Source organism: Mchenga conophoros, linkage group LG19, assembly GCF_057382185.1.
Source record: "Mchenga conophoros isolate Kocher_MC1m ecotype Shallow Benthic linkage group LG19, M_conophoros_male_GT1.1, whole genome shotgun sequence".
Classification (NCBI taxonomy): domain Eukaryota; kingdom Metazoa; phylum Chordata; class Actinopteri; order Cichliformes; family Cichlidae; genus Mchenga; species Mchenga conophoros.
The window spans coordinates 24,269,792-24,413,970 of NC_140544.1; the positions used below are offsets into that span (position 1 = coordinate 24,269,792).

At 40.5% G+C, this 144,179-nt stretch overlaps 2 protein-coding genes and 1 long non-coding RNA gene across 5 annotated transcripts; all 3 read right to left on the bottom strand.

The window, feature by feature from the left end:
* Positions 1–5,584: 5,584 nt before the first annotated feature.
* On the bottom strand, positions 5,585–7,722 carry LOC146552341 (uncharacterized). Its single transcript, XR_014889936.1, has 2 exons — positions 7,464–7,722; positions 5,585–6,213 (listed from the first exon to the last, which is right to left on the bottom strand). It is a non-coding gene; the product is annotated as an uncharacterized LOC146552341 (long non-coding RNA).
* Positions 7,723–10,574: 2,852 nt separating this feature from the next.
* On the bottom strand, positions 10,575–65,553 carry aqr (aquarius intron-binding spliceosomal factor). 3 transcript variants are annotated; one of them, XM_085257096.1, is made up of 36 exons: positions 65,450–65,553; positions 64,966–65,063; positions 64,641–64,697; positions 64,193–64,233; positions 64,051–64,086; positions 63,813–63,933; positions 63,543–63,683; positions 61,693–61,761; positions 61,434–61,534; positions 61,268–61,344; positions 59,003–59,067; positions 56,894–57,010; positions 56,691–56,804; positions 55,799–55,902; positions 52,669–52,771; positions 51,165–51,285; positions 50,772–50,913; positions 50,114–50,292; positions 49,136–49,303; positions 47,463–47,632; positions 46,398–46,639; positions 46,102–46,251; positions 45,332–45,401; positions 44,253–44,363; positions 42,054–42,163; positions 39,178–39,313; positions 36,976–37,185; positions 35,029–35,166; positions 34,847–34,918; positions 34,018–34,205; positions 32,861–33,032; positions 23,716–23,886; positions 16,264–16,349; positions 13,182–13,356; positions 11,845–11,955; positions 10,575–11,026 (listed from the first exon to the last, which is right to left on the bottom strand). In XM_085257096.1, exons 2-36 carry the CDS (start codon positions 65,047–65,049, stop codon positions 10,760–10,762), a joined length of 4,419 nt encoding a protein of 1,472 aa, XP_085113222.1. In that variant the 5' UTR covers positions 65,050–65,063; positions 65,450–65,553; the 3' UTR covers positions 10,575–10,759. The 3 variants fall into 3 exon arrangements, with proteins under 3 accessions (XP_085113222.1, XP_085113223.1, XP_085113221.1); XM_085257097.1 differs by having other exon boundaries at positions 10,575–11,023; positions 64,966–65,062; positions 65,447–65,553; XM_085257095.1 differs by having other exon boundaries at positions 64,966–65,062; positions 65,447–65,553.
* A 5,479-nt stretch (positions 65,554–71,032) lies between these two features.
* On the bottom strand, positions 71,033–127,494 carry dph6 (diphthamine biosynthesis 6). Its single transcript, XM_085257458.1, has 15 exons — positions 127,363–127,494; positions 126,910–127,001; positions 124,792–124,976; positions 112,757–112,830; positions 111,733–111,851; positions 104,035–104,096; positions 103,530–103,624; positions 103,343–103,436; positions 101,370–101,520; positions 100,866–100,991; positions 97,395–97,524; positions 97,094–97,268; positions 81,232–81,480; positions 76,334–76,721; positions 71,033–72,534 (listed from the first exon to the last, which is right to left on the bottom strand). Exons 1-15 carry the CDS (start codon positions 127,383–127,385, stop codon positions 72,416–72,418), a joined length of 2,082 nt encoding a protein of 693 aa, XP_085113584.1. The 5' UTR covers positions 127,386–127,494; the 3' UTR covers positions 71,033–72,415.
* Positions 127,495–144,179: the final 16,685 nt, after the last annotated feature.

A 144,179-nucleotide genomic window follows, 5' to 3' on the forward strand; every position in this document is an offset into this window, starting at 1 on the left:
AGATTACTGATTTCTCATATTACTACTACACAGTTTAGATACACTCAACAAAAATATAAACGCAACACCTTTGTTACTGCTCCCATTCCCCATGGGATGGACGTAGAGACCGAAAATTCATTCCAGATACACAATATAACCATCCCTCCCAAACAGTGGTCACAAATCAGTCCAAATGTGTGGTAGTGGGCACATCTGCCATATTGAGATAATCCATCCCACCTCACAGGTGTGCCACATCAGGATGCTGATCTGACATCGTGAGTAGTGCACAGGTGTACCTCAGACTGCCCACAACAAAAGGCCACCCTGGAATGTGCAGTTTTGTCTCACAGCAAAATGCCACAGATGCCACAAGCAATGAGGGAGCGTGCAATTGGCATGCTGACAGCAGGAATGTCAACCAGATCTGTCGCCCGTGCATTGAATGTTCATTTCTCAACCATAAGCCGTCTCCACAGGCGTTTCAGAGAATATGGCAGCACATCCATGATTGTTGGGTTTTTCTCTGTATGTATTATTGTAAGGTTTAACTTATTATGTAAGTGCCTTAAGTTGACTATTGTTGTGATTAAGCACTGAATAAATAATGTCTAAAACTGAAGTTGATACTTGAGGTGGTGTGTGAATGACATTTTGAAAAATTTAAATTGTGTGTGGAAAGACATTTCTTGTAGCTAAGCAAATACTTCAATGAACTCATTTTGTTTGGTAATGGAATAGGATTTAATTTTATCAGAAATCCGTACAGTAATTTTGGCTGTGGATCACAGGGTGCAGAGTGGGGGTCACCCAGAGTCATAATCCAGTGAGATATCTGCGTCACCTCTTACAGTTTTCCTGTAATCTAAGCTCAAAGATGAGAATATATAGAGTACAGTAGAGTAAATTGTGCAAAGTTTACTATCAATTTTCTCAAAATCCGTACAGTAATTTTGGCTGTGGATCACAGGGTGAAGAGTGGAGATGGCCTAGATTCATAATCCAGTGAAATATCTGCGTCACCTCTTACAGTTTTCCTGTAATCGGAGATCAAAGATGTCAATATGTAGAGTACAGTAAAGCAAAATGGGAAGATTTTACTATCAATTTTCTCAAAAACTGTACAGTAATTTTGGCTGTGGATCACAGCATGCAGAGTGGGGGTCACCCAGAGTCAGAATCCAGTGAGATATCTGCGTCACCTCTTTCAGTTTTCCTGTAATCTGAGCTCAAAGATGAGGACATTAAAAGTATAGTTGAGTAAATTGGGTAAATTTTATTGTTAATTTTCTCTGAATCATACAGTAATTTGGGCTGTGGATCACAGGGGTGAAAGTGGAGATTAACCAAAACTGGGGGTGGATTGTGAAGTAAAATAGTGTCAGGACAGAAAACACTGCGTTTCTAAGCCAGTCGGCACCTATACCGTAATATGCGTAAGAGTAGTGCAACAACATTTTAGGTGCGGCTGGCGGGGCGGCTAGCTTGACTGCGACTTCGTAAGTGAGGGCTCACTTGACCGCAGTAACGTTAGCTGGATAACCAGGGGTTATCTGACCGGAGAGGTTCACTGCATTTGGTCTTCCACGACGAAAAAGTGAATAAATTTCTTCATCAGTAGTACGATGCGGTACACTAGTACAAATATTAGGTTGCCCAGAACATGCATTTGCCAGGGTGTTAATTAGCTCCTCATTACTTAGAATTTGAGCCACAAAATTCCGTGCGGACTGGCTCATAGTGCCATTCCTCGCAGGTACAAACAAGGAAAACACTAGATGGCGCAAGCGCCTCCGTGACGTCAAGTTTCATTCTATATATTCAGAAGATCATTTTATATATTCAAGCTTCATTCTATATATTCAAAAGATCATTCTATATATATTCAAGTTTCATCCTATATATTCAAGTTTCATTCTATATATTCAAGCTTCATTCTATATATTCAAGCTTCATTCTATATATTCAAAAGATCATTCTATATATTCAAGTTTCATTCTATATATTCAAGTTTCATCCTATATATTCAAGTTTCATTCTATATATTCAAAAGATCATTCTATATATTCAAGTTTCATTCTATATATTCAAGCTTCATTCTATATATTCAAAAGATCATTCTATATATTCAAGTTTCATTCTATATATTCAAGCTTCATTCTATATATTCAAAAGATCATTCTATATATTCAAGTTTCATTCTATATATTCAAAAGATCATTTTATATATTCAAGCTTCATTCTATATATTCAAAAGATCATTCTATACATTCAAGTTTCATCCTATATATTCAAGTTTCATTCTATATATTCAAGCTTCATTCTATATATTCAAGTTTCATTCTATATATTCAGACTTTGGTTGGAATATATATATAATATTTTCCTAAAGGGCATGCCATAATATATATATACATGTGTATATATATACATATGTATATATATGTATATATGTATATATATATGTGTATATATATATGTGTATATATATGTATATATGTATATATATATGTGTATATATATATGTGTATATATATGTATATATGTATATATATATGTGTATATATATGTATATATGTATATATATATGTGTATATATATGTATATATGTATACATGTATATGTGTATATATATATGTGTATATATATGTATATATGTATATATATATGTGTATATATATGTATATATGTATGTATATATGTATATATATATGTGTATATATATGTATATATGTATATATATATGTGTATATATATATGTATATATGTATATATATGTATATATATATGTGTATATATATATATGTATATATATATATATATATATATATGTATATATATATATGTGTATATATATATATATATGTATATGTGTATATATATATATATATGTATATGTGTGTATATATATATATATATATATATATATGTATATGTGTGTATATATATATATATATGTATGTATATATATATATATATATATATATATATACATACATATATATATATATGTATATGTGTGTATATATATATATATGTATATATGTGTGTGTGTGTATGTGTATATATATATATGTGTGTGTATATGTGTGTATATATATATATATATTGTGTTTTTTTTTATGTAGCCAAGTGAGAACTCTTCAAATTAGCTTTTAGTGAAGTACAAGTATAGGTGCAGTTACCTTGTGATTAATACATTGCCTGTGTAAATGTATTTCGTTATATTCCACCACTGCACATGCTTTCAATATATTTTTTCGCTGATGAGTCATGGCAGATCCCCCATTTCAAAGAGACCAGAGTGGAATGTTCCACTTAACCTCTGGAGCCACATTACCTTTTGCCTTTTAGCTTTGGTTCTTTTCCAGGTTGCCGGTTACTACAAGTGAAGGGTACTGGGGGGGAAAGAAGCTTTTATGCTTTCGTAGTAACCTTTTTTCCCAGAAAAGAACAACTCATGAGCACAGTTACTGCTGGTGTCACGGCTCAACAAAGCTTTACTAGAGCAAATCTTACTCACCCCAACAGCAGTAACAGAGCAAAAAGGTGGCTTACGGTCACTAAATTAGTATGTGCTAGATGAAAATGATAATTTACCATGATCTTCCTCTAAAATGTTTGGTCAAGCACAAGCATTCCTCCCCTATTTGTCATGGTAGCTCACGGCACACTGCACTGAGTCATGTGGGTTGAATGTAACAATTAGCCTTAAAGAAATGGAATTAAACATAGGCTAATGTCCCTCTGAGACACTACATGGAATAATAGCATAGACTTAACTTGACTTAAGGTCAAAGTTTTATGGCAGTTTATTTGAAAAAGACAAAGAATAAAGGGCATTAAGGTCAGAAGAATGTGGAATTGCGTAATGCTTGAATATCCATGAATAAAACACAGAATAAAATAAAGTAGTGAATAAAATGAAAACACCAGTGATGAAAAGTTTTTAAGAAATAGGAAACAGAAAAGAATTCATTATAAACATCAAAACAACAAAAAAGTATATAAACTACAGTATATGGTTGTACGGTTTTATCTGAAAGTTATTAATCAAAGAAAAGTAACATACTGGTTACTTTTTTGCCTTCTGCCAATACAGAGATTTGAACAAGATCAACATCTTCACATTGGCTAGTCTAACACCTGGCTCTATTTATCTTATACAGTGGATAATGTGTTTATTGAATACTGAATGTCCAGTGACCTAGCTCTAGCCTTTAATCACGTAAAATAGTTTTGGACTTTATGTTGCATGAAGTCCAAAAAGCTCAGCAAACAGCACATTATCCAATTATCGGATGAAATAGCTCAGATTAATTATAATTGGCTCACAAAGCCAGGCTGAGAACCATTTAAGTTTTCCTTTGGGCTTTCACTTTTAAAATTTTCAATAACTTCCTCAGACTGGACCCCACAATGTCAAAACGCCTGTTCAGCCCTGCAGCACTTTGAGCCCCCTTGACGGTAATTCTTTGGAGAGTTTTCCCTTTCTTTTTTTTTTTTTTTCTTTTTTTTAACTTTTCAGTGTTTACTTAAGATGTATGTTTGCAAAGGAAAATTGGGTCTATACACTGAACCTTAACCTCAAAACTTTCATAACAAGTTTATTGTTTAGTCCAGTGCCAGTTGCAGTCTCAAAGTTATTACAAATTCCTCTGTAGAAATAATAGTACAGATAGAAGTAGCTTAGACAATCTTTGAGCTAATGGTTCTGAACACTCCATTTATCACTGGAAAGTTGACACTAGAGAAGCGGATAGAGAAGTTTATGATCTACCCGCAAGTGCAAGGGTTAGCAGCTCTCTGCCAGTAAATCATTTTATTTTAACATTTATTTTCTGAGTGCTTTTCCAGTGTTTTGCTGACTTAGTGTGGTCAGTTTGGTGCTGTGTTATCAGAAGTGCTCTAAACGTTTTTTACTACTAATAATAAATTCTTATATCGTGCAACAGTGACCATCAAATTCCAAACAGGGATAAAGCTGACAGTGGCTGAACAAAGTATGTCTATATACATGTCTTTAAAAACTCTAATATTTGTGTGTACTGCTTACTTCACTGCCTCCAGGTGGCCAGAACAATCATTTAAAGTCATCGTTTTGGTTTTCCTCATTTTCTTGTCGTATGCATACTTTTACAGCAGTGGAAGCTCATATTAAACAGACAGGTCTCGGCTCTGTATGATGTCAAAGAGAAGGGATATCCTTAATGTGGTCATATTAGCAACATGGCAATGGTTGCGAGCCCCAAAGCCCCACTTACCTGCTGTCCATACATACTGTTTGTGAGGGGCAGCCAATCAGAAGAAAGCTAGCTGGAAAGTAAATCGTGTGTGGAAAGCTGTGTTGAGCTTGGCATGACATAGAGAGCATGTCTCAATATTGTCTCCTTGACTTCAATTTAATTAATTTTGTGATGAGACTCAAACATCTGCGACCCCCTAATGTGAAAACACAGGTAGATAAAACTCAATGAAGGAAATGTAAAATGAATCTGTTCAAATCTGCAGCTCTCTCTTTCTCCCCACTTACTTTCAGTATTTCACGGCATGGATTTTCCTCAAAATACGTGCACCAAAAGTCAATTAACAAACACGAAGGGCAAGTTCAAAGCAGTTTTAATCGCATTTCCATATATTTCCATACAGACATTACCAAGTCTAAATATTTTCATTGTTAAATTGGCATTTTCGTTCTTATCGTCTCCACGCAGCGTCATCGTGAATTAAACAGCAAACACAGACCATGCACTGCAAGCCTATTTTCTTCCTGACAAACCCATGCAAATTTAAAATCTGTAGTTAATTACATGTTACCAGTGAGAGAGGAATCAATTTTCCAGGACTTTCTGGACCTTATTGTGACATAAGTTGCTGGAAGGTTTCTCAGGGAATTATGCACCAGTCGTGCTGGAATAGCTCCACATAAATCAGACATTAACAGTTCTTCCTGAGGTGAAGGCTTCGACCTCTGTTTTTTCTGGTCCTGATCAGACAGGATGGATTTCAACACAAAGGCTTGCTGTGCCTCATGTTATTGGCACAGGTTCTGCCCACATTAGCTCCCTCCAGGAGTAAATCAGACAGTCGGTCCAGACCAAGGCAGGTGGTGAGGGGGCTGATGAGGCCGTAGAGACCCCCTAAAGCGATGCTGATGGGCCAGCCAATGAACAGCAGAACAATGAGCCATATGATGCACCAGAAACATGACCCGCAAGTGGCCATCTTAGTCTGGAAAAAAAGAGAAGAAGCTTAGAATGATGATTTCCCCCAAGGTGGGCACACTTTCCAAAGGCAAATGCTTTTACTTTAGTTAAACAGCTCTAACACACTGTGCGGTAAAGAGCACTTTAGATGGCATACAATAGTGGGTCAGTCACCTCAGTGGCTACTGTGTTTCCTGTGAGCGGCAGTGCTTCTTTAGTGATGACAGGAGATTATTAGATTGAAATGTGTCATGTCAATGATCTGTATGTACAGGATTAGGCACCAGTCTTGACAAAGCACGCTAAGCTGGTAGTAATCACCAGATCTGCATACCCACTGGAGGTCAAAACTTACACAATGCTGAAGACCTGTGCAGGCACATTAGTCAGCCACTATGAGCAGATCAGCAGAGATCATAACTCATAACAAGTATACTGTACTGTGCAAAGTGTGCATACATCTGACTTGATGATTTATATTAGTATAGCAGCAAAAACGTGTAAAAACCTAATTATGAGAAAAGTTTTTTATTTTACAAAATGCAATCTTATGCCTGAGCAATCAGGCTGTAAATGTTTTTGTCCAATAAAACTGTACAAGATCTGCCCCAAGGACAGGCCTTGAAGTTGAGATTGTAAAACTGATGGTTTTACGAGCGCGAAAGTGTTGTGTGTTGTCAGATTCCTTGATCTTAGTTTAGGTTTAAGACACAATGGTCAGATCCTCTTCCCCTCCAGGCTTTGCTGTCTTAACTCTATGTAATGTGTAATTTCCTGTTGTGACACTGCTGTCACGTAGTGTTGGGCAGTAGATTAAAGATTCAACACGAGTTTGTCCCATGGTGGATCCCGTGCTTCGGTAAACGCTCTCACTTAAAACAAACAAACAAAAAAAAGACGAGGTAGAGGAACCACTAAAGTACAATGATTACAGCAACATGATGTGAAAATAATTAAAATTCCTCTTCTTCAGCTTTTTTTTTTTTTTTTGCTTTTGCATTGTTACATTTGATCACAAGCACCTTTAAATAACCAAATACCAAACACAAATAAACCACCCTAAATCTGATCCTATTAAAAGATGTCAATTTTATCAGAACCTCTAAATTCACCTTACAAGTCAGCAAAACGCTAATGATTATTCAACACAGTGCGACTGCATGCTGTTAGTCTCACTCATGAATCAGCCCTTAGCAAAGGTTAGAATTGAGAGCTTTACAAAGTAGCTATTAACCCAATGAATACCTGCCGTGTGAGTACAAAAGACATGTTCACCTTCAGCAGGAAAGAAGAACGGTTCTGGAGGACGTGTGCACCTGGTTTCCTTCTTGCTTGTAGAAAATCTCCCTGATCCTCCTGGAGATTCACAGAGATGATGATGATGTGTGTGTGTGTGTGTGTGTGTGTGTGTGTGTGTGTGTGTGTGTGTGTGTGTGTGTGTGTGTGTGTGTGTGTGTGTGTGTGTGTGTGTGTGTGTGTGAGCAGTAGCCACGTCCCACCAGTTAGCTCTAATTTACTACAACAAGGTACCACAGGCAACTAGATTCTCATGAGGCAAGCTGAAAGCAGAAGTTTAATAGAGGCAGGATATTACACAATGCAGACATTCATGTGACTCAAGAGAAAAGTATGCCTGGTGTCATGGGTTTCTAGGAGCTGGTAATGCAACAGAATATTTGATACATCTGCACCTAGGCTAGTTGTTCACTCTTAGTGTAAAACCTATAAAATATTTCATCCTTATGTGACACAGTACACAGATATTGTTGTTGGCTCCATGTCAAAACTTTCAGCAATTTATATGTGCCCAAAGTCCTGAGCCAACAGAGGTAACCTCTTATCTAACCACTCATTCTAATCCTTTCCTTAGCCAACAGAAACACGTGTCTTATGACTCCAGAATACCTACTTTATACCTTAACCCAGAGTGCCCTGCACTCAGGAGACAGGAAATAAGAAAGACGTTTCATGGCTCCACACTTGACTGAGTTCCACTGATGTTACTCCACATCCAGCAACACATGGTTCTCCATCAGGTCTTTTAACTAACCCAGGCACAAGCAGCTGTGCAGCTGACCTGTTCCATCAACCTGCCTGAGGTATGATGTAACAATAAAAATAAAATGCTCTGGTGCATGACAGTGAATTAATTTCCGGTCTGTGTTTTTGCCTGCAGGGTTGTGGACTGTGCTAACCTCTTCATTTTAATTAATTTATTGATGTTTAAATCACCAAGTTCCGGCTGTTTTAAGTCAACATATATAGTTTGCCTGCTTGATTGTTTTCTTCAATCTGGTCATCATATGTTAACCCTAACATTTATTCAGCTGTGAAAACACTTTGCTGTTAGTGCACAAATCATGAATGGCAGATAACTTGAAATAGTGACTGACCTACAAATGGAGCTTTTTTGAAGCTTCTGTTGCTGATACAGGCTCAGCCAATGAAATCTGAGCTGTACTTTATGCAGAATGAAGTAGATGAATATATAAAAGTATCATGACAGAGATTCTATCAGTCAAAGAAACCATCTTTTAAAAGAAGAGAAATAATGGGGAAAGCAATTCGAATCATCCACAATGCAGGTTATAGGGAACATACAAACTCACTATTTTTGCAGTCTGAAATATTGAAAATTGACGATATCGTGAAATTCCAAACAGCACAAATTCTATTCAAAGCAAAAAATAAAGAACTGCCAGGTAATATTCAGAGTATGTTTTTTTTGAAAGAAGGAAGTTATAATTTAAGGGGTTTTTGTAACTTCAAAACAATGAAGGTACGTACTACAAGAAAAGGCTTTTGTGTTTCTGTTCAAGGAGTGAAACTATGGAACAAACTGAATATGGAATTAAAGCAATGTCCAAACATAAAACTGTTCAAAAAGAGTTATAAAAATATGATCTTCTCGATCTATAAAGAAAAGGAAAATATTTAAATTAAGTGAATGTCTCTATTTAAAAACAAACAAACAAAAAATTCATGATGTGATATTATAGTATATAGTATATCAGAAATCTGTTCACTATTTTTATTACAAATTATATCAGTAAGGAAGCTGACTAAATATTCACTGATAATTTATGGGACAGGGGTGGGATTAAATAAGTGTATACTTCTTCCCACTCCCTTTCAACATGTAAATTAATCAGAATGTTTTTTTGTATGTAATTTGTATAGTATATTTTTTTCCTCTCATTTCTTTTCTAAATGTACTTGTATATTGTTCACATGTTGAAATAAATTACCAATCAATCAATCAATCAATTACACCAGAAATGGACTGAAACTCAGTGACGACAGGTCTTTTGGAGCAATGACTCCAAACATGTGAAATGTTTGGTTTAAATCCTTTTAAGTACGTAGAGGAGATCAGGGAAGGGAACAACAGTGAGTGTTTGCAGACATTTGTAGAAGGTTGATCTGATATCGTCGTGTTGGTGTTGTTCCAGGATCAACGTTGCAAGTGACCAATCAGAATGTTGTGACGTCATACTTTTGCGACTTCGGGAAAAACCGGCGTAAAGCAAAAAACTGTACTTAAGCTGCGTGAAACCGCCTCTGTCCACCGATCAACGGACCCTGACCCTAATCGTAACCCTTTCATAAACAGTAAGCAGAATTGATATTGTCCTTGCAACATTGGAATTTCATAAATGCACGAATGGCTTGGCGCGCAAAGGAATAACGTCACAACAATGTGATTGGTCACTTGCAATGTTGAACCTGGAACAACATTTTCATGATGGTCTGGGAACAACACCAACACGAGGATATCAGATCATCCTTTGTAGAACACAGTGGAGACTTCTCAAGGTTTGGAGTTGCATTTCAGCCAGTGGTGTTGGACATTTTGTCAAAATTGATGAAATTCTGAACAAAGGAAAGTACCATCAGATTCTAATCCACAATGAAATGCCATCTGGAAAGTATGTGATTGGAAATATCATATTTTTTCAGCATGATAATGATCCCAAATACACTGCCAGTGCACTAAGATAGTGTTTCTCTATCAGTCTTGGACTGACCCCTCCCCGAGAGCCAGGACTTTAAACATTATTAAATCAGTGTGGGATCATCTTGACAGATATGGAACAAAAGGCAGCCAACATCCAAAGAGCTTTGAATGTCCTTCAAGAAGCCTGGAGACTACTTAAAAAAATTGCAAGTGAGTTCAAGCTGTTTAAAGAATAGAGGTGGTCATACCAAATATTGACTTTCAATCTTATTAGAATTGTACAAACTCTTTTTTTGCCTTATATACTGTATTTATATAAATGTTTGAGGGGAAATGAGGAGGGGATTAATACTTTAGCACAGAGCTGTATGTGTTGGTTGTGTGTGGGACACCCATAGAATGGTATTAGTATAATGATGATGCCACAGTCTGAATAGATTTTTTTTAATAAAGTACTGATAGTAACAAAAATCAAATGTTTTAGAAAAAAATAACAAAACATCACAATGATCTTCTCTCAGTAGAAAACAGATTTAAAATAGGTGACTAAACACTACATTTCTCTTCAGGGGATCCACTTGTTCCCTCTATGGTAGTCCCATGTCAGGATGTTCTACTGTTCTTGCTCATCTGCGCTCTCTCCATCGCTGTCGCTGTCTCTACCAGGATGCTCTGGCATCTTAGCATGGCCGTCAGTATCCTTGTTTCCTTCCTTCTCGCCGGCGTCCTCCGAGTTTGGCTCTGTGCTCGCCGTTCCTTCTGGGTTTTCCTGCTCCATGGGGGTTTCCTCCTGTGGCTCCTTAGATGTAGCAGTGGTCGACAAAGAGCCAGCATCTTTTTGGGTCTGTTTTGGAGGCAGAGCCAGTTCTTGCTGTTGCTGCTGAGAAGCCAAAAGAAAAGGGAAATGTTCAAAACACAAAGGAAAATATTTCCACTTTTTTTGGCATTATATTGTCAAATATACTCAGCTAACTGATTATAAAGAGCACACGGCCAAAACTGATGTAATCTTATACAAAAACCCTGCAAGGAGTCCATCCTTTGCAATTTTCTTTAAGTCCTTTTTGCAGAGCCTGTCAGTCTACCACAATGCCACTGAACACCACTATGAACAGCAGCCTCTAAAACGTCTATTACATTACACACGTCTACGCATATGAAGGAAAAAATAAACATCACTATCTTCATGGATTTACTGCAGCACTCAAAATGCATTAGTTGGATTTAGGTGTTCGTAACAGCGTGGCAAATAAGTGTATCTACAGGAACATATTCTTTGTTGAGGGTATTTTAATAGAGATAGCTTTATAATAAAATGTCTCTTCCTTTTAAGTACACATGTTTTTAGTATCTACTATTATTTCTCTATAAATGATGATAAATGTATGTTGAAAAACTACATTGTTCTGTGTAGCCCGTTCCTTCTCTACATTTCTTACATCTGACCTATTTACTGTACTCCATTAAAAGTTAAAGATTAAAAATACAAAAATGGCAGCTGGGGACAGGCGCTGACAGCTGCCAGGAAAGTTGATGACATCTGTAAGCGTGTCAACGCAGGATGGTTGCCAGTTTTTAAACTGCCTCAGGTGTATCACAGAAGAAACTTTTATGATATCGCAGTATCATAAACATAGTAGGTGTGCTGCTGGTTGATTTATATGGCTCCTTTCACACAGTCCACTTTGTGGTCTTTACCTGTCTGTACTGCTGGGAGGTCTGGATCATGTGCATGTACATATTATACACCAGGTTGGCCATTTCCGGCATGTTCTTCACAATTTGGTCAGGCTGTCCAGAAGTATCTCGCTGAAAGGTAGAAACAAAAGAAGTTTGATTTCAGCCCAGGATGCGATCAGAGAGGAATTATAATGAAGAACTTTTATCGGTCTTGCTAGGGATCACTCTTTCAGGCACACGGACTTGGTTAAGTATTGATCCGAGGTAAAATGTGCAGGGAAATTACAATTCAGCAGCCCACTGCTACCCGCTGGTTATTTCAAACAAATTTCCCTCTCCAGTGATCACTGCTCATGTATTACCAAAGAAGTCGGGGATGCAGAGTTTTTAATTTGATAATATTAGTATGCAGACAGAGTCTTGCAGGCTAAACTGAAGACTGAGGCAAGCAGAATATTCAATCTGCTTGGCGGATGCCTCTTAAATACAGGGGAGATGCCCACAGAGGCCCTGGGGGCATCATGTCAAAGTATACTACTCCACAGTTTAACTTTGTGTGCTTTCACTGCAGTAAAACCTTCATTAAAAACACTGGGGGAGAGAATATGATAACTGCATATGATTATAGATCGAATATGTATGTTTCCATATGAAGCTTTAGGCAGCTTTGTTTTTTTATAGCAGCTTCTGAGTTAGCCCCGTTAAATAGCCCGTGACACTTCCAGTTGAGTGTTGCTTGACAAAGTCTGACTTTTAATCTACATGTGCGTGTAAGCAGCGGGGGTTTACTGACTCTAGATAGATGGGCTAAGCAGGGGCCACATGTGTGTGCCCGAAAGAACTGTCCCCCATGGGGATGAACACTCTAGTGTCAGAGAGGCTATTGGGTATTTTAGACATCACTGTTGCCAAACACGCCTGTCAGTGAGACACTGTGACCAGACAATGGTCGTTTCATGCTGGTCAGTCGGTGGTTTTGTCTTCTGACCTTTGAGGTTAATTATAGCCATAACTGTGTTTCTCATCTTTGCAGCTGGTCTGCAGAATGCTCTTACCAGACTGGGTAAAGCTGCAGTAAGAAGTGGGACCAGTGAGGACCAATATTCTGAGTGGAATGAAGATTTCACTCTGAATATAAAAAGGGGGGAATTAGACCGAGCCAGTGGGCTGTAGCGGCAATGACGTGGTGGGATGGTGAAGACGGCACGAATTTTATGGAAATAGGCACTGGCCTGAACCGTGGGAAAGAAGCTCAGTTCTTATCAGCATATCTCCCACTTGAATATCTCATAATGGGGCAGATCTAATATGGTAGGTTTTATGAGATCAGCATGAGCATGGGTATGACTGCTTACAGGCTGTTCCTGGTTGTAGTACTCGTGTGGTCTAATGTGTAGTTGCAGTGGTCTGGCAGTGAGCTGGTTGAAGGCAGGAGTCAATTCGAAGCAGTTCTGAAACAGTGACACTCGGGCAAAGATGTACAGGCCCAGTCTGGCTCTTGACATGGCTACCACCAGACGCCTCACATCCCTGTGGAGAGACAGAAAAAAGGATTGACTTGAGGTGGTGGTAAAATGTGTGAAACTGTAAAGAGGAGAAGAGATCCTGCGTAGGGGCAAAAAACAAAAACTGAAGTGAAGAGATCACAGTGAAAGAACCGAGTAATGGTTGAAGGGGAAGAGAAGAAAAGGCACCGTAATGTACGAGGAAAGAGGTTTAGTGAAGGATAAGCGGCACTACTTAAGTGGGAAAAATACTGAGGATAAGAGAGAAATACAGAAATGGAAGACAAAGGGCATGGATAAGCACTGCAGGCAAGGAGTCAGAGAGGTAGGAGAGCACGGGAAAGGGTAGGTGGAATAGGTTACTTTTTTATGCCATCAAGTAGTATTAAGAGATTAAGGACAAAGGCAGTCGTTTCTCTGAGCTTTCTCTGGCTTGCTGTACTAGCCAAAATACTTGTCTCTTTGCTCCCCTGCAAAAACACTGCTCGTAGTACACATCCCACTATACTATACATTAGCATTCTATACAAAACACACATACATGAGGAGAGGGAGAAGATTTGGACAACTGTAAACACCACAGAATGAGTCATTTACAAGGGGTTTCCCTTTGAACCTATTGAATCCTTATATTGTCTCAGTTATCTGCACTATAAATTTGCTTATAAAAAAAAAAACATGTAACTATTTAACTGACCTGTAAGTCTGTGGTGTGAGATTAAACATTGGTGAAAGCATTTGAGGAAGAAGCTGTTTTTACTCAAACAGCTCTGGCAAAAGTCTTTATTTTGATGCTGATGAATAAGACACACAGCCATGTTTTTCTATATAGCCTACTCTTAAGTATAGCCAAAAATATGAAATGTGGAGTCCACCTGAGCACTTCATGAGATTAAGAGGATTAATCTTTGCAATATGCATGATGAGTTCTGTGAATATGACAAAAAGGCTTATGGGAGCCATTGTGCAGGGTACGAGTGAGTAAACGTGAGCAGCCTATAGATTAATGTGAAAATTACTGCACATTTCAGGCAAAAATGGGGGCACAGTACAAAATGAAACATTTCCACAGAGACAAACTACCGCTGCCTAGACCAATGAGCACAGACATGTGGAGCAGATGAACCAATCATGAAGCACGATAGCCTGTGGACATGGCACTACGGAGAGACGCCCACCTGGACTGTGCTGTGACATGACATGTGTGTTCGTGCATGTCAGAGCATCTCTGAATTTGTGCTGCCCTGTCAAAGTGTGTGCTCCTGCATGTGAGCGTGCCCGTGTGTATCACGGGAATGCTTCCCCTGTCAAAGCGAGGGTCAGCTCATCATATGGTCAGCTGCATCCCCTGTGGTTGTCACGGCTGCGGATTGCCATGAGGAGAGGGGCAGGGGAGAGAGGGGGAGGAGGATTGTGAGGTAAAAGCCAGTGGTACACCGCAGTGATCCCATTATAAGAAAAACACAATGAACAGCACTAGGAGCTCCTATGAAGCACTGCTCTCTCAACCACTTAGCTGACCATTCACAAGCTGTCAGGGAAGCCAACATATGAATGACCATTATGAAAAACTATAGCAACAGACATAACTAGACATTTTCTGTTATATTTTACATTAATGGTTTATTCTGACTGACTCATGGTGGTTGATTTCTTATTCACATCCCTCACAGTTAACAATACATATTAACAATTAAAAAAGCAAATCTGAAATTTGATGCAGCCCGACAGAATAATCACAAAAAGGTTGATTCAAACATTCTTATATGAAATAACCACAAACATTATCAGTGACTGACAGCTTGGTTTTCAGGGCCTTGAAGCTCAGTGTTACCAAAAGTCTTATTCAAGGAGAATAGAAGCTCTAGAACTATTGTACGCTCCCTGCACTGAAAAACTGCTACACTGAGAATGTGTAAAAGGTGGGATGTAATATCGAGTCAAAGACAAGATCAAATGAATGATACAGAGAGGAGAGCAGGCACTGCCAGCAAGATAAAGCACCCTTCTCTGTAGTCAGCTGCAGTTTCTCATTTTCAGCTACATCAATTAATCGCTCCATCTGTGAGATGAAGAAAGAACAAAATAGAGTTTTTAAGTGTTTTCTGTGCTAGCTAAATGGCCACGGTGATGGGTGGGGTGCACAGAGCTACAAAGGGAATGGCTTATAATTTGCACTCGGGTTCCAACTTGCAGACTGTCCAATTCTCTGATAAAGCTGTGAGCAGTGCAACTGCAACAGCAGCTACTGTTCATCACAGCCAGCGGCCGGCATGTCAAGTAGAAGTGCTGTGGATCATATGCCTGGTATAAAACCCTTGGTTGTTGGAATCTCACAGCAGCAGAGAAGTGAAAGATCATTTGACTACAAATTAATTCAGTGACATGGGGCAAAGAGGCCATAGCCAAATGAACAGAAAGCAGAGAGAAAACAAAACAAAGCTGCCAATGAAAGAAGACGCCATGAAGAGGCGTGTCGCAGAGCAGTGATTATCCATCATACTGACTGCTTTACAGTTTGCCTTCAGAACTGAGCTCTTTGTTAGTTATTGTCAACCTAATCATCAGAGCACAATTATTTCTCTTAATTGGAACAAAAACTACAGTCAGCTCCATAGATGTGTCCTTAAGCACCTTTATCCTCCCTGCATCATAATTAAGCTCATACTTACCTCAAAACTGCAACACTGTTATTTCCCTCAGCAAACTTTATTCAGTAGTTACACATGACAAAAAGAGAAAGCCTCCTGAGAGCAGCTGTCTCACGAGAATTAAGTGCCAGCTTTTCTGCAGTGTTATTTCCCTGGAGGATGTTTATCTTAGGTGTATTTCATATTACACAAGTATTTTAAAGCAGAATAGCTGCTGAGAGCTGAAGGCTATTTTGGATCAGATACTTTTTTTCCTGCTTGGCATGCAAAGAAGTAATTACCTCAGGTGTCCCACAGCTTTGGTGCGGACCAGGGAGAGGATGATGTAGTTGTTCTGCTGACCCTGGAACCTGTCCACTGTCGTAATCTGTACAGACACAAACATATTTATTATTCAACAACACGACACACAAATGCACATAAATATCAAAGATATGCTAACTAAGCTCCGGCAGCGGATACGCTTTGCAAAGTAAATGAGTGTTTGCATTTTAGGTAGGTGGAGGGATTTAGCTGAAATGTTTAAAAACATGAGCGAGACTGCTTTCCGTCTTAAATTCTTTTTCTTTGCCTTTTCTTTCTTTTTTGAGGGTGAACGTTAAGAGATGGCAAGGTACTTTCTTGTTGCTGCCGTTATCGCTGTGGGCCACACGGGCAGCCAGCAGGGTTAATACGGCTTAAAGGGCATTTGCCACCAGCAGCCTCTTACCTGGTCTCCTGGGAATCAGGGCCACTTGGGAGGGGGAGGGGGGACTACTTGACTGCATCAGAGATTATTTCAAGGAGACAGAAAATGTAGAAGTGGCTTTCTCTGTGGAATTTTTTTTTTCTAAGCAAAAGGGAACCCGTGTCAGCCAATTTGCTTTTATACCCCAGTAATCCTGTCTTGCTGAGAAGTGTACTTATTCAACTACATAAAGAACTGTGCTGTGTTTTGACTTTGTCAGTCATGTTACTTTATGTAATAAAGCTATCATAAAGCATGTGCACTTCAAACTCGATACAAGGACTGGTCTTGATGAGATGCAAGAATGTGAAAACTTTCATACTGTACTACCTACACTGAGTGTGCACAGCCTTGACAGTGTTGGAGAGTGTATACATGGAATATGCTCCAACTTCATAAGCTCTTTCATGATCATATAGCCTTCACTCGGTGTCTATTTTTAGTGGTGTTTCCGAGTTGGACTAGAAATATCTTAGGGATGTAAATCTGAGTCCAAAATCACATTACACAGTGTCTACACTGTGTAAACAGCATGTGTGTAACTATAGACTGAAAAGTTGATGTCAATGCAAATAGTGTGATAGCTGGGTGCTCCTGTTGTTTTTGGTTAGAAGTTACATGGAGATGTTACTGGTTAATGCTTGGTTAAAGTATGCTGCTCTGGAAAAAAGCTGCAATGTTTAAAGATTATTCCGGAAAAATATTAAGTAGAATTATAATAACAGAGCTAAATTATTTTAATCAACTACTAATAATTGAGTGATTATGCCTTGGGTAGAAATAATTCCTTCCATCCCCATTGTGTATATATCCATCCATCCATCCATCCATCCATCCATATAAATAATTGTTAAATCAATAACCGATTTAAATCTGATAGCACAGTATTAGAATGATCAAGGAAAAACACATCAGAGCTGGAGTGTCCCCTATCTTGCAAATGGTAACAGAACCAAATAAAAATTGAGTTTAAAAGCCAAGTTACTAAGTCCTTTTTTTAAAGTACTGCACAAAAATGCTTCTGTATAGTTACATACGACACATGCTAAAAAAAAACTCATAGCCAGGCAGAAAGAAGTTGGCCTGTCGTTTATAGTTTCGCTTTTTAAAATGGATCAATAGGACATCAGCTTCCATTGAGGAGCCATACAGGCCCAGAACTACAGCATTCAGTAACTAGCCATGCTAAATAAATCATCCTGTGGTTGTGGTTACCACCTATTATTAAATGCAACCCTCAGTGAACCTCTCCAAAACTCCTTTTGGATAAGAGGAAGGGAATGTGGGGAGACTGTGTGTGTGTGTGTTAAGTCTATACAGAGTCAGGTCAGAGGTCAGTCCAAGTATTCACAGATCACAACCCTTTAGTTTTCCTCTCCAAGATGTATAATCACAACCAGCGGCTTATGCGTTGGTCACTGATTATTCAGAATTATACCCTCAAAATCCATCACAAAAAAGGTTCAGAAAACATTGTAGCAGACGCACTCTCCCGTGCTGTTTAGAGAGGTCACCAAACCCTAAGTTTGGTTTTTGAAGGGTGAGAGTGTTACGTGCCAAGGGGTGTGGCTTTGCTTTTGTACTCTGTTTTGTGTTCTATTCATCTTTCAGGCGTCAGGCCTCCTCTGATTGGCCAGTTCGAAGTTGATTGGCAGGTGTCTATTGGCTGGACTGGGCTCAGTTGGCCAATCACACTCCAAGGAACACTACAAGGAGCCGCTCCCTGGCCAGCTGGTGGCTGCTGGCTTCTGCTTTGACAAACATTTGCGAACAGGCATCTTTAGGTTGTGTGTGGTGGGAGGCTGGACAGGTAAGCCGGGGTACCCTATACACTGGTTGTAGATTTTACTCTGTTAGTCACACTAGGTTATGCGGTTGATGCCACCCTTGTATGTTTTCACTGACTTTTATCGAGTAGCTAGGTAGGCCTTTTGTTTTGCATTTTTCTTTCAGTTAGGCTAGGCCCTGGAAGCTACTGACCTCTTTTTGTTTTATTACTTTCTTTGATTTGGATCAACCGCCCAGTCCTCCTCCCCCACCTCTTTACTGTTGTTAAATTTGACTATCCAGGCAAGCACCCAATAAATCCTGCCTGATACTTAACTGTTCTGTGGTCTTCCTCCTTCATTGATTGTGGTTGTCCAGTGTTGCTGTCTCCTTCCTACCTTTGCCTCCGCCATGGTGGGGGGGACGTAACATGTGTAAAATCGAAAGCGATGGGACTAATGAGGTATTTATTTACGTCTCCCTGTTGCTATGTAGAACAGGTGCAAGGCCAGAGGCAACAATATGTTGCTTTTACAATAGCAGGAGATATCGTTGGCCGTATGCTCAAATTACACATCCATGGTATGCATGCACGTACTGACACATGAGAAATGGTGAATCTTGGTTTGCAGCAAATGTGGTTCTTTAGAGAGGGAGTTATTCTTAGCCTACAGAAAGTGATAACAAAGCCCGGGTCGAAATTCTCCCCGAGGTATAGCATTCTGCATGGTGTTTAGTTATTTATGAGAAATCTTCCAGGGAGAGAATTACAGAGGTCGTGTCATTGTAGCACATGCATGTCCGAGGACATAAGGAAATACACACAGCGAATACACTGTGAGATACACAAACAGCTATTGCACTGCCAAATGTTTTCTTCCAACATGCCTTCTTCTTATGGAGACAATAGCACACTATTAGATGATGATCAACCACTGATCTCTCCCATCTTATTTTCTGTTACTCTGTCTTACTTATGGTAATTACTGCTGGGAATGTGCACAAGTCAGACCTCTGGATTATTCAATTTTTCACAAGAGGAATGGCAGGGACGCCAGAGTTAACAGCTTTGTATTGCTTGTGTGTTCGAGTCTACATGTGTCTCAGGATTTCAGACCTGTCTAAGAAAAAACCCCAACAAAAATATGACGCTAGGAAATGTTAAGACACCTTTTCTACACATTTCATGTTGTCAAAGAGGCTAGTACTGTTGCTCTCAGTATATGAAAGCTGTGTGTTTTTGGTCAAGGCGAAGAGTTAGACAACTGCAGAGGGTCATTCAGAATAAGGACTGAAACCTTAAATAGGTACTTTGTCACTCTGCATTCATCTCTTCTTGATCCAGTTGATGTATCTTCTTACTAACGAAATAGTCAAACTCTAACAGTCAGACTTCCAGCACTTCTTCATCAAAGAAAAGAGAACCAAATGGATATTTTCTGTAAAACTCAGGAAAATAAATAAAAAGTGTTTGCGCACATGCTGTATTTACGCACACTGTTGTTTGGGATTTGGTAAAAACCTTGAGCAAGCATGTTTGACGCTGGCACTGTGACTTCCCATATGGAAAAGATATATATAAATCTTATAAAGTTTGTATCTGTCTTGTGTGAAACTTGTATGAAAAGCATATAAGTGTGAAAACAGATATAAGATCCCTTGAAAAATTATATAATGAAACTTGTATATTTCTGATACTTACTTAAACAATGTATGAAAGTAATGCGAAAGTGGCCACTTTCATGAGTAAATCATGTAAGCCTTATATGATTTACTCATGAAAGTGGCCACTTTCATGAGTAATCACATATACAGTGGGGCAAAAAAGTATTTAGTCAGCCACCGATTGTGCAAGTTCCCCCACTTAAAATGATGACAGAGGTCAGTAATTTGCACCAGAGGTACACTTCAACTGTGAGAGACAGAATGTGAAAAAAAAATCCATGAATTCACATGGTAGGATTTGTAAAGAATTTATTCGTAAATCAGGGTGGAAAATAAGTATTTGGTCACCTCAAACAAGGAAAATCTCTGGCTCTCACAGACCTGTAACGTCTTCTGTAAGAAGCTTTTCTGTCCCCCACTCGTTACCTGTATGAATGGCACCTGTTTGAACTCATCATCTGTATAAAAGACACCTGTCCACAGCCTCAAACAGTCAGACTCCAAACTCCGCCATGGCCAAGACCAAAGAGCTTTCGAAGGACACCAGGAAAAGTATTGTAGACCTGCACCAGACTGGGAAGAGTGAATCTACAATAGGCAAGCAGCTTGGTGTGAAAAAAATCAACTGTGGGAGCAATCATCAGAAAATGGAAGACATACAAGACCACTGATAATCTCCCTCGATCTGGGGCTCCACGCAAGATCTCATCCCGTGGGGTCATAATGATCATGAGAACGGTGAGCAAAGATCCCAGAACCACACGGGGGGACCTGGTGAATGACCTGCAGAGAGCTGGGACCAAAGTAACAAAGGTCACCATCAGTAACACACTACAACGGCAGGGAATCAAATCCCGCAGTGCCAGACGTGTTCCGCTGCTGAAGCCAGTGCATGTCCAGGCCCGTCTGAAGTTTGCCAGAGAGCACATGGATGATACAGCAGAGGATTGGGAGAATGTCATGTGGTCAGATGAAACCAAAGTAGAACTTTTTGGTATAAACTCAACTCGTCGTGTTTGGAGGAAGAAGAATACTGAGTTGCATCCCAAGAACACCATACCTACTGTGAAGCATGGGGGTGGAAACATCATGCTATGGGGCTGTTTTTCTGCCAAGGGGACAGGACGACTGATCCGTGTTAAGGACAGAATGAATGGGGCCATGTATCGTGAGATTTTGAGCCAAAACCTCCTTCCATCAGTGAGAACTTTGAAGATGAAACGAGGCTGGGTCTTCCAACATGACAATGATCCAAAACACACCGCCCGGGCAACAAAGGAGTGGCTCCGTAAGAAGCATTTGAAAGTCCTGGAGTGGCCTAGCCAGTCTCCAGACCTCAACCCCATAGAAAATCTGTGGCGGGAGTTGAAAGTCCGTGTTGCTCGGCGACAGCCCCAAAACATCACTGCTCTCGAGAAGATCTGCATGGAGGAATGGACCAAAATACCAGCTACTGTGTGTGCAAACCTGGTAAAGACCTATAGTAAACGTTTGACCTCTGTTATTGCCAACAAAGGTTATGTTACAAAGTATTGAGTTGTATTTTTGTTATTGACCAAATACTTATTTTCCACCCTGATTTACGAATAAATTCTTTACAAATCCTACCATGTGGATTCATGGATTTTTTTTCCACATTCTGTCTCTCACAGTTGAAGTGTACCTCTGGTGCAAATTACTGACCTCTGTCATCATTTTAGGTGGGGGAACTTGCACAATCGGTGGCTGACTAAATACTTTTTTGCCCCACTGTAAGTTTTTACTATTTCTTTTCCGTATGGGTTGTGCTAACTGGCCTTCCTCTGCTTTTCTTTCTAATTAAAGTTATAACAGTAAAGTAAGCTGGATGTTGACATTTGCGCCATTTTACCCTTTGTGACACACTGTCAGACACACTGTGGACACAGTGCTCAGCGCCATGACCTTTCAGCTGCTCAGCATTTTTTCCCACAAGAGCCCATCTTTCTATTTCATCCCTCTCTGTCTCTGGCCATCTTTCATCTCAGCAAATCTAACAACCTGTCACTCCTGTCACTTTATTACTAGGCATGCATACTGACTAAGGCCATGAGCACAATGAATGATGCTTTATGTCTTGACATTGCAGGACATTTCACATGGCTAAGCAAAATCTCTGGCTAGCTGTCAGTGCAGGGAATGTACTTCAAAACAAAACAACAAGGTAGGGTTGCACAGCAAAAAATACAGACACAACAGTATGGAATGAGTAAAGACTGAATCACAGTGGACGCTATAACAAACCACTATTCTAACCTCCAAATTGCTATCATACTTGGAAGAACCTGCTTCCTGTCTGCCTGCTTTTGGACAAAAACGGCCTATGTATATTTTTGATTCACTTTTTATGTACTCAGCAGGAACAGATGAGTAATGAGTAGACAGTAAACTTTACAAAATACTGTGTGATAAACAAAAAGATTCAAGTTACATACTATTTAAATTTTCTAGGCATTTGTGGGAAATAAAAATACATGTCTTCTAAAATAGAGATTGGATGGACCTGGATTATTGCTCTGAGAGCCACCTCACTTTAACACTCCTGCTGTTAAAGAAATACCAAAGAATATGCACAACTAAACTAAACCGATCGCAATATTACTGAAGGCGTGCTGCTGCTGACCCTATGCTACCTGACATAACAATGCTCTATATAACTGTTGATATGCCATTTTCACTCCACTCTTACTGGAATGCCGAAAGAGTCTGTGACATTGTTAAGTGTGTGAAAACCCTAAAAGAACAGAGACCAAAGAAAGGTGAGACAATGTGTGTAGCGGGAAAAAATGAAGCGCGAGGAAAGCATAACCTGAGGCTAGTGAGTAAAAGCATTTAGCAGTACAAACAGAAAGTGGATGGGAAACTGTGCCGGCGGGTTGCTGACTTAACACATTGTAAAGAAAGGAAAAGAGGAGAGACGAGAAGTTCGGGGGAATAATATAGGCTAGAAAAAAACAACCTAACTGTATCCCTCAGGGATGAACAGACTCTCCCTGTATTCACAGTCAGTCAAACAAATGTTGCAAATACTTGCACACCTCTAATTTGCTTTACCTGTTACCACTCTGTCTTTTACCCACCGTGAAAAACTGAGATTCACTAAAATTCAAATAGTATTTTAAGTTATACACGGATAAACTCCAGTTCAAATATAAAACTCTTCTTAAAATGAACAGACAAACAATACAGTTTTCACATTAATGTTAATGAGTGACAAACACTTAAGGAAATCCCTCCAAGATGCTTGGAGAGCTGTGAATATCTTTCCCAGTGCAATGGAGGATAAGAGGTTGGTGCAATAACTGCAGCTGGCATCCGGAGGTGTGAAAAAACTATCCATGTCATGTGTGATACGTGTTTCCAACACGCTAGTCGTAGCCCTACACATATATAGGTTATATATAAGTTTGACTGAATACTCGCAAAACCCAGTACTTGCTACAAAACCTGTCCAATAATCCAGTGTGTTTATTTAATCACCTCTTGCTTGTGCTTTGATAACATGACACATAAAAGACTGCTGCTTCTTAATTGGTTTGTTTCAAATGGTGCTTACCTTGTGGGGCTGACCAAACACTGGATTTCCAGCACAGCGTTGGTTGATGACATCTCTGATCAGGTGTTTTTGTCCATTGTAGGTGGTGAGGATGCTGATGCGCTCAGCTGGGTAGCCCAACAGACGCATGTACATGTATAGAGCCACAGAATACTCTGCCTCTGCCAGGTTCTTAACAGAGAGAGAGAAAGCTTGGTCAGAATAACATTATATTACTGAAATAAACAACCATTGCTGCCCAACCTCTGGGGCTGAAAAATGAAACTTGTGCTAAAGTGGTACATATTGCAGTCCCTCAAACTGCCACTTATAGCTAGCTCCAGAAGAAACTCAGTCCCTAATGAATTCCATGTTAAAGGAGGTTTTGATAACCTCAGACCACCATATTTTATAATGACACCAGGGACTATTGAGTAAATTGCAGCCTCTTGGTCACACACACACAACACATGCCTGCACACCATTTGCTTGCATCAGCCGAAAAAGTGATGATACATAAATAAGCCTGTCCTGCACTGTTGTAAACTACTGTGCATCATGTGTTTTGCACATCATTATGAGACCAGTATATAAGCTGAGTATTAGTATAATGACAACAAATTTTACTTTGACAGGAAACAGCTGTCAGCACCAGAAACATGTTGTGTAACTAAGTTACAGTGAAATGGCCTACTGCTTGTTCATCATAGAAGGGAATGTTATTCATACATATTGAAGTATATATAACATAGTGAAAGCAGGCAAGATACATTTAACAAGCTAGTGTTTGGCTGCAAATTTGCTATGTTGCACAAATGTGGTGAAGTTTAGCTAAAACAAAATTGGCAGCTTAAGTAATTTAGAATAATTAGCCAACTTGTTTGTTGATATTGGAGTCCAAGCTACCACTTGCTATTGAAGCTCTCTGTTTACGCTGTGAGCAGACGAGAGGCACTGAAGTGATCAGAAGCAAGTGTAAACATCAGATTTCTGGAATTTTCACGGAAAATCACAACCCCATCGTTTACACAGACATTAGTCCCCAGTCAATCTGAGGCAACTAAGAGAGTCAGGGACAGTCTCTTTATGTTGCAATCACTCAGAAACTGGCAATGAAAAGCATTTAACTGCTGAAAAAGGTTACCTAACGTACATTTAAAATGCTCACAAACATGTGTTTTTTCTCCTTTTTGTCACTATGCACAACACAGGAGCTCTCTGTGCTTCATAGATAGAAACGCACATTCAAATAACCACACTGACAATGGCTACAATGTTACTACCTACACCTATCTGATATAATGATTATAATGATTTCTCTTTCATTTCCAATTACAAAGGACCTAGAACTACATCAAAGTTTTTCTCCCAATGTGAATACATGTAAAACGTTATTCACCAAATTAACAATCAACAAATTCCCAAGCCTGTGCACCCTGGTTCCAAGGCTACATTCTGTCCTTCAAATAAAACCCAAAAAAGAAAAGAAATAAAGGCAGCGCCATGTATTATTCATTCAGTTTCAATTAAATGTGGACTGCTGCCTCGCATCTTTGATAATAATGTATGCAGCTTCATCAACAGTTCCTGAGCTAGCTGCACTAGAGTCAGCACATCAAAAACAATGACATCCTTTATTCTTAGTCCCTTATTACCTGCCTACAAATGGCACAGATAATTAAAAATCGCAACTTACTTCTCCAGCAAAGTTACTTCTAACCCTCTGCATTTACAGATCATCTACAAAACCACAATCATGTAGCAAAAGGCAAAAATGCATATCTCATACACACACACACACACACACACAATTAAATAGACATTCAAGTAAAAATCTGTGACGCTTCCAGATTTGTGTCTTTCATTTGCATGTCTAACATACATCAGATCTAAAGCCTAAACCCCAAAAGAAGCTGGCAACTATTACAAGGTCAGACCTAAGCCATTGAAATTTGAGCCAGTGGTTCGTGACTGCAAAAGGACTAGATAGGATAGAATGATCAAACATGCACCGAGGAGAGAGGGTTACACACAGATACACTTTAGAGTAGATACAAGAACATTATTGATATCGAGAGGCATAAATTCAGGCTACCTGTAAGTAAACTCCACCATGCAGGTTGCTCTTATGCAATTTAAAATGTAGCTTGTAGAGCAGAAATTTCTATAACTAACAAGCCTAGTGGCTGAGGGAGGCAATTTCCAAACAGAAGATGTGGATTTAGATAGGCATCTTACTCTTCATGAGCCATTTGACAACAGTGAGGTTGAGTCTCAGTTGGCTGAGACTCAACAGGGAAAGAGCTTTAGCAAATGAGGCAAAGCACGGGAAAAAGACCCTTTGTACTATATTTTGTGCACACAGTATTTGTGTATGGGTTCTGCACAGTTCACGCGCAACCACAAAGCAGTGGTTGTGGCAGTGTTTGTTCAGCTGCGACATGTATTCAGTGTACACTGGATACAATTGTTCCTCTAGTGTCAAATTTATCCCCTTTGGTTTCCAGGAAAGTGCATCTGTGTGTGTGCTTGTCAAGCATAACGAATGATATTGAGGAGATTCCCTTGAGGAGACTCAAAATGGCAACTGGCAAATAGAGTTGAGGTTCATGTGACCTGGTACCGCGAGAAGCACACATGGTGCTGAATTAAGAACAATAAGAAGCTTTAGGGACTTGAGTGTGCACAGCGTGAATGTAGTTGCAAGATTCATGAAGCAATATGATCCACTTAATGGGTATGCAGGTTCTAAATTGAAAGCTTCAATTTGATATTTCAATCATTACACACGATACCTTATCTGAAATCCAGTGCTGTCGGCTCTGATTACTACAAACTCTTTTAAGTATATGTTCCCTTTCAGTCGATTCACTCGGTACAACACATAAGTATGGGATATCACGCCCTCGCGTGTCCTGGCTGAAGAAACCTTTATTCACGCCTTTACGGCAGATGACGTGTGATGACACGCGCAAGGCCCCGCCCGCACATATAGCCGCTGCCATCACCGTCATCCCTCAGTTCTTACGCTCTTCACCTCGCTGAGAACACCTCTGCTGAGTTGGGCTAGTTAGCTACTGCTAGTTAGCTCCGTTGTCTGCCCACTTGAACCTAGCTTAACTGCCCCTGTTGGTGTTAGCCTCCACCGCCCAGCTGGTGCGTAGGCTGCCCGCGGAGCGCTATTTTCAAGTTTTTCTTGTGCAGCGTTTCGCTTTGCGTTTTGGGAATGGACTCCAAACCGAAGCGAGCAAAGCAGAAATCTTCTGTTCGCCCCTGTCCTCAGGGATGTGGTTTCTCTTTGCACGACAGCGACCAGCACGATGCCTGCCCTGTCTGCCTGGGGATCGTCCACGCTAGGAGAGCGTTGACGGAGCCCGAAGCTTGTGCGTTTTGTCGCCAGCTCCGACGCTCGACCCTGGAAAGACGGGTGACGTTTGTGGAAAGAGTGCTGGGACGCTCGGCTGTCGCACGGCATGACCCTCTTCTTTCCGAGTCTGGAGCCCCGGCTTCGTCCGAGTCCGAAGACGAAAATTTTCAGGTCGATGTCCCCGCGATTAGCTGGGCTGACCACATGGAATACGTTGACGGGTTAGCCGATGACGGACCGGAACCATGCAGGAGCGCTGACGGGCTTCAGCCTGGGTTGAAGCCCGCCAGCGCTCCCCAGGAAGACGATGACGTGCTGGACATCGGCCTGGACATCCATGGTTTGTCGGAGGATGAGCAGGAGAGCTCATTGTCGACCCAATATGCCGCCGCTGCTGCGCCGGTCGGCCACGATGACACCTCTCTTTTCTCCCTGTTTCGCCGTGCCGCTGAGAAGCTGCAGGTGGACTGGCCCTCTCCTCCACCAGCTCGGAAGCCGTCGCGGTTTGCGGGTTTTTTCCTTCCACCGGAGCCCGCAACGGCCAAAAACTGCCTTCCCATGTTCCCAGACTTTCTCTGCGAGCTAACAGCGTCATGGGACAAACCTCTGTCTACCCGCGTCACTGTGCCCGGCTATGGACAGTACATGGAATTGGACGGCGCCGAGGGAGCTGGTTTAGCTAACCCACCCCCTATGGAGCCGTCTCTGGCTGCTTATCTGGCCCCGTCCCATAACCATGGTGTCGGTGGCCCCGCAACTCTGCCGTCCAAGCACTGCAGATTCTCGGCCTCGCAGCTGGAGAAGATTTATCGGGCTCAGGCCGGCACCGCTCGAGCCATGAGCTCCGTCACCATGCTCCAGACGTACCAAGCAATGTGCCTGGCGGAGCTTGGATCGCTGGTTCCGGAGGACAGCCCGCTGTCACCTCTTCTTAACGAGGTTAGAGTCACCACGGATTACATCCTCCGTGCGTCTCGCTGTGCAGCGCTCTCCCTGGGCAGAGGGATGGCTTCGACAGTGGTGGCGCAGAGGCACCTGTGGCTGACCCTCTCCGACGTCCCTGATAGAGACAGAGCTGTGTATCTGGACGCACCAGTGTCTGCGGCTGGGTTATTCGGACATTCACTTGAAGCCATTCAGGCTAGATTCGATCTGAGGAAGAAGCAGACGGAAGCTCTGCGCGACATCATCCCCAGACGCCAGCCCCAGCCCAAGCCCACTGCTAGCTCTCACAGGCCCGCCGCTCCTCTGACAGCTGGCAAGAGACCGGCGCCCACTGCTGGAGTGGGAGGGCCGCCGGCGAGAGCACGTACTCCGGCCCGAGCTCCACGCCAGTCGGCCTGGGGCAAAGGCCCTCCCCCGGGCCCCCGACGGGACCCGACGCCCAGGAGGAAGAAGCCTCAGCCCTCCTAGCTGTGATTGCGAGTGGGGAAGGGATCCGGCAGCAGGGAGACGCTGCTCTTACCCCTCTGTTGCCGCACAAGAGGTGCCGCTTAAGTTCTGTTCAGGTTGTCAGCCCCAGAAGGCGCTGCACTTCCCTATCGCGGTCTCCCAAGCACATAACCCCTGCACACGGTTCAGATGTGTTGAATGTTCAAGCGACCACATCGAGTGTTCCCGCTGTTTTTCATTGTTATGCCCCGGAAAAGGTGCACCCAACAAAATGTATAAATGTACATGTTCCCATGTTGCAATCAATAAAGAGTGTTGTTTACTCTCAAACAATCTCAAATGCTCAACCTGCAGGCGAAATGAGCCAGGTCAGGCAGGGGATGCAGTCCCCTGCAGACACACTGGGGGGCGACGGCGCCCCGCCGTCAGTGCTGCAGGCCAGCCGGCTGGCTGCTCACTTCCCTCAGTGGCGCGCTTGCGCCCCCTCTCCGTGGGTGCTGCAAACCGTTGCCATGGGTTACCGGTTGCAGTTCCGGGTCAAGCCGCCTCGTTTCCAAAGAGTCGTGAACACGATTGTCAACCCCGAGGCAGCCTTGGTACTCAGAGAGGAAATACAGGCGCTATTACAGAAGAGAGCAATACGGGTGGTCCCCGCTTCGGAGACGGACAAAGGTTGGTACAGCCGTTATTTTGTCATTCCGAAGAAAGGGGGAGGGCTTCGTCCCATCCTCGACCTGCGAGTCTTGAACACGTACCTGCGAACGTACAGGTTCAGGATGCTAACACTCAGACAGCTCCTGAGTGCAGTCGGCCCGGGAGATTGGTTTGCGACAATCGATCTAACAGATGCTTATTTTCATGTCGCTATACACCCGAAACACAGGCAGTTTCTGAGGTTTGCATTCGAGGGCGTAGCCTACGAATACCTAGTGCTGCCGTTCGGGCTGTCGCTCGCTCCCCGCACCTTTACGAAATGTGCCGAGGCAGCGCTAGCGCCCCTCAGGAAGAGGGGCATCCGCATCTTGGCCTACCTGGACGACTGGGCTCTCGTGGCTTGCTCCAGAGAACAGGCGGAGACGCAGCTGTCGCGGGTTCTGTCACACATTCAGACACTGGGGTTCTCTGTGAACTTTCAGAAGAGCTCGCTAATCCCAGGTCAACAGATCGCTTTTCTCGGTCTGGAAATATGCTCTCTTTCCAGCCGCGCACGGTTGTCAGAGCACAGAGTGGCCGCGTTTCATCGCTGCCTCGCTCAATTTCAGCTGGGACGCAGACTGCGTTTCCAGACGATATTGCGCTTGTTGGGCATGATGGCATCTATGATCGCCGTAGTGCCGCTTGGGCTGTTGAAAATGAGAGCGTTTCAACGCTGGACTCTCTCTCACCGTTTGTGTGCTTCGCGTCACCTCCGGAGGAGGCTGCCGGTAACTGCGTCTTGCATGCTAGCTCTCCGTCCTTGGAGGGAGCCCGGGCTACTGCACCAGGGCTCTCGGATTGGGAGGGTGTTGTTTCGCAAGGTGGTGTCCACAGATGCTTCCCTAAGTGGGTGGGGAGCGCTGTGCGAGGGTGCGTCAGTGAGAGGGATCTGGTCCGCGGCTCAGCGCCAGCTGCACATCAACCACTTAGAGCTGTTAGCAGTGTTCTTAGCTCTAAAGCGTTTCCGTCCAGTCCTGCAGGGCCAGCATGTCTTAGTCAGGACGGACAATTCAACAGTGGTGTCTTATATAAACAGGCAGGGAGGAACACGCTCTCTTCCCCTGTTGCAGCTGTCTCGCTCTCTGCTGTTATGGTGCAGTGTTCATTTTCTGACTCTAAGAGCCACCCATGTCCCGGGCCACCTGAACCTGGGGCCGGACCTTCTCTCCAGGGGGGGTCCTCTGGTGAGAGAATGGAGGTTACACCCTTCAATAGTGGCTCAGATTTGGGATCTATTTGGCGAGGCGCAAATAGATCTTTTTGCTTCCAGGGTGAATGCTCACTGCCCCCTGTACTTCTCCATAATCGACCACGATGCACCCTTGGGCTTGGACGCGCTAGCGCACCAATGGCCAGACGTGCTCCTGTATGCATTTCCCCCAGTGGAAATGATATCTCCAATTCTGGAGAGGGTGCGTCGGCATTCCCTCTCTCTGATCCTGGTGGCCCCTTGGTGGCCCGCGAAGTCGTGGTATGCAGAAATAATCAGCCTGCTTGCAGCAAGTCCTTGGCAGCTTCCTCTCCGCAGGGATCTCCTCTCTCAGGCGGGGGGGGAAGTGTTTCATCCGCGCCCGGATCTGTGGCACCTTCATGCTTACCTGCTGAGAGGTTAAACTTGGTTGCTAAGGGTCTGCCACCTAGTGTGGTAGCGACGATTCAGAGCGCCAGGGCCTCGTCTACTAGAGGCTTGTACGCTTACAAATGGCGAGCCTTCGAGCGATGGTGCCAGGTCCGCCACACTCTCCCATTTCAGTGCTCTATTGTGGATGTTTTGACATTCCTGCAGGAGCTGTTGGATAAAGGCCTTTCGTTTTCGACGATCAAGGTTTATTTAGCGGCTATATCTGCTTGTCATATCGGTTTTGACGGGGTGACACCAGGTGCGCATCCCCTCGCCGTGCGTTTTCTGAAAGGGGTTCGCCGGCTGAGGCCCGTGCTTAAGTCCAGTGTCCCGGCTTGGGACTTGTCTTTGGTGCTGGAGGCCCTTTGTGGCCCTCCGTTTGAACCCGTTGAGTCGGTAGATATGAAACTTCTTTCGTATAAGACCGCATTACTTCTCGCTTTGGCCTCGGCGAAGCGAGTGGGGGACCTTCATGCGCTGTCTGTGCATCCTGCCTGCACACAGTTTTCTCCTGATGGCCGCAAGGTCGTATTGCGTCCGAATGCCGCCTATCTTCCCAAGGTCATGCCTGCATCTTATAGTTCAATGGAGTTTGAGTTGCTGAGCTTTTGCTCCCCTCCTTTTGAATCTGAGGAGCAGAGGAGGGTGCATTCTCTTTGTCCGGTGCGTGCACTACGCACCTACATTGAGCGCACTCGGGATGTGCGTTTGTGTGACCAGTTGTTTGTCTGCTTCGCTAATCCGAATAGAGGTAGAGCTCTGTCCAGACAGAGGCTGTCCCACTGGATTGTAGAAGCTATCTCGCTGGCATACAGCACCGGAGGTTTTGCGTTGCCCCACGGGGTGGGAGCTCATTCCACCAGGGGGATGGCGACCTCATGGGCTCTTTTTAGAGGGGTGCCTGTGGCTGATATTTGTGCAGCGGCTAATTGGGCGTCGCCGCACACTTTTGTGCGGTTTTATCGGTTGGACGTTACAGCCCCTTCGGTGGCTCATGCTGTCCTTTCTGCTGGGTCTACCACTCACTAAGGATGTGGTGGTCCCGTTCCGGTTCGGTGGCTGCTCTGCGGGGCGTGTATATAGGTCCCATACTTATGTGTTGTACCGAGTGAATCGACTGAAAGGGAACGATTAGTTATGTCTATAACTTCTGTTCCCTGAAGGAGAGGAACGAGGTACAACACAGGGTGGCCCCACTGAGCAGTTGGCTCGGTGAAGAGCGGCTATCGAACTGAGGGATGACGGTGATGGCAGCGGCTATATGTGCGGGCGGGGCCTTGCGCGTGTCATCACACGTCATCTGCCGTAAAGGCGTGAATAAAGGTTTCTTCAGCCAGGACACGCGAGGGCGTGATATCCCATACTTATGTGTTGTACCTCGTTCCTCTCCTTCAGGGAACAGAAGTTATAGACATAACTAATCGTTTTATTTACAGTATCTTACATTTCTATAAGCGATACTATTTTTATTTCTCTTCTTGGAGAAATGTAATTTATTTTTTGTTTTTTTACTTCTTGGGCTGGTGCACTGCAAAAGTAAACACCCCTATCAACCCTGCCCTGTGCCCAGACACAGTCTTTGTGCCTCAGCAATGTCAGGATGAAACACAGTCTGTCTTCCGGTGTGAAGGACAAACCGCCTGGTCTGTGCTGGGCAGCCAATGTTAGCTGCACACTAAGCAGAGTGATGAATATATTATATGGACTGGTAGCTGAACCAGTGAAATTTAAAAATGAATGAACTGCTGTACAACAACCAATTTAGAGGAAATGGGGGCTAGAGAGAATATGCTTCTGTTTCCTGCTGGAAGTGTGAATGTGTTTATTTGTAAAGGAGTGTAGTTCCACAGCTTGTGTAACATGAACCATTTCAGCTATTCAAACAATTTCTGTACCTGTGCTACATATATACACAAAATAATAATGGTGTTCTGTTTGGAGTATTCAGTTATTTCAATTGAAGTAGCTCATACTTTGTTGTTTTTACATTTTTAAAATTAGTATTAAGATATTGGCAATATGTTGGACAAATGGCATACAAGGATGTGCAAGGATTACATCAAGTGTGTTCATTCGTGTGATCTACTAACCTGATAAAAGTAAGGGTTGGGCTCAGATTCTCCCACCCCATTGAAGTCTTCCACGTTAATTAGCTGGAAATCAAACGTCAGGCCAGGGTTGGGCACCTGAAACTCGGGAAGTTGCTGAACGTGAGGCAGGTTTCCCAGGTGTTTGTAGCGCCAGTTGTACAAATTGCACAGGCTGTGAGATAGCAACACAAACACGCATTAGGTCACATCTGTGTTACTGTAATACAGTTTCCCTGACAGGACCACTGGAAATTTTAATCAATCAGCACAATCAGGGTTCCCACAGCTTAAGGCAAGGCAGATATATTTATTGTGTTTAATGCAACTAAAACTGAAATGCAAGATCAATTTTACAGTAAATAAAGAAAAATATTGCAATTTCTCCATTCTAATTCAATTTCTGGGGGTTAGAAATAACCTCGCTCAGTTATTTAAACAATGCAGCACATCTTGGGCTGAGCTATGTCCTGTGAACTAACATCCCAAATATCTGGACTGGACTTTTTTTCTCACGTCAAAAGAGAACAAGCAGATTTTTTTTCCTTCTTGCTTCATACAAGACAACTGATGCACAAAACGCCAGATTTCAGGCATTTGATCTTTCTTCATTGGTGTTGTCATTTTTGTGCATGTTACCATGATAACAGGTGTTATTCTGATTATGTTGCTATGCTCTGCAGTCTGCAGTCAGAGAACAGATGGGCTCTTCTCAGTAAATCCAGTAAAGGTATCATTTCCCAACTCTGGCTGTTTAAACAGAGTCTGCCTGACCATCCTGCTTGCCCGGCATTACTACACAAATGTTTTCTCCATTACCAAGCAAAAACATTTCTTTTGACAAAGGCTCAATAACTAAATATACTAAAATGAACTGATTTATCTTTAACTGTTTGCTAATGATTTAATGCAAACTTGAACATTCTGAAGCAATAAGTTAATAAGTTTGAGTTTTTTTGAATCAAGGTTAAGACCACTGACTTGCATCCATAAAATAAAGCACTGTAAAGCATAAAGGTATATAGAAAGAATAATTACTATTAAATTACTATTCAATTATGTTTAAAGAACTGTTTCCGAATTACATTTAAACATTACGTTTTTTTTAATCCTTGTGAGCCCCTGTGGGTAGTGAGATTGTATTTTGCTTGGTGACCCACCTTGCACGTGCACGGCCCTGTGCATCCAAGTCTATTGTGGGCACACCTAGGCGCACAAATCGGGTGAAGAGAGACTGCTCCATGTTGGAGTACTTCTGGAAAGCCATGTTCTTGATGACTGGGGGCAACTGGTGGTGGTCGCCAATCATGATCCAGCGCTTTAGCCTGCTGTAGCCATCCTCTGGGTTCTGCAGATAGAGGAACATAAGATGATCAAGCAGTAAAAAAAAATAATAATAATAATAAAATAGAGATACTGTGACAATATACAGTGATCAGTGAAGGTGCAACAGTTAATTTAGGTTTATATTTTAATTTCCAAATCATCATCTGGCATGCTTACTCTAACAAACATATAATGTGTCATACTGTAAAATGCAGTGATGTTATTTGGAGCTGGACCTCACAAAGATCTAATATCCCACCCATTGTCTAAGATTGTTTTAAAGTGTGATCACTGGTTGTGTTTGAAAAGCTGGTAGTAAAAGGGAAGTGGAGGACAATGATCCTGGCCAAAGCCTCTGACTGGCACAGTGGTGAGGAGAGATAATGAGGAGTTCTGGCAAGGTTGCTGGATAGGCTGGTGTGCCTAATGATCTTTTCCGTAAACAGAAATTACAACACAGAATGTTAGTCATAGCTACCAGAGACCAACACCATTTTTATGGAGCCCATTAGGAAAACCTTAATGGGGAAAGTCAATTTGAAAAGGCTACTGATGTAAAGATTAAACTACACAAACCAGTCACAATGACAAATCCTGGCAGGTTTTGTGAGAATAATTTTTCAGTCAAGATTAACAGTCAAAACAAGTTAGCATTTCGGTTACCTGTAGTAATAGAGGGATGAAAGTCTCAATTTCCAGAATCTGTGCAGCTTCTTCCATCAGGATGTTGTCATACTAATAAAGAAAGGAACAGCTTGATGTAACTTCAATAAATAAACTAACTGCATCCAGACAAAATACAACCAGATTATTGGGAATGTATTTTTAAACTGACAAAAGTCTACCTTAAATCCCAGCTCCACTAGGTCGTGACGTTTGAGTGCAGCGTGTGTGCAGGTCATGGCAATGATTTTGGCTTCTTTCACTAGCAGATATTTGGAGCGATCTAGTCCACTTCTTAGCAGCTCGAAGGCCCTGAATTCCTTTTCGGATAGAAGAAAAGTGATACTCAGGAATGACGTCACAGAGCTATGTTATAAACCAGATTGATAGGGAACAAAAAAGTAAAATATTATCACAAAGAATTAAAATTGCTGACATTTATTCTGTATTGAGTCATTTTTAAAGGTTTTTTTCATACTAGTGTGGGGGATGACTTTAATGAACAATTAGTATGACAGATGATGGCTAATATAAAAATCTCTTGTAACATAATAGAATCTTAAATTTAAAAAAAGCACATTTCAATATTCAGAAATCCAGTCAGCACACATCACGATACACTGAGTGGCTTATCTTTCATCCAAATGTTTGAATATCTCCAACTGACTCTACTTTTCTTTGCTGAATTGCCTAATTCAAAGTGACACCCGGAAGATGAACCACAATTCTAAACTTCAACAAAGTCATGATGGACATCTAAATGACTGGAAACTTACAGTACTCCACTTTTTAATGAAATGTATAATTAACATAATCCCTCTGCTTTCTTCTCTCATTAGAAGTGAGTGTCCTCTTTTTCCATGATGCAGTGATAGAGACTAGCCAGCCGCAGGGCTCTCCTGTGAAGTATGTGGGGTGTATTTTGTTTTTCAGTAGCTGTGGCTTGAGGAGCACTTTAGCAGAGATTTTCTTACATGGGTTACACTATAAAGGAAAATTTGGGGGATTTTGTAACCCAAAAAACAAATCAGTTCATTTCAGGGTGGTGATATGATGACACTACAGAAAGCTGTGGGGGGATGCACAGAAGAGGAGTAATGGTAAACAGGCAAGCTATTTTCAGGTTGGTACACTAGCTCTGGAGGGTAGGGATGGAGGAGAGGAGACTCGGACAGCACCATGGTATAAATATTTAATGTGTTACTATTTTAGCATTAATATTAAACTCATCAATATTCCATGTTTTGATTAAGTCTATTTTTAAACCCCATAGTACCAAATGAGTTGAGGAGTGATATTAAGATTGTTAGAATTCATAGAAGTTGAAAAAAACTAGGAAAAGGGAACCAAAAATAAGTTAAAAAGTGGAATGAAACGGTGGAATTGCAGAGGAGTAAACAGCAGATGTCTATACATGAACGCAGGAGGCACACTGTCTCCCTCTCTCTCTCTGTTTGCCTAGCAATACATTCTTAGGATATTCCTTTGACAGCTTATTCAAAACTGCTTTTACATTTGAAAAGGTAGACAGATAAGCATATTCAGCACAATGTTGCTTCTGCTACCCTGCACCACACAGAGCAATACTTCTTAATGGGTGTACAGATTACACTGCAGCATGGGTGAGGCTCAGGGAGGAGGGAGGAGGTGCTGTGATGCAGTGATACAGAGGCCAGCCAGATAAATCAAGGTCACAACACATGTTGGGATATTACCTCTAGCCAATAACTTTTTTATTGCTTTTCGGAGACCACCTTGGTGTTCCCATAAATCTGAAATGTTTTTGTTATCCCTACAGAAACACTTTGATGGGCTCAGAAGGAATAATAACAGACTTTCAGCTGTGTTTGAGAGCGTGAAGGGGTGTGAAAAAGAGTGACAGAGAAAAACACAGAGCCATGAGCATATCTATAGGCATAACATGCAAGGCGGAATTTTAAACTCAGAATAAACACATCCAGGATTGTGGATTGTCACTATTAGCTGACAACAGTCTGTTAATGTGGGGGCCAGGTAGGCAGTTACTTGTGCAAGAGAGAATGTGCAATACCTGGAAAGACAGCTGGTATGAAAATAATCAAATACAGCAGGTAAAGCTTGTAAAGTTGCTGGCCCTGTGATCTTCTTACCTCCAGCTGGGTAAATATTTTCTTGATGTGGCGATAGCAGCCCTCTGCGATGTCCATGTCCTCCTCATATGACCGACCTTTGAACACAGGCTGGGGTGCATTGGAAAAGTACTTGTGGAAAGGAAAATGTGCAGCAACAGCCTCCACCTCCACGTTCTTGCCCTGTTTTGGTTTTACTTTGCTCATGTACTCTTCCCAGCGGGATATCACCTGTTATGGGGAGAGACAACAGTCACAGAACACCCTCTCAAAGAGTCCCAGTAGTGATATTTAGTATACACCCGAGAATCAGGCATCTATGTCTTATTCGGGTTTGAGTTGCAAGTGTTTGTCACCTTCAATAGAGTGAATCTTTTCTAGCAAGCTGTAATTGCTTTAAAGTGGGCTGTTATGCATGACAGGTGGTCCTGAGATTATGCTGAGAGGAAAATCACACCTGTTCACACCAATAAACTCTTAAGGGTCTGCAGCATTTTATTTGGGAGATTACTAATTAAGGGTTTCAAAAAGTAGCCTTACTTAGCCACGGCATTCAGAAAATGACCAGGGGTATTTTCTCACATGAGCGATGTTTGTATGTTCTCATACAACATTTGTTTTTGGACAGCAGAAGGAGGAGGACTGCCAATCTTAAATGGCTCTGCTAAGCTTAAATTCAGACTATAGAAAAATAGATAAACAAGCAAAAATGAACAAATGAGAAGCAATAGGCTCACTCTTGCTGAGGTGCTCCTGCTGAGTATCTAATAACCAAACCCAAACAGCAGGGTAGCTTATTTCTATAAATACCCCTTTAAAAAAAACAACATTAGGGATAGCATTAATGAGTCTGCTAGAGGACTGAGCTTAATTGCATGTTGAGTATCTGTCTGCACAGATTATTAGGACTACCATGGAAACCTTAATGATATGTACAAAGTCACTGTTATCAACAATCACTCACATTCACATGAATAATCAAGGAAGTATGCTCACGGTCAAGTTATCACTACACCAACAACCTCAAAAGACAAAGAACTATACAGTTGGGTCTGAAAATGTCTGAACAGTAACACCGTAATTTTGATCATTTTGGTTCTGGATGCCTACACAATAGATTTTACCTGAACAACTGAGATTCAATTACAGTCTTTAATTAGAGGGGTAAACAAGAATATTTTTACACAACATTAATTTAGCCCTGACTGAAGGTGAAACCTTGGACTTCTGTGTCAAAAATGTTTATTTTTGGAATTGTTCTATTGAAACTGGGGAAATTGTAGTAGGTAATTGCTAGCAGTGGAAATTCTCCTGCAGCCTGAGGGGACAGTAATGATGAGGTGACAGGAATAAACAGAAAGCATTAAGAGCGTTTCTAAATATTTATATTCTTGACAGAAAGAGCAGATTGCCAGGAGAATGGAAACTTCAATAATGTCTGCATTTCATTCATCAACTGTCTGAGGAGGAGGATGGTCGTTACAGAAATCCATTCTAATTATTTCTGCAAAATATCTCCTTAACTCCATCTGAAAATCAATTTCAAAATCTCTACACAAATGGTGCTTAATGCTTAATAGAAGGATGGATCTGAAAGTGGTTTTTCCCCTTACTTAAGTCACACACAAAATGAATAAAAGATCAGAGTTAGAAGTACATCCAACATTACACGTGAATTTTTTTTCTATATCACAGAAACACATGTACTGCCTTTTCTCTGCAAGAACAGACATGGCACGGCAACATTTACAGCATTTACAGCCTCAAAAACCAGGCCCTTCTGTTTCAAATGCTGCGTGGTCATGAGGTTATATAATAATCCTGTGACAGCTTTGCCCTTGACTTCAACTTCTGAGTGCACCAAAACAACACAAGTCATATCCATAACTGTGTGTGTGTGTGATATCAAAACAATAAAGCAATTGAGAAAACTGAATTGCTTTCTATCAGCACAGTAGTTTTTTAGAATGTTGATGCTGATGTTTTGAGTTTTCCATCCTGTTTCTCACTGATTACTGTCTTTTAAAAATTACCATTTGTTGCAAGTTTATCAACATCAAGGCCAGATACCAATTTTTTGGGGCAGTGAAAAGTATCAGATCTTTTTTCCCCCCTACCCTGAGTTCCTACAGGTGTTTCTGACACTGGAGGATAAACACAGATGTCTGCAGTGGACAATTGCCTATACTTGCTAATTTAGATTGCAGCTATTCACAGTCTTACCTGGTAGAGGTAGAAATGTCCAGCAGTCTCACAGGTATAAGAAACATCTCCTGGGACATCCAAGCTCTCCTGTAACCTTCCCACCTCTCGGAGAAGCTCCAGTCTTCTGGCCAGGACGTAGTTTACCCTTCCATATCTGAGGAGAGCACAGGAGTGTTAGTCAACAATCTAAATGGTTAACCCCTGTAAAAATAAGAAGGCAGTTGAAACAATGAGCCAGCTATAACAAGCTATCACAACATGATACAAGAGTGATATTTAATCTAAATCACACTTCCTATATACACCCAGAAAAAAAAACATGGCATAATAACTAGGGTATGTTTGATTAGTTACACTAACGTTCAATGGCCGAAAATTAATTTGTACCACATAACAGAATTAGAATTAGTAATTTGTAACAAATTGCTTTCTACATAAATCCAACAATGGTCATGACCTAAACCAGCATGTCTCGTGACCTGCATGCATGACTCATAGCAGCGCGTAGTTAAACGTACAATTGAGCAATAAGAAAACCTCAGACTGCAACTTATGGCAAACATGTGAGACAGGGTCTTGTGATTACTGACTTGACTGTGCAGAATATTGGCTGTCTGATTATGGTCACCTGGGGATATACTTCCTTTTCTACGTTCTAACATACATCTCATTATGCAGCTAAACAATACTGCTGAAAAATGTCATCAGATGGCAGTGAGACAACAGACAGGAAGAAGGAGGGGTTACCGGGTAACACTAGAGGTGAACACTATTTTTAGACCCTCTCCAAAGATTCTCGGTCAGCAGATGACTCAAAGACGATCACACTGCTCTGCCTTAGTAAAATTAAATAAAAGTGAGAAGTGACGTTGCCTCTTAGGATGACACACCTGTAATACACTCACCAAAAGCCTAAAATAGATACAAAGGTATAGTGCATGTGCAATGTACATTAATCTACAAGTCTGTCTTAGTGTTTTCGTAAACTCTGATAAATGTAAAACATCTGAATGAGAATGGTGTGTTTCATTTTCTGCCCTAAATTGGAATCATAAAATGATCTTGACAACCTGGGATGCAAATGTAGACCATCCAAAACTAAACAAGGGCTTCCTTAAGCCATCACCAAGATCCCCCTTCTAAAACTCATTAAAATGGCACAAAATTTTTCATGAAATGCATGGAGGCATTGTTAATTAAGGCTGTAGCTTCCCTCTTCGTTAAGCACTCAGAAAAGCACTGCCGTCTATTTTTTATCTCATGTACAGTGTTAATTAAAACTCTCTGGCTCTCTCCTCATTCTGGTGTCAGTGGGGTGGAAGAAGTGTGGAGTCGGCATGTTGTTGTGAGGCAACTGGGCAAGCGGGAACATGTCAACTGCTGCTAGCTAGCTAGAGCTCTTTCTTTTATAATTGCTGCATAATTTAAGAACGCATGAGACTGCCTTCATGTGCGGATGCCCAGTTTCCATAAATCATCATTCATACTACAGCCATGCACTCCCAGTAGACAGCAGTCATACAAAGGGTACAGCAAATGAGAGGCATGTGTAACTCCTCCCTCGCTCCTTAAGGAAAGCTGAGAGCTATAGGGTGCAATTTGCTCAATGCCATGGATGGATGAGATGGTAATTAACATTGTAGGGTATAAGAACACTTTAAATAGTAACAGCATAAAAAATGTATTAAAATTCAGTGACACTGAGCTATTTATATTCAGGAGGTGGCAGGAGAGCGCTGCCTGTGGTGAAAAAAAAGTTTCCGGCTGGTACATTTATTAAAGTGTTAAATACATTAGTGATTATATAAAACTGTACATGTTTTGAGTATTTTGTGATACTCTGGTTTTCTGAAGTGTGCCATGAGTACAATGACCCCCACCTACTTTTGCTATCATGCTATCTTACTACGTCTCAATAGTACTGAGTCACTATCCTTAAAGGCATTAGACATACTAGGAACAAGCATATATAAGAGAGTTGGGAAACACTGGGACTTCCTTATGACGACCAGTGAGTCTTATCTATGGTGTGTTCTGTGTCCTGCCTCCATTTTTGCATTTACAGCTAGTGTTAAGCCTGGGTGGTGCATGTATTTGATTATACTCAGATAATGTCAAATCACCACTGATTTAAAAATAAACGTTCCTAAGTTTTGGGTATTTTGATTCATTTATGAATTTATTACACTGTTGATAATTCCTAATTAAACAGATCTTTCTATTCTTGAAGTAGATTAAGGACATTACTACTGCTACTTTTCCATCTGACTTATCACTAATGATCTTAATTATTTATTTAAACACTTCTTACTATGTATTAAGTTATTTACTTGACTTCTATAGTGCCAGCTCACAACATGTCATCACCAGGTGCTTTTTATCACAGCGTACGGTAAATATCCTGTAATATTAAGGGAAACATGCAAATGCTCCAAACAGTGGTAAATCCATATAATTCTCTCTACATGGCCTGCTGCTATCTTATTAAAATTTATTTTAAAAACTGGGGCAGAACCAACCAATCAACTGTTGTGGTCCAGAATAGCTATGAATGGGTTACTTGGGCATGTACTGCTTCTAAGTGCATGGCTGCTGAGACAGATCCCTTAGGCTGGTGGAAAGGACTGAGAGTCCAACAATGCCTAGTGAAAATAAACCAGGTCCAAAGCCTGACATATGAGAGTGTAGCAGCCTTGTCAGTGCATTGACTCAGACCTACGGTGTATGTGGGAGATGGCATTAATGGATGTGAGTTGCCTCTGCAATTTAGATACACTGTAACTCTGAGACATGATTTCCCACAAGTGATGGTGCATTCAAGAAATATTCAGTTTTCACATATGCAGTACTGTTTGGTTAGCTGTACCCATTTGTCTGTTATCTTCTTTGCTCACCTGCTGAAATCCTTCTCAGTCTCCAGCTCTTCCTCTCCATGGCCCAGACGCAGAAGGTGGCGCTCGTCGATGTCTAGGGCCATGATCTTTTCAAAGAGTTGGTTCAAAGCCTGATGTGGAATGAAAAAAAATCTCTTTCATTTGTATGTAATATACTTCTGTTAAGTCAGTAAAATAATTTGGGAGGGTGTGCAGAGTCTTATACAGGAAAATAATTATCATCAAACTATACTTCTGGTGTTTAAGGTTCCTTCTGTCATGCTTCCCCTTAGTTTAAAGCAGCTAAAGATTACTTTATGATTAAATACTGAGGGGAAAAGACCAAGGCACAAGGGAGCTTAGCTTTTAATTTCTCCTCCATGGTTAGAATATGACTCTTGCCTGATTAATGGGCAGTTCTGAGAACAAGCTTTAAATTCTCTTGACAACTTTACATTTAGTTGATCGATGTGTTCTAGAAACTTTTCAGAGATCAGACTTGCACGTGGAGATGCACTCTCCCTGCGACTGGGGAGAGTGCCCGCCCTATGGAAGACATCCTGCATCGTCCCGGTCCCCAAAAAGAACCGGCCCAATGAGCTGAATGACTTCCGACCGGTGGCACTGACGTCACATCTTATGAAGACTCTAGAGCGGCTCTTCCTCAACTTCCTCCGACCACAGGTACAACATGCCCAGGACCCACTACAGTTTGCATACAAGGCGGGTGTCGGAGTGGAGGATGCCATCCTGTACCTCCTACACAGAGCCCACTCACACCTGGATGGGGGAAAAGGCACGGTCAGGATCCTGTTTCTTGACTTTTCCAGTGCCTTTAATACCATCCGGCCCTGTATGCTTCAGGAAAAACTGAACAGGATGGAGGTGGACCCCTGCCTGGTGGCTTGGATCTCCGACTACCTCACCGACAGACCACAGTACGTCAGGCTGAAGGACATCACGTCTGACACAGTGGTCAGCAGCACAGGAGCACCACAGGGAACTGTGCTGTCCCCTCTTCTCTTCACCCTGTACACCTCTGACTTCTGCTACAACTCTGAATTATGCCATATTCAGAAGTTTGCAGATGACACGGCCATCATGGGGTGTATCTGGGATGATCAGGAAGAGGAGTACAGAAGTCTGGTGAGGAACTTTGTCGCATGGAGTCACACAAACCACCTGCAACTCAACACCTCAAAGACTAAGGAACTGGTTGTGGACTTCGGGAGGTCCAGAGAAGGTCCACTGCCGGTTCAGATAGAGGGGGAGGAGGTGGAGGTGGTCAACAAGTACAAGTACCTCGGGCTGTGGGTGGACAATAAACTGGACTGGTCATGCAACACAGAGCACCTGTATAAAAAAGCCCAAAGCCGACTGTACTTCCTCAGGAGGCTGAGGTCTTTTAACATCTGCAGGAAGCTCCTGAGGATGTTTTACCAGTCAGTGGTTGCTGGAGTACTTTTCTATGCTGTGGTGTGCTGGGGGAGCAGCACAGCAAAGAGGGACTCATCCAGGCTGGAGAAACTGATCAGGAAGGCTAGCTCTGTGGTCGGCATGAAGCTGGACACTCTGGTGACAGTGGCAGAGAAAAGGACATTAAAGAAACTGATGGACATTATGAACAATGCTGGGCATCCTCTGCACACGGCCATAAACAATCAGAAGAGTCTGTTCAGTGACAGGTTGCTTCTCCCCAAGACAAGAACTAACAGACTTAAAAACTCCTTTGTCCCACACGCCATCAGACTGTTTAACTCCTCTCTGGAGGGGAGAGGGAGGGGAAACAGGAGGACAAAGGAGGGGGGAACAACTAAGCTGTAGTGCCTCTTTACCTCACTGTACAATACCTTGTGCAATACTTTTTGTAAATAGTCAACAGTGCAATAGACTCAATACTTGAAATGTGCAATTCACTTGTATTTTTATTTTTTATTCCTATTTATTCTATTTATCCCCTTTGTATATTTTATTTATATTTGTCTCTGTATTTATATATGTGTGTGTGTGTGTGTGTGTGTGTGTGTGTGTGTGTGTGTGTGTGTGTGTGTGTGTGTGTGTATATATATATATATATATATAACAATTCTGTAACTGTAACTTCGGTCGTTGCTGTGCTTTTTGGAAGTTGAATTTCCCAGAGGAACCCACCCGAGGGATTAATAAAGTTCTATCTTATCTTATCTTATGCTGTGTGCGTATATGGAGGGGAGTGTTGACCTGATTTGAATGTGTGACTATGAGGGTCCTCTGCTCAGGGAAGTTGTGATACAGGTTTGAGATGATCTGAACGGCAACATCGGTCTTTCCAGTACCCGGTGGTCCCACAACCTGGAGGAACGAAGTAAGAATGGGATTATGTCAGAAGAAATTAAGCATTTTAACTGTAGGACATAAAAAAAATAAGAAATTGGAAGTTAGGTTGCAAAGGCAACGTTTCTGTAGATTACAAAGGTAGACCTAAGCCAGTGGTATCCACATAAAGGTAGGGAACATAGCTAGCGAAACAAAGAAGAAAGTCGTAGGAGGAACAGAGAAGGAATAAATATTTTCAAGCCTCTCCTGGTTTACAGGTTATCATGATAATAAGCTCCAAATTTACTTACCTGGGGGGGAACAGCACATTAAATTTACTAAATTAATATTCATGAAACAGGTTGGTCTTAGTGTGGGTCTCTCAGGTGAGTAATCTCTGCTAAAATTAGTAAGCACAATTACACATTCATGCATAAATCAGTGCGTAATCAGCTCCTTCGTTTCTCTACATGAAAGCTAGGCAGACCAGGAGGTAGTGTGTGCTTGTTATGGCTGCTAATGACTGTGACATATGCCAAGAAGGAAGGTTAGAAGGGGTGAAGTGAGTGGCAGATGAAGGCATGCATACAGAGTTGTTTTATGGCTCTGGTGATAGCCTTCTTGCCATATTTACCTCAGCTAGCTGTGCAATAAATAACTCTGATCCCACTGCCAGTTTCCAGTCACCACAACAGAACAGCACTCTTGTCACAACAGTGTGTTAAACAACTTTTAACATAAAAATAGCAGGTTGGGGTGAAATTTTTGTGGTTGTGCATGTCAACTGGTGGCTTTAATCCTATTTTGACTATTTCGCTGGTATAGTCAATATGTACTCCTCAAAAGTACACAGAGAATTTTAGTGAAATTTGATGTTTTCCATAAGTATACAAGACAGGGATGAGTTAGTTGTTTTTTTTGTCAAATACATAATAAGAAAATATCATTTTAAATAGATAGCTTCCACACAATCTTGAAACTAAAATCAAACACTGGATTCTTACCATTGTTAGACCTGGCTGCATCCCGGCTCGAATGGCTTCAATTTGAGTAGAAGTGAATGGAATTGTGTTCCTGTAAGACATGTACATGCTTGAAATTTATGAATCAAGTAATCTGATACTGAATACCCTTGGAAGCATAAACCTATTTGCATTCAAATGACTTCATTTGTTTTTCTAAGAGATGCTTTGTGCTGCAAGTGTTGAGATGCATTTGGAGACCACACTGAAAGATTGCTAAGTCAGGGCCTCCCCACAGACATGCTGTTGCTATCAAGATTTGAATATCAAAGTGCAAACTGAAAATGCTCAGGAAGCACAGGATGAATCTCAACTTTTCATGTAGTACAATTATTTTGGGTTGTTGTAATTAGTACAGGAATATTACAGCCCCTTCTATTCCCCATTCATTTCATGCATAACACCAACCAAAACAGCACCACAATATTACATCCTAAACACATCAGATACCATGGAAACGGAAATCAGAATAGATTAGTAGCTCAGTGTAGGGTACCTACGATGCGCATAGCTTAGAGATTTGCACCTCCACACTTCTTATATTGACATGAAGTCTTTGAATAACAGGTTAAGGACTTAATATGCATAAGATTATAAAAATAAATAGGTGTGGAACTCAAGAATATATTAGTATATACAATGTGAGTAGAAGGTGTAATTGCATTACAGAAACAAATCAGTGCACTGTACAATTACTTGACAGTAAATCTTATTAAATGATAAATGGAAAGGTTCGAGTATTGATCTCTCACCGTTTGGGCTGATTGTAGGGATATGGCCCACGATTGGGGGTAACATAGGGTTCGACAATCAAGGTCTTGTCTTCCTCTTTGTTTTCCACTTCTTCATCAGCCTTTCTTTTCTTTCCTTTGTCTGCTGTGTTTGAGGTGGGAAATGTGATTCTGATACAGCAAAAGAGAGAATAAGAAGGATAAATATGATGTATTATGACATGTTTAATAATATATAAACAATTATATAAATATGGTTACGCAAACAGATTCTGATTAAGATTGATCAAACAAAACATTTTTCTTTTAAAATTCACCTGAATGGGGGAACCTGAAGTTCAGGGTTCTCCTCAGTGACCTTTATGGTGTTACCAGGGAAACATGAACGCAAGTGGTCCAATGACAAAAAGGTGTCGTTGAAGTCCAACGTCGAGATCTGATTGGGCATTTTTGAATAATGTGCGCTGCCCGGGTCACCATAACCTAAGATGATGTCATGAAGCCAGTCTGGGACGACACATTCTGTGTTCATCAGATGTCTGATGGTCTCTAGCACAGCCTGAAACAGAGAGAGAGAAACATGTTACAGATGACACTGAGCACAAAACAGACACAAAAACAGTTTAGCTGGGTAAGAATAGCTTTGTGGCAGACTGATGGGACAGCAGATAATTTATAAGTCTGTCAATTATATTTTAATGAGCTGCAAACTGTCTAATACTTTGTGCATCAAACGGGGAAGCGTGTTTACTTTTAGGTCTGTCATGCTTCAAAGATGGAGATGTTGCCTGAATATCTGTTAGCTGCTGCGCTTTTCAAATTCAGAAAAAAAGCAAAAACATCTGTAACTGCTGTGGCTGTGAAAGACAGAAACTGATGTGCAGAATTAGAATTAGCAGATCTGAAATGCTCTAATGAAAAGCTTTTAAAGAAAGAGATGGTGGGGGGGTGTTTTCTTCATGCCAGTTAACAATCTAATGACGCCAAGCTACATAAAACCAGTAATAAAGGTCTCAGTACTCACATGTTTGATTTTATCATGACCTGAATTCCATGATGTGAAATCTGTGTAACAGGTCTTGAAATCAAAACTTGAGGTTTGCATTTTGTTAACTTTCTAAGAACACGTTACACTGACTGTGTACCCCAGTCAAGCTAGTTCACAGAAAGCATCTCAACATTTTGAAACACTGCGAGTTTACTGCTACAAGAAAAGCCTTGGACGAGAGTTAGAGGGACCACTGAAAAGGACTCATTGTGTGGCAACCTCAGAGTCACCCTGGCCCCAATCTCAGAGCTAGAACACTAAAGACAGTGATACATCACTCAGGGCGATGTTGACAGAAGCAGAACTCAAGGTCTGAAGCTAAAGCAATCCAAACCTTGAAATTGTTTTCCTTAGGTTTGCGTCTCATGATGATGTTGAAAGTCTCATATGGGTCTTCGGTGTTACTCTGAATACTGCTGGTCATGTCCTGCTGGTACTGGTTTGGGTCAAGCCATACACGAAATGTTCTGACATCTCCACGCAGCTTGGGCTTTGGTTCAGGACCTAAACCAAAGTACCAAGGATTATTTATTATAGCAATGAAATAATGAAAAAAATAACCTTAAAAAAAATCAGAAACAGTGTAGCATTTTAGAAACATTGTTAGAAAGTTTTATCCTAATCCTAAACACAGGAAAGTAAAACTAAGGACAGAGAAAAAGAATAAAGATCAATGTTAAGTGAGTCACTGTGAGCAAGTCAAAGTAATTAAACTCATATATTCTCAAATTAAAAAATAAAACCCTTTAAAAAGAGCTAAGACTTTCAATGCCTTCTCAGGAAGAGGAATTACATTACACTTGATTGACTGGCCATGGGCTTTAGGCCTATTCCCATTAGGGGGCCTGTGTGGTGCAGTGTGCAGCTATCACAGATTTCTAAATAGAATCTGTGTGGAGCTGCAGGGCACATAGCAGAAACCAATCCACTCCAATTCTGACATGTGTTCCCATGTGCAAATGTGCACAGTTATGTGGGGATCAATAAAATCCACCTTAACAAAATGAGTGTGGTGATAGCTTAAGAGTGGAAGCTACACCCTCCACACTATTCAGTAACAATGTAGCGAGCTGGAGTAAGGTGTCTCAGCTGTTATAAAATATATTTATGCCTTTGTATTAAGTTGTCAGTTATTAAAAGGTGGGATTAACTCAATACTTAATATAAAGGGACATACATTGTTCAAGTCATTAAAAATACATTTAAACCATCGTAGCTCATATAAATGTTCTACACTTGAGCAGTTTTATAAAATGGTATGTCAGTTAGCTACGAGTGTCCCAAAATGCACACGTTGCCCTGTGTCGTCGTCCCCCCCCCCCGTACATTCACCAAATGCCCAGTGATTTATGTGACATCTCCCCTCCACACAACAAGCCAAAGTACCACTTATCCCTGTTGGGAAGCTGAAAGTTTAAACAAGCCAACATTGGCAGGACATGTTCCCCAGCATGTCTATTTCTAAAGCCATTCCCCTCTGCATATATAAAACGTCATGAAAGAATAAGGGAAGGATGTTTCAACACATGTACACATGTTCTGACTCCCACACTTGCAACCAAAAACGGAATCAGCCAAGATTACTTTAAGGACTGTCGCAGAAATGTTTTTTTTTTAATTTCACAATCTGCTGCTGTTGGCAATACTTTCATCTAAGGTGATTGTAGCTTATGTACCACATTACTTAATTCTGCAGGACAAGTACATTAAGTGCCCTCTTATAGATAAAGCAAACCAGAGCAAGCCCTTCAGTTAAATCCAATAAGTAGAACAAAGAGGAGAGCCAGCAGCTCTCAGGTGTCATTGTTGACCACAGGTTAATGAAGTCTTAAGGTGAAAAAGGCCAGGTTTCACAGTGACAGTCACCATGACAACACCAGTCTGACCCTCTCCTGAGGATTAGCTGCTAGGGCTGACGGTGTACAGATCTGATAGGTGGATGGATGTCAGGTGTCACTGCTGTGTGTGTGAGCCTACGTATACAGGCGCAAACGCATATGAGCATACCTTCCTCGATGACACGCCCCTTGTCATCCAGCATACCCTGCACCTCACAGCCTCTCACATACACAAGGCCAGTCTGATCCACAAATGACTGACGCCGGTCAAAACGTGTGCCGTAGAGCAGCATGGGGCGCACCGTGATCAGAAAGCAAACATCATGTTTCCGCAGACCTGCAGGGGGGGAAAAAGGTTTATGGGTGTTAGACTTATAGCAAAAAGAGGAAAGGAAATGACTTAGAGATAAAAGATGGGAGAATGTAGTATGGTGGGGGAAGAAGATGAACCACCATGTCAACATTTGCCTGATCATTAAAACCTGAAGCTCTAGGGAAAGAGCTACTGGAAGTAAAGAATGGATGTAATATCTAACACTTACTGAAATACAAAATATAAATAAAACTATAAAAGTAGTTTTAGAGAGAACAGAGTTTTCAGTTTGTGATATATATATATATTTTGCTTTTTTTAAATCCAGCAGAAAATCACCTTTTTAGAAATATAGCGATTACTTTTTTCCCCCTATAGCATTCATTTTCGCTAGTAATCAATCCAAATGCACTGGCATACATTTACTTAGGAACATTGAGCTGGCATCTTTTTCCGGAAAGCTATAGCAAAGAGCCAGTCAGAGGCCTCGGTGTGTGTTTTATGTTCCCTGTGAATCACAACTGTCAAGCTCCTGTTGACATTATCTATAGCTGCCTCATCAACCACACTGAGAGATAGTAAGAAAAATGACCAGGAAATAAAACAAACGCTCTGTGGTAAAGTCAGAAAAAAGGGTCATGAGCCTGACAGGATAGAAAACAGCAGTACAGGAAGACTTTATGGTGATTATAAACCCCTGTAGAACTGTACAGAGGGGAAAAACAGGAAAACTAAAAGTATACCAAGGTAATATGGAATGTGTAGTTAATCTATTGAAATAGGGTCAATTTCATAATCAGTTTGTTTGACTTTATAATGGTCCGCTACTTTTACCTTCCCACTCATGCTTGATATGGTCTTGTACATTGAGGTTGATAGTCACATCTGCGCGAACACGAGCAGGCCAGCTCTCTCCGATGTTGGGCTTGGCAACCTCAACTATGGAAAAAGAGGTGATTGGCTGAGCCATCCTCGCCCAGCCTCCAAACACCACTCCACCATACTCTGACTGCCTGTTAGAAAGACAAACACAACAAGAACTTAAGACAAGTGCTGTGGGCTGTTGTCAAGAATGGAAATCAGCTGGATTTAGGGCAACACATGGCACTACTGCTTACTTATTTACTTCTGCAGGAACAACAAGCAAGTTGCTACATCACTTGACATAATGGGAGCACTTATTATGTTAAGCAATGGGTTTTAAAATGTGGTGAACCAAATGCCATAAATTATTGTCAATGTGCTGCGCCACCACGTGACAGGTAGACAGAGGATACAATTCTTCATTAATTAACCTAAAAACACAAAGTATGCTATAGATTATTTAATGCTTCATTTTTGCATTAAAAGAAACACCAATGTTTATCATTCCTTTTTCAAACTATGTCTTTCTATTACTTTTTCAATGATGTTTGCATATTTTAATCAAGAAAACAATAAGGCACTATAGATTAAGTGTTCTGTGCTGCCAACAAAATTGATGACATCTCACCATGGTTTCATGCGCCAAATCACATCTTCTATGTCCTGTCTGATCTCATAGGTGGACTCCAGACGAAAGAGGTTAAAGTTCCTCAGCAGGTAGTCGTGGAGTGTCAGGAACTGGAGATTTAGCTTTGGTAGAGCCAAACAACCTGAAAAGACAGAACAAAACTAATAACTGATGTCTGCATGTTCAGATGTAAACGTCTGTGAGACCTTGTGTTATAACACTGCATATATAACAGAATATCACAGAATGTGGGTATATATTTAGTATATGCAAATATGAGGCACAGATTAGACAGATATAGTAGCATGTATTCTATTTCATGTCAACTCACATAGATACATGCACAGACATACTAACTCAGTAACAATTCACACATTCATTTATAATACACACCTTCTCCTGAGTAATACTCTGTTGGCACAATGTTCTCATCCCAGATTATCTTCTCCGTTGGATAAAGGGGCATCTGGTTAAGTTGCTCAATCTGAGAGATTCTGCGCTCATGACAAGACACCTGTACGTGGATGGCAAACAGCAAGAGAGAAAAATGACACTGAGAACATGTTTGGAGAGAAGATGTCAATAAGCAAATGCTGCACTGCCCTATCGGCCCAATGTTTAGGAATCTTACTTCCTCCTTTAGACATAAAGTTATAGGCCTTTAATATAGTTTCATTTTTCAAATTAAATGGGTTTTTTTTCTGTTGAACTCTTGATTCTCTGTGCCTCATTTATCTACACTATATGGAAAAAGAGTACTGTGCCACCTACACCTACAGGAGCTGCTTGGCCATGCAAATAACACAATGTTTACAGATGTCTGATGTTTATCTGATGTGTCAGAAACATTTTGCACTGAGTAGATGTCTGAAGATGTGATGCAGAGCTGAAACAATTTAAAACAGTTACTTATACTAAGGATTTATTTGTTTCCTTGACATAAAGGGAGGATAAATAATATCAACAATAAAATAAACTGTAAAAAAAAATGCTGTCATCTGCTATCCTTATAACTGGTTCATCCTATATGCTGTCTGTAATGACTGTGTTCAGTCAACTGTTTTGCTGTAGCTTACAGTCCTGCAAACACTTGTTTTTTAATCTATCTGTGCAAGGATGTTGGTTTTAGGGCGTAACTTCATGCACACACAAATGAAAGCCCTCAGTCTCCTGCAAAAATTGACTCAGATAAATAAGACACAGCTCTTCTCCGTCACGTCTTATGTGTAATTGTGCTTTGAAATAACCACTTTGATGAAGAGGTCTGCCACGAACAGTTAAGTGTGTATTGGAGAGACTAGACAAACTAGGGTCCCCCAGATTCCAGGAGAGGTTTTGAAAGAGAAAATTAGGAGAGCAAGCAAAGGGTGACTACAGAGCAAAATCAAAGCTTAGGCTTCTTCAGAGATTCCACGAAAGGAAATAAATAAATGACTCTCCATCATATTAGTCCTGCCTACGATTTACCCAATGTTACAGAAATGCCCACATGAAGCATTTATTGGATTAGAAGGCAAATTCACAACGGACAGTGCAGTCAAACTGCAATAATAAAATATGTATTTGAAGTTAATGAGATTAATTATTTTAAAATGTAAAATCCAATCCTAGTATACGGTATTGCCAAATGACCAGTGAATGTTTTGTAAAATAACTGTTTATAAACACCAGTGATACATCTTTTATATTCTCAGTTGCCATATAACCAATGCCAATATAGGTTTATTTAAAGGGTTAATTTAAAGTCTCAGGCGTTAACCATTGCCTACAAATCCTGGAATAAATATTTTAATATTTTATTTTTTAAATTTCAAGAAACATGTCAACAAACAAAATGAAACAAAAAAACACTGATATGCTCACATACATAACCCAGTAAACCCAACAGTGCACTTACCAGCAACTCAAGCAGAACCGCTTTCTCAATAGTGGTGTCTTGCCCTTCAGGCAGTTCAGGCAGCAGGCACAAATAAGAGGCCACCTTGTGGAGCATATTGGGACTACAGAGACAGAAAAATCAGAAAAAGAAGCAACACTTCTGTCTAGAGCAGGTATGAGTAAATATTAACTAAATCCTGTCTAATGTTTGGTAAAGACTCGAGTGATAAAGATTATAAGAATACCAACCATAGGATTTCTCAATTAAGAATACATTCTTACTATTATTTGTCCAACATCTATATACAATCTACACAAATCCCTGTTTTATTCAAAGAAGTACAAAGATAATATTTCAGAAGATGGAGAGAGGTGCAACAGTGTTGGGGAAAATCCTCAACAATTAATTGTGTTTATTAATATACAGCTGCAAAGACATTAGTGATTTTATAATCTACCTTGCACAATACTGAAATGCCATGATCTTGCATTACTTAAAATAAGACACCATTCTGCAGTGGAATCCCTCCATGTGCTTGGGTATGCTCCTACAACAATTGTCAGTGTCATTAACTGCATGAGTAAATGTGCAGAAACTGCAAAGTCTATGATGCAGAGAAAAATCTAATATAAACAAGACAAAGAAATGCTGCCACCTTTTGTTACAGTAGAACAGACTTTTTCAAAATGAGGTGAAGTGGAAAACTGTCCTGTGGTCTGACAATTCCAAATTAGTATTTATTTATTTTTTGGCACTCATGGATGGTTTTCAATCCACTAAATGGTAACATTGTAAACGTGTTAGAATAGGAGCCTCATCAAAGTCTTATTAGTGCTTATTAGCACTGTGGCACAAAATGCTTCTGTTTGCTTTGACACTGCATTCCTGCTCTGTCAGCATGTATGTTGAGGGGTCGAGCTGCACTGATGAGACAGGATTATGAAAATCAAAGCCCATCTCCGCTTCGGAAGGCTGAGGTGTGGCTCTCTGCATACAACCTATTTTAATCAGGCTGACACACTGTGACACAGACAGGGTCTGGTGCCCAACAAGGGACAAGGTCTGGACACACTTTGACAGGCCTGGGCAGCCACACGTGGACTGACCAACTGTAGCCGTGTATGTGCATGCATTTTGCTACTTGTGATGCCACGCTCGAGCAGTGGGGTGGCAATTCTGCCAATGATGCAGTTTGGTGGCCCACTGGATGTCCTGCCATGGATCATGTGGACATTCCTTCCCCTAGCAACAAAATAAACGCAGCACAACAACTTACTATAAGAAATGCAGATGGGGGGGGGCATAACAGGAGTTTTTCTAAAGTTTACTATATATCATGTCTACACACTTTTCTGAGCGAGATTTTGGGGGAAAAAAACCTAAGAATTCTCATGTTACTGCCAAAAATGTGTTGTGTGACCTTGACTTTTGACCAATAACAACTAATTTCAAGAATTTCCATCACATTTTGTGGAGATATTACATTCACAGGGATAGGTGGTACTGATGGTTGAACTACTTAAAACCATAATGTAACTGGTCATAGCTGTCCCAGAGGCAAAACAAAACAAAAAAAAACAAAAAAAACAGATAAAAAGGATCTAAACATCTGTACAAACATCTCCACAGTGACTATAATCCAGAGCACCAATCACACTCCTTATTTTAATATGCTGTGCAGTGTAGGTTAACATTTGTCACAATTAGGATTCTTTTCTGTTTGAATTCAATATCATTCAGTTCATTTATGGCCACAAATGGCACTTCACCTGTTGTCACATACCTGAAAAAAAGTGTTTATTTGTGTTTGCGTATATATGTAATAGTATGGGTGTGTATAAGTGTGGGCTAGCTAGCTTTTGTGTGTTTTGGGGACTTAGTGGATAAATTCAGAGCGGCAGGTGACTGGGAGCTTAGCCCATGGGTAGTACTGCTGGAAAAAACTGGCATTAGCAGGAGTTGTTTGGATGAAAAGTGCCTCGTTAAATCTGATCGTATATTTGGAGTAACCCAGGAGCTGCTTTGGTGACAGTTGTGGAGCAGTGAACAATGCCGTCCTGCTATATTCAAAACCTTAATTCTATGGAAAAATGGAGCAGAGCTCCTGCTCCTAGAAATGCACAAAATGGTTCAGCTAAGTCTTTACCTGATTCAGCTCAGCTCGGCTCATATCCCTTTGCCTGATTCAAAGAAATTTAATATGGGGTTTAAGCTTTTATAATCCACCACTGATGTGGAAAGAAATATGTATATGGAGACATTGCCAGCTAAGACTAATTTTGAGTTGTTTAAACAACTATCACAAATAAAGAACTTCCATACAGTAAAAACAAAATAGTAATCACTTGGTGAAATAGAATAAAGCCGAGCCAAACACAAAGACCTTAAAAAAAGTTTTGGTCAGTAATTTGAAAATGTCAACTTCAAGAAAGATAAAATCTTAAAGTAATTACAAATTACTAATGAATCGGTTTCTTTTCACTCTCATATACATGTGAACAAGTGAAAACACACACACAGGCCAGTTCATCAAAGTGAGGGTGCTTTTTGGCTCCTTGGCAAGCTAATATGATCTGACAAACACAGCTGTTCCAAGAGTTTATTCTCAAGCCACTGCAAATCGATTAGATTAATGAGGCGTGCCTCTCTCTCCGGCTGGTACCAGCTGCCTGTTCAAGGGTTCACTAGCTGCCATTTAGCAGGAAGTCAGACAGCAATGGTGGAGCTGCTATATTACAACACAGGAGCAAGATAATCATGGACATGGGCCTCAGCTGGTGGGATTGTTGTGTAAGCAAAAATCCTACTATATTGCTCATTATTATTACATTTTTTTCCTTCTTTGTTTCAATTGTAACTTGTACTTTATGATGTTCAGGAGAACCTCTGAACATGGTAGCAATACGCTAGGAGCTGATTCTTTTGGACCTATACGCGGAGAATTTGAGCTTTCGAGGTCAAAAGGTACTTGAAAATAAGGCAGAATGATGAACACAGAAAGCCTCTAATAAACATGCAAAATATTTACACATTAGCAATCATGCCAGCTAAAGCAATGTTCCATTGCTAGCTAATTTAGCAGTTATGATGCATATCCTCCCATCACATCATTTACAACATGCTACTTGTTTTAAATGATTTTAATTACCTGAGATGCCCAAAGTGTTTGGTCAAGGATTCTCGGGTGTCTACTGATGCGACACTGGATAAAGCAAAGTCGTGCAACTCTGGGAAATGAGCAAAGGCTGCCCTCTGCAAGACAGAACCCAATAAGCAGTGCTATGAGACACTGATGTCTAGATACACATCACCATTATAATACATAACTGTTTTTTCCATGAAATAGTTTCTTGAGATAGTTACTGAAAATGTGATTTATAAAGATATATATAGAAAAATCAACAGTCCTGAATACTTTACATTCATTCTTATTTATTCAGTCATTATATTCACATTCAGCATAAGATGAGGAAAGAGTTCATTTCTTATTACAACTATGAAAAAAAATGATCTGATACTCTGGTACATACATTTCTCTCTGCAACAGTTACTTTGATATATAAAACTAAAGATGCTTATGAGGCATGCTGGAAAATCAAAAGTATTCCATTACATTACATGGAATTCTGTTTTTTTCAGTCCCATTACCACAGGTGTATAACTCAAGCACCTAACCGTGCATCCATTTGTATGTAGTATTATATTACCCCTGCAACAAGTTTTTTCCCTCTTTGATATTCGATATTCAACTGTAAGTAGTATTACTGCATTTAGGAAACACCGTAACTTAGCCATGAAGCAGCAGTCCACATGAAGTTACCGAGCGGGGTTCCAGAGTGCTGAGGTGCATAAAAGTACGCCAATAGACTCAATAACTCAACAGCTCTAAACCACCACTGGTATTAACATCAGCACTGTGTGCTGGAAGCTTCAAAGCATTACACCTACAGCTCCTGCTGTGTAGCTGGCCCAGTACTTTTATCCATATAGTTTATGCAAATGAAATCATATATCTGAAAATCATTTTATATAATTCTTACCTGCAGTGAGGTGATTCTGTCATAGTGCAAAGTGGTCATCTCTTTCTGAGTCAGTGCATTTCCTGTCTGATCATTGATTTCAAAACCAGTGTAGAACTTCAGCATGTCCAGCAACTAGAAAGATGAGGAAATAACAATTAATTCTTTGTGAACATGAATATTGTCATTGACAAGTTTTAATGCATATTTGCTTATTTTTGTACCTGACAGAAGAGATGCCCCTCCTTCTCTCTTTTTGTGAGGCTGGAGAGGTGACATCTGACCACCAAATGAGAGTCATCCAGCACTGTATTGAACCAACGCCTGGTGGGCAGCAGTGCCTATACACACATGAAACCATGTTTGTGGAAATAAATGCTCACCTCCAAACGATAACAAAGTAAACCACACTAAACTAAACTTTACTGGTTTGCGAACAACCATATTTTTCAGCATCGTGATTATCAAGGCATCTTTTTGATTGCTGTTTTTTCGTCTTGAGGTTATTTTTCAACATAAGACAGTTTGTCTTATTTTTCGCTTTCTGACAGAAAGATGTGAAGACAATATGGCAAAAACTGTCTAACTCTCGTCTATATTCATTATTTATGTGGTTGATGCTTGCAGCACAGGAACATGACATAAAGGCAAGAACAGAGGAGACCTGTCAAAATGAGATAACAGACCTGCTTTGGTGAGAATATAACAAAGAACACTTTTGAGTAAGAGAGTGACTAGAGCATACAGATTCACACTATAAAGAGTGCTGCAAAGGGGAAAAATGAACACTAATGTGAAACCAAATATGAAATACAAAACTGTGAGGCAAAACACAGACAAAATATCTATATCAATCATGGAAAAGTGATGTTCAAGGCAGCATGTGCTGGAGTAAGAGTAAGACCTAAAGAGAGAAAGAACAGATACCCTTTATATGCAACAGCAATCTCTGATCTCAACACGGTTCTGACAGTCAACACAGAACTGGCTTGATAATAGGTGTATTTTCCTCTGCAATCATTTTCATATTGTCATCAGAGAGTAGAAGTATGGATTTCAGGCAACTGAGTCTTTGTACAATGATAGTGCTGAAGGACAGGAGATGAGTCTAGGGACAGTCAACTGGCCAGCTAGTAGCCACTGCCAGAAACAGCAAGGCCAGCCTGTCAGCAGAGGGCCAGATGACATCCATTGTGCTCACTCACTAGTAACAGGTCTGCCCAGGCAGGAGGCGTAAAAATCTTACGTGACACTGTGTCTTAACACCACCTTCATTAGTCAGGAATTAAATAATTATGTGAAGTTCTGCGTCACTTCATTATTTCTTTTAAAAAATGGATACATCAAAAATATTTCTTATCTTTAAAAGCTATTTCATCACCTTAAAAAAAAAACAAAAAAACAAAAAAAACCTGACTCTGTGACAAAAACGCATCGTGATTTCCACAGTTGAATACACTCTATTGCATGGCATCTACGGCAACTAAATAAAGTTTTCTTAGTTTTTACTTTTTCTCCAGGAGAAGCTTCCCCCGCCTCAAAATATGATGAAAAAAAAAAAACAGCTGCAAATAGTACACCATGATTTTCATTGAGATTTGGTGGAGTACATTTTTTTTTGTAGATCTCACATCTAATAACGCTGCAGCTCACAGCCGAAAGAAACTGACACTTTTAAATAACTATCTCTCACCTACAAGACCTTTTCCTCAAGTTTCCAGGCAACAGTCGAGCACACGGGAGTTAAATTAAGAACAGAAAACAGACATTGGAAAATAAATTCAAATCTGCAATCTGTTATAAATTTAAAGACACCAACAAACCAAAAATATCCCCCCAAAACAAAACAAGGATATTTTAAATAAATTGTTCCTTCAAACATCATTTTTCTAAAAAGGGAATTGGATGTCCCCAAACATTATGTCATTGGGCTTTGTTATACTTTACAGTTTGTAGCACATGTCAAAAGCCATCACGCTGAAAATAACCTCTCATACTATGATCAGACTACTGCTTCAAATAGTGCATAGCTTTGCAGACAGGAAAGAGAGAAGCACAGAGAGCAAAGCTGATGCAGATCATTTATCCAGTGACTGTTAATGACATGAGTTAGCTATAAATGTGAAGGACAAAAGACAAACAAATGAGATCTGCAGAAAATTAAGTCTAGACTGCTTCCTTCATCAGGATATCATGATTACAAAAATACTGTAGAACTACCCTTGTACTGAAAGTCCCATAGAAACAAGTCTAAGAATGAATGCATTATCTCTCAACATAAATAAAAAATTAACATGGCTGAGAAATGTATGATTAAGAAGGTTGTGCTTTACCTCCAAATCAATCATGAGTTCTATGAATCTCTCGCAGTAATGCACTTGGTCCATGGGTACAGGCCCTGTGGAAAATAAGAGGGCATAATTCAGGTTATAACTTTGGCTCAGGAAATCCACATTCACAGCAAAAGATAAAATATGATGAATAGACAAACCCAAAAAAGACAGGAAATATTAGATGTTGCTTTGTAGAGGGCGATGTGTAGTTTTCAACAAGGACACGAGGACAGCAAACGCATATGGACAACGCCAAAGTGCCATGCTGAGTGTGTGAGCCTCGCTACGAGATGCTGCACGGCTCGCACAGCAGCATGTTGGGTCCCCAGCTCTCATTAGGCATGCTGGTGTGTAAGTGTGTGTGTACACTTAGAAGTTGAGCCATGCAGTAAGTATTGGAGTGATGTGGATCCTACTGGGTTTTAGATTCTGATCTAATCTGTCAGGTTTGATTCTATCTAAACACACAAATACACACATTCTGTTTTTAGCATTCAGGTGGGGGGCCTGTGTGTCGGCCTGCATTACAACATAGCGGTGAGCGCCGTTGGCTGTGTGGCAGCTGGAGCACATCCTCCTTGGGCAGCTGCACGACTCGAAAAGAAAGAATAGGCGTGCTGCAACTGGCAACAGTTTACATCCATTTCTATCCAGACTCATATAACACACAGAGATTATATGAAGACAATCCAGTATCTAATCAAATGTTAAATATTCTCACAAATTTCACTCCTGCTCCTGAGATATGGCCTTCTGTAAAAACTAGAAGGGTGTTTGTGCAGAACATTACGGTGTCATAGTGACCTTTGACCTTTTTGGGTATAAAAAAAGCATTAGTTGACCATTTTATCTTATTAGACTTTTGTGTGGAATTTCATTATAGTCAGCATATTCATGCATTGGAGGCCATGATGACCTTGACCTTTAAGCACTAAAATCTCATCTGTTCTTCTTAAAAACTGCATCAAGGCAAGAGAGAAGAAAGAGAGAGAAGAAAGGATAGCTGGAAAACATAATGCATTATGTTGTGTCAAATTAGCCATTTCTGCTTTTCACACGCACCGATACAGCATAGAATCGCATTTTCTTTGTGGCAACATTGTATTAACACCAAATTTTCAATATTTTATTAAACGAATTAAAACACTGCTACTAGCAAACAAAAGGGCTCATCTCATGCACCACCATCTTGAGTTAGCTTAGCAAACTTAATTAAATCAGCTCAACTGAAAAACCATCCAACACTGGTCACGTCCTAGATTGTCAAAGGTTTGCAAATAATTGCTATTTAGTTGATAAATGTAGACAAATCAGCTTGACACTGCCAGTCTTAATGAGTTTTTGTCAGTGAGCACAACTCAAGGGAACTCAGCTCAACCGGCTGCAAGCTGGTTGTATTCTGGTTATGCTGCTAATAGAACAAAAGGTTTCGTAAGCACAAAAGTAACAGTTAAATGGGAATTTATGTCGATGCAAAAAGCAACAGATATGCGATTTGTGATTTTCCAGTTACTGCATGCAACTGACAACTTGACCCCCATTCAACTGCAGACCGACTCCAACTTTGGCAACATTTATGGCCGGTTTTAGTGACAGTGTCGGCATGCTTGGCAATTTCATTTTGCAACAAAAATAACAAAAATATCATGAGTAATGAATTGTGACAATATCGTACCACGGGGTTCTCGTATTTATAAAGAAATGTAATTTTTTCACGTTTTTCATATTTGTATAGCAAATCAAGTCCACTTTTTCATCTGGCTTGCATTTCTCAGATCAGCAGTTTTACTTTAAACCATGATTCAATAAACAGAACACATTTCTTTTTCTCCAACATCTCCGTCTCTTAGTTACACTTACAGTGAAAAAGCACTTCTGTTTGCTGTGGAATTCACTGCTGTGTCTAATAGCTCGAGGTGCAAACAGCATTTAATTATGCAAATGATTAAGTAAAGGAGTGTATATTTATGGATAAATACCAGAGTGGAAATAAAGCTTGTGCATGTGAGTACAATCTTACTATGACTAAGCTTTATAAAAGAGGGCCATGCACACAGATGTATCTGTTAATTTTACAAAGAGAATGCTTAAACACATTTATGTTTTTGAGATTTATGGATCTGACCAATTATTTACGGTGAAAGTCCAAGAGATAGTCACCTAGACCCTATAAAAACCTTCTAAAAACTATTAGGACGTAAAGAAAGTCCTTATTAAATTGTTGTGTAGAGCTATTTCCCAAGAGATATACAAGCATTTTTTTACCTGTTGGTGGAATTGACGCAAGAACTCCGTGAAACTTTTTAATAAGAGCCGAGAGGAAGGTCCTCTCCTTCTTTGCCCTGAGGAAACACGAAGAAAGTAAATCAGAACAACCTAGAAACAGATTCTCTAAATCTGTATAGATTTCTTTGAACACAAATATCATTACTGCTCAGCTGTGTCAGCATCCATTTTATCAGATTTCTTTTTGATTAGATTCCAGAACTTCTGCAGCTTTGGAACTTTCTTCAGCTCGTGCTGGAGTCTGGACTGTAAAAATCACAGAAACAAATGAGTAACAAATGAGTGTAAAGAGGGATTAGTCTCATAGCAAGGAAGCAATTCATTCCTTTAGAATTATCAAACATTACTTGGTGTGCCAATAAACACCACAGCTTCTTAATTACGATAATAGTTTGACATCTTACTGGTAAGAGGCACATCCACATTGGCAGAGAGATGAGCTGCTGCACCTGCTCTCTGATCAAATCTACCTCCTGGGAGGAAAGTGCAGAGAGAGAGAAAGAAAAAAAATGAGGGAAGATTAAGTGTGAGAGGTGGGGGTTGTCAAAATGCTTTGTGCATTATACTTAAAAAAATATATTATACTTCAATCCCTAGTAGGAGTCTCCAACTAAATTATTTAGAGGCCTTTATGGGATACAATCAAAGGGCAGCAGGCTATCACAGCACATTTTAAGTGAAACATCCGCAGTGCTTGCCTGTGGTTTAATGCAACTGCAGAGGATACAGATGGAGATCACCCAAATTGACTTGTCCTGTCTATTATTGCCATCTAGTGGACAGTAAAGATAATTGCATTAATTCTTACTTATCTTTCCAGTACCAGTACATCAGGCATAACATCATGACCACCTGCCTAATATTGTGTTGGTACCCCTTTTGCTGCCAAAACAGACCTGACCTGTTGAGGCATGGACTCCACTAGACCCCTGAAGGTGTGCTGTGGTATTTTGGACCAAGATGTTAGTAACAGACTCTTTAGGTCCTGTGGGTATGAGGTGGGGCCTCCATGGATTGGACATGATTCTCAACTGGACTGAGATCTAGGGAATATGGAGGCCAAGCCAACACCTCAAACCATTCTTAAACCATTTTTGCTTTGTGACAGAGCACATTATCCTGCTGAAAGAGGCCACACGCATCAGAGAACATAGTTTTCATGAATGGACCTAAATGGTCTGGAACAATGCTTGGGTAGTTGGTCCATGTCAAAGAAGCATCTACACAGATAGCAGAGCCCAAGGTTTCCCAACAGAGCATCGCCCAAAGCATCACACTTCCTTTGCTGGCTTGCCTTCTTCCCATAGTCCATCCTGGTACCCAGTGTTCCTTAGGTAAGCAACGCACCCAGCCATGCATGTAATGTAAAAGAAAATGTGATTCATGAGACCAGGCCACCTTATGCCATTGCTCCATTGTCCAGTTGATGAGCCCAAACACAATAAACTGCGATGGACTGTGTATTCTCACACGTTTCTATCAGAACCAGCTACAGTAGCTCGACTGTTGGATCAGACCACACGGTGCCTTCACTACCCACGTGCATCAGTGAACCCTGGCTGCTCATGACCCTGTATCTTTTAATAGATACTGACGACTGCAGACTGAGAACATCCCACAAGAGCTGCAGTTTTGGAGATGCTCTGCCAGCGTTGTCTATCCAGCACAATTTGGCCCTTGTCAAACTTGCTAAAATCCTTATGCTTGCCCAATTTTCCTGCTTCTAACACATCAACTATAAGGACAAAATGTTCACTTGCTCACTAACGTATCACTCTCACTAACAGGTGCCATGATGAAGAGATAATCAGTGATGTTTACCTGACCTGTCAGTGATCATAATTCTATGATCACGGTGAAAGTCCAAGAGATAGTCACCTGGGCTCTTTAAAAACCTTTTAAAAACTATTAGGACGTAAAGAAAGTCCATATTAAAATGTTGTGTAGAACTATTTCCCAAGAGATATACAAACATTTTTTAACCTTGTACCTCTTCAGTGTATGCTGACATTGCTTCCATTATGGTGTAAGAAAGTGTCTTAATTTGTATTATTTAAATCATCATGTAATTGGCTTTACATTTTAAGACACTAACCTGGCTTAAATAGACAAGTCATGTCATTTTATAATATATAAATACTGTCTTTAAAATATAAACCGATGACTCACAATAACACAGACATCACTGTGGTAGTAGAATAACTCTAACTTCTCTGAATATTTAGTTATAAGATATCAGTGTAGTGGTACACACCAGACTGTTGAAACAGTGGTCCATAAAGACTAGAAGCACAGTTTGTTCCTTCAGAGTAAGACCAGCCTGCTCATCTGCCAGAACGGCTTCCATCACACATTTGAAGAAAAATGGAAAATGACTTGGTTCCTTCTTGAAAACCTGAAACACAGCAAACAATAGAAAAAGTAAAAAGCTGAGCTCCTGCATTAGCTGTGGCAAACACAATCAAATATAGACAACATTTAATGATAATTATGCTAAACTTCAACAAATTACTGCTTTTTTTACCTCCCAGGCTGGAACATTTTCTCTGAACTTCTCATTGACAATGCAACAAATGGACATGATGTAGGCATTGCTGGAAACCTCTGGAGTGTAGTTCACCCAAAGGTAGTTTTCAAGGTATTGGCTGAAATATTAGAAATAACAAATTAATATCCATGTAGCAAGTAGTGTTGTCAAATCACTGTTTTTCCAGTGATTGTTTAAATGATAACATAAAGAAAATCCAGTAAAAATAACTTACCTGAATTCAAGCAGCATAATTTTCCTAATGGCAAATCTGAAAATATAATGGGCATAACTCAAAAACAATGAACAGTGAAATATGTCCTTTATATTTTTTTTAAAAGTGTTTCATAGGGGAAGAAAGTTCAAAATTCACTTACTTGGAGTTGAGAATCTCCTTCTCGTAAACATCTTCCATCACCTAACCCCCCCCACAAAGAACATTCAAAGCATTATAAAAGCACAGAAATTTAGCGTTAACAAACATGCGCTTGGTAGTTTGCTGACTTGACTTACTATCTGAAACTATATGATAAATGATAAATCAATCTCTATTAGATACATGACCAAATCTTTACAGTGCTCCCACTCTGGGCTGATACCAAGGATTAAAATAACAATTAGGCCAATAAGCAGTTCCAATATCAACCTTTACTTTATTTTTGTTTGAACTTGATCCAAATTATAAGCACTGCATTATAATGGAGCACAAACTGTGGCAATTTTCATCACTGAATGTTACACTGTTTGCCAAAAGCCCTGGTGACTGGTTATCACTAATAAAAGTTATACCAACACCTCTAAATTGCAAAAGCGCAAATAACTCACCTTAGGGTCAAAAGGTAGTTTATTCTTTGCATGAGGCGCCCAATATTTGTTAGACAACTGAAAAGGGGAAATGTGAAAAATCACACATAGTATTAAATATAAACATGGAAGATGCAACAAATTGTTAATTGAACATATGCCATAGTTACAGCCATTTGGCCTATCCTATCTCCATGCAAAGCTGTCTTTATGTTTTTAGCATGACAAAGAATGCAACAAAAGAAAATCAGGACACTTTTTTTTTATCTTCAGCATACCAGCATCATGGAAAAACTTCACAACACAGTACTGAACCACATATGCAGAAAATAAATGCTGTGATTACCTGCGTGACATATTCCGCATTTATCTGGGATACAGACGGAGTAGCAGCCTTTTTAGCAGGGGTTTCTTTCTCCATGGTGGCCATAATAAAATGACGACTGTGAGAAAAAGAAGAAAAAGCGCAGAAATCGTTTGTTTTAAAGTATCGACTGATACAAGTATCTGTTTTCAACTTGAGCCTTTGTAAATATACGATAGCTGGACTAATACAGGGTAATTTACTGTTGAGAAAGTTCACAATCTCGGTTAAAAAGTAAACTAAGAGGTTTCATAACCACGAACTAACTGACTTTCCTGTACTTTAATTAACATCAAATTAAGAGTTACGAGTTCAGAAAGTAGTAACATGACATTAGTAACTGTTAGCATTCTCAATGAGGTGATATAGCTAATTAGTAGCATTTAGACACAACTGACTCGTTAATCGTTCAATATTAACTCCAGTTCAGTGGTATAACGTTACCAGAATTTAGCTCACTAACCTTTTTTTTTTATTATTATTATTATTTCAGCATGAATGTAACTGCCGTCGGACTGCTGGTTATGTACCTCCACAATCAAACGCGCTGTGTGCGACTAACTTCCTGAAAAGGTACGTCCCTCAAACCGTCCCCTAATTACGAAAGCTTGCAATCCGTTCCGTTCCCCCTGGTTTCGTATTTGTTGCGTGTGGAAACTGCTGGGAAAATTAAATCAGCTTTTTATTTTGGCGACAACGCAAGAAAAAATAATTGGTTAAAAAAAAGGGATGGAACACGTAACAAAATAGACTATTTTCAAGTGAATGTGCATGCGCAAAGAAGATATTTTTTATCAAAGGATGTTGAATAAAGTGCTGCCAAGCAGGAGGGGGAAAGGAAGACCACAAATGCCACACCTAAGTGGCCTCTGTCCTGTGTGGACAGCATAATGCTTTGCGAATTTAGAAAGAGACACAAACTTTTTGAAGCAAATGCCACAATGATGGTCTGTCATTTGAATATTATTTGAACAAATGTGCCGCTTAAGATCCTTTTCATTTAGAAAACTCGCAGTGCACCTGTCTCATTTAGAAACACTGAGTGGTGCACACCAATCATTTTCTTGTTGGATCTGATTCTCAGCCACTGAATTTACCAATTCATCACTAAGCAGCTTGTGTGTAACCCTTGTATCTGACAACACAAAATAAAGTGTTGTCAGATACTTTTGTCTGCCACAAAAACAAAACCTGAAACCACAGGACGAGTACTGTCCAAGTAACCCTAACCTGAAACAGTTCTAACTCCTTTAGTCATTATTCTCATGCTTAACACTTGAGCTGGCATTTTTGATTCTCTACTTCAACAACTAGTTCAGTGGGAAATAAATTGCTAAAATTGTATGTAGCCTCTCTTTGCTTTTTCCCCGATTCGTTACCCTTCGTTCAAGGCTACCTCTTGATCTGCCAGCCAATCAGCATCCACGGCCTCCAAGCCCTGAACTACCTCTTTATTAGCAAATGACTTGTAACAAGTACTAGCATACAGTGACTTTGGTTTGATTTGGCATCCAAATCTGTACAATGAATACATGTTTGAATACACTTATCTGGACGTAGGCTGGCATTTTTCATTTCACTTTGGATACCGTCTGGAATTTCGTTGCAGTGCCTACATGTTTGCTCATGAGGTATCAGGTTACCCTTCTGTGGGAATATTTTGCTAAATAAAACACATCTGTATGACCTAATCCCACAATGAGTGACCAAGTTTGTAGAGCATATTCTGCATAATTGAAGCTTCTCTTTTTTTTACATGACACAACACCTTCTGAGTTAGTCTTAACAAGGCTACTTACTTTAATGATGGATTTTGCACGTGTGCTGCAGGATACTTCATTCATTCCATTACGGACAACTTCAAAATCTGATAGTGTATCATGGGTGTTTGCAGACTTTTTCTGTGATGGCATATGAACAGTGATTCCTGAGAAAAAATGCTTTTCATGTGTCACTTTCAGTTTTCTGATGTTCTCCTGCTGGTTGAGGGGCTTGGTTGAGTTCCCTTTCAGTGAGTTCTTTTGTGGGTATTCAGATGAGAAGCTTGTCTGCATGCTTTTCCACATATAGGACAATGACATGGCTTCCTGCTTGCGTGCACTATCTCATGCCTTTGTAATTTAGAGGCACTCGGAAAACACTTAAAACAGTGGAAGCAGTTGTGCTGTACACCACCTGGGTTTTGTGTTGATTTAGGACTTTATTTATTTTTCACAGTCACTCTGGAAACCTTTCTCACAGGTTCACCTTATTAATATTACACATCTGTGTTAACATTTGTGTCATTCTCTGTCTTTAGGCTTTAAACGTATCACAGCAGTGTTCTGTGAGCTGGGAAATCTGCCCCCACCTTTGTATTTAAACTCGCTAACTTGCCAGTGTGGTCAGTTGATATCACGCGATTGCCATGTGTGGTATTTAGACCACATATGAGTGCGGCAGTGGAACCTCAAGTGGCTTTTCTGATGAAATCTCTTTCCACATATCTCACAGCCAAAGGGCCTGTATGAATTATCTGAAGCTTGAATGTAGAAGGAAAACATTTTCTACAAATTCAGCACTGATGTAGAGCATTAATTCGCTGCTTGCTGGTAGCACGGCAGGTTTCCCTCTGCTCCTTTCCCCTGATGTGATTAAGGCAACATCCTGAGGGAGAGAGCCATTGTAATCGCTGCAAAACTCACTGCACCCTTCTGGTTTCACAGTCATAATCTGGGAAATTGAGTCTGCATTACTGGGTTCAATTAAATGTTTTATTGTTTCTGAATTGGGTATTTTCACAGCATTGCTGTTTCGCACAGGGGGAAGACTTTCTAATTCTTTTTGACTCCTATGAATTTTGTGATGGCGTATCGAATTAACTTCCAGCTGAAATGATCTTCTACAGATCCCACAGCAGAATCGTTTCAAGCCTTCGTGTTTTATGTACTGCTGCTCTTGTTGATATAAATTATTATTAGGTTATAGTTTTAATAATAAGTTATAAAGGCTTATAAAGAAGGATTTCTTTCAAGTATAAATAAGAAAATGTCTGTAATTTGGATAGTGAGCAGAAGGTTTGAGACATTTATGACATTGGTGTTTCAAAGTTATTTTGCAGTCCCAAGTGCATTCTCATATTTGCCATTGCAGGAAAGATCTGAGTTGACTCACTGCCTCTTTCTAACTGTTTTGGTCTGTTATGAGTGTGTAAGTGAATCCAAAGGTTATTAAATAATAAGCAGTCATTATGGGTAGTGCTTGCAGATGTCCACATTTGGACAATCAGCTTGCTCCCACAGTACTCGACCCACAACATTAGAAATGTTTCCCTGAGTCACTGGGCAATCATTTGCATGAGGCATATTTTTCGGACAGCCGGAGGAGGCCCCATATATGACTGCTAATGCCAGAGTCTTGTCACAGTCAGGCCTGTGTAAAAGCCCTCTCCAGACTTTACAGATGAAGGGGTGTCTGATTGGATGAGATGATGTTGCTTCAGTGTGTATGGCAATGAAAAAGCTTTTGAACATACAGGACACACCAATGCATTGGTCTCACTGTACCTAAAGATTAAAATAGAGAATGATGAATAAACTCAAACTAGATCAGTCAATCAATACATGTGGCAAACTCAAACTAAAAAGAATCAAAATTACAAATAACTGGAACACTGTTTTACATGTGACATGACTAATGCGTGACACTTTCCTGTGTGTATGAAATTGAAAATATACCAACAACGTCAAATTTCGCAAAAGACGCCAACAGCAGGGACATGTACACAAACTAACAACTGAGCTGTGTAAAAGCGTAAATCAACAGTACTCCATATAGACGTCTGAAGCCCCAAAGACAAAAGCATTTACTTATTTATTTTTTAGCGTCTTAGCCTTCCTGCTAAAGATCTGAAAAGCGCAAGGACGCATGTTCACTCCCTAAAACATACCGTAGGAAACAAAGGTTTTTCGTTCCTATCAGTCAGTCCGAAGATTGCGAGGACAACTCGTGGCTTGAGTGTTGTCAATAATAATAATAATAATAATAATAATAATAATAATAATAATAATAATAATAATAATAATAATAATAATAATAATAATTTATTCTTTCTGGTTGTTCGGTATGTCTCAGCTGCTTTATTTTATTTGGCCATGGCTAAAGTTTGTTTAGTTATTAATAATTTTTCAGCCTAATTATGGCCTCCCTTACTTGAACTGGAATCTCTCTGGGTCTCATATTTAAAATTACAGTGGTAATTATGAAATACAAAGTCAATATTTCTGCTTTATTTATATTATAACTGCTTGATTTACCATGGAATAACAAGAGAACAGGCCTTGCCTAGCCATGAAACTGCTTGTCAGTTAATTGTCCAATTATTTCTGAGCCACTAAAATCAATTTCTTAAATTCCTAAATAGTTAATATAATCTTTGCAAACAAACAAATATTGAATTAAAGCTGGAATCCTGTGCTTCAGTGACATATTCTTCCATTTAAAATCTACTGTGGTGGTGTACAACTATGAAAACAGTGTCTCAAACAAATTATGGATCTAACATTCATCTTCAGTCTTCTAGTATTTTGTTTATCTAACAAAGAACTGATAAATATGACATATTTAAGACACGAATGAATATAATCAACAGGCATAGCCTTACTGACAGGCGTAACTAGATTGTTATTAACTGCATCCTGTTCAGGGGTTCTAGTGTTACAGCTTTGGTATATTGTTTGATATTTTCAGGCTGGCTCATTATTACAATGACCAGAGTGAACCAGTTGTAAGCACATTACTTTCACAAGTGCTTTTTCTGCTATTGTATATTGAAATACCTGTCGACTGGGCATGAGCGTAAATAAATTAGTCAATGAAAACACAAAAGTATGGAAAGAGCGATACTCCATTCCGTACTGTTTAGATATGGATTCAGCATTTCAGTACCTTCATATGATGTGAATGTGGGGGGAAAGAAAGAAATATTTCAGTGATCTTGCAAATAAGATGTAAATGTAAACAAATTCTGTCTGTATTCCTGCTTGGCTAAATTCACACATGAGTTCACTGAGGATATAATAGGAAAAGAGTGAAACTGGTTGCTCTTACTCGTTTAAATTGCAGTTTGTACGCTGACCACATGAGGGCAGCAAACACCACTTAATAACAAGTCTCAGCTTCCCAGTTCAGGAGCATGAGGAAAGTTTCATGAAGTCAGAGCTGTGACCATAAAGACATCCTTTCACAATGCGTCAGGGGACGAAAACAATGCATTACAAAAGGAAAAGGATTCAAACATGAAAACAAACAAAACCACAGTCACTGAGGCAAGCAGACCACAATACGAGGAGGCGTCTCATGCAGAGAGGCCGCTCCCGAGCTGGGCTCTGTAGCCCACTGCTATGGGGAAAGAGAGTCAAACACATCAGCGGGGTTTGCCTAGAGGAAGAAACACACAGTTAAAGTCCATGTGCAAGGCCACAATGACAAGGGCCCGAGGCTGGTACACTGCGCACAAAGGACAATATTAGCCACAACAGCCAGTTTGTTGGTAGAGTGGTTGCAGGTCAGCTTGGTAGAAAATGTACATTTGACAAAACACTCTTGAAAAATAAATGTCACCCTGTCTGTATTCATTTTGTGAGGCACCACAGTGGTAAGGACACAAAGAAGTGCGTCTGCCATAGGCCATCGCATTGGCTTGTGATGATATACTTGCCGCTTCGTCTGTGTCTCTGTGAGAACATTCCCACTGAAAGACGAAATGTAATGCTTGGCGCGTGATTGACAAGTTGTAGTCGTGCAAAGAATTTCAGTGGCTCTGCTCCTCTGTATTTACTGAGAAGCTGACTCTTGAATTTTAACAGTTTGTTTCATGGGAATTCCTTGTACTGTCGCTGTTTCACAATCAAAAAGAGGATTCAAAGCACAATAAAATTACATTTCTCAATATCCTTTGTAAAGCAATAAACAGAAAACTGCTGAGCATGCAAGTTTGTTTAGCACAGATTTGGTAGCATGTTGCTTGGAATTCACATATTTAAAAAAAAAAGGAAAATGACATAGGAAAGACTTCTTTGGCTCTGTTTTATTCAGATTTGTATATTTAAAGATTTATGGACAACATTAAAATACAGCGAAAGATTTGTGGATGACATTTACAGCTATTTACTTGACTCACAAAAATCAGCGTACAAAAAAAAACAACAACACTGATACACATTTGACAGGTAAAAAAATTCCCTGACGTTGGGCCCTTTAAAAACCAGGTGAAAGTTAAACGCTCTGTATTTATGGGGGATTGGCTCGCTCTCATGAATAATTGCTTGTTTGTGTTTTTTCAACCTTCAATAAAATTCTTCAGGCTCTATTGGCCCCCTCTGTTGTTCAATTTTTGATAACAACAATCAAAACAGCGCCGTGATGGGTTGGGTGAAGATCGATAAGCCCACTCAACTCCACCGCCATCACATGTGCGATGAAGAGAATAGCTGTAGTGAAGATTTATTCCAACTCAAATTATCAATACAGTTCATGATCTTTGAGAAAAGAAAAGCTCCAGGAGCAATGGTTAATGGTGTTATTTTCTTTGCGCATTGTCACACTGTGTCCACTGACAACCCCCTGCACCAATTATACACACACTTTTACGTTCACAGGACACACACATGCCCTGCAGCTGTGTGTGGTAGCGTCTTTCTCCTATTAACCAGGCAGCCTTAGAATCAATAGAAAACATAAAGAGGCCTAATCTTTTCAGGTGCTTGGTGCTGATTGCCTATTACACAATAATAACACACCTTGAATCTCACAGAGCACGAGAGACAGAGAAAAACTCTCACCTCATTCTAATGCACTTAAAACAGCCACAAGCCAGTCGCACAGTAAATCTATAGGTTTGCAGTGGAGCAGATGGTTTCAGCTGTGGCCTTTATGAGGGCTGTTAGCTAGTGTGCTTAAAGAAATTCTACCAGAAGCAATGACATATCAGAGGATACAGTTTATCGCTACATGGAATGAGACACTACCAGTGTCTCCTTTTGCAAACTCCAGTCTCTTGTTGTTTGGCACGCAGCTTTAGGTTGTGGAAGTTCCATACGCTTTGTCTCAGAGGTAGAATAACAGCTGTTGCAGTCTATGTCTCCAGTGGCGGACAAAGGGGATTACCGGCCTTCATTCTGGGGTCTGAAGTGGACTAAAAACATCCTCAAAACCACACACTGTTAAAACCACTTGCAGGCGCATACGGCTTTGCTTTTCAACAACGAGCTGTAAAACAAAAAAAACAGTCAAACATTAATGAGCAGTTACGCCGTTTTTCTTTTTCCACATTCACTGATGTCCTGTTGTAAGTCATTAGGTGTTAGTCTGTCAGTGTCTTCCTCCAGAAAAGCTCCACTAAATTCCAGAGCTGTGTATGGCTTCAGTCTGGCTGTTGACTCTGGCTGAGATTCTATAAACTGAGCCAGCAGGACAGGTGGAAGATCTGGGAGTCAGGCAAGTCCAGGACTGGAACCAGTGCTATGGATGGACTGGACTCTGCTACTGAGCTTCTTAAAGTTTCCTCAAGTCCTGAAAAGTAGATTTGGGGAGGTGGGTAAAAGGGTGAGGACAAGAAAAGCATTAGTTTCATTAAAACTTTCGCAGGAGTTGAACATTATGTTCTCATGTAGATGCCCCACTGGGGGTGTCCCAGGACAGAGGCTACATTTACCCTTCGACCAGGGAACACGGCCCATTTACAAATTATTGGCATTCTTAAATACTTGGCAGATTGCAGCTGCCCACCCCCACTTCATTCACCTTCCTGCAGTGCAAGCATATGGTCAAGCAAGGACTGATCTCTAGGCTACCCCTCCCAAATTTTGAGACACATATGACCAAACACATACACAGACACATGCGGCCTACAGGGGGCTAAAGGGGTCTCAATTTGCACTTTTGGACAATTGAGCAGCTTGTTGGGGGTATCTAGTGGACTGCATCCTTTACTCTTGTTGAGTGGGGATATTAGGAAACTGTGTTGGGGCTGTCACTCAGCTTCGCTGGAGCTGAGACATGTTGTTAGAGCATGTGTATGTGTGTGTGCGCGTGCGTTTGTGTGTGGCTACAGATGAACAGTGGACATGTGAGAATTCTTTGAGTGTCTCAGAGGCTGTTCTTGATGACAGCCTGTCTATGTAGCAGTAGCCAGCTGGGATTTTGGTCCTTCCCTCATCTGCTCTGTGCACTAATTGATCACAAGTGTTCCTGTCTCATAGTTGACTGTCCTGCCTTATTTCTTCTAATTTAGCAGCACGTCGGATGAGTCTTGGGTGTGGTCACTACAATCCAGCAAGGTCGTAGAATTAAACATCTGGGAACCACGCTGTCGTAAGTGTAGCATCACAGACCTTACTTATGTTACATTAGCAATTATATTTGGCAAAAATAAAAAAATTTTTAAAATTTACCTTCAATCAGAGTGGTCAAAAACAAACTAGTGCTCTTTTAATAACATCTACTAGTACTATATAGTACTCTGTGACATCTGTATGAACTTCTAAAAAGAGAAATCAGGACACAGAGGTTACAATAGTTCTGCACTATTTAATAATCCCCATTCTCTTTCATTTGAAACACACACAGCATGTCAGACATCCTTACAAAGAGCCCACACACCCTAATTAGCTAATATGCACTACAGCTTAAAATGCCCCCACTGAACATAGGCCTTTTGTGTGGGGGGGCATTAAAAGCCTAAATATGTGTTATCAGAGCATGTGGCACACCCTGGGAAGCAGGATCCTCTAGAGATGGCAAGCTGACAACTGAATGAGCTATGGCGATCACAGACAGGGGATGGTTTTATTAAGAGAAGAAACATACCCTTCATCACACCTTGTGCGCTAAGCCTGTTTTATGTCAGGATGTTTTAATCTTTGTACCAATGGATAGGAAATAATTGTGCTCTCTCTTTGAGAGTCACTTTCAGTGTCTGTGTGCACAGACATGCATGGATGGAAGGCAGGAGGGGGGTGAAGGTGACATGAATGACCACGCAATTTTTTGTGGGGATTTTTTTTTTTGGTCTTTTTAGATAAAAAGTGAGCAAAGAGAGAGTGCCTCTTTCCTCCTGTCCCTATAAAAGCTTCTGTAAAATTCACGCAAAGTCCGATGAGTACTTCCCATCATATACCCAATCCCCTTCCCCTGGTCTCTTAGCCCCCCGCCCCCCTTTTGGGGGCTACATGGGGAGCCTCATTGTGAGGCTCGGTGGACAGAAGCTGTAAGATTCAAAAAGCCATCAAATTAGCATAAGATGAGACTAAACCATCTACCCAAGAGGACCAGTCATTATTCTGCTTCACGGCAAACACACAGGGAGCTGAAAAGGCTGTTTTCAAAACCAAAACATTACTAATGCCCACAACACCCTTTTATGCTAAACATTAACAGCCATTTTGTTTGAAGCGATTAATACATAAATATTGTAAGCCTAAGTGAATAGAAGGAGGGGTGTCAGTGAAGGCTGTGGTGGGGAGGAAAGAAAAGGGGTCTTCCTGTGTGGAATGGATAATGCCTGCTGGGGTTGTGGGGCTTTTAAGCCGTGGCTAAGGCCCAGAGCCAGTGGTTTTTAGCTGTGCTACACTGACTTCCAAACTGGTCAAATTAACCGGTAAACGAGGTGGTAATTAGCAAGTGTTGGCTCATGAAAATTGTTTATTTAGTCCGAAGAGAATAAAGAGAGAAGCCGAGGAACCGGAGGAGCACAAGGCTTGCACACCTCTCTTTAGCAATCTTTCTATGCTAACGCCAAACCACATGACTTCTTGTAAGGTGAAAGTTTTCTTATAAAAATGAACCCACAGAGAATTACCGCGCCCAGCTGTAGCTCTTGTCAGTTCTGCTGAGGCTTACATTGTTAAATTACCTACATTTTATTTTATTCAATTTCTGTTACTCATTATGCAAAATAACGGATTTGTTTCTAATTATATATTTTTTTCTTTTGTTGTAAAATAAGACTATTTAGGTCCATCAAAAAAAAAGATTTATTTTCTTGAGTTGTGAGGTTCTGTCTTTGAAGGAACCTTTCTATCGTAAGTAACAAGTTGAGACAAGATGTTTAAAGGTTTCATTCGAACCATATGTCATGTCTATCAACTGTGAATCCTAACGCAACCAAAGAAAGGAGGGGGTGTGCAGTCACATTTTGCTCCAGTGGTGTCTGTCTGCCCGCTGTCAGCGGCAGTTGCAGCACTGTGACTGCTTGCGCCAGAGGTGTTACTTTTCCTCCTTTGACTTTTTGGATTCATCACCCAATGAGCACAGGCTGTGACCCATAAAAAAGCCCACGGGTAAGCTTCCAGGGCTTAGTTGTGCATGTGCTGTACGGGAGCAAATTCTACCTCAATGATGAGTCAGTAAATGGTTTGAGGAAAGCAGTGTGTGCGGTCCATAATCAAAGAAACAAACATGTCAAGGGTAAATATCTAGGTTGAGCTTGCTCCAGTTCACAAATGACCCGGTAACACGGCTAACAGTTTCTATTAAAACAACAAAATCTGGAAAAACAAGCTTTTCCTTTTGTTGTGGATGACACAAGAAACAAATGGAAAGAGTTGTATATCATGAAACAATGTTCAGTAGCAATTATATAATTAGGTAAAAAAACAAACAGCTCTGCTTGGCTGGCACACATATATCAAGACGTATTCTCAACAGAGCAACCTTTTTCTCATTCATTTCTGGTAACTGTAATTTCACATCCTCAAAGTGATGAGTTATGTCAAAGCTAAAAGTGACAGTAAGATGGCTGGTTTGGCACAAACTCAAAAATGTTAATTAACTGCTTCAGAGATGACTTGACAACTGAGCCTATGTGATCGATGTGCTCATCGCCCTTTTTCCCTCCGAGAGAACATCTCTCAGGATAAAACAAATACCGCTCCACGTTTGTCTTGACAAGAACCTAGAATCCTGGGACGACAATATGGCGGCGTATGAAAGTGTAATGATGACAAAAGACTGCCAGCTGCTTGGGTTACTGTACACAGTGCAGACACAACAAATGAGTTATAATAATTAAACACAGGAAGGAGTTGAGATCCTCAGGAGAGACGGTTTCCTTCAATACTTTATGTTGACTTAACCAGTGTCAGCTCAAACTTTCTTTGAAACAAGAGCGCAGAGAGAGACAGCGAGTCACTTTGTTTTCATTAATACAGTGATGTGCAGCTTAACTCAGAAGAGCAGTATATCTCACACGTGTTCCTTCTAACAAAGCAGCCTATTTAGGATAAATCCTCTTAATGGGCGCACATATTGGATCACTTTAAATGCACGTATGTGTGTGTGTGTAATGTTACAAGTGAAGCCCGTGACATACCTTTAACAATCTGCTGTGCCAGTGAGTGGCTGCACTTGAAGAACACCCTAGCACACTGTGGCACCAGCTTAGCATCCATCTTCTTTGTGGCTTTCCTGAATGCAGTGCCAACTTCTTCTGTTACATGCTTTACATCAGTGGCCTCCAAGTTATCACCATGGACAGCCAGGGAAAGTGAAAGCGAAGCACTATGGCTGTCAGCAGACAGTAGAGTGTAACACTCTATAGATCCACAGGCTATCTTTGTAGTCACGTGACAGGAAGTCCTTTGGGTGGGATCGTCACGAACTGCAGTTGCATGAAGCTCAACGGCTGCACCCTTGGGCAAGGCAGGTACCACAACGACCAATAACGGCACACGTCTGATCGCAGAGTCCCACAACAAGTCCTGCAATGTAGACAGATGGTACTGAAATGAATTGGGTGGCAAATTATATACTATGTTGTGTTACGCACTACAATCAAATGTATGGCCCTCCTGCTGAGTTTCACGCTGCGTCTTTGGAACAAAAACACTACTCCATCAGCATTATCCCAAATGCTACCACACGGCAGTAGGACAGGCTTTTTACTTGAAAGACTGACAGACTATCAATTAATGTGAGACTGGGAGGTGACCCTTGGTAATGATAGCGTACAAACAATTCAGAAAGAATCCATCGTGCTTGCAGCCACCATGAATAAAACACATAAATGCATTCATTTGAGCTTCATGCACTGACATGGCAGGTCCTATCAAAATGACTTCTCACCTTTCTAGGAAGATCATCCACAACATGTGACGGCAGTTTCACCGCACGCATTTAGAGAGAAATGGCCTCCAATTTAACTGCAGGGCCAAAATTTCTCCTTTTTTTCCCCTCCTCTGGACTGAGGGCCATTAGCACTAACAAAATGTCTTGGAGCAGTGCTACAATGTGGCCCTCTAATAATACTTGGCTGTGGCTTCATCTGCTAATGGGAGAGAAATGAGTGTTTTATATAACCGTCATTTCAGTCAGAGTCGATAGGGCAAAAACACTTAACCCCCCCCCCTTTCAATTTGCTGGATCAATTTTCATCCACTTACACCCCACTTCGTAAGTGCAGAATAATAACAGGTTACTTACATTTTATTTTGATATTCACTCACAAAAAGAAGAAATCATTGACAAGCCACATGGCGGCCTCTTTGTCCCTTCAGCAGACAAACCTGTCATGACCCAAACCGCCACATTCACTGAAGTAGCACTTACCTTCAGATAAAACTTCAGCAAATGCTTAATTGTGTATCAACAGCTAACCTCTTGACTTGGAGAGTTAGAAAAAGAAGAAAAAAAACATGAAAAATGCAGGTGTCCACAATGAGTGTGTGTAAAGAGGTTAGGTTAAGATTTCGCTACTCTTTACTGATTTTGAAGAGCGCTAGCTTGCAGTGATCAACAATAACAATCTCAGAAGGAGAAGCAGAACAATTACCATGTGATCTCAAGCCTCTTAGCATGTCAGACAAAGTGACACCACACATACGTGTCCTATGCTTTGATAAATGTTATATTAGCACTTCTGGCTCAGGCTAGGTATTTTCCTAGAGGGAACTGGTTCTCCACTTGTCAATAGTGATTGAACAGAGGACTGAGAGCTGAAACTGAAGAGAAGAATGACAGGACAGCAGGGTCTTGCTCAGCCAGGCTTAAAGGCCACCCTGCGGGGCCTTGAATGCTAAGATGCTATACCCCACCGACTGTCTACAAGGGACTTCAGCGCAGTGCTCTAGCCTCTGGCAGGACATTATTGTCGCAGCAGAGTTGCTGACTTTCTGTTAGAGCTGTCTGTTAATGTTACATCTACTTCATTTTGCCTTTTTGTAATCGATGTACCACAATGTTAGAATTCATGGGATGTTTATTCAGCGGTTCTGTAAATGTGTTTAAATCGCAAAATTGTGTATGTTTCTGCATTTGTGTGTATGATCTGTGGATGCGGATCATGCTTCTCTTGCAGTGGACTGAGAGGGGAAGAACTCACGTCTACCTGGGGAGAGGTTATTAATGACATTAAACTAATAAAAAATCTAATTTGATATATGGTGGAGCTGAGTGCTGGAGAGGCAAGTGGGGCAGGCTGACAGGTGGCTGCGTGTAGATGGTTCAATTCTGCTATACGCAAGCCACTTAGCACGCTCATTACTTCATGCCAATTCATTTCCAGGGCAGGCAAACACTCCCCCTGTGCTCTCTCTGTAGGCAGCAGGTAAAAGCATATAGTCTGAATCTGCTGCGCTCAGCTCTCCACACTGATGGGGTGTGACCTGCTTCTCCTTATGTTTGTTTTCTTTCTCCCCACTTTCCTCCCTCTAACTCACGTCCATGTGCCTGGAGCGTGTGCAGGGTTGAAGGGCCAAGAGGCGTGAAAGCCGAACGGTAAACACGGTAATAAGGAAGTGGTGTAAAGGCGGGGAACAGCAGGGAGCTGATGGGACTTGCTCTGCTTAGCCAGTTCCCCTACATTTCCTGCCCAGCAGGATGCCTTCAGCATGTGGTTCTATGCCTCAGCACTTACTGTAGTGCTGTCAGTCTGCTATAATATCCCTTCCCATTCACTCCCTCATTCACTCTTCTTTTCTCAAGATTCCACTCTGAAGCTCATCAGACTGTTTTTGTAAATGAAACACACAGGGCCATGTCAGTGAGGCGAAAAGTGGAAGAATATGAGGGTATTTCAAAATCACAGCAGAGGCCACAGTTCCTTAAATCTCCCGTAGTAAGCATGTTTACTGTGGTGTACAAAAAAGAAACTTTGTACACTGCAAATTCAGCGTTTTATTTCCAAATTTCAAAACCAAACATTTCTTTAAGAACGTCTCGTCTTTTGCAAAATAACTCGACGTTTGTGCATGTGCAAATAAAGTTCCATTTAAACCTTAATAGACAAAAAAAGAGAAAAACAACAACAATTGAAAGCTGCCATGCTTTCAGAAGCTATTGCTGCTAAACAAAGGGATGTCTGTTTAACATTTATTGACTTATCACATCAACATCTCCCTGTTCATCAACCCTTCTGCACACACATGCACACAGACAAACAGGCTCTTTGTGGTTTAATGCACCGTAAATACAATTTCACACTTGTAGCGACTCCAGTATGCTCCCAATTAACCCTGCAAGCTTCTTCATCCACCTGATTAGAGAAATTATCAACGCACAACAACAACATGGCCCTTTAGCTTCACAAACACACTAGGCACTGGTGTTTCTTAATATTATAAAATTGCACTTCACAGGTCTGCTGGGCCTTTATATCTTTGCATATAAAAGAATAAGACCACATAATCCAACACATGTTTTTCTAACTATTTTTTAAGTGTAATATCTTAACAGTTTTTAACCTCACACAGCATGTTGTTATTATTTTTTTTGCTAGTGAGATGCATATATTTACATATCACCTGTATCCTTTTCCCCTAAAACTATTTTGAGCTTTGTTTTGAAAAGGCTTTATAAATTTGGTTTAATAAGTCACTAACTTATAGCTACTCATAATTTAAGCACTTGTCTTTGTTCTTTCGTGTGTTCCCTGTATTTCTTCTGCTGTGTGTTATAAATCTACAGCACAGAGAGCAAAGTGTAGGGGTCAAGGGAAGATGACATGTCAAAAGCTAGACCAAAGACAAAAGGTGATAGAGCACAGAGTTAGGCTAGTAACCCAGCACCCTGCTTATAGGTGAGGCACCCTGATCTGTCAAGTACTGTTGTTTAATTTGGAGTCAGTTGAAATTAAAATGTGGTCTCCTGGTAGCAATCCCAGGTCAGTTGAATGAATATTTTCATTGTTCTGACACATTGCTTGGAAGGAGACCAGATGGATGGAGTTGTACATCTTCAGTGACCTCTGATATGAACCTAGTCCGGTTGCCCCCCAAAGCATTGTCCTCAGTTAGCCCTGTTATTATGTGAATGACTCACTCAGTACTTCAAATTTCCACTACACTGTCAATGCTTTAAAATTCTATTCCAATGTGAGTTACAAGGACAAGCAGAACAACACTAACCTAATCACTATACTAGACTTATCTATATGACATGTTTATATTTTAGAATTCAGAAATTTCTAGTTTTATATATACACGACTGCAGGATTTAAATAATATTTGGAATTTTATATTCTGGTATACTACTAAATACTGTTAACTGACATGATGTTGACATTCTCTATCCACTCTTTAACAGTGTTCGCCACTCCACCAAGCCACATGTTGGAGGTGGGCTCCTGCATTTCTCCCTAAGGCCCTATTCCCATGGCTAGAGAGATTACTGTGGGAGGAGAAGGGCTGCCAAGGGAGACTGGAGCCCCTATTAGATGTATGGAGCGGCGTTGTAAGCCTTGGCGGTAGAATGAAGGGAAGGATGGAGGGAGGTGGCAGGAAAGAGGGGTAAGGAGGGAGATAAGCTGCTCTGAGAGTTGAACGGAGCTCCAAAATGGTGTGTGGGGGCAAAGGATTAGGGAGGCTCTGAGGAAGACATCTGCTTCTGTGCCAAGCTCCACATTATCAAAGACACCAGCGTTTCCCACATCATCAACTTTTCATGAGTGCACTCACTGGTAAATATCAGTAGCAGCGGCTTGGGTCTCAAGGGGGCAAAGAGGGGCGAGAAATCTTGCCTTATTTCACAACTATAAACCACAATTCTGAAAGGCCTCTCTGAAAAACTTGGATACCAAATCAAGTTTCTCTTCTTTTACTTATTCATTGATGCATGGATCCCACTGTCTTGTAATCCATTAAACATGTGTTCATCTTATGTGGGTGTAACATTTTATAAGTATGATCAATATTTCCTCTGCATCCATGATAAAACAGTCAGACATTGCTCTGGCATAAATTTTACAAATAAAAATCTCACTCCAGAGTGACTGACCTTCTCTCCTTCTGTGGCTCTCAGCATGCTCTCCCAGACGGCACGGATGATCTGGATGTCTTGGTGCCTTGTAGTGTAGCAATGGGCCTGGACAACATGAGCCAGAGTCAAGCTGCCAATCACAGCTTCCAGAACCTTCTTCATATGGCTGAAGGACAAGTGAGCCTGGGTGTAGGTGGCAGCTTTTACCAACTCCATTTTACAGGGTACCAAAGCAATTTGGCCAGAACAGAACACCACGTCATTGATCTGGAGAAGAAATATAAGGAAAAATGTTACAATGGTATGGTAAAAACCCAGACTAAGCATTAACAACCCACTATGTTAGCTGGGCATATTGAAGGCTGTGTGTGGACAGATATTATCAATAGGTGGAGTGATGCAGATAAATTTAAGCATACTGAGAAATCAGCAGGGTGCATGCTAGAATCTGATGGAACATTAGCCACAAAATGTGATATCCATGGATTAAAAAGAAAATAAATCTTAGTTTTCATTATGTTTCACGTAAGGGATTGGTTCAACAGATACAGTTGCATTTTTAGATGTTTTAATAATTGTAGCATATTATCTTTCTGTGGATTTAGTATCTTGATCTCACATATAAAAACTAAGAAGGAGCAGAGCATTTCTAGCACCAGCCACCTGACAGGAGTCACTGCTGAGCACCAGAAACAGTGGGGATATATGGTGTCAGAGTTTGCTTCAAATTAACTGATAACAATATCTATTTTATTAGCAAAATTGTAATAAAAGACAAACAAATTTAAAAATTTCTCCTGCTGCTTGGTAGGAGGAGCTAAAACTGCTCTTTTGAAGCTGAAGGTTGCCGATGCCTGCCATAGTCTAACCTAGCAATCCACTGGATCCATCTATCTTGCACAGTTAATCTGGGTCCAGGTAATGGAGGAGCAAACCAAGTAGAAATTCACTTTTCTCTGGTCCCTGCCTCCAGCTCCTCTGCTGAGATAATGTGGCGTTCTTAAGTCAGCCAAGAAACATAATCTCAGAATATCCAGCGTGTCCTTGATCCATCGTCTGAGTCTCCTCTTGATTGAACATGCCCAAAACACCTCACCTAAATGCTGTCCAGGTGGCATCCTAGATGCCAGAACCCCCTTCATATGGAAGAACAGTGATAGACACCCTTTTAAGGAAGCCTTTTTTTAACTATTAGCAGAGAGAATGAATGTAAAGTGACCAGTAAATTCCCTGCCTTAACATACAGACTCACTTCTCTTTTTCCAAAACGATACAGCAATTGCAGAAATTGAGATAAATCATCCATCTCCCCATTCACTTTGTGTCCAAGACAATTGAACTCCACAACTTGAGGTTCTTCCCAAAACTCAACAAGGCACTTTACCCTTTTCAGATGAGAACCATGTCCCTGTTAGTTCTCATTCAAACCACTTGGCAAACCCAGAGGTCACTGCTCGATGAAACCTAAGGCAGTTAATGGGTTTAACTACATGTCCATAGGTGTGAATGAGAGTATAAATGGTTGTCTGTCTCTCTGTATTAGCTCTGTGAGAGAATGGTAATCTGCACATGGTGTACCCTGCATGGATGGATGGGTGGACGGATGAAATTATCATCAACATGTATGGAGGAGGTCAGTAAAGAGGTACAACATCTGGAAAGCATCTAATTGGCAACAGCTTCTTTTTTAAGCATTTGTTTTTCTATCCACGCAAAGAACGTGGATAGGAAAACACAGAATGGAACAACATCAGTCATGGATTGACCTCCCCAGACCCCGAATCTAAACATTATCGAAGCAGTATGGGTTCATCCTAACAAGAATTCATGACTAGCGGAGCCCCAACGACTATAGAGGTCCCTGGGATGGATTTGAACCCACGATTGCTGTGAGGTGCTAGTGCTACCCACAACACAACTATGATTCATGATCTCAAAATCAAAATCCCAGCAGAGACAATGGAAACATAAAAATAAGCAGTGTTTAAGACGTGCAATCAGTCCAATTCAAAAAGTTGTTTTATTTCTCTAAAAAAGTACAATACTGAAAAAGGTGCTATAATCAGATTAACATTAATTATAAGCATGTTTGATTAGCAGTGAATTAATTAACAAGTTATGCCCCCCCATTTTCAGCATCTTATCACCAACCATTCTCATTTCACAGTTCTTAAACAAGCTGTTTTTTAGTGAGAGGTCTGCCAATATATCTCAGTGGAACCAGTGTTATTTATAAGCATAATTAACTTAATAAGCTCAATTTTCTTTTAATACCTCTGTTAGAAATAAGCTCCTTGCATAATGAAACCTGAAAAAAATCTATCTGTTTAATGCAGAGAGACGAATAGGGCTGAGGAGCGGCATTAAGGAGGTCAGGTCTTTAGAGACCTTGTAGCTCACCAGTGCTCGAGACTGGATGGCATTAGTGCTGGACACTGGCTGATGGTCAATGCAAATAAATGCCGATGATAAGATGAAAATAGCATTACTCTGAAGGATCCGGATCTCCAGGGAGTAGCAGCCCAAAACAAGGTATTCTACTAATTTGCAAAGACCTACTTGGGGGTCATGTATTTAACTGCAAGATTACCAGGGTAAGCATGAACTAAAAGTCATATTTAAAGGTCTTCTTTCACGCTTTCGGTGGCTGCTTTAGTGTGTTATGTTACTATCTTCCAAATGAAAACACTGGTGAACTGCTGGATTGGTGGCCGAGGCTTTTCCTCTGTTAGTTATCTACATCACATGTGCAGACGGTTGCCAGCTCACATGTTTTTGGGTAGCGAGACATGTTTTTACGGTTGGTCTCATGCTCTCACACCGCCCAAACACATCTCAAATGAAGTCTCACAGGTCAATTTGATCAAACCCACAGACAAAGAAGCTTTTAGTTTGGGGTTTTAAAGAATAATCTGTGTTACTATTATGTTGAGGAACTGTTGAAGAACGAGCAGTTGCATTGCAGCCATCTGCAGCACAGGAGAGAGGTTTTTTTTACGATGAAGCATGTAAATCAGCTAATGTAGTACAGTAGACAGCCCTAATGAAAAACGAACCTGTAATTTGTCTACGAAGGGCTCTTTGAGATTGGACAACCCCTAAAGTTCTTCTCCTCCACACTCACTGCAATTCAAACTAAACTTTTTCTTGTAGGATTCACTTCTAATTGGTCCGCACAGATGGCACTTTATTTAATCTTGAAAACCTGAAGCAGGCCGTGTACCATTTAGAAATTCCATTTAAAACACTAACAGGACAACATGCTACATAGCCATTTAGAGGTCAGACGCAATCATGGCTATTTCCATAATCAAATGTGCCTTCCATGAATCACAACTCCTGGCCTCACTTTTCAGCTCTGATGAATCTTTTGCTTCCATCTCTGCTGCTGCAAATTACTGGAACAGTGACAAGAGATGGAGAGAAGACAAATGCAAGCAATGTGAGCGAGTGAGGGGGCAAAGAGAGGGGAGATAAGGCCTCCAGTGCTTTCAAGCATTTGGATCAATCACCGGATCACTTACCTGCTACAATGATCTACCCAAGAGCCAGCGTTACTGTGACTGGCTAACATAAAAGCCAGATTCCCACACATCAACAACAAATTGTCATTGGCGTTCCATTTATGAGCCATCAAATGCCATCATATCCACTCCAACAAAGAAGAGCTCCATCAGGTTGGATGGGTGGCCAGAATCTTTTAACAAGCTCATCCCCTATGAAAAGACCTCACTTCTTTCTAAATTCATAAAGGCCAGCTACAATTTGTCAATTTGAATATCAAAAGGGTCTAGCATGGGGTCCCTTGGCTGTTAAAGGCAGACTCCCATAGCTGCTCCCTAGCAGGTGTGTGATGATCAATTATTAAGGATCCCACTCTGGTTACTCTTAGTGGGAGGTGAAACTGGGGATCTGGGGGGTTTGTGGTGGTGGGGGAACATATTTCTGTGTTGAACCTGGATGGGAGAGAGACAGCAGAGAAGGGAGAGCGAATACTATTTACATAAAATTAACAGTTCAAAAGAATGAGTTCACACACCAATCAAACTTGTTAATTGACTGTCAATGGTGTGTCCCTGAATATACAACACAACTACATTATTCATCTTAGGCCTTGACAGGAAGACAGTCCAATTTGCATGGGTGTTCTAAACGTGATCAACAACCACAATGCCACATGCATTTTTAATAGGCCAGAGATGGGATCCTTTAATATTCATAAGGGTCAAACAATTGCATATGACATTAAACTTTCTATAACAAGGTAAGTATTTTTCAAATGCTAGCCTTAGTGATCTAAATGGCCCGCAGAGAAAAGGGAGAAAGTGCTATCTTCCAGTCTTCACAGTGAATCAATGCTATATGTCCACGTTGGTTCATTTTATTTAAATATCAAATAATATTAGCTATGTATTGCCAAAATAAGGTTGACTGAAAGTTGATTTAATATTAGTCAGTTGGTTCCGAGCTGGTTTTATTTATTTCTTCATTTACCAATGTTTGAGAATAACACGCATCATTAGTTTAAACAACCATGTTGAGACATTTTTCATTATGTAACAATAACTGAGATTTACACAGCTATAATAACAAAACATCAAACTTAAAAAAACCCTTCTTGAACGATCCGTGCTTCCAATTTACCGAACAACTGAGAAGATAAAACATTTTCCAACTAATTTGTGTTTTTGTGCTGTACTTTACTGACCTTTATTCCACGGTAAAAACAATGTGATTCTTCTAATGAACCCAATGACACATCCAAAGGTCACCAAATTCAAAGACATTTTTTCCCTCTCTGAGAGGCGCAGACAGTAGAACGTATGTAAATGTACTCAGGAAGCGCCTGGCTGTGTCCACTCCCAGTCCTTAACAGTGTCTCGTTTCAGACTGGTGTGTCTGAGGTGTTTCTAATTGCAGTTTGTGTCAAAGGGTTTCCAGAGATGACCAGACAGTGCTAGACTATATTCACATCGGTGTCGAAGCCCTCTGGGCCCCCATCCCGTTGAAGACATCTCCAAGTGTCATTAGCAGAGCCTTGGAATGGTATAGATGAACTAGGCAGGCCTGGATAAAATGACCTGGTATTGATGAACAGTCAGGCTTTTCTGCCTGGTTCCAAGGACAGAGAGGTGGAAAACTGCTCCACCACTCCTATCAGATATGCTAATGGTCACATTTCTCCCCATTGAGACCTCATGCATAATTTAACTAGGAAAATGATAATACAAAATGTGTAAAATAGGTTAGATTAATATGGTGTAACTTTTCCTTTATCCAAGGACATATAACAAAGCTAATGGGGCAATGGCAGTACTATATCAGCTACACTGTCAGTAATTAAATGCAAAATGTAACTAATATTTGGGAAATTTAATTTGTTAAAATGCTGTTGCATGTTTTTTATATAGTGAAGACTAACCACGGAGTAAGAGTAAGTAAAAGGCAACTTGTTCATTGTTGAAGCGTTACATTGCACAGGACTTATGACGATTTTTGAAAGCTGGAAAATGGAACAGAATAAAATGGTAAAATTGTATGATGTGTAAGAAGCACTAGACCACATGTAAACCCACAATACTGCGATTAAATGTTATTTGAAACCCTAAATTGATGTATAAGTTATAAAAAACACTTTTATTGGAAAATTCTTTGGTTTACTTTTAATCCCATATGGAGCATTTTTAATGTGACAAATTTTTCTTTGGTAATTTTCTTCTTTTCTTGAATACTTTAGGGTTGGCAAATAGCTCAAAATAGTTCAAAATCTGGGGATCAAAAACTGAGGTTGAAGTTTTGTTGAATGTATTTAAGTGCATATATTATTCCTGCTTGTTGGCGCAGATTTGATATGCAACAACCGTTTAATCCTTGTGTGGTGGATGGCAGTTTGTCAGGGATGTGTGCTGTGATTTCATCTCAAACTGGCTTCAAGTCAGTGGGGTTCTTTCAGCATTAGTGAATTCAAAGCAGATCACGTCTGGGAGTGGGAAATGATAAGAAATGGGCTCGTGTTGTGCCACGCCCTGAGGAAATCCTGCCTCTTCTGACACCTCATTTCGAAAATACAAACCTTTCAGGAGAACCACAACCTTTCTCCCTTCTCCCAAATCTTTCACCATGTTAGTCTTCTCATTTAAGGCTTCATGGGAAGGGGAAAAGATATTTGCCTTTTTTTTTTATTCCCTCCTCTTTTTTCCACTCTCTTTATTTTTGTCATCCTGTTTGTGTTCCAGTTTGAGCCTAACCCCTGTATGCTCAACTGTCAGACGACATCAGTGTTACTTAAACTGCGACATAAATAGCCATATAAATTGCACAAAGAAGAGGCATTTCTGAATGCGTGCTCTCAGGTCTAAAATGAAACATTTATTTTGAAAGCAATCCATAAACATATGTTGAAGACACAGTGACAATTTTAGCAAAATATGCAATATTACGCAAGTATAATGACCCAGTGTTGAAGCAATGTGTGGTCAGTCTGAGGGGCACTGGCTATTCCCCAGCCCCCCACCCTCACTAAGCTCATATGTATTTTTATTTTCTGTCTGTTATGTCTGCCCTCGACATGCCTACTCCATACACAATGAACCTTGTGGAAGAGTAACACTGCCATGCCAGCTCTAGTCAACTTAATGCTGGTCAGGAGCTGCCAGTCAGTACTATAACCAAGGTCAGAGGAGCTTGACTGCTGGATGCCAAGGGACACACACTGGAACGTCAACAGGCATAAACAAAAGACAAAACAAAAAAAGTAAATGCATCTTTCCCCGTCATAAAAAATGTAAACTTAAAAAAATAAAATAAAATATGTGTTGTGTTGTGTTTTGCTGGACACATTTATTGCTGCTAAAATGATGTTAAATTTAAGAAATACGATCAAATAAACATAACAAATACTTCAAACTGATGTAATATAATTGTGTGCTGCTTCAGACTACTGTGCCACACCAGAGTTGGGTTGAAAATGAAGAGTGATGGAGGGGCATGGGTTTTCATTGCGTTAGGCAAAATGCCCTGCTGCCTTCAACTGTCCCGACCTCACATTTTTTGACAAATTGGTTGTGAGGCTTTTACGACTGATGCACATATCGCAAAAATCATTTCTGCCAAGCTTCCTCTATGACCTGCCCGTGGGACATGACAAGCCTCTCCATGCATCGCTCTATCAAGCCGAATCTTTCCAGGACAATGCAAATTATGACAAATTCCATCATCCTGCATTATGCGCTTTCCCGCTAATCTCCCTAATTCGAGAGAATCGGGGAGGGTCTCGCTGTTTCAGCTGAGGGGCATGTTGTCTGACTGAATGATGCTGAAACTACAACCCTCATCCCCCGTTCTTTCTCCCTCCCCAGCTGCGACCACCTCGTCTCTTCTGTCTTTTCATATTTTTCTTTTCCGTGAAGCAACATTTCTTAGTCTGGCTGGTAAGAGAAGCGTCAACTTAACCTGGCCACAGAAGAATTATGTCAAAATAAAATGCTATAGCCGTTAAAGTGTAACTGTCAGGAGTAGTGAAGTTAAACAAGTCTGTGTGTGAGTGTATATGAGGTATAACCAGCACAGGACCACGGTGTGAAATGTCTATTCTGCATGACACAGGCTGAATCAATCATTCTGTGTCGCAGCAAAATGAAGCTGCTAATCGAGCGAGAAAAGTCCATACACATACACACATCCTGTCTTGTCTATCCTCTAGAAAATTAATTTTTTGCAGTGGACACAATGTGTAGCTTAGTGTGGAAAAATAAACAACAAATTAAACATTTAAAATAAGAAGACTAGCTGACAGAAATATGATAGAGAAACTGCAGCGCAGAGCAAATGAAATGTATTCCTTCTTCATCTCAACAGATGGCAGTATGACTGCATTAAAAAGGCAGCTGGCACATCAGCCATGGCGCAGATACTGTATAAAGTCCAGTCAAAGCACGGACATTCTGACCAGACAGCATCAGAGTCTCCGTGGATTTTCGTTTCATTTCTTTCTTTCTTTTTTTTGACCAAGTTAAACTATTCACAGAAACAAGCCACAAATACAACTGGTGAATTGCAGGATCGTGGATTTAAAAAACAAAACAAAAAAAGAAACAATACGAGGAAAATATATTTTTAACATTCACTTGATTCCACTTTGTATTTTTTCATTTTATCAATGAAACGCCAACATAGCCGCAACGTGACATTAATAATATAAAGAGGAACAAATCAAAATCACAAAGATGAAAAAATATTTTAGTAAAAAAGGGCACAAGGATGGATAACGTCAAATAATAAACTATCATGTATTATTCCTACAGTATGAGTATTGTATAATAATATAACACTATAGGAAAATATAAAAAAGCATGGTTCGTAAAATGCACCAAATCCTAGGTGAAAAACCTAGAAGAAAATTAACAGCTGTGTGAGTGCATCAAATTTAGCTCAATGCATTTTGGCATGCAGAAGACATTGTGCAGTCTATATTATATTAAATGAACATCTCAAATTCATCATATATTACCGATACACACAGTGCCTGACATTCTCTTTCATAACATTTCTATAGGAAAAATTAGAAGAAGAAAAAACACAATAAAAGTAAACATGCTGACACATGCCAAAAAGAGGAGGCAGTATATTATTCATCTGCAGTACTTTTACCTCAGCAAAGCATACTTTGATGACAATGGCATTTTGAAAAATGAATAACCCAGGTTTGAAGCTACTACTTACAAGAACTGCTCTATGTGAAATTTATGATAGAGTGAGGGTGTAAAATTAAAAAGATGCAATACTCATTTCTAAGCTAGTCACTTACAGCCATGTTTAATATGTTGAACTTGTGGAATAGCTGAAACACAGGCATAACAAATATAGAAATAGCGTATAATGGCAGCTGTATTAAACTCTTTCCAATATTGAATTCAATCATCAGTGAGAGTTAGATTCAATTAATGTTTCTGAGCTGACTGTTTGGCTTTAAAGACTTTGGGTAAGAATAAATTGTTGACAAGGCGGTGGGTTACAATTCCTAATGCTGTTACTTATTACTGTCTGCATGTCACCACACTAGCATGTATGCGTGTTGGTCACTGTATTGTTCTGTCTAGATTTGCCACACATGTAGATTTCACAAGAAAAGCGTCTTCCAGACCCTCCCAATCTGTGTGTTTGCATGTGCGAGTGTGTGTAGGCCCCGTCAGCTATGCCCTCTCGTCACTGCTGGGGGAAGAAACACACCCGGGCAGCTCTGAAAAGAGTGGCTAGTTACCATAGTAATGGGATGGTCATACGTCTCTCCTCTCTCAGACAGTGATGGAAGTGGACAGGACACGCTGCCATGCTTTTTATCTATGCATTTGGTATTCAGTTATTTCATTCCACAAATAAAAAGCTAAGCCATCCCACCTCTCCTTTTTCTGTATTCAAATAGATGGGTGAAATGCGAAGTAAATAGTTGGATATGGGGTAATAATTCACACATGGGACTACAAATAATTGATGTGTTTTGACTGAGTGTTTGTGATTGCAATTGTAATAGCGCGAGTGTCTTGGCAGATGTCTGCGGTGGTGGGATCTTTACATGACGCTTTTCAGATGCCTTCTTGATGTCTCTGAACCATTCACCCCTCCACTGCTCATCAGCAGTGACAAAGTGAGAAGCAAACAAGGATGCATTCACATACACACACAAACACATACAGAAATAGCAAACAGACAAACACACACACACACACACACACACACACACACACACACACACACACACACACACACACACACACACACGTACCATGTGGTTCTCTCAAATTAAAAAGCAGAGACTACTATTTATCAAGTGTAATCATATTCATACACCACAACTGATTACATTAATCTACATATCATTAAATATTCTAGTGCATTCCCTACATACAAACCCCCAAATGTTATATATATATATATATATATATATACACACACATGTATATATCCATTTTTTTTTTTAACAAATTGAAGTTTACTTATTTGTAAAACTACAAAGATGACTGACTTTTGTAGATGCTATCCACTAGAGACACAACTCAATTTCTTGGGGGAATCAAGGTCTTTGTAGCTTTAATATTTAATTGTGTGTAAAGACACACTTACACAATGTGTAAATACTTATATTAATATATTGGCATCCTTGTCTGTATATGTACATATATAAGGGGAAAAAAAGAGAGACGATAACTGTGGCAATGCTGTCCCTGCTTCCCATGGCTTGTTGACATGGACCAAGGCAGTCAGGCACCAATAATACATGAAGAGCTGTTCAAAGGCAATTAGGATCAGTTGTCATGGCTGGGCCCATTAATGAGTGGGAGTGTGGCAGGGGCCGAAGCAGAGGCACAGCGCCGGCAAATGCGATCGCATGAGAGCCGATGTATTCTGACAGATCCAGTCCTTCCCCTGTCCTCGCCTGGTACAAGCTGATACCAGCCTGTACCCACATAGTGCTGCAGCAGCAGCAGCAGCATAGGATAATGTAGCAAAGGACGTCATGCCTTCTGGAAATGACTACTGCCACGGTAGGTCAGCCTCCACACAATCACAGCAGGAGAGAAAGGGGGGACAAGGTCCAGGGAGGATAGGGCTGGAAAGAATATAATTACCCTTGCTGCTGTGTAGCGCTTCACATAAAACTGCCTCTTCATCAGATTAAAAAGGTAATCTCCTTTGACCTGTCACATATAAGTGTAGACATTTAGAGGCAAAAATGTACATTCCCCGTGCAGTAGCTCCAGCACGGTCCCTAGACGAAACTATGAACCATATTTCAAAGCGGATATATTCCTCAGGATTATATTTGGGGAGGCAAAGGAAGTCCTGTTTCTGTAATATAGGAGAGATTATGTGTATATGTTGTCTGTATGCAAGTAAATATATGACAACATTTGTTAGGTGTACATTTACTGTTGGTTTGAGATGATGCGTGTACGCTCGGGTGTTTATTTTGCTTGCCTTTGCATACATACATATATATATATATGTGTGTATATATATATATATATATATATATATATATATATATATATATATTTGCATCTTGCTGAGTTTAGCATGACTGCTGTGTACCTATCCTGTCAATCATGAGTGTATTACATTGAGTCAGCTGTGACTTTTTTTAATGACCAAACCAGTTTACCTTGTCACTCAGACAGAGCCTATCGCAAAGAGCACACAGGTGTGTGTGTGTCTGTGTGTGTCCTTGTAAGACTCGGCCTCAGGGCATACAGCCGACATGCCACTGTGGTAAGGTCTTACCGGGTTTGATCATTGTGTTTTGTGTGTGTCCAATTCAAGTGCAGACAGTTGACCCTGGTGTTAGGGTAGGATAACTAAAGCCTACATAGACAGACTTGGGTGATGCATAGAGACAGGGACTGAATCAATGATTGTTTGGGAAACGCTCTGAGGTGAAGCTTAACTGTCAGTTAAAACCTTTGAGAATAGAAAGACAAAGGTTCAATTCATTGCACATAATTCAGGAAAGGAAACAAGCAGCCTATTCTCCCTGTGCTTATTCTCAGTGAAATAAAAAGATAAAAAACAAACAAATCTGTGTTAACATCCTCTTCTGCAACTTAGGAGCAAGTAACTACATGCGCTAAAGAACACCGCAGCTTCAACTAGCCTTCAATCTCACGACTGCTGAAACCACTGAGCCTTCAAGACCTCATTTTTCATCGACTCAATTACTCGACAACTGTTCCCCTCCTGGCCCAACCCATTTCCCCCCTCGCCGGTTCATCTTCCCTCCTCCTTAGTTGGAAGTGATCATTTGTTCTTTTATTAAAGTTGATAACATCCCTTGCATTGTCTGAGCATTCAAGCTGGAGAGCCGCCCCTACTGTTCTAGCCTCCAGCGTTTTCATATTATTGGTGCATTATTTCACGCATGCCCTCCTCTTTTATCAAGCGCTTTTGAAGTAATGTTAATAGACTAGAAAATTGAGACATTTATGAAGTATGGGCCATGTTTATGAAAAAATCCATAAAGTATGACAGGGGAGAGGTGAGATAAAAGCAAGGTTTTAATAGATTATGGCAAACAGGGGAGAAGCGTCAGATGCTGACAGGCACCTCCTCCGAGATCCCTCATTTTTTATGGGATTAATTTTGTTGTATTAGAAATGAAGTTAAATGTCCTAATTAATCTGTTCGTGCTGCATGAATACCTCCCTGAACGCAGATGCGTGCACACACACTGGTTTTTGGCTAATTACTCTTCTGTGGTAATTGAGGTAGATGTAGTCTCTGGATGTAGGCTGAGGAAGTTTCGGTAGGTGGGGGCATATTTGATGTGGTAGGGGCCTGCTGAATTTTGCATGCCGGCTCCTTTACACGAGTGAAAAATTCAGAGTGACACCCATAAAACGTACCCACATTTTTACCGTTTGCCAGTCTTTATTTACTTATTTGTGTACATCTACTGTTAATTTTCTGTTGAAGCTGCAAAGAACATATACACATATTTTTGTTTATTGTGTGTCAGCAGTTTCAGCTGCTTACCGTGAAACCACAAAGTCTATTTTCAGTTGTGTTTGGAGACATTTGTCACATTTCATTCAGAGTTCTTTCATATTGTGTTTCCTCTCCATCTACAATGTCAATTATGTTAAACAGACTTAAAGCAATGTTTGTTATTTAACTTGTATTCAATGTAATTAAACTGAAGCTTTAAACAAGCAGAGCAATTTTCTCTTTTGTCCAGCACGGGTGGCCCAGTCTGACTTTGACTCAGCCTGACCTCTCAGCTCTTCATCAAAAGGGCCAAACAAAGTTCAGCTCTTTGTTTTTAGACATTCATGCTCCTGTAAGAAGATTATTCAAATTCTACCGCCTGCCTCAACACACTCCTCCCTTTGATACTAATTGGCAGCGTCAGATACACTTCCCTCCTGATGCCTCACGGTCCACTTTGACAATTCTCAAAATCCAATGCAAATCCTATCGTGGGCTTGTGCATGACAATCTTCTACAATATTGACTGTCACTCACAATTAGGGGAATGAGGCAAGGGGTTAGTGCTCACCAGCAACCTGAGGCTAGCGCAGTCAACTCCCCAAACGTACCTCGCCGAATCTGATCAGTGAGAATAATGTCCCAGCAAATATCCCAGGGGTGAGCCACTTACCTTAACTGGAAAGAGGAGATGTTTAACAACCATCCAGCTGATAGTTTGTCTGTTCAGACATGGTTTGGGTATCGTACGTGCCGCAGTAAATGTTGCTCAGAAGTGAATGTGACTGAACGGCCAGCATTAATTTAAACAGATCTTGCAAGTAAGAGACCCCTGTTGCTAACTCTGACTTTAGTGAATGATGGACCAATTTGATCCATCTGGCAACTAATAAGCGTAATCTATTATTATTAGTAATGCATTTCTGTGTAAAACATGGAACATAGCCAACTAAAAACAGACTTGTGCTCCTTCCCCCGCCTCCTGCTTCTTTTATGTCACTCCAAAAGAATTGCCTAAAAGCTTTCATAAAAGCATTCCATTACTCGTCTTTCATTGTAATGAGAAAATTTGTTTTGATATTTTCCAACTGAGAAACATTCTTTGTCTTAATGAATTGATTGCTGTAGTAAAAGACTGAAATTTCTTATATCTTAATTAGATGATGTAAATTGCGTCTAAAACAAATGACAGCTAAATTTTCATTAGATCCCTGACAAACAAGACAGCAAAACAAAACAATTAAAGAGAAGAACTTTGATACAGCTACGCTCACTAATAACACGATAAGATTACTCTACAGTTCATATCACAGTGAATTCAACCTGTAAACACATGTCTGTCAGGTATGAAACAACATGAAACATTATTAAAAAAAAGGGCATAAATTTAATTAGTGTTTTTTTTTCTTTATGGCTTGCGGCTTTAACCTAAACTGATGCCATATTATATATCAACATACAATACACCAACAGGCCCTCAAGAGGCCCCCAGCTTTGACATTATAAAGGTTAACTAATTCTTTAAATCAAGTCACATCTAAATCTGTCAGCTTACCAGGCCAAGCCGGCGTTCAGTCAGCCTGCCATTTCAGAAAGCTGAAGCAGAGAGACATGACAAGCTGAGCAGACAGATGAATAGACGAATAGAATTTGAAGGTCCAGCATCCATCAAATGCCAATCTATAATGCCATTCCCTATACCTCCACCAGTACCAAGCCTCAATGTGGAGACCTACTGTAATTAAGTCCTGCAGGGGCAGAGCGTTCTGTCAGCAGCCATGTGCTGTCTTTCAAACCAGTGGACATTTGTCAAAAGAATAAACTGATCCCAGTACAGCTGGACATTGATTAGTTTAGAGCCCTGACTGACTACCCTAGATTCACATGGTTAGCATTACTATATATGTATATTATATATACATATATATACTATATATATTTACTATAATTGTTAAAGAAAGGTAACAGAAACCTTTTTTATTTTTCCAGTTGTTTCCATTTTTTCCCCCTCAACTCATTATCTTAAAAATAGCTGAGCTTCACATAGCTGACTGGATTCTCTGGTCATGATTATGATCTAATATTCTGATATCCATTCCCCCCAACTTCCAATCCCTTTGTATTGTTAAATCCCTCTTTTATTCACTAATTCATTTCCGTGGAATGGAATGTATGAGAAGGTTTCTCCACAAGAGCTCTTTGGTCGCTGTTCTCGCCCTGTCCCTGTTGCCAACACTCACCAAGAATAAAAGTGTCATTAAGATGGCATCACCATGGTGCTGGTGAGAGGAGGGGTGGGACTGCATGCTTGCTCACAGCAAGGGGGTAATTGTATCAATATGTAAAACTCCCTATCTGTACTGAAGAGACGTTAATACATTTTTGATCAAATTAAGCCATTGTAGCGTGGAGGAGGAGTAGACACATTGAGAGACCACGCAGGGGTCGTACGAAGCTCCGTGCACAGCTCTGAACAAACTCTTCTCATTGTTTTCTCAAATTGCTTTGGATATGAACGATCATTAGAGGAATGAAAGATTAGATTGCTTTCCAGAGGCAACATCGCATGCACACAGCTGACATCAATTTCATGTCTCGATGAGACTCCATTGAGGAAATCAAACACTGCTGGCATGTTAAAAGCAAACCTGACTCTGTAGGTTGCATCTCAGGACTCCAAACTAAACTTCGGTGACACACTGGAGAGATTTGCCATCAAGCTCTGAATGAATGGCTAATCCACACATGTTCTCACTCATAGACGGATTTGGCTGCAACATCAAGGACGGTGTGGAGGAGATGGACACTATCCTTGTTGACAGTACCTTGACAAGTGTAATCCTATATAATACACACTGGGTAAACACAACACCAAGCCAACCGTGCAACCACAGCCCACACTTCCTTTTCTCTCCCTTTGAATTCTAGATTCTTTCTGGGTTTGAAACAATATGAAAGAAGTTTGAGTTTTAACTTTACAAACAAGTGCAAAAATGAATATGCACTCCCCACTATGAAAGAGATACATATTTACATGTATACACAACACAAGTCATACAGAACAATCACATGCATACGCACATGTGCATCTCTATATAAACAAAAGACAAAAGAGACGGACAAGCACAATTTTAATTGCCTTTCAAGAGCGCACAATTACAAAGCATACGAATCACCAGGAAGGTTTGTCAATCATCAGATTAATCCTTGATTATCCTTCTTTAATCTAATGCTTACTTTTCTACAGTAATGTTTCCTATTTTTTGCTTGGTCCAAGCCAAAAACTTACTTTATCATTTGGAAACCAATAATTTCTGTGAATAACAGGGCTGAAATGTAAATACTTATTAATAAGTAAATAGAAGAAATAGTTTCCCTTTTGGGGATATTTTTCTAGACTTACTCTGAGGGCCTGGCTGTAGGGTCCGATATTGGCTGGGGCCCAGTGGGACAGACTCTGGACGTGCAGAGCTTCTTTCTGATTGAAGCAGCCCTCTGCCAGGGGCTCGGTCCAGTCATGGAGGAGACAGTCCATCTGCAGCAGCTGGCCAGCAGGTAGAGGCACCTGGACACACACCCTACACAAAAACAAGAAGAAAACTGGATGATTGCTGTACTAAAAATAAATAAAATAAACACAGAATAAGAATGAGCTGTAAATGCAGGTTTGAGCAGCGTAAATATTGAAGATGTTTTACACTTACCTGGCTGGAGGGTTGATGTCAAAGTGTTTCTTATAGACTGCATTGAGTTCAACAAAATCTTCCATGTTTTTTACGTACAGGTGAACCAGAACAATGTCCTTCATCTTCCAGCCCCTGCTGTCCAACTCCCCTATAGACAGTAAATACATTGGAAGTGATAATAATATATTATAAATAAATTACACTAGCCTAACATTATTACTGCTTGGTTAAAATATGCATTTTTACAAAAGGCTTTTGTGTGCAATATACAATAAAACAACAGTACAGTACAGTCCAAATAAAATCCAAATGCAAAGGTCTGTGGCAAATGAAAGTGTCTCGCTAAGCACCATTACAGTGAGGTCATTAAGTTTCTGGACAGAATGAAAATGAGATTTTTTATTTTATTTTATGGATATTTTTTAATGTTGTCTTATTACACCACCACAGTGAATTCTACAGCAAATGATAAATATGTTTCAGAGGTTTACCAAAACTTTTTCATTAACTGTTTGGGAATTTCAGCCATTTTTACACATAATCCATTATAGAAAGTATTTACATGATTGACTGACAAGCAGTTTCATGGTCATATGAGACCTGTTCTCTCCTTATTTCATGACAAATTAAGCCGATAAGAGATGTTGTGTTGATCAAATATTGAACATTTGGTATCTTTTTACTGGGATACTTAATATGAGGTCCAAAGAGATATCAACGCATGTGAAGCAGGTCATGATTAGGCTGAAAAACAAAAATAAACCTACAAGAAATACGATTTTTCTTTGCAAGAGCTCAGTCCCACTAGAGTAAAAATAGGACAATAGAAAACCACTTTTGGTCACCAGTTCACCTGGTGGGAGACAACCTGTCTCAGTCTAACTCAGACTGACTGCAATCATTCTCAAACAGATTGGCAAAGGTTAAAGTCAGTCTGCGCTGATGAGTTCTGCTCCATCAAATGATGAAACACACAAACATGAGTTACTAAGGTTTGTGGCTGGTAGTTTACTGCAAATTGCACTAAATTTAACACATTATTTTGCCACTGATATGTATGCGATAATTGCTGATAGGAGTGCTCATTTATTTGTAATCAGTGGGAGAGATGTTATCAGAACAAGTGTATAATTGGCACTTGTGGATGGCTCAAAGCTCTGAGTGCAACTTTGGCACTGTCTGTCCGGCTGATGTTTACTCAGTCCTCACTCTGTTTCAAGTTGCCTCCCTGTATATTCCTACTCTAAGATAATAATAGGAGTTTACTGAAAGAGAGCAGAGCTGAACATAACTTAATGGTGCAACTTAACTTTAATATTTAATATGAAGTAAGTGTCAAAAGGCAACAGCCGAAAATTGCTTCAGTTTAAAGAATTAAAAAACTACAGTAGATTCCTAAGAAAACAGTGCGCTTTGATGATGGCTTTCCTGCAGCATGTCACTTTTTTATTTCTTTCTTTTTCTAAACACATCACAGGGCTTACAGGGAGTGAAGCATATATTTACTGAAATAAACAGCAGACTTTCAGACTTTGAGAGTTAATAAATATGTAAAAATGACTGGACTCTGTAACATGTTTATGGCATCATGAACCACAAGTTCTAACTGTCAACGAAGGAGTGAACGATGTTTAGGTTTGGGTTGATCTTATCACTCAGGAGTTTGGCTTCTCCTTTCTACTGGCCCATTTCTTCAGAAACACAATCATACCAAAGCTTTCTCACTGTAGGATCTGAGATAGCAGCCCCAGTGCACAGCTCCCACTCAGTTTCACACAGAGCGGAAAAACCTGGAGGGATCTGGGACAATAACAATATTTTCATTTACACGTGGAAACCTTGGTTTCCGACAGTATCTAATATCTCATATTTAAATGGAAAAATATGGAGAAAAACACAGAGAAAAAATCTTGCGCTCCACCTGACTGTCAGCCCTCAGGACGGCACACAGTACACAGCAATTTGTAACACAAGAATTAACCCTTACAAACCGTGTCTTGTTTGCTTGTTTATAAATGCATAAATTATAAATGTTACCCATCTGACCCAGTGAATGACCAAGATTGGGTGGGTGGCATGCCGTGTGCCACATTATTGCAAAAAGATTGCATATAATTTCCATCTTGACCCTGTTGAAAACTGATAGGAGACTGCTTTATCGCCATTTTATCCCAGTTTTGTTGTTGTCTTGACATAATAGAGCTGGTCTCCATTATTTCAAAGGCATTGACTGCACATGGTCGCCACCTGGTCTCCAACAACTGTTTTCCTAATTGTCACAAACTAGTCAGCAAGACTGGAAATTTCCTTTCAGACAATAAATAATAAACATGTCAGCCATATGAATGAGCCCCCTAAACCATGTTACATAAAAAACACAACAACCTTACTAATTTGAACCTAGTGATAAATGTGTCACTTTCAACACAGCACAACCCTGAACTGCATCCACTAGTGTTAATGGACAGGTTTGAACAAGATTCGCATTTTCAGCTATATTTACCAAAAGCCTGAGATTTTTTTGTTTTACTTTTCTGAATCAATTCGGCATAAAGCTACACCTACTGCATACTTACTCAATATTCATGTCATTTTAATTCTGTCACTTTAGTATTTAAAAGGTGGATAGATTAGAAATGTTTTCTGACATTGAAATCTATTGCTTTAAAGTGGTAATGGTGGACCTCTTCTGTAAAGTGCAGTCTAGCACAGTATGCACACACGATGTAGGCTTTGGATGCAAACGCAGGCACAAGGGCTCAAAGCAAAGCCTTTCTCGCTACAATCATTTGAAAGAGCTTCAAGTTTGTTTTTCCTTTGCCGACACTAGCGTCTCAGACTACTTCGCCCTCATACAAAGAGGTTGTTCATTAAATATTAACTTGTTTAATATTGTCTCTGCACTGTGAAGGCTGTTCAGCCAAGCACCACGATAAACATTAAATATGCTTTTCATCTTTCGCTCCTCTTTCCCCATCAAAAAAAGAGAAGGAGAAAAAAAGACTGTGATACACTGTAAAAGCCTACACTTTCAAACTTCTGCAGGGAAAAAAAAAAAGATAACCCACCCAACACGCCTGCACACTGCGTGTGTGTAAAAAGCTTTAGTTTTCGTTAATTTGCAATGCTTGTCCTTGCTTGGTGGCCAGCATGCGATCCTGTTCTTGTCATGGACAGAGTCTTTGACGCATGCTTTGCCTGCTGCCTTGACGAGCACTTCTAAGTAAGAATGACTTGTCAAACTCTGCTACTTCTCCTGGTGTGTGTTTAGCTAACCCAGCGAGGAGAAAGAAAGACACTCAGGGGACAAAATTCTCTCCATGTGTTTCTTTTCATTGTTTTTTTTCTTTCATTTTTTTGTTTTGGTGGGTGGGTGTGGAGGGTGGGTGTAAAGTGAGCAGTTTGCGATTTCAGGGAGGCAAAAAAGAATTTTCTAGCAGACCCTTGTGATTTTCCAGAGAGCTCAACACTTTTAATACTTTCCCTTACTTTGCAGCTGGATGAAAGCTACCGATGTCTGGCCCTGGATCCCAGAGTCTTGGCTCTGCAGGCCATTGATGCCACAGATCCACTGATAACCTCCGGAACTTCTTAAAGAGCAAGATGGAGAGACGTCTGCATGAAGAGATACGAGATGAAGAGAAAATGTTAGTTTACTTTTTAAAGTATTTTTTCTCTGTTCATAACTTTGAGAAACCCCAAAATGAGAGATCAATCTGTTTGTTTATTCATTTATAACTATTTAAATATTGCTTAAGAGACAAACTGTGCATAAACGGTTTATGTCAGAGGAATTATTAAGTCAGAGACTGCCACAAAATGACAGGTCTTGTCAAACAATCATTCAGAAATACTAGCATTAAGATGCTGGCCACATGACACAGATTCAGCCCGCTTACACCACACAAAGATATCATCTGGCACACCAAGACATAAATATAGACTCATGCATGCATATCAGTGCATGCGATTCTCCCAATAAATGAATCTCACCGTGGCCCCACTGACAACTAAGGTCACAGTTTGATGAAAATTCGTGCTGGTTGTCTTCAGCTTGATCAGCATATTCCACCTCCTCAGTCATCTTGTCAATGGCATTTTGGCAAGGACAACTACCATGGGGCAAAGCTCTCGCCACCACATCCTGCAATAAAGCACCACAGGGAATAAATCAGGCCAAATGCCCAGCAAAGAGCAAGGAGCCTTCTGCAAAGACAGACAAAACGCTGTATAATTAGCCAATCTTTTCAAATACCCCACCAAGTGGGCTGTGTGTGTCAGTCTTTCATGACAAGGACCCAGACACGCATAACTTCAAGGTGAATGAATATGAAACAACATGCTAACATATTCGCGGTTCGGGCGAATAGGGAGTGGTGTTTTCTGATACTGTAGATTCAATCACGCTGGCTGTCAGTCAAAACTCATGACTGGATGGGTGAGACATGTTCTGGATTTCATCTGTTTACTTATACTTTCCCTCTGCACTCTGCTACTCCTTTAAATAACAAATCATTACCATTCTCTAAGGCATACATATTACCTGCCAAATCCTGCTGGGGCGTCACATATTTAAATACATATTTCATATCTTCACAACGCCCCCCTCACCATGCCCAACACTCATTCACCCCCTCATCGGCTGTCAACCGCATTAGGCAATATGATAATCAAATTAATTATACTTCAGCCCCTCTCTCCTGGCCAGCATGAAAAATAGCTTGACTAGCATTAACGGAGGGCAAATGATGGTGGTCCATCCCCACCCCCTGAGCTTGGTGCGGTTTCCTCTAGTGCTGGTGTCACCGCAGATCTGTCACCCTGACGAGAAAAGCTTCAGAAGGCTGAACCAGGGCAGGTTCTCCCCTGGTTGCCCCCGCCCCCTCCGCTCCCACTCGTGCAGGCCCTGGTTCTCCGTGCTCTTCCCCCAGCAACCTAGGGGGGGCTAGAGGGGCTCTGAGAGGCTGTGAATGTATCTGTGTGTTGGGGGTTGGAGTGTGGGGAGTTAAAAATTATATAGCTGTAGGGAGTGAGGCTGCAGGGTCACAGAAGATGTGGGACAGGGGTATGTTTTCTGTCCATAACAGTCCCATCCCCCCATCCAGCATCAAGATATACTTACATACATATATAAATACAAACACAAACGCACTCTATTGCACATAAAAACCCACAATGAAACTCACATAGAAATCACATGCTCCACCCTGGAGACATGTTAATCCCACAGTGCAACTTTGAGCTCACAGCACCGTTACACAAGGAGCATTTGCTTTCAGCAGGAACACCAATAAGCCAATAGGTTTCTTATTGAACTACACAACCTAAAATAGCATAATTAAAAAGTAAACATAAATGAAGGCAATGTCTCGATCAGAACTTTCTGGGAATTATTTAAGGATTCTAAAGTTGTCCGCTCTTGCAGACAAAGTAAAATGTTTGCAAATCTTCAAGCCTGTGAGGCCCTCCGCAGCTTCTAATTTACCAAAAGCCAATTTCTACTCCCCCCCACCCCCATCCACAACCCTTGCTTATGTCCGCTTAGCCAGCTACCTGAATGCAAAGTGCCTTAATGTGAGCAGACATGTTTATTAAGCTGGGCCTAGTTTCAGGCTGCAGTGAATATTGCAGACGTCAAAGTAGGCCATGTGGGGCTAGAGGAGAGAGAGAGTGAGGGATGAAGGGAAAGACCGAGAGCAAAAGTTTGTAAGAGAGAGAGCGCCGGAGCAAGAGAGAGGCCCTCTGGAGGTCGATCTGAACCCTGCCCTGCAGTGCTGTGTTTCTCCTCAACAAAGTTATCAGACACCAAAGGGTTTTGTTCTTGTATTTGTTTTGCCCTGAGAGCAGTTTTAAAGCAATCAATCCCGAAGCGACTCAAACTTTTGCTTGTAAAATTATCGATTCGGCATTGAACGCCATTGATCTCATTTGCGAAACAAGTTATAACTCATGGAAGTTTGACTCACGGTGTCTTTGCTCTCCGTGTGCATTTTAGTGAAGCGCAGGTAGCCAACCGGTGCAAAGGCATCTGCTGAGTGGATCACCGTCTCCGCCCCATCACTGCACAAACGCACAATGAACGTCCATATATATTTGGGGAAAGAACACACATGCTGCAAAAGTGTCAGACACAGTTTATAATGCTTTACTCACATAACGATCTTCTTTTTGAAGAGAGGACAATCAAGGGTGAAGGTTTCATATTCACCTCCTTCCCCACATATATGGACTCCATACTTCTGGGAGAGCTACTCAGGGAGAGAAAAACTTTCAGTTTATAATTTTTTAATCTCAATTCAATCCCAAATTTTCAATAGAACACTGGATTTTAAAATGTATAAATTGCTGAATGAAAAAATATATTTATATTAAATCATAAATCATATTTTATATATATATATATATATATATATATATATATATATATATATATATATATATATATATATATATATTTATGTATATATATATATATATATATATATATATATATATATATATATATATATATATATATATATATATAAATCATCAAGACAATACATCATTTTAACTACATGATTTCATATTGTTTCATAGCCAACTTTGAAATGAACGTCAGGTAATGTCCTGGAGATAAGAGGCTGAAAGTGTGGTGGAGTATCTGCCATCCAATTACCTGTTTCAAGTAGGGCTCCATGTCAGCCAGAGGTTTTCCTAAGTGCTTCTCTGGATCCAGGCCTGGCACACATGTGGGAAGAGACACATATGAATGTACACAAAGCAATACACAAAGACAGAAATACAAACACAAACACCATTGCAAACAGACAGAGAACGAGAGAGAGAGCGCGGTCGGATCAGCAACACAACACAGTGATTGAAGATGACAGGCAGGGAGGTTTACGGGCAGTCGCACAAACACACATGTAAACCTGCGCCCTGGATCTATTTGTTTGACTTTGCAAGTAGTGTACACAGATCTCTCCGGGTAAGGGCAACAGTTTTCAGTTGCTGGCCACAGACCCCCCCCTCCCCCCCAATCCTTCGCCCACAACCCCCCACCCCAACAAGTTCCCTTTGAGAACATAAACTCTGGAAAGAGATCTTGTTTATTTGGCTTTCCCCTCCCCTTCCCCTGAAATGGTGCATGGAAGTGACTCACAGGAATGGGAGCGAAAAGAAGAAAGGGAAGAGAAGGGTGGTGGAGAGTTTTGTATGCATATCCAGTGGTGCCACGCTTTTAAAATACAGGCTGACTGGCCCTCAGTCCCCAGACACAAAAACAAGTAAATCCAACTAGCAGCCCGCTTCCCCTTTTGATAACATATCCAAATCCAGACCTGAGCTTAAATGAAAGATTAGTGCGTTGATAGCTCTAATTTAGGAACACTCTACATATTAGTAGGAATAAAAGGCTGAAAACAGCGAGGAGTTTACTCAGCTTGTTGAGAATTGCAGGGTTTTACTACTTTGTGACACTGAGTCCTGATTTTGTGCTCTACAGGCTCTTTCCTGAGGGCACTAAGCAGAACTCCATCTCACCCTGTCACTCCTTTCACAAAGAAAGTGCAGCCAATGATTTCCTGCTGCACATTCTTTGCTGTTCCAACAAAACACAAAGCTTTGAGTACCAGGTGCTCTCTACAAAGAATAGAACAATAAAAACATAACAGGACACGAATGTAAAATGCTATATTTTAAGAAAGCCAAGTCATGCTTGCATCTTTAGAGCAAAACACCTGACTGTTTTACAGAAATACGATGACCGCTAGTGAAGTCTCTCCTTATTCTTCATCATTTTTCTTTGCCCTTTCTGTGGTTGCCTATTAACCGATCGACATAATCATTATCAAATAACTGATGAGTAACATGACAACGATGTCATCGCCATAAAAAAAAGCTGCTGACCCAAATTATTTCTCTCAAAATCTAATATAGCTCCACTACTCCTAGACATCAGGTGATCCTGTTCATTGGCATGTTCATGTGTTTAATTAAAGGAACTAAGTTAATCGAAATGTGAGAATCTCTCTTCTCTCATGGCCTGACAGCCTCAAAGGTTAACGTGTCATCAACGGGCCCCCATGGGGAGCAATGGATGGGAGACGTGAGGGAAGGCAGAGGTGATGTGAAGGAAGGACGTCGCATCCCATCCCAGTTCATCTTAATCCCAGCTGTGTCTCTCCTCCGGGCCCCGGTGGTCCGGCACTACAGGGAGAGATGGAGGGCCACAACAGTGGGAGGGACGGAGGGCCATAACAGTGAGAAGGCGGGAGGGAAGGAGGGTGGAGAAAGTGTGGAGAGAGAATGAGCAGACCCTTATTCTCTTCCCAGGGGATCTGTGGTCTTAATTAGTGTGAGAATATCTAATCTCAACATCCTCTCATCTTAACCCTGCCACAAAGGTAATAAGGAGAGATGAAAAAAAAGCATTAAAATTCAATCCAATTTAAATATCCTCTTTAATTAGTCATGCCTTTTAACAAATTTTAATAATTGGCTCCAAATTGCTGAGGGGATGCCGCATTTTTTAATACGTTCATTAACCTCCTCACTCTTAAATAATATATCATACATGATTTGATATTTACAAGGAAAGAAGAGGATGACGGAAACCAGGAAGACAGGAGTGAGTGATAAAACGATACAAAGACGACACTAATGCGGAGGCATTTCTCCCAAGACCACTTAGCACTTGTATGAGTGTTCTCTTAATTGACGTTTCTGACTGACTTAAGGTTACTCAAACCAACTGGAAATGAGAGTAGATGCAGTGAGCTTGTACTTGGAACATACATTCTTTGCAAAGTGTTTGAGTAGCCGCCAGTGTGAGCCTTTAGCAATCTAACATCACTCATTTACATGATCTTCACATCTCTGTCTCCTCTGAACCTGTTTTACAACTTGACCTAAACCCAATTACCTAACCTCATTATGCCACATTAAACCCAAATAAGCCCACCAGAAGCTGCCATTAGTCTGTCGCCAGAGACAGCAAGATCGCACTTTGTAGAGAGAGGAGCTTTCCTAAGAGAGACTGAGAGGAATAGCTCTCCTTTAAAAGGGCTTTTTACCTCGTATTATCCTATAAAACTCCAATTAAATTCAGTGAACTTTAAAACCAGGGAGTCCAGTAATGAGGGAGAGCATTTCTTTTCAAGAACAGTGCCGACATTTAGGGTTTGAAATTAAGGAGGAAGAAAAAGTTTACCAGGAAACCGAGAGTCATTTATACAATTATGTTTTTATACCGAGGTTTAAAAAATAGTCTTTAAAAACAATCTAAAAATATAAAAACACATATAAAACACTAAAACTGCAAGCTGTAGGAGAAGTTAACCGATAAATAATAATAAAAAATGTTTTAAAGCATAGACGTGTTCTCGAAAAAATAAATCCATCTGATCTCTACAGAAAATCTTAGAAGTCACTGAATGAAATTATTTCTTTTAATGTTGTACTAATTCCTTTAAACGATCGCGATTGGGTTTTCCCATCTCGAAAAGGTTGATTCATGTAAACCCACAGCAGTGAGTTACCTATTTAATTGAAAGTGACTGTGATTTTGCTTACTGAGCCTAATGCCAAATTAAAAACTGGGAGATTCTAGATACTGTCTGAGCTGAGCTGAGCTGAGCTGAGCGCAGTATCGCAGGCATCCGCAGGTTGTCTTAAGATCTGGCAGCTGACAGCTCAGCTTTAATCCTTGCCTTCAGAGAGAAAAGGCAGAGAAAATTGGATTCATGATGTGTAACATTTTAGCCTTTAAATGGATGAAATAAGCATCTCCTCCCTAGTAGGTGAGCTGCACCAGCCTTTAAACAATGCACTCAAAGACCCCCGCCAAAACAATAGCTGTTCACTATCACCTAATCTTCGCAAGACAGACAGAGGAATACAAAACAGAGAGGAAGAAAGGAGAAGAGGGAAGTAGCACGGTACAAAGGATGATAAGATTAAGGTTATATGTGAAATTTGTCAAGCTCTTATCTGAAATTCAGTGTCTGTTAGCAAAATAATGGGCAGCATGAACCGCGTAGCAATCACATCAAGATGAAATCTTTCCAGTCCAACAAATGATAGAGAAGAAACTGGGGACCAAAATGAACCTGTGGAAAATATTTTTCAGATCTAGAGTGAAACTGAACAATGTGTAATTTAAAAAACAAACAAAAAATGCAGCCTATCATTCTTAAACTATTTAAGGTAAACCTCAACCCCAAAACAGCCCAAACCATCTGCAGTAGAGAATGTCTTTTTGTTTTTAACACGTGAATTTCATAATTTTCACTGAACAGAAGAACAACAGAATCTCCAGTGCATGCCATATAATGGAAATTTAAAAAATAAATGGATTCTAATAACTGACAGCAAAGTAAAATTAGTACAGTTATCTTGGAACATTTTAATGGATGAAATTAAAAGAGCTGGAAAAGTTTATTTAAGAATTCACCAATGAACTTATTCCTCATTTAGTCATTTTTTCCAGCACATTCTCTGATTGGTTGCTTCTCTTTCTGATTTGTACTAGTACACTCAGGATATTTCAATCACTATAATTGAACAGTGGATCTGAATATGCAACTTGACTGGAAACAAAAGGTATACATACAGTATTTCCTCGATTAGGTCGAAAGGTAAAAATCCACAAAGTAGAAACCATATGTTTATTCCATTATTTTTAATAATTAATTAATTAGTGATTAATTTTGAGTCATAAAAATCCTCCCCCACACTCTTATAAACCTTCCCACTGTCTTTGAAAACCCTGTTATAACTCTGTTATTAATTTTCTAGGTTAGAAAATGCTTATTTTACTGCAAAAATAATTGAAATGTAAAAAAGAATTAAATACCTATAGAAACATGCAATGAAATTCCTGCAATATAAATTTACAGATGATGTCGCGAGTCCATGAAAGGTGCACCGTCCGGCGTGGGAATACTGTGTATGTATTTTTTAATTTTTTTAAATAATCTATTACCTATCTGTCTAACTAACTTCATCTTTGTTAGTTTCTAAACAGTCAAAGCAGAAAGCAGTTGAACCTGACGTGTGAGCAGTAAGCTAAACTTGCAGCCTGAAATCACATGTCTGTTATTGACTATCTACGGAAGAGGATTAGGGCCACTGGAAAAAAACAAAGAGAAAAAGTCAGAATTCTGACTTTGAAGACATCCCCACTTGTTTTGCTTTTTTTTTTTTCTGTCCCAGACAAAAGATGACAATGTGAAAAAAAATCATGGCGACATCTTTAGTCAGAGGCCCTCCATTGCACCATGTGTGAAGTTCAAAGTTGTCCATTATAACCACTCTGCAATCCAAGGCAAAATCCTGACAATGGCAGAAATTTAGGATGATCATCTCACAATGTGACTTGTATAACAACCCACAACTACAAAACAAAAAATAGGAATGCAGCACGAAAACACGCAACACCAGCACTGTGCCAAATGTAACAAAGCATGGAAAGCAATAGTGAAGGAATAACAACCATAGATCCTGGGCACTAATTCAGCAGGTAATGCCATCCTGCAATCTGCATCAAACCTGATCCTACAGTGTGGCTTTCTAAAGTCTCAATTTGTAATGGTGCCTTCATATATAGAAACAATACCAAGCAAAGACTCTTTTTATTTACACTATCAGATACCCTGTGGCGCCATGGTACTTCATTGTGGTACAGAAAATGTCTACAAATAACATAAGTTTGTTTAAAAAAACAAATGAAATCGGTCCGGGTTAGAGGACAGAACACTTAATTTCAGGAACAACCTGCATCTTTTTACAGGGGTTGATAATCTCATATCTGATAACAGGCTCTGTTTGGTACTGTTTCTATATCTAGATGCTTTGCCAATGTAGTTCTAATATTCAAATCAAACATACAAACCATTGAGGTCTCTGATCACCAATTGTCCTTTAAATATACATTAAACTATGATAAAGTGACGAGGTGATCAGTGACAGCAAACACGTGACATAAGTTCCCTAATTCCGAGCTTAAAGGATGTGTTCGTGTGAAGGGTAAAAGTTCATGCAGAGATAAAAGATTTTCCAACAGGCAGACCGTGATTTCACACATGCCAATTATCTCTGGAGCTGAGGACCAATTAACTGCTGAACCTGTGCCCTTATACGCACATGCACTAATCAATTGATTAACTAATTACATGAATATTTAATACTAGCTTTTAGGATTTCCAATTATCCACAGTTAGCTGCAGAGACACAGCACCAAAAACGGGAATGTGCCTCCACCTTTCAGACGAATGCTTTTTTGCTCATTAGAAGCTTTAGCTGACATTCGTAGGCTCAGATCCAGTTGAACTTATTTCCCTGCCTGCAATTTGGGATCTTCAATGACTGAATTTTTTTCCCCCACCGTCAGCACACAAAGGAACACTTCCAGAGAATTCACTAAGAGGATCATCCTGCATTTGGACACCTGTCTTTTCATTACAGGGATTTATTACTAAGAAACATAAACTTCTTTAAAAGAAGACAGAAAGAAAGAAAGAAAGAAAGAAAGAAAGAAAGAAAGAAAAGGCCCCAAAAAACTCAGTTTCTTCTAGCTACAGAATATTCTAAGTTGTAGCTATCTGTGCAACTGCAAACTTAACCCTTGCCCTGTGAAAGTATTTTTCCTCTCCTCCTGGGGTTTGCACATCTTAATCCCTCCAAATCTCTTTTTTCTTGCTTTCTCTCTCACACACAAACACCAAAGGCCACCAGGTATGCCCCTCTGTCACCCAATCTCCCCCAAACAGCACACCTCACTGCACAGGCCTGCTTCCACCAAAGCTGCAATTATATGAGTGCTGCCTAAAATGCCTTGGGCTCTTGCACCCCTATTCAATTCTCTCCTTTCTAATTACCGCTGCCTTGGGACAGGTGAGAAGTCAGGGCTGATAAAATCTTTTCTTTTTACCTGTAGCCAACACACACATCCCTAAATACACACAAACACCTACAGTGGGAGGCCAAGATACACACTCATAGTCACCCGAGGTGATTTTCCTTTCTAATTATAATCTTCCAGAAAATGTTGAGAATTTGCTTTTAGAGTTAAGATGTGTTTAGAGTAAAAAGCTTGGCAGAAGCTGCAGGGTTAGAGGGTGATTGAGGTCTTTAAGGTAGGCTGTTTTGGTTACATGCTTGTCATTTTAGGAAGTTGATTGATAGCTAATATAAATGCAGACTTAGATTTTATCGAGTTACAAATGCAAATCAAGATAAGAAAAAAAATGTTGTCTGTAGTAAACACAATTATGATACTGTGAGAGAAAAATGGATTCTGACATCATCTCCACCCTGATGGGCATCTGACAAGTTAATATTATTTATTACCAATATGTCCTTTATAAAACCCATTAAAAATGAGAAATGGCTCCAGGAAATAAAGCACCAATGATGAATGGCTTGACAAGTGCATTCTATAAGAGGTTATTTGAGCAGTGTTGAAAGATATGCAGAATATCATGGACGCCTCACACAGCTCTGTGGGTCATCAGTCAGCCGTGGACCCCTTTTCGACTGATTGCTACCAAAGGTGACAACAACCACTTAACAGCACGTAAACAGTGTCTACATGATGATCTATCGCCACGAGTAGTTTGAGAGTAAAAAGAACCATTTGTAGCCATAATTATCGTTTATCACCGGCACCGTCAAAGGGGATCCAGCTGCACTGTCAAGTAGATACAGGTAGGGATCTTAACATCATATACCAGGGAAAGAAAAACTTTTTTTTCCCTTTGTCTCTCCTGTTATTCTGTAATCTGATCTTCCTATCCTCGGGCTCCAAAACAGGCATGTAGAGAGCAGGTGACACCACATTAACCTCTTCCGTCAGTGCTGAAGCAGTTGAAAAACGTAAATGAGAGGTACCAGATTTTAATCTTCGCTTCACGGACCATGTATTCTGAGCTATGCATAAGCACAGACAGAAGAGTTTCTCACATACAATGGGGACATGTGTCGCTTATTGACAGGTTGCATTCATGTACGGGGCAATCAACCGTGATTATTTCTCGACTGCCAACCTTTCCTCCACACACCCTCCTAATACAGCCGCACACTTTTCCTCAACCCTCCTCCTTCTGTGCGTCTTATCTTTTCATATTGTTCTCTGCTTCGACACTTTTGCCGCTGGCACAAGTCTTAACACCGCGGCTAAGCTGCAGATTAATGATTAGGGCATTACTCTGCTTGTCTCTCTTTTTCCCCTCTGGTTACACCTTATTTTTACTTTCCTAAAGCTCACTTATGCAAATTCTTCCTTCGGTGCCCATTCCAAACACAGCTTAACCAATATAGCACCTTGAGAGAACATAAAGAGAGCGTTCACCAGTGGGCTGAAACACAAACTCACCGAAAGCAGCAACTTTGATGAGGATCGCATGAAGGTCTGATGATATCATCTCAGAGAGCAAGGACTCTTGGTCTCGCCGCCACAGGTAGGCCAATGGCTGCAAACCAAGCCGCAAACATCTGGGAAACAGGTGAAGGGATGCAAACTGGTTAATACTGAATATTAGCCAATGTTAGAACAACTTCAAAGCCTACTTGGCTGGGCAACTCTTCATTTACGGGAAAGCTGCCACCCTGATGGGCCCACAGCACATGCTGCCACCTGCCACCGCAGCCAGCGGTTTTATTCAAGGAGAAAACACACACACGCACATATACACGCACACAAAAATCCCCCCAAAAAACTTCATCTTAAGCTGTGGCTTGTCTTTCACATAAACTCAGGTGAAACACACATATCCACAGCAGGTAACTGGAGCCAAACTGTCTGCAGACAAACGTCTACTGCTCAAGAAATGCCTGAGCTGCTTACCTATATATTTGTGTGGGAAAACAATAGCTGACTGACAGCAGGATTTGTTAATGTGAAGAGAGCCTTTGTGTTCTGCTATGTCCAATTTATGAAAATAAAAAAAAACAAGAAAAGTAGGATAAAAGAAAAGATAAGATAAGAGTAAAAGTAATACTTGTAGGTGTCTCTCACACGAGGGAACTATTTTTTCTTTCTCGAGTAAGAGCCGTGCGTCTACCCCAAAAGGAAAATGCACTTTTAAAATGATCAAAGTCACTTGGCAATTAGGTAACCATCAGTTTCAACCATCATTTCATTTAATTTTGCTCCATAAAAACAGAACCACTTCAAAGCTAGTCTAAATAACTTGACATAAATATAATGCAGTGCATGTATGTGTGTGTGTTTAAGCAAAACTCGCCCCCAAATTTGGAGCGCAGGGAAGTAAGAATGCAGGCGATGTGCTCTTTTCTTCAGTGGACATAACAGTGTGTCTCATATAAGTTCAGGGGTGCACGTGCACGTTGAACTAACAGTGTGTTCTGGATCGTGAGTGTGCACATGGTCAACTTACACATTCTCCACCCGGACCCTCTGGTAATCAGAGAGAATGGCCCCTACTGACACCGCTTCGACGCCCTCCTTTTCCTGTGTGGAGCAAAAGATGGAGGAAACTTAACAACAAACATTTCTTGACTTTTCCATTATAAAGCATGTGCGATGTGCATAATGTAACAGCAATTTGATGTCACCAGTCTCTCGAGGCCAAATACCCCTTTCTCAAACTATAACGGTATCCCAAAGTGTTATCTGAACAAAACCACACACACACACAGATGTAAACACAGACACACAGAGACTGAAAGACACAAAGAAAGCAGATTCCTGACAGCTCACTCCTTTCATTGGACCGCAATCCTGTGGGGATGTTTACACTCTGGTCGTATCAAGGCCTTTACGGTCCAGCCCATATCCCCTGGAGGTTTGCGCACATGGCTCTGTGACTGAACTTGCATGTTTATGCTTAGGTTTGTGTGTGTGTGTGTGTGTGTGTACATATGTGTGACTGGAGGCACCAGCACCACCAAAGGCAATTGCTGGACCTTATCAGTAGTCTAGTATAAGCAGGAGATGAGAGTGTCTGGCTGCAGCCTGCATCCTGTACACCCACAGCTGGAAGATGGAACCACAGTGACAACTTGAAGTATCAGCGGAACTTTGTGTCTGTGAGTGGCATGTATCTTTAATACTGCTAAGGGCTAATCTAATTGCTTTTCATATCATATTCATATTTCAGAAACAGTGAGACAACTATGCACTCGAGAGATACTGACACAGCCTTGAGATGCATTCAATCTTCTTACAGAAAAACAAGCTTGATCTGGAGTGACAAATACAAGCACACACACACACTTACACATGCACGCAAGCAAGGGCTACATGCTGACGTGCATACATACAACGAAATAAAGGCACAACCTCCGTCTCCACCTAAATGCCCCTCCCCTACTCAAACCCACCTGCAGATTCATTAGAACATTACATGGGCTGTAATTAGAATAAGAGGCAGGGGTAGAAGCAGTGGAGGGATGCACAAGTCTCCACTAAATTACCTTGTAGCCGTTATCAATTTCCCTGGCTACTGGTCCTTAAGATAAACCCCCCCACCACCACCACCACACACACACAAAGACACAAAAACACACACCCCTCCTTCTCCCTGTGGTCCCTTCCTGCAATTTTTCTCTGCCTGATAAACATGCTGATTAAAGCGAACAGCGTGTAAACCTTTGATACTTTCCTAAATGAAATCCATGCCCTGCCTGGGGCCTGATGCTGAGCTGAAACGCACTGTACCTCACACACGCAAACACACACACAGCTCCACAAAGGCGTGCCAGCTAATCAGATAAAGGATGTGCTCTGTGTGTGTGTGTGTGGCTTTGCGAATGTGTTTAGCAGAGAATGTGAGGAATAAAAGTGATGCTAAACACATACCACAAATAATCCTTTGACCTAAAGTTAAACACAAAGCGATCTTAAGAAGGCATTCAGCACTCCAGTATTGTTTTCTTTTTTTATCTCGCCAATCTGTCCCGCACTGTAATGTACATTTATAGTCAATCCCATTGCCCGGTGACAGTAATTAAGTCAGACTGATAACATTTCAGCCCAGCACAGAACGAAGGGGGCTGCAGGCAGTGCCATGTAATTCTAGGTAAGCCTCAAGGCCAGCACTCTATTCTAATGCAATGATAACCTTTTCCCTAAATGCAACTGTCACTCCCTAAAGAGGCAAATTAGGAGGTACAGAGTGGGATAAGAAGAGACACAAAGAAAGACGAAAAGATATCCAAATGAGAGTGTTGAAGAAGTGTGCTACATCAACACCAATTTGGTCCCTTGACTTTAAACTTGCCAGGACCTGACAGACTATCAGAGCATCAGAGCAACAACAAACAGCTTCGTCTCGCATTTCTGTCTCCCTCTATCTTGTTTCTCTCAGGAGCAAACTGTTGTAGGTACTTGGACCTCTGAGGGTCAACCTGACTAATTAAATGGCTTCACTTTTCTTTTCCATTCAGCCTTACAACCAGGCACACTCGCCACTAATGACAACACAAAAAAAAAAAATTCTCACACATCCCCTTGTTTTCAGTGGAGATTCTAACTACTAGACCATTTGGCAACGGCTTTGGGAAATGATTATTTTTGGAAGTGGTAATGTTTTTGTCGCTATTATAGCCACCGCCAGGAGACAGGCAGGAATGAGGGGGCAGCTAATGCTGCTCTGGATGTGATTTTATAAATTCTAGACATATTTTCTCATCCTCTGTGGGAGGAGGTAGGATAAATTATTGTGAAGAGGGGGTATATGTACATATAAATCTAAACTGATGGATATTATGGGAATTGTTCTATGTCTATTCATGACGCCATAAAAAAATCCAAACTTTGATTTTATAGTAGCTGAAAAATTTATCAAAATGGTTTATAGTGGAAATATTTGACAAAGCGACTAGGTAGCTCATGAAGCACAGTATAATAATAAATAATAATAAAATCTTTATGAGAGCTATCTGGCTAAACGATGTTTTGACTATATTAGAGGTGGGATCTGGGTAACATAATGATAAATCAAGGCAAAGGTCATGAAGAGGCCTGTGACCTACAAACCACTTCTCTTCCTCAGTGATTGTTGGCACAAGATCTAAAGAAAGAACTCCCTCGCTGCCCTGATTCAATGTCACTCTTCTTTTTTCAGCATTTAATGACCCTTGTTCATAAAAGGAAGCCTCACCTGATCCAGGACCTGAGGCCCTGTGTTATCTCATGCCCAGAGCAGGACTAATTCTCGCATGGTGCTGTGCAACAGTGCAACCCCTCAGCAGCTCCGTCAGAGGCAGACTAAACAAAAGCCTGGCCTGGCTTCCCCTGTCCTCTCCGGCAGGCAGAAAAGCTATTAATGAGGATCTATGGCCCAAAGCAGTGGAAGTCCTTAGTCCCCCCAGCCATGTCCATCAGGGTACTTAGCCCCATGCAGTCATTAACTTCTGTTACTAATTGTCAAATTCATTAAACTAATCCTTCCCCCACATCCGGATGTCTCCCGTGGAAATGGATGGAGAGGGCTGAGTTATTAAGATGTCAGCTGTGGAGAAGATTAAGGCCAGCAGACATGCTCCACAAAGAAACGATACGGCCATTAAACTCTATATCAAGGTAGTGTGCGTGATATACTTTGTAATTATATATACATTCATCTTAGTAAGGGAGTGAAAGACTGCTTCAAATGTATTCACAGTCACAGACATGCCTTTGGTAAAGATATGTATCTGCCTCAAAGACAAAAAAAAGTCAACTACAGAATTCAGCTATGATCTCAGCATTAAAGGTACTAACCCATTCCACATTTTCATTCAGGGTAATATTCAACATTCAAAGCCATTAGTAGCAACTAAAGCAATTAGAAAGCCATAAAATATTAAAAATTCAATAATCATATTCATATGGAATACATCAGAACCCTCATTAACTCGCTCTCAATGGCTGTCACAATGAGGTCTTAATTATACACCCTAACAATACAAAGCTCCATTTTGCAAAATGGTAGGTTTCCAAAATGCCCGATTGAGTCTGTTCTGACAGCCAGGAGTCCAGAGCAGGCAGATCTCAACTATTATTGACACCAGGCCACACGTTTCCTTAAAATATCCGCTTTTTATCAAGTCTAAACCTGTTGACACGCTCACTGTATAATATTACTGCCTGGTGTATGCAGCATTCCTGTCTGTGATAGCAGGAAGGTGGGGAAGTCGACAAAGTGGGGAAATTAATTAAAGTGGTTCGAATGACAGTTTGCTCAAGGGCACCAAGGTGCCATTACATGCTCTCCATTGCTGCAATCACACTGTCACATCGTCACCGTGCCTGACCCCAAGACCTCCAATCCCACCCCTCCTCTTCAACATTTCTTTCCCCTCTCTGTGTCTTCTCTTCACCCCTCTCTTCCTGGATCCATCAAGTAAGTGACTGGATGCGACATGGTTTTAATGTTCTCTGCATTAGCTCTGGGCCTGTTCCAGCGTAATGGGATTGTTCTCCCTTGTTCACCTGCATGGAATGAACATGGGGAGGGGTTGGACCCTGTTGTAGTAGCTCAAATAGATGTCATACAGGAGATGGGGCTCGCTAGGGTCAAGCGGTTGTGTTTAATGTAATGTAGACACAGTCTTGGGGCGTGTTGGGCTGTCCTGACAGCGTAGACATGCCAAACTGACAGGAAGCTTAGTGTGAGCTTAGTAGGAGGAGACACTGCTTATTTGTTGTAAATCAGCTTCCTCATTGTCATTCCAACGAGACTGTTAAACTCCAAGGTGACTCCAAGAGTTGGTAAAGGAGAAATGGGATGCTGAATGGTGCACACAAGGCACAGGATATTCTTAATGATCGTTTAAATTAAGGTACACCCAACGTTCACAAAATCATATTCTGCTTATACAGTACATACTGAGTCTCAAACAACAGGTATGGTGTCTGATCCATCAAAACAAACAAAACGGACACGCAGGCTTAGCGAATGTTTTTGTAAAACAAACATCGGCAAAATCTCGTTCTGAAAGGCTTTCAGAGACATTCCCTTCGGTAAATTGGCGGAGCTCTGCATCTAAAACAGCTGTTGAAAGACAGGCTCTTCCTTTGTGTTTGAGGACGGTCTGGCAAGATGACTCAACACGTGTCAGTCTTCAACCATATAGAGTGGTGGAATAAGAAAAACAAAGTTCTCACAAAGCCAGCTGTTCGCAAAGCCAAATGCCCTGAACGGTTCCTGAGATGATGCAGGTCATAGTTACGAGAAGTGTGGAGAGGAAGCAGACGAGGGGAGAGTATTATCCTCTGCTGAGGCCACTGTGCAGGTGTGACCAGGCAACAGAGGATATGACATGAGGCATTGTCTATTTAGCACGATGAGTGAAGGACGCTTATCAGTCGAAAGCCAAAGAAATGTGATGAGTGACAGCGAAGTGTGCACTGATTAGGGTATGGGGAAGAATAAAAAAGAAGCTGTTTTTATCCACGAAGGTACTAATGCTGCTTTTTATGGCTGAGCATGAATTTTTTCAGTTTCCCAGCCTTAAGTTTACACATACCCACACGGACACACACACACACACACACACACACACATGCACAGTCTTTAGTCTTGGATAGTGATTCATTTACAATGACAGAGCTGTTTTCAGCAATAGAGCCTGAGCATAAATATGCCATGCCGCACAGCTGGAAAATGTAGAAATTCATCAGGGTTAAAAAGTAGAGAGATTAACGTTTCACGAGTTTCCTCTAAGATATATACGGTTACGTAAACACAGGCCCCGCCAGTCATCAGGCAGGGAGGGAGAGGGCCTTCGCCAAAGCAAGCACAAAGCCCTGGTTTCAGCAGGCCAAGGACAAGGAGGCTTTCCATATCAACACACATGGAAAACTAAATGTCGGGAAGCACCAGTGAGACAGGTCGTTTATCGATGTATGGTATAACCATGAATACTTGCAATTCAAGAAAACAAGTTTAGTCGTTAGTACTTAAAATGCAATACTTTATTTTTTGTAGACCACATTAAATAAACTGTCAGCCTTTAACTTTAAGTTGATTCATGAGTTTTTAGGATTTTTAAATAAAACCACTGTGATTTCCTGCAAAAATTAAATTGAACTAAACTAAATATTAAACATATAAGATATTCTCACTTATATCATGAGTGAAGTCCATAAGGTGTATCCATACATACGTAATGTCGATGTATCCACACTGGCCCACGGAGACAAGAAGACAAGAAGACACACACACACACACACACAGCCTAAAATGTAAATGTTTTTCTGGTGAGGTCAGAATCCAGGCTCTTGGCATTTTGGCTCTTCTGCCCTCCGTCTTACATAGTTCCAACAGACGTCATGCTCCCCCAACACACGCGCGCACGCACAAACACACGCACGCACACACACTCCCCAGAGAGAGACCAGAGAAAAATATTGCTGTGATGCTGGTTTAACCCACTCTCCAGACTCCAGACAGTGTTTTTCTACGGCTGGTTATGACTTTAGCTGCGGGAGGTGATGGGGCCTGCCACAAATATTTCTTGAGGGGAATGGTTCACAAAACAAAACATAAAAGCCCTCTTAATTTCTGAGTAGATGAATGGCAGGGAGTTGAAAGACTTGACACAATTCCTCAGCTGTCAGTTCTGAGGCAGACAGAGTTGGGCCTGACTAACTGTTGATACTGGTGCATTTAAAAGGTTTTATTGAATCTCCTCCACAACTTGCATTTTTCTTACAAGGTTGGATCCTTCATATTTTATGATATCTGGAGAGTAAAAACAACTCGACTGAGTCTGAGGAAGGCATGTAAAGCTTAGATTAGATTTTCAGACAAAGCTAAAAATTTGAGGTTTTTAAAGCAGAGAAGAAATTGTTGAAGATGTAACAATAGATCTCTGATGATGAAGCAGAAATTGATTTGCAAAAGTCATTCAAAGGCATTTTGAAGAAGGCATGCCAAACAATCACAGTGACAAAAAAGAGATAAAAAATATTGTTTGCCAGGACTAGAAAATTATCACAACTTTTTTCTTAATAAAAAACTGAAACAAGGAATCATATGAACACACTTTGTATAATCCTTTACATCAGCGCATAACATTGAAGCAACAGCTCAAATGCAATAACCTTCCGATACAGCTACAATTCATCCAGTATCAAAATAAAACAAAAACAAAAAAAAACACGCACGTTTCTCATTGAACAATGTTCAACAATGTAGTGGTTTGTGCCCTCGGCAAGTCGAGATAAGGCTATCAGCTTCCATCATCGCTAAACAAGATTGAGCAAAGTACATTAAGCAGAAAAATACAAACAAATTACAAAGGCTTGAGGCTTGACTCTTTATCTAATGTTTGTGGGGACTGCTAGCGTCAGTTGGTGGGAAATGGGCCTGCATCTAATAGATCCTGTCCCACCACTTCCACACGGCCCGCGAACAATACACAGTGCCATTATCTCAGAGCTAATGCTATCCTTCCTCATGTGCAAAACAAGTCTGCAATCTCAACCTCACTGCCACTGAGCCGACCAACACAAATACAAGCATCTCAGGACCAAAGGAAAAGATAACAATGGTTATCGCAAAAAGAGGCAACACCGAGAGACAGCTGTTTGAAATCTGTCTGAAATCCACACTTTAACATGCTGTGCTGCATCTTAAAGTTAGGAACTGCAAACTTTGCTGAAACGTAAGAAAACAAAACGGTCACCAAAGTGATTATCCTTTGGTTTGAGGCTGCTTGCGAGCTACTTCCAGTAACACCATTTAGAGGTCTCTCAGCACCACAAACAAGCTTCAACAAGCTTGCATTAGCTTTGTTATTGATCTGATCTCCTAAACCCTCGCTGTGACCCCAGAGGTCATGATTTATGTATTAAGCAGCTTTTTAAAGAAATCCATTTTCCTGTTGAGCCCCCAATGTACGTCTAATGCGGCACCATGCCAGTAATCAGAGAAGGGCTGTGTGTTTGATTTTGGGCCCCCCCCCTTTCATAGTTCACACTCCTCCTGAACATCTTGTCTCACAACACCTCAGCTGCCTAATCAATACTACAAAGATACAGAGATTCCTCCGCCTGCCTACCAGCCAGTCTGCCCTCCTCTTCCTTTCTGCTCCATTCTTTCTATTATGTCTCAGTCCTTTTCCCTTCTTTCCTCACAGCAGGATGCACCTCCATCAGGGAACTTGCAACAAGGCAGTGCCAGGCTTCTGAAGGGTCCGGATGAAAGTGCGACGACAGCACAATGGAGACAGAGATGTAGAAGAGAGAAGGAAGGAGTGAGGGAGCGGGAAAGAGGAATGAGACAGATTGTTTGGACTTGTGGACAGGCTGCTTCTGCGATCCCAGAGGGCCCCACTCTTGTCTGCTGATGTCGATAATGGCGCGGCAGTAGTTACTGAGGACGAGGGGGGAATGTCTATGTAACAATGGTCAGGAGAAACGGGGAATAGGGGGAGAGTGTGCGCAAGTTTAGGAGAAAGATTAGCTCACTAAAAACAAGGTGTTCTAACACACACCAATGGAACAGAATGTTTCATCTACAAAGGCCAAAGGTCTCAATGCGCCTTCCCAGGACTTTTCTCAGACATCTTAAAAAAAAAACAAACAACAACAACAAAAAATACACACACACACACACACACACACACACACACACATATACTGGCTTGTTAAAAAAAAAAAAAGGGGGAAAGCTGGATCTTAACTGAACTGTCTTATAAAAATAATTAATTAATTAAAAACATGTTTCTGAAAAGTCGAATGCATTAGAGGACAGGAAATTGGATTTGAAAGTAACATTTCCATCGTTCTCAAAGCAGGGTCTCAGTATGACAGAGATGTCACAGCGCTGCTAATTAGAGCTGGCAGAATAGAACATGTGCATAGATATCATCTATTGTTCCTCATCACTCTAATGAGCTTAAATGTCTTTGTCTTTATTCATCAGCTCAAAGGTTGCAGAGTTGCTGCAATAGAGTCATTTTCTTTTTATAAAGTATCTATTACCATATCAAGTGACTGAAGCTACAATTACGCCTTTCCAAAACTCAGTGCCATATAGGTTGTTCTATTTCTGAAGGATCTTTGTGTTGTAAAATGGAATTAACTACTCATAATTCAAAACATCTACTTGTGGCTGAGGGTGACAAATAAAGTGCATATGGATTGTAGTGAAAGGACTACAGTGCTGAAAGAGAGGCAGAGGTGTGCACGGATGACAGCGATAGACCTGTTATCATGTAGCACAGGCCTGTTTTGACCTGACCTTGAACACACAAGCACGTACGCACACACACACAAACACACACACACACACACACAAGCTGGGTCACAGGGAATAAAGAGCCACTGTGTCAGGTCACAGAGCACAGAGAGAAGGATAAAGGAATTGAGGGATGTGATATGACTAATATGAGGGGTTTTGCAGGCCTTTGGGGGAACTGGCTTTACAGCCAGGGGTGACTGACACTGTTGATCTGTATCACACATGAGAGCGGATCACAGCAGAGGGGAGCAGAGTAGCCACACAATGAAGTATGGACACACTACCTATGAAATCCACAAAAAAGCACACTTTTACAGGAGTTGGATTTTAATTCTTAGCAATAAATACAAATGTTGCGCTTACAGAAAAACATCTTTATGTAAACTTTATATTCTAGTGTCGTTTGAAAGCATTGTTGAGAATGAAAAGATGTCATTTCTGTGAAAATGCATTCTCAGCTGTATATACGTAAAAGTGCTCCACCAAAACTTATTTCTCCCCCTCAAAGAGCAGGTTCAAAGATCAGCACCTAGCAGGATGGGCTTGCATGCATGTTGATCGGGTTACACACTTCAAAGAAGCACAGCTATACACAGCCAGCGATGAGAGCAAAGGGGGCCAAGGATAGGGCCACATTGTCATTCTGCTATTATCAGTACTGCCAGGGAATGGATAGCTCATTTTTTCTATTACAATCGGGCTTTTTTCCCCCTCTGTCAACAAAGGTTCTGAAGAATATGATCTCTTCCTTTGAATCTTTCGAATGGCTTCAAACATTCTTAGAGGCCAGTCTGTATAGATTATGTTTGGTTTGTCAGCAAACGGGAACGATCCATAGATGGCACTGTTGGCTCATGCTACGAGTCAGACACTAGCACTGCAAAACGGGGAGGAGGAAGAGAAGAGAATCCACTTAAAACTCATCAACTTTGGATCTGAGGAAAAAAAATCTTTCATCTATGCTCAAGTGTCATTTGCCAAATATAATCTTGTAACTTCTAATTAATTCAAACTGTGAGAAAGAATCTTTCAAAATATCACACTTTCCAAAACAGAACACATTTTTTCATGCTAAAACTGTTCTTTTCCAGCAATAGTGATTTAACAGCTCATTATCAAAAGCTGTGTTTTTTTCCCCCTCCTTTTACTCCCCCCTCCATCAATTCCTTCACTAATCAACAACACTAAAAAATTTATGGTCAAAGAAATATGTTTTTTTGTCTATTTTTTTAGAAATAAAGAAAAAAGAAACAAACTGAAGATCTACTCAACTTGATGGAACGTAACAGAATTTCTAAGACGATATTTGAGATGACACGAGAGAGTTTGGGAAGTTTAAAAATACACTTCAAGTTAAATAACTTACTATTTCAATACAGTACATAATGTGGAACTGTGGTACAAGTTAGTCACTCGTTGAAAAATTAACTTTCGAGAGCACTAACTTGAAATTTGAGATTAAAAGATTGTATTCTTATGGTTGCCATAACTTTACGGATGAGAGGAAACCTGTTGTTTATGGTCCAGGTCTGCTGATGACAGAGGAGTGTGAGGGGTGCGCTGGGTGACCAGTGGAGGTCTCCCAGCCTGGGAGGGCCTCATTGGAGTCAAACTGCCCTGATCTATGGCCTGTCGGACTGGCGAGGTCAGACGAAAAAACCCTGGAAATGGGAAATTAGCAGCCCTATGCAATTAGAGCCCTGACCACAGGCAGAGTGGGCATACTGCATCACATTCCACAACGCTGTCCACTACTTGACTCACAAAAGAGGTAAATACTGAGCTGTGTGGATGTGGTTGTACTAATAAGATCAAAAGCTCCAAAAATCAAGAACTTGCCCATGTAGCTGCATGTGAAAAGATTTCTACTGGACACGGCAAAGGAAGTAAGGAAGTAAGGTGAAAATGCCTTCAGGCGGACTGGCCCCTGCCACTAAGGCAGTGTAGGGCCTTAAAGGAGTCAGATGAACATGTCTCCACACATACCTGCACAACGATTCACGCATACCTCTGTCATATACACCACATAAAGCAGAATCCCATTTCAACAACAAAGTCCCATCCAGCATCCCATAAGAAGTGCTTAAATGTTGATGCTGCCAGCTAAAATAAGAGGTTGTGTGGGGATAAAGTGTTACACAGGATCAATCCCACACGGTGTTTGTGCTGACAGCAGGGAGAGCCTTTGCTCCTGTTGAAGCGTGTGTCCATGTAGCCTCCTCATGGCTGCAAGCGGTCAGGTAGGAAAGCAGTGCAAGCAGTGTTCTAAACACACATGCAGTTATCTCAAACCTGTCAGTCAGCCACCCCGTACCTGGTTGGACCACCAAGGCCTCATACATAATTTGCCATCAAATGAATATTTTCTCAGAGTCCTGTCAAAAGTGGTATTTGATGAAATATTAATTTGGTGATTAATTTTTGCATCTGATCTTCTGTCAAGTGAGATAAAAAAAAGAATGGAATTTTTCCTGTGAAGCCATTGTTCAAGGGCACCTCTCTCCAACTTTGCCCATAAAACATTGATTAAGTGATCCAACAGCCACACTATTATTCCAGAGTAAAATAAAAGGAAAACATACCTTATTTTCAAAGGAAAAATTTAAATATGCTAAATCAGGCAGGCTAAAAGCACTATATGGGCTTTTTAGTCTCCCTGGCAGTTTGCAATAGGAACTAAGAACCGACTAGAAAGTTCAACTTCAATTTCTCTTTGGGAATTAAGGAAGCGCAAAAGCAACACTATGTGGATTTTTATTAGAAAACAGCTGAAAAGTCAGCACTCATTACAGTATAGAGTGCTTTAGTACACCCGGCATGAAAAGGAAACATTAAAAAAGCCTTTTTAGGAAAAGGACTTTCATATTGTAGCAAGACAATAACAAACCACATAATCATCATGTATTACAACAATATGACTCCACTGTAAAAGAGTTTGGGTGCCTGCAGTGTAGACCTGTCATCCACTGAAAACACTCAGCATATTATAAAACACTAAACTACAACCAAAACTGTCAAGCAGTAGAAATCTTACTTCAAGCAAGTAAGCATTTTACACAGTTACCTTAATGTCTTTGGAAGTTGCACTCTACAGATAAATCAAGAAAATGAAACAATATTTTTGTGTGTGGAAATAAAATGTCATGGGCTCCTAAAGTATTAAGGCCTCTTGGCCGGAGGACATGGATTGAAAATGCACATCCGGGGTAATAAACTCTTCTGGCACAGATGCCTACCTTCACAAGGTGCAGCAGCTGATAAAGGTCCTCTACCTCATCTCCCTCTGTCTCTCTGTAGTTTCTGCTAGTGTCCAGGCTGGATCCCTGGATGGTGCGTCTATATAGAGGTAAGTCCATGGCATCGGCATACAGTTCTATAGCCTGGTGGCCCACCGTCTGGTACATGTAGCTGTCCAATTCATCTAATGCACGAAGGAAAATGAGTTACAACCTGTGCCTGATGAGAGCCTTAATCGTGTCTGACAAAAGGGATTTCACTGGATTATGCACAAGAAGTGATGGTGCAATTCCCTGAGAAATAACTGACATTAAATATCTACCTCTACAGCTCTACAATTAATGAATACTATATTAAAAATGATCTGACTATATGTTTTTATTAATACAATGCATTGTATATTCAAGATACCACACGTTAAAGAAAATTTTTTTTAAATGAAAGTAATTTAAAACAAAAGTCTGAACAAACTTAACTGAAAGTTTCAAGTTTCATCATTTTTGCAGCAGTGACCTAAAAACTTGTCCCGGTGCCTCAGAGGTCACAGGTGCAACTTCCAGATGGACACAGTAAATTTGGATTGGTGAAGTGAAAGAGCAGCACTTGCACCTTCCTCATTAACACCACTTATATGCACTTCAAAAAGGCCCTTAAACCCTAACTGCTCCAGAGGAGCTGCTCAGCAGCCAATATAATCCTGTGCCACTCGGTCAGGCTTGTACTGGGCCGCTTCCAGGTGTTAATAAGAAACTATGAAAACATGCACTAGGGATGCATGAGACTGGAGAGTGAAAAGCAAAAACTAGAAATGCGCAAAATTCAGTAACTAAGCAACTGATTTTTAGTTCCGTGTTGCTACATATATACAAGTGTGGCTCCTCACACATGCACATAGGCAAGAGAGTGACACGTACTATAGTTTATAATCAAAGTTCAAGTTAGTTACAGTTATAACAAACTCTTCCATTTTAGCTTAAAAGGTGAAGCAGACTTGGATAGTTGGGAAATGGCACTATAGCTTAGTGTATGAATACAACTGAACTGAACTAAACTGGAAAACAATCCCAACAACTCAGGCCACTTATCATAGTTAGGCCAACATCTTAAATTATACCAGACAGATAGAAACCAAAGATTTCCTTTGGGAAAGCACTCAGTGTGAGTATGGAGGAAAAACTCCTTTTTAACCTCAAGAGACCTCCGGCAGACTTAGGGAGGGCAGGCATCTATGCGAACCAACTGCAAGATCTGGGCAACTCCAAACCATACAGAGCACCCGCTCCAGTATTTCAGTCACTAAAAATAGAGAATACTTTTCCAGAGCCCCATTTAGTGATATTAGCAAATATCAATAAAAGTAAAGTTCATGAACTGTTCTTCCTCATGAAAAGTTCTTCCTCAGTAAATTTTAATTCCTCAGGATTAACGTGTTCAAAAATACAGGAAGTATCAATTTTAGACAATAATGCTGTAGTGTAGGCTATACTGGACAAGGAAGAATAACTGTAAAACACAGGGGAGAAGTTTAATTAGAGATACATAATTTTAAGTAAGTTTACAACAAAGAAAATTAAGTCCCATTATTGAGAAGAATTTTAGTTAAGTACTAGAGAGAGCTTTGCTGTTGCATTAGATAAATAGAACCTGTTAATCTGCAATTGGACATGTTGTTTCTCTTCACATTTCTTTCAGTTATACAGATTAATGTGTTGGCATTAGACACAAAATACATATTATATGGGCATACACTATAGTGTGAATAGGGAATTCTTGTAAACTTCTTCTAGTATATTGTGGGTAAATGTTTTAAATGTATTTAATCATTAACTTACTTTTGAAACTATTCAAATATTTTTGGCCTACTTAGCATTCCATAAATGACTCTGGTTATTTTAAACACTAATATTTGAATATTTCATTTGTTAAAACATCAAATCAGATCAAATATATGTAAGGACACAGCACACAAACATGCAGTTCAAAAGTGAAATGATCAAATATTTAATTTATGTACAGTTATTGGGAACGGAAGTGCAGCTGGTTGGCCCATATAGCAAAGCCAGCTCCAGCCAGCTGCTGGGGCTTACAGGTTAATCCCAGGAGCACGTTTTACTCACCTGTGTGAGCAGGGCGCAGGTTGGCCAGAGCTACGATCCGGTGCCCAGCAGCAACACACTGCATCATGTTGTAGCAGCTGTCTTTGCCCCCACTGGAACACAACATAATAAACAGACACAGAGGCTAAGCTGACACACACATTATCATGGGTGCAAAGTTTAGCAATGTGGGAATGTGGTGCACCATATTTAATATCCAGGGTTGGAACACAAGGTTGTGGATGTACCGGGTGAGTTCTGGTGCACTACTCTCACAGCATGTTACAGCCACTCTATGCCACTCTTTCATTCGTCTTCAAACCCTTAGGCAATAATTCTACACCTGCATGGGTGTCATATTCTTGGTTTGAATTAACTCATATAGATACATCAGCATCCGTAGCTTACTGCTCTGCAAGCACAAATCATCAGTGACAGACCTGTGTGACGGTTAAAGCGGCAAGCTGCGATTACCTTATTAACGCAACCACTTTCATCCTGTTAGATTTCGTTTTTGAGCCTAAAAGCACCACAAGTATTGACTACAATGTGATAACACCGCTTAGCAACCGGCGAGCGTACACAAAAACATGTGGAAGCCAGACTTCCGGGTTGTTAAAGGACCCTCGTCATTCGACTGAGGTGCCCTCTAATGTGCCTGACAGAAAATCCGTAACACCGCTCTCTTTCTTACTTACATTATTGAAATGTAAGGTTTGTTAACAGTTGCTCCTTAATAATTCAAATCTTTAAAAGGAAAAGGAAGTATAACGGTAGTTGTTCAACCAATAGTGGATAAAAGATATTACACTGAAAGACACCAAGAAAAGAAAAAATAAATAAATAAATAAATAAATAGATGTTATTTATGTGCTTAAAGTGCTTAAAAGAGGGTAGTGCTGAGGGATATTACCAAGCCTGTTGGTCAAAGGTTTATACTCTGTATGTTCAGTTAGTGCTGCATATTCCCATCACAGTGCAAAGACATGCAGCAAAGACTTACTGTTTCACTGTGTTAGGTGCTTCCAGGGTGTACATAAGTTACAAAGAAAGAGTGTGTGTGTTTTTTAAACATATGTGCAATGGCATATTATATATATATAAAAAAAACGAGTTTGACACGTCTACTTTTTTAAAGATATAGCTGAAAAAACATTAAAAAAAGGTTTATTTACACTGTTGCTACTGCTTGCTGTATTATAACGTAATCAAAGTGGATAGGCACTGCAACTCTATTGACACGCATCCTTTGCCTCTTGTGTCTCAAGAGAGGGCCTAAAGTCCATGCACTGGTATTCACACACAGGTTGCGCTTTCCTCTGAGGGAGCCCTATTTTGCTCAGAGGAAAGCCTTTGATGCTCCTTTTGCTCTCTGTTGTTGTGCCAGAGCAGAATAATTGCACTGCTTTTGTGTGCTTCCCTCACCTTCTACCCTTAAGCAGGCCAAAGGCAACTGATTCTGTCTGAGTGTACAAAATTGAGAGAGACGTCTCTTCATCCCCTTGCTTTTTTTTTACTAGGTTCCCTCTTTTGTTTTTGTTTTTGTTTGGCTGTATTCATCCTGAATATATAGCAAAATCTACAACCTGCAGATGAGCTTCGTTTATGTTGGGGTGCAGACAGTATAGGCTGAATGGAAGGATTTGTTTTCTAATGGAGTAATATTTTCTTATGATATGTTCATTCGATTGTTTTGGTTTTTTCCCTCTATATTACATAAGATGATAAAAGATGTAATATTTGGTCACTTAATTTTTTGTAATTTCTTTCCTTGTCCTTTATTTATTTATAACAATAAAAAGAATTGAGTTGTATTCAAGATATAATATAGCTGAGCAAGTTACTCAGTCCCCAGTCTAGTGTACCAAAAATATGCACAACAAACAAGTGCCTGTATATCTGTAGAATTAATATTTCAATATTTTGATCTTATAGGAAATTTCAGTTGAAAGGATGAGTGATATGGTTTTAAAAAATGTTCCTTTGACATGTTTGTTTGAAAAATGTCCTCCTCCTGGCCTCCTGGAGAGCCAGTCACATCCTTCTGAGTCTGGTTGTCCTTCAGTTTTGTAAACTCATTAATACATCACCTGTGTTTTCCAATTGTGCGGGTTATATTTAATATTAAAAGTTCTCAGCCTGTGGTAATTTCCATTAAAGCCCATAACATAGGACTAATGCAAATTTTGTCGCTTATCACTTTTAATTTATGTCGTTTATTACCTAGACAAATAAAGAGGTGTGTTGTTCATGTTTTATTTGTGGCAGCATTTTGCTGACGTAAAAGAGCGTTTTATGTCCATATTGTTGGTGTGATGGGGATAAAAAGTGTTGATGGATGGCCCAACTGAGACACAGCCAATGGACGTGAATATGAGACGCATAAATATGAAAGCAAGGCAGCAGGAATCAAATGACACCCTTGGCCTTTTCTTAAAGGAGCATGTGCATATGACAGGTGATTTACACAGACACACAAACAAATTTTTGTCGCACAAGGACACAAAAACTTTGGGTGTAATGAGAAACTAAGGCCTCAAATCACAGGACAATAAATTGAGTGTCAGAACAGGCCAGCCAAGGTTGCAGGCTGAGTGGCCAGAATACAAACACACAAACACACTTGTGCACCACATCATGTATGGAAGCAGAGAATGCTTTTTTTTTTTTTTGAATAACAGTTGCTGTAATGCTTGCAGGATATTTATGCATTACATTGAAAATAAAGAAAATAAATAAATTGTACATAGTAAATAGTAGTACATTATATTTATCGATAAAATATTAAGTTGAAAGGTAAAAATGTAAGTAAATGTAATGTAAGATTAGATCTTACCAGTAAATGTTAACTCTAAAGAGAAAATTGGTTTTACTGCTGACAAAAAACACAAGGTTGTACAACTTGTGAATAAATGTGCATGTAAGTGCCATGATAGCAATAAAAGGAAACAATAAGATGCAATAAAATACCTAAAAAAATAATAATAATTTATCACACAATATAACAGTTATTGTAATCATTTATACTCTGTATTTTTCAGATGTAGCGCAAAAATACTGGATTCACATGCTGTTGACATCTAAAATTAATTTTAAAATGACATATAAATTCTGTTATGTGAACAAGTATTTACAACACATCCAAAGTACATTCATCTGAGGGCCATGTTTTGTTTTGTTTTGTTCAGTTGGTTTTATATCAGGGTTGACTCTTTTTAAAGAGAAATTAAATATTGGGACAATTAACAAAACCTGTACTAATGACCTTAAAACAGCCTTAATTTTAGGTTCATTTTTTTAGAGGCCTTTAATAAAATAAAACCGTGTGAGCAATGTTTGGCATCGTTCTTCTCAAAGACAACTTTCTGTTTCAGCTCAAGAAAATCGACTTCTCTGTTCTGACTCTACACCAAACATAAATTGGATGTGAATGTTACTGTAATTTGGAATTAAGTTTCAACTAAGCCACAAACAAAGTAGGGCACAAATGAAGCTATTTGCTTGAAACATCCAGTTTCCTCACGTTATTCTAAACTTTTGTGAATTAACAACTACCCAAATGTCAGAGATTTATTTAAGTCATTCTTCTCTATAGAAAACTCCTGTGAATTATAGGTGAAGTTTAACAAGCACCGGTGGCCGCCAAACGTTTTAAAGTACTGGTAAATTTGCTCTCAAGTGAGCAATGGTTGAAAGCAGTCCTGTGTATTCTTAACTCTACACCACTCTGGTGTTGTCTCCATCAGGGGCTCATTTTCCAAAGAACTATCAACATAATGATACCTCTTTAGGGCCTAACCACATCCAAATCAGTTAGTAAACAACCCAAACGGGGATCTGTACACATTTTTACAGACAATTAACTGTTATCACGAGGGGCCCAAATGGATTAGTAGGCTCATTAATGTCTGAGGCTAATCGGTCCTTGATTGGAAATGCGAGAGAATGTGAAAAAAAAAAGTCACGGTTTGATCCAAATCGTGTTTGATCATGACATTGTCCTGAACAACCCCCCTCCTCCAGTCTGCAAACGCTAATTGAGTTTTTCCCCCAAGTCTCCCAATGAAAATTTAGCTGTTACCCCTGTTCCATTTGGTTTCTACATGACATAAAGCATTAAAATGGTTGAAACATGTTTTGCCCAATAAGATGCTGCACTTTTGTGAGCGATCCAAGATCATTTTGCTTAGAGCTGTTATTCGGTCTTCAAAATAATAAACATCTTTGCGCAGAAAAGTGGCTTTCACAGGCGTTTAAAGTGGTGCTTTTATCTCATATCTCAACTCAACCTGAATGCAGTAATATGTATATAATGCTTCACAGAACAAAAATAAATAAATAAAAAATAATGACAGTTATACTCCTAAGAACCTTTACTGCGTTTTTAAGGATCATTTAGCAGCAACAGAACTGCAAGTTCAGAAATTTGCTGTTATATCTTCACAGTTTATATTTTTATTATTATTATTAAACAAGACAACATGGCTAATGTGGCCTTTATTTGGGGCATAATGATGCTTTCAGTTAGATGGTAATGTTTTGTAATGGCATGGTGATTTTTAGTAATGTTTACCTTGTTCAGCGTGTTAGTCTAGCTTCTTGAAACATGAATTCCTAATTAGCACTGAATACATACCAAAGGAGCATTGTTAAAGACTAATAAATAGTGAACCCTGAAATCACAGCTCTCTTGTTAGGCCTCTACATTTATCATCATTATTGATCTGGGTAGGCTATTTAAAAATAGACATTATACTTGAGTCTGGATGTATTTTTGTATTAATCAAGGGTTAAAAGTAGATGAAAAAAAAATCACTATCCCCTGATCCATGCAGCCCTGTAGAAATGGAAACTTTCCAATAGCCAAACCAGCCAACCATCCCTAAGTACAAATGTAATTTCCTGAATATTTCTCCTTGATTTGAAATCGTCTTGCCCTACTTATAGCATCCTAGAGTCAAATTATGGCTTCAGTGGTTGAAACTTGTGAAGCTTCAGCCAAAAGGATGTGGCCCATTTAAGTATACCACCATTCAACTAATTTTGAAGCAGCCAAAGCAAACTGCACATGCTGCTATCACCAGACTCTAATGCTGCCTGGCAATGGTCTGCATATGGGATCTTCAGCCTAATGGTTCACAGAAACTATCTCCTCCTAGAAATCAAAACCAGGGGACATCAAACCTTAAAGCTGTGCCATACAAATCCAATATGGATATCCTGAAACAACAAACAAACAGATAAATATACTGTTTTTCTGTCCTTATGTTATATATCGAGGTGAGCAAAACATATAAATTCTGTTTTTGTTGCTGGCCGGTGTGTTACTTAAATACTAAACTGTGGATGGGATGCTATAATTAGCTAGTCTGCTCTCTGATATACAATCCTCAGACAGTTTCCATCTCAGTCGACAAACATAATCCTAATCCAGGAAATATCCTGCAATCAGAGTATTGGAGTTGACATCAGAGGTAGCCACAGAGGCGATTCCCACACACTCCTCCCATAGCTTCAAAGGTCTTCCTGGGCCTGTTATGGGTTTCCCTCGTGATGAAGTGTGACACTCCACAAACACAAAAGCCCCAGCCCTCTCGTGGGTCTGCTTTGCTTTTCTTGGATCACTCCAGTCAGACCAATGCCAAGTCAACTTGGCGGTTGTCAAAACTGGCCTCATATCTCTGTGGAGTGTGCGTGGTGCCTTGTGCTGTCTGCATGTATGCGTGTGGTTATGTGTTGAGTGTGAGTAGATAGCTTGTCACAGTGGCAGGGCCTAGTTTGCATGTCTGTGTGTGGTTATGCGCGTTTGCTTCCACCTTGAAATGATGTAATGTGCAATCAAAACCACCTCTAGGATTGCAGTGGGAGTTGCTGGTTTTCCAAATAACTCCATAAGACTAGTCCTTGAAGGCAAATTTTCTTTTGGCTTTTCTTACATTAGAAAAATCAAATATAACTACAAAAAAATACACAGACAAAATATTAAGCGGTTCATTTTTATCTCAAAATAATATTCTATTGTTTAATGTTGGAAGAAAATGTTTGGCATAGAATAAGAATGGTGTTAGTGGAAGGCATCATGGAGAAAACATCTTTAAAAAAATTGGGAAAAATTATAGAAATTAACAGGATACTCCAAATTATCTCTGAAAACTGTGGAATACAATCTAAGAATAAAAGGCACTGTACATCAACACCAAAACATCCCCACCTTGAAGCACGTGTAGGGAGCATCATAGTTTAGCTTGAGCTGCTTTGCTACCTCAGGGCCTTAGGAATGATAGCCCTTATTTAATATGTGCTCAGGAATGATCTTACCTTTTACAAAAATGAGTGTACACTCAAAATCACCATCAAAGTTTTGACACCTGTACACTGGCCAAGTTTGTTCTTACTGCCACACATTTGTTTAAAATCTGCATAAAATCTGCATACAGCCACACTGCCATTTCTTTATATGGAAATACCCTTTCCTGGAGGTGAGGTGCATAGAGTGGTGACGATAAAAAAAAAACCTACACTGTTGGAGGCAGAAAGAAAGAAAGTTAGACTGGAGAAACTTTAATAATGTTGTCTGAGGAAGAAGCGAGAAAAAATACAAAAAGTTTCCATCGGAGTGGCAGGCGTTTAAAATAAATAAAAGATAAAGTAAAAATGACTTGGGCTTAAATTACAGGGGTACTAAATATTGTTTCCCCCTGATATATTCACTGTGGCTCAAATACTTACCTGACGCTTAGGAGATGATGGGTGATGTAACATGACAATGACCTAAGGCACACAACTAAATCAACAACAAAGGGATTTAAAAAGGACAAAACTAATATTTTGAAAAGGCCACGTCAGAGTCCCGACCTCACCTAAACTCAAATGTTGTGGTGGGACCTCACGAGGGCTGTTCAGTCAATACATCCCAGAAATACAGATGAACCAAAACAGTTTCATTGGAATAGATGGTTTAATATTTCTGCACATTGTTGCTCAAGCTCTCATAAAAAGCTACAAATGATGGAGGCTTTTACCTCTATATGTTATTAAATTCAAGTGTTCACTTAGCTTTTCTGCACTATGAAGAGTAGCTAAATGTATTCAATAAAGACATAAAAATATGAAAAATGTGTGTGTTCATAAATGAATGTGTTTAAAAACACCCCTCATGCTTGCCGGTTGCCTTTCCTTTACATTTTGTTGTCTTACCTTTCAGCAAATTTCTCTCTGCTCTCCTTCCATTTCCCTCTGTCCTGCTCCCATTCTTTAAACTGTTCCCACATTTTCATTCATCCACCACCCACCTTTCTTCCTTGCAGTAAGATGTCATTCGTGCTGAATGGCTGGCCTCAGCTAAGTCAGACCAGGAAACTCGCTGCCAGAACACAGCGAGCTCTGATCTGCCATTTGTCTTGTGGTTTTGAGTCTAGGATATTTGTCTAACCTGCTGTCCAATGTCAACACTCACTCTAAATACCCTCACTGCTGCATGAAGTGGACTTCCTTAGGGAGGATAAGGATTAATGTTTGGTTGGAGATGAAATTGAGAGGGAAGAAGAAGAGAAAAGAAGACAGAGAGGACTACTACTGAGAAAAGAGGCTCATCAAAGCAAGGACTGAAATGTATGGCAGATGACAAGAAGAGCCATACCACTCAATCAATCTGCAGATAAAAAAGTTTCTGAATAAAAACAAAACCTGTTATATAGTAGTAGCTTGAATTTTCTTTGTTTTTTCTCCATTTCTCAGACACCCTGTGTACACAGGGGGTTAACCAATTTAAAGCCATGACAGACTGAGTGTAAAAAATAGCCTCCGATCATTCAGAACCATTTCTAAACCTGCGACTAACCATAAATAACAAACAAAATCCAAGGCCTCCCTCCAGCATTAACGCCAGCATCACCAGATGAGAAACTGTCGGCTAGATAGGAGATGACCTCAAGTTTACAGCCTAAAACCTGTTGATCCTGAGCGATTGATTGTCACCCGTAAGCAAGAGCCAGCGCCTCCATCAACCACCATCTCAGCAGGAACAAGATGAATTCTAGCAGCGATTCTGCCATGAGAGGCACATCAGTGGCCTGTGCCTTTTCTTTTACGAGGAGAATTCCATACACTGGGCCCAATATTCCTGGTTACTGGAGTCTGGTGATTAAAGTGTATAAAAAAGGGGGCAGGCCCACTAAAAGGCAGTGATTTAGTGAGCTGTCACCCCAGTTCAGATGGGGCAACAAGTTCAAATCCTCGCAGGAGGGTTGTAATGAAAATGAAACAAGGAATGAGACAGTGTTAGAGGGGAGAGGTTGAATGGCTCGAGGGTTGAAGGGTTAAGGAGTCTGAGGTGTTGGTAGGAGACATGCGGCCATCTGGAGGCTACTCCTGAGCAACAATGAATACTTGCGTATGCAGGTTAACTTCAGTAACATAGTTAAAGTTTACGATAGGATCAAATATATATATATATTTTTGCAACATTTTCACTGATTTACCAGCTCTATCTATTTTACTGTGGTATAAACATCAACAAACTAGTGTCATCATCCTATGAAACTACACCAGCTGTTTTAAAGAAAATAATGTTGACCAGTGTTGTTGACATATGACCACATTAGTTTCTTTTCTTAGTTGGCTTACGTTTGTACTCAGTGTTGGATTTTTGGCATAATTTTGTATTAATGTAATTAGTGTATAGCTGAGATATGACACTGATAAACATTTTTGACTGAATACAAGTCTTTATATAGCCAATACATGTCTACAAAAGTGTATTTTAAACCTTATGCTGTGATTTGGCATGCAATACAGAATTGAATCTAAGGACCTTTAAAGGAAAAGCTCTGGGCACTGCATAATACAGTATTCATACAGCTGCAGCCAGCAGCCTTGGCGAGATAGTGAATAATAATAAAAAAAGGTCTACCTCCATCTTTGTGTCATTTAGGCCTCAACCAGTGTTAATACACAATGTGGTATCTCACCCGTACAATGGTGTTAACACAATTCTAACATCGTAGACTGAAAAGAAGAGATTACTGAGTTTCTGACCTTTCGCTAACCTCATCCTGACCTTGTAAAAACCCTGACCCCGTCATTTCCACCCTTACAGGATTCATCTGCTAGCTGGACTGCCTGCCTCTGGGAGTGACGTTTGATTCCTTCAAGTACCAGCCAGCTATAAAAGACACATCCTGATGGGCCTTCCTCTGTTGTGTTTAATAGCTGTCTCTCTCCCCCTCCTCCTCCATCCTGACCTCCGCCACCACACCCACCATCAGCCTCTGCTCTGGCCCTTGGCTAACCTCTTATATTCAGGGTTCAGGGTCAGGGCAGCAGACTCCCAGCCAACTGGGCGGTTGCCCAGAGGAGCTGATGTAGCCGTGAGCAGCAAGAGAGACGTAAGAGACCCAGGGACCCCTCTGATGTTCCTGAGAGTTTCCAAGAGGGAGCGGCTGCAGTGTGTTTACGACATCTTAAAGTTAGGGAGGGAAGGAACGCTGCACAGGCTTAGACAGAGAATGACGAAAGCGCAGCGCAGTGTATAAATAAATGTCATGTAAAAAGAAGAATGTGACTCTTGTTGCAGTCAGACATCTGAATGAAGGCAGACAGAAGAATGACACACAGTAATGGTTTCCTTGATGTAGTTCAGCAAAGGTTCTTTTGTGCGTGCATTGTCTTGCTCTTCATTGCTGTCACATCTTTATTTGGAGCTAAACGTCTAGAAATGGACACCAAAGATAAACAAAGAGGTGACTGTTCTTCAAAATTCCTGGCAAGGTGGGCAGATTATTTTCAGGAAGCAACTAAATCAGGGCATAGTTATTCTTATGAATCTAAGTGTTGTGCTAACTCCATAGCAGACTATGAACACTCTGCTTTTACTCATTTCCACTTAAGGAAGTCTCTTCTGGCCTTGAGAGCACCAGCTTAGAAGTCTGGTTTCTGTTGCTTTCTAATGCAGGACAAAGGGAACACAAATACGCACACTTAGTCATCTAACACTTTTAGCATTACGTGCGTGTGAATCTTTGACATTTTCAATTCATATTTACATTTCTTTTGGTTCCTCTGGATATGAAATATAGCCCTGCTGTTGTTTGTACTTGTAACCCACTTATTTCCTAAGTAACTATTGCACAATGGACTACCGTAATAGATGTAAATCAGTAAAGGAATGTCTTCAAAAGTAAAGATGATGACAGTACAAACAATAACATCCACAAAGCCTTCTTGCCAAAATGAAATCTTTGGAATAACAAATGTTGGCTGCTTATGGCTCTCTGATGGCTTCATTTTTCACTCAGGATAACGTGCTAATTTTTACTGCTCAATGTCCTCCACTCAGCTTGTGTCACTAAGTCATAAGCCTGCTGCTCCTGGCTGATATATGGGTCCACAAGATGATGTCAGCGAAAAACACTTTCAATAATTGCTATGATTAATATTCTCAACCTTCCAACACCTTCCCTTTTCCATCCAGCCACATATCTCCACTAAGGTTCATCTATCAGTCTGCTCTCAATCTGTTTAAGTCCTCTGAGTGATGCATAGCATAGTGTAAATTCTATGTTCCAGTGCACCTCTGTTTACATTTATTCAAATTATGAATTGATGATGCTCTTGTGTGCAAAATTGTCAATGGTTAAAGGTAGCAAAGTAAAATATTTACCATTTAATTGTTTTTAAAAACATTTGTAAAAGGAAAATTTCCCTTCTTCTCTTCAGGTTTCACGTCCCCTATTATTCTTTTGCTTAAAAACGTGTAAATTGCATAGATAGGTGAACGTTTGCCAACACTTATTTTGTCTGTATACTGGATACAGTTGCGTAACATCATGCAGCTGGCACTAGCAAGAATAAGTGTGGAAAACAAACAGGATGGGTTTCCTTTTGGCTGGCTCACTAATTGTTTAGGAGGAAAAAGGTGAAAGAGATATGTATAAACAGTGTAGGGCTTCCAGGGAGTTGGGAGAGGCCTAGAGGGCCTGGGACAGTAGCTGACCTGTAATATTCACTATATACACTGAGGAGTCAGGTCTGCCTTATTCTGTCTGGTGGCGTCAGAAAAAAATAAACTTTTGCTTCCTCATTGGTGACGGACAAATTTGTACTCAACTGGGTAACACTTCCTGTAGATACTGGCTTTGAACATCTCTGGTCGTCCAGAGAATACACTGTCAACTGCCAAATTAAAGGAAAGCCCGACTTAAAGTGTCTCAGTAAGATATACTAGCTGCCAGAAAACTGCTTCTATATACTTTGGCTTAGAGTCTATGAGCCTCGGAAATGATCATTACTACTTTTTGTTTGTTGTTTTGCGTTGACATGCTTTGTAGTACATTTATTCTTGTGCATTTTGCTCCCGTCAAAACAAAACATCTTGGCCTGAACTCCTCCATAAGTGTCAAATTGGTGATTTCCAGGGCCACATATGACACCCAACCAATGATTCACTGACCTCTCATTCCCCATAGATGGGAGGCATTGTCATTTTGGAAAAGACCACTTACATCAAGATATGTTTTATCGGGATAAAAGGCGATCCCTCAGGGCAACTTTGTATTGATTTGCAGTGAGCATCTCCTCTAAGGAGATAAGTGAACCCAAACCACGCCAGTAAATTAGTCCCCACAGAACAACAAAGCCACCAGATCCCCTCACTGAGGATTTTTAATTTTAAAACTACAGGGTATGTGTGTATGTGCGTTCACTGTTTTATCCTTAAATCGTCTTGCATACTACTTGTTCATACGCTACTTCATTGTCTTTGTGAATCCCAAAAGTGATGATCATAAAAAAGTAATATGGTCATTGCTGGAAATGTGTCTGCTCCCAGTATGAATAGGATCTTTAGACAATGATGTTCATTGTAACAAATTGATATGAGTCAATTAAACATCTATTATTAACCTCCTATGGTTCACTGTCAATTATCTGTCCCATTAACTCTGTAATACTGTAAGCAGTATGTGTTTAATACTAAGGAGATCCAGTATGGCTCATCTAATCACTTATGAAAAAATAGCCTTAAATAATGACTTTTAATGTCAATTCAATTTAATTAGATTTAATGAAATAGTTAAGGTCTTTATAGCTCTGTTCCTGGTTCTTAGATCATTTATTTGAATAATAAGGTACACTTATATCGATTAGTCATAAATTTCCAACTTTTACTCTAGTGTGTTAAGAGTCTTTTTAAAGATAATATTATTGCCTACTTCAAAGATGATGGGGAATTTCTTTTAAAGGTATTTCTTAAATCGATGAAGTTAATACAAAGGGAACTTGCTGAAAAGCACCACAATCACCGCCACGTGGGAATAAAGCATTTTTATTGCAAGCAGCATGTGCAAAAATGCCTTGCAATTTCTTCCATGCTGCTTGCGTGTCTGTTGCATGATGCCAGTTCCTGTCATGTTCTTCTTGATGTTCATCAACAAACCACTGTGCTTGTAACAGGAAATCATTTTACAGCTCCACTCACAGAGTCCTATTTACACAAACTCCCCCGAAACACTTAAGGCAGGATATTTGATTGTGAGTAGACTTTTCCGTGCCGTTTTCCCAGACCTGCCTGTCACCATGGGTTAAGACCTAAACACTTAAAAAAACACAACTTACAGAACTGCTTGCATAGTTCAATAAAAAATAATAAATTTAAATGTTAATCATAAAAACCTGCTAGTCATGAGAAACAGCTCTGATGTAGCATAATGCCATTGTTTTTTGGGGGTTTTTTTTCCAGCAGTGTACTGAATCATGTGCTATACCTAGTGCATTAAGGCACATTGCATCGGGGTTCAGGAAACAGGCCACACCGTAAAATATTCACAACACAATGATATTCAAGGATATTATGTTAAGATTCAATTCTTTTGCTATTTGGAAATGAAACCATGCTAACTACAGAAATCCCAAATACTAGCTAGTTTGTTGCTGGCATCAAAGTCCTGGGCTGCCAGGGACATGCTGTCATCTGACTCTGGTGAATGGACTGCAACTTGTAACACTTGTGTCTATAGTTAGTGCCTGGACATCCTCTGTGTGGGAATAGACTGGCAATGTCCCTGTGGCAAAGTCCCTGCCAGCCATTTTCTTCCTAATGGCCCTTCCCTGAGAGATTTATGATCCACAGATAAAGAACAATTAGAGAAAAGGAAATACAAACATTTGTAGCTCTCCAAAGAAAGGTTTACACTTACAGAAATACCATTTTTGAAACTGAAAGTCTGATTTGAAACTGCTGATGGTCTTATTCATTAGATGACTCGGTTGCACGTACAATGCCAGGTTCATTCAGGTGTCATTTAACAGGTTGCCTCATTACATCTTTTCCTAGTCTGTGGTTGTATGCTGTGACTGACATGTCCTTTTTTGTTTGCTCACCTTTGTTTATCTGCCATTAACGCTGACATATCTAATAATTGTGTCACTTCGAGATATATGGCATTATGGCAGAACATGTTTGTTACAGAGGTTACCACCCCACGAACAGTTCAACTGGGGCCTCCGCATGTCTGTCCACTCAGGAAGTGAAACAGGATATACTTGTAGTCATCCTCCAAGACACCAGGAACCTGAAGTCCTGAAACACAGAGAAGGGACATAAGACCACGTAACACGGAGGGTCTGAAGTGAAGGGGGAAAAAGAGGAAATGAAAGAAGTTTTTGTGAATAAAATTATAGATTCAAGATTAAATCCACAGTATGTTGTCCTTTTTGGTAGACAACATCAAAGAGCATGTATTAGTCATTGCTTATGCTCCTAGACTGTAGACATGCCACTAGAACATTGGGAATAGCATTTATATAGCATTGTTGGCTACAAGCCACATTTAACAGTATTCATACAATGCTTTATTCTATATACCTTATCTATCACATACCAAAAGGCAATTTACCAATGGTTGAACTGATGCCAACTAGTGAAAGCCTGCTAAAGTCGATGAGCTTCCTGTTGTGCAAAATAGAAAAAGGCCACATAAAATTCAGCAAGTCGTCCAGCAGTATCATACAAGACATGATGTCAAGAACTTATGGACAGTAGCAGCCTTTGGCCTTGTGATTTTAGTTGAGACTGGTTGGATTTCAGTCATATTTTTTTAGTGACCACTTACAATGTATTTGTAAAGACACGTTTTTCGTGCACAAGTTCCATGTGTTGGATCTTATGCACAGCATTCACCGTAATCAGGAATTATGCAGATTCCCATAATGATACTAAATTTGTACTAAGCCCTTGCATCTTTTACTCCCTTTCCTCTCTGTGTTGGCAGTGTCTGACATATTGCTCAGCGATTGTGTTCTTTGATTGTCCATGTTTAATGGCAGCCTCCATCTGCCAGCCCCGTGTGTCTGCAGGGTAGCGGTCCGCGGTGCCCCACATTAGAGTGGGCCCCAGGCACATTCCGCTTCTGGAAGTGTGATTATTGAGGCCTGATTACAATGTCTGCGACCACGATAACAAACCAACACTCACTGAGTTCTTGGCAATCTCATTGCCAAACAAAACGGCTGGAGAATTAATGATGCTTCAAACTCGGACAGGTTTTTTAGTGCTGATAATCTGGATCCAGGGTAATTTGAAACAATTGGTGGCATATGGTTTGGTTTTACAATTGTCCAGCAACAGATATGAAATCTGTTGGACTGAGAATGTTACAGCACCCAATAATCAGATCCATTCAAGTTAATTTAGGGTAACTGGATAAACAAACACAGCAGTTGCACAAATGAATAAAAAGTTAAGAAGAAGAAAATAAAATGAATGAAAGGAAGATAAATTAAAAGAAAAGGATTATAGGAATTTCTAGGATCAGGCATTCATCAAAAAAACAGTAGATCTGTCTGGTTTGGATTTTGTGGAGGCTGTCTGTAGGGTGGTTAAAACACACTGCTGTGGAGAGGAACCGGAGAACAGAGAGCATGCTGCTTAGTGTTTGACACACACCTGAAAGCCCCTCATGTTCTCCTTCTGTAGAAATGCCTGTGGTGGTCTCCAACTGCCTGCTAGGTTTTGAGGGGTACTGATTGCCTCATCCCTGCCTCCAGGCAAAACTTCGTCCTTATCACTACCTCCTCTCTTTTCTGTTTTTCTATTCTACTTCTCCCCTCACTCATCAGCTTCCTCTTTTGCTCAGTCTACTCTCACTCTCTCTTTTCTTCTCTGTTTCTCACTCTCTTCATCCCCTCAGGGCAGCAGGTTCGGGTAGAAGTCTATTGCGGCGATCACAGCTGATAACCTGTATTCTGGACAGGCGGGCCACATGGGGCCACACCTTGCCCGAGGATAGGTCCATCCATGCTGGGGGCAACATAGGCACGGGGGCTGGGGGGCTAAGGCCGGGGGCTAGGTCTAAAGTCGGGGTTGAGAACTTGAAGTGAAGCAGGAGCAGGGGGGAAGTGGGCTGGATGCTGGGATGGCAGCTGCAGGAGCCTGAAGGCCAGGGCAGGCGAAAGGGAATGCAAAGAGGGGTGAGGGGTAGAGCTATAGAGCCTGGACAAGAGGAAAGGGTCAGCGTTAGTGACAGGAGTTTGCGTGGTCTATCTGAAGCACTACTGAGGCATGGTCGAGCGGAGCTGACAGGTGAGAGAACAGCACCACCCCTAATGATGCCAGTCAAGGTGCCGGTTGGTGTGCACTCCACTGTGAGGTGAACTTGATGGGCTGGTAGAGGCAAGAGGTGAAAGAAGGTGAAGTGAGAGCTGGATACTGTGGAGAATGACACTTTATAGCTTATAGCCTGCTGTGTGTAAAGCTTTTGTTTATATTGATGTTGCTTCAAATCAGATCAATTGGACACTTCAACCTAGCTGTTTTTGCAGTGAAGCTACTGCGCTGTAAAAGCACCGTATAATTATTACTAACTGCTGGCATTACAATCCCTTTATGAGCGTATGTGCGAATGCGCACGCATTCACATTTTTTTATTTGAAAAAACTGCAAAATCTAGTCCTGGAGTTACAAAAATCTAATCAAATCACTAGACGGTCTCTAGTGATTAGATTCTCCATCCACAGAGTAATAATGCGTTTTTATTCACTTAGCTGGCTCCACAGGATAAGACAGCAGGCCATGAGTCTGCTTCCACTATGGTCTTGAAAATAGTACTATGTCACTTTAGTTAGAGACCACAAGCTGAAGTAGCTGGTCAGAAGGTTTTGTGTGCAATCCTATTTGTGCCTTTGTGTACATCTTTAGGAGCGCACACGCGCGCCTTTGTTTTATAATCATGCGTATTGCAGATGCAGGACTGTGTTGCAACGCTCCATCTGCTTGGCTGCCTGGATTGCCCTGTCTGTGCTGCTCTGATTCCATCACCTTCAGTGGGTTTGTGGGTTGGAGAGAGTGGGGAGTCGATTGGAGGGGGGGAAGGAATGGCGATGGTGGAGAGTGTACACAAAAAGTCACCCTGAATCTGCCAGCTGATTAATCAAGGGTGATTCGGCAGCAAGTACAGCCTACCCGCTCCTTCCTGGCTAGTCCGTGTGTATTTATTTAGAGTAACCCGTGGCCAGTCACGCCTGACCTCAAACCATCAGGAACAGCCACGGTTGCGCCCAAGCATAAACAAAAAATGCGTAATGAAAGTAAGAGGACAGGGGACGGGGTGGTGTGGTGTGGGGCAGAGATGAAGGGGAGGGGGAAAGAACGGCGGGCAGGCTCTTTTTCTTTTCTCAGAGATAGGGATCTTAAGCTTCACAGCAGAGCTCATGGGTCCAGACACAGAGCTGAAATAGCTGCCTGTGTCCCGGTGTTTACTTCTCAGCTGACATGGGAAGGGAAATCATTGACCTCTGTCAGATCAACCAAAGTCCATCCATCTTCCAGGCTAAAGGTATTTTTTTGTTGGGTATCAAATAGCTGATGGTGAGTGGGAAACCTTCCCTCTTGCATAAAGACTTAGTCTTAGCTCCACAACTGGCTGCATTTGTGACAAAAATACACAAGTTTGCTGTGCTTTTCTGCTCCCGTTTCTGAATTTGCTCAAGTTCATATTGGGTTAAAAGCATCAAGTTTGATAAATTTCATCATCTTAGCTGTGATGTAAGTAGCAAGGCAAGCAGGAGAACAGAATCAAACAAACTCCAAAGATGGAGCCTCTATGGAGAATTATTGATCGAACATGAAGCCAGAAGTCTGAGAAGGTTGGCTCTCAGTGGTCCCAAGTGGTGCAAGAGGCCCAAATCTCTCTGTCTTTAAGTGCACAAAACATAGAAAAGAACAAATACAGCGGATGGGTGAGAGGAAGGGGAGAACAATATAACACACTCTCAAGTCTGAGAATGTGTGTTTTGAT

Bases quoted from the DNA above. Each gene is read 5' to 3' on its own strand.
- dph6 (XM_085257458.1), bottom strand. From the start codon at position 127,385: ATGAAAGTGGTTGCGTTAATAAG. The intron at 124,977-126,909 runs GTGAGTAAAACG...TTCGTGCATTAG, and splicing joins CCTGCGCCCTGCTCACACAG to ATGAATTGGACAGCTACATG. The intron at 97,525-100,865 runs GTAAGGGAAAGT...TACTGTCTATAG, and splicing joins AGCTTTCATCCAGCTGCAAA to GGGAGTTGGACAGCAGGGGC.
- aqr (XM_085257096.1), bottom strand. From the start codon at position 65,049: ATGGCCACCATGGAGAAAGAAACCCCTGCTAAAAAGGCTGCTACTCCG. The intron at 42,164-44,252 runs GTCAACACTCCC...ATTCCACATCAG, and splicing joins TAGTCACACATTCAAATCAG to GCTTTGAACCAACTCTTTGA. The intron at 23,887-32,860 runs GTTAGTAGATCA...CTCTCTGTTAAG, and splicing joins CCAACCCTTACTTTTATCAG to AACCTGGCAGAGGCAGAGTA.